The sequence below is a fragment of the Anas platyrhynchos genome, chromosome 13 (genome assembly GCF_047663525.1).
Source record: "Anas platyrhynchos isolate ZD024472 breed Pekin duck chromosome 13, IASCAAS_PekinDuck_T2T, whole genome shotgun sequence".
Classification (NCBI taxonomy): domain Eukaryota; kingdom Metazoa; phylum Chordata; class Aves; order Anseriformes; family Anatidae; genus Anas; species Anas platyrhynchos.
The window spans coordinates 20,168,937-20,284,734 of NC_092599.1; the positions used below are offsets into that span (position 1 = coordinate 20,168,937).

The following is a 115,798-nucleotide window of genomic DNA, read 5'->3' on the forward strand; positions in this document are numbered from 1 at the left end:
TAGAGATTCCAAACAGAATTCCTCCTCTAGCCTAATCTCTTGTGATCATAGATCACACTATATCTGTGAGGACAGCCAGCAACTGCTTTCTGAAAAGCCTTTTTTATCACTATTTCATTTTGCAACAAAATGTAATCACTCAGCTCCGTCAAGCTTCCCTGGGCCTGCAGAGCGCCCAGCCAAGTGAAAACACAAAGTGCAAGCCAAATGAAAAACCTTGCCGTGCTTCGCATGGATTGAAGAACAGAAAAAGAGAAATGGAAGGTGTGTAAAAAGGGAAGGTGCTTGTTTACAGGATATGCAGGCGCTTATATTTAGCGGCTAATGTTCCATGCTACTAGTGAAAGACAATGAGGGAAGTAAAGCGGGTGTCAGATAGGTTAACCACAACCTTTAATCTACAGTTTCGGTATTTCTGGGCAGCTGTTTCTGGGAAAGTATGCTAGGATGCAAAATAGGCAAGAAAACCCCAAATCATTTGTTACCTCATCATAAAGAATAGGAAACAAATATTTTGGCATTTTGCAGGCACAAGGTATACAAAAGGGTAATAATTCACTCTTCATGGCTTGGAGCTCACTTTGTGCACTGCCAGACGCCTGTTAAATTGATGACTTGATTGTCTTTTTTTGTACAAAACAAATAAATGAAGAAAGATACTCTATTCATTTCAGAGCAGCATGGAAAACAAACAATCCTACTTCTCTCAGAATAAAATAATACTTTTAGCTTTATCATTTGACACGTTCTTTTCCACTAACAGTCAAAATCCAGTTTTCTGGATGAAAAGTAACCTCCTTCCCCTTTCTTTAACCACAAATGTTGACAATTATATTGTCCTCCTCCAAGATACTCACTTGCATATGCCTATACCATTCGTGTAATTGAGTTTCTGGAGGGACAACCAGAGCAACAAAGTGTCTTAGATCTACGAAGCATTTCTTCCTATTTCATGTGGTTCTCAGAGACAAATAATGTCACACACAAGGCTGGTCTTCACTGAAGTGTTATTTTCAAAAACGATGTAATTTCAACATTAAAAAAAAAAAGCATGCAATGATCAGAGAAAGTGATGGGAAGTTTTGTACTATATCCATCTGTCCTTTATAGATACATATACCTAAAACAGAAAACTTTCCCTCTTTTGCATATGCAATTAATTCTGGGAGATAGTACATGTTACAGATCCACAACATATTAGTTACAGACAGAAATGATAGTACAAAAATCAAAGGTTAAAACTAAGAAATAAGCTCTTTACAGCTGAATGCCTGTAAAGTTTGTTGGAAGTGTTGCTTATAGTAGTCCCAGTAATACACCAGGTTTTACATGTGCTGTTCCTTGTTCTATAGAAAGCAAATGGAGACTATTTCACTAAGTTAAGCATATGCATCGTTGTTCGCAGGATCTTTTGCCTTCTACCACTAAAGGCTGGTTGCCATCTCCCCATCCCCACTGACCAGCGGTACCATGAGTATTTCTCAGTTGTAACTCTTCATCCAGCAGAACATGTAACAAAAATATTCTGGTCTCATTAAGAGGAAAGAAGAATGACCAAAATGAGTCAGACTACAGATTCATATAACTAACACCGTGAGACTCTGACAGTAGCCAAACCCAAGTACAGAGGAACGAGTATTGGATCAGAGGAAACATTTACTGATGCTTTCCCAGAGCCCCCATCAATTTGGAAGCCAGGGGCCAACAGATTTAGAATTTAAGGGCACAATTATAAAACTAATTAAGGGGAAAAACTGTTTTTGGAAGCTCGGGGACCCCTGGCTTGGTTTATCTGACTGTCATTTTGGCATGCCTGCTTATTTTCACATGAACTAAATTGCCATCTTCCCTTTTTTGTTTGTTTGTATTAATGTGTGTGGGGAAAAAAACCAAGACAGTCCGTTTCCTTGATGTGGCAGGATACATGAACTAACCAGGACTCAAGGAAGTCTGAAGTGATTGCTCCCTCCATTCCTACAACACATGCACTCATGCTTTGAAGGATTCATCTCCCAGTATCATGTTCTCAACCTTCATAACACCGAATTCACTTGTGTAAACGACTCATAATTGTCCCAGGAAAGGAAAGAATAACCCAAAGTCTGAACAATGCCTCAAAACGAATGAGGGTTAGCTCACCCAGATACAATACAACTCCAACTTGGTCAAAGGAGACCATTCCAATGACTTCATTAAGAGCGCTCTGAAAAAAGATAACACTGTCTGTTGGAGAAGTTCCACAGGTTTGGACAAAGGTCACATTCTTTGACCATGACTGAGGGAATGAAATTCTAATCTGTAACACCACTGGCTGATGCATTTTGGTCTCCAGGCTGAGCATTATCATGCTGTATCAAACAGGAGCACAGCTCTGAGATCTTAAATGGACTCATACCACTTTTCCTGACATAGTTGAAGTAGCTGGCCTTATACCATAAAAGCTCTCACTGAGTCTGGGGTTTATTTAAAAAACAGAGATTCCCCAGGCAGGTTCCTTGCCATTTCCCCTGGAAATGGAACAATGTACTGGAAGTGAAGTTATTGCATGAGAACCATGACTCAAGTGCCTACTGGGGTCCTCATGTGGTATCATTCCAGGCAGGCTATAAACATGTAATTTTATTTCTATTTTTTTAAGAAATAATATCTTTGGCAGAAGGTAAACTGAGGAACAGGTAATGATTAGATGTGCATTTTGACATATTTAAAGTTATTTATTAAAAAAAGGACTGATCCGGGGTGGGAGGAAATGTGAGCTAAAGATCTTTTTTCCTTGGATAATAAAACTAGATTATACCATTCTTCCTTCTTACTTCTCTCTTGGTAACAAAGAGAAAGAACAAAGCAAGGGGAAGAATAAAGGAAAAACTGGAAAAAGAACAGTAATATTACAATATCAGTAAATTTTCATGGCAAGCATTTTAGATCATCACATCTTGAAGGAAACTCAGGGGAAGAAATAACAGGCTGGAACAAATTCCTTCTGATAACCTCTATCATAAAAATTATTTTGCAGGAAACTTTTTTCATGCTAACACTGATTGGAGTGGATAGAGGTTGGGAGTACAGGCAAGATGCAAACCATATGATATCTTACCAGTAGCTAGTTAAATACATGGCGTCTGACTTTTTATCATCAAGGACTTCACGTATGTAACTTATTATGTCTATGTCTTAAAATCAAAACAAACAAACAAAAAACCAAACAAATCCTTTTCTGTAGGTAAGAAACATACTCACTGATGCAGATCACTAATTTTCAACAATCCTAACAATTCTGGCTTTATGGAGCAGCTCTTTCTTTCTACCAATACCACAAAATGTAGAAAGCTGAAGAGGAAACAAAAGTTAAACCAAACCATTTAAAAATCATAGCACTGTGACAGATTTTATTTCATTTTTATCAGAACTACATGCTTGCTACCACTAGGAACAGACATTCCTTTTTTTTTTTTTTTTTTTCTTTTTCTATTTTTTTAAACCTGCATTAAATGTTGACCTAGAGCTTGCTGTGCCTTGGAGATCTGGCTCAGGAGTTAACTGCATGATTTTTTATTTAAATAGATAAGCACTTAAGTTTGAAAATTAGACAAATACAGGTGAACAGGAAAATTAAATTACAAATTCAGTTCATACAAATATCTCATTCTATGCACTAAATCCTGTTAATTAGCTCAGATCTTTTAAAAATTCTTAAAATACTTATGAAACATTATTTACAAATTATATAAATAAATCCCAGGTCTCTTTTAAATTAACCAGTACAACAACAAAAAAGTCACCTTTTTGTACTGTGTGTACTAAAAATGTTCTTGTTTATTGATCATTTCCCAGTTGGCAGTATAAAACATTTGTTCACTTACATTAAAATGGGTTCAAATAGAAGTAAGGAAGGTATTGGTTTCAAAAGAAAACAAAACAATATTATAAATGCTTAAAATCAATGAGGCTTCTTAATGTTCTTTCCTGCACAGTTTGCAGTCATTTTTAGAAGTCCCTTCTACAGTATTTGTCTTGTGAACAGGTCATCTCAAAATAGCAGAGACAAAGTTTTAGCCAAAGAAAATATTCAGTACATTGCTCACACTTCACAAAGACCTTTTTACCAGGAGGAAAAGGACAGAACGGAATGTCAGTGGCCAGCACAAGCCTTTACAACATTTAACTTAAAAGGCAGCATTTATAGAACTAATCACAGACTATACACATCCTGCACTGAACAGCAATCAAAAGGACTGGAAAATATACATTTAGGAAAACAAGAGACCAATGGTTTTCCATTGCCTTTGATAAAATTAATGCTTTTCTCCTTGTCTTTTGTTTCAAAACCAGCATCAACACCACCAACAACTACAACTACCTTTTCCTTTAACATAATATATGCCAGATAACTACTGTACGTGAGAAATGTACAATAAAAGGAGAGAAACCACTGAATTTCCTATGCAGACACATGAAAATATAAAGCCATACAGATTCCAAAGTGCCATGAATACCAAATTCAAGTGATGGTTTATAGCATGTATGAAAGAAACTAAATGGAACTTGCTCTATGGGTTGCTGAGCCCTTCAGCTGTATCTTCAGTTTCCCCTTTGGCTGCTTTGGAGAGAATTTCCATCCATTTCAGCTGCAGTTCTTCATCTTCTGCACTGAAATATATAGTTTGCTGGGACTGGCAAAGCTTAAAGACATGCTTCACTTCAAACTTCTCACCAGAACCTGGAAAACTGACTTCGTATCCAGGCAGAGGAATGGGACGTGGACCCCGTCCATCCTAAAAGAAGAAGAAAGAACAAATGTAAACACCCAGCACCAAATCATATTAAAAACGGGAGGAGCAGGGGCACGCTGCCCTACCCCCACGGCGTGGTTACCAGGCACATGCTTGCCACCATCAGCCTCAGGGCAGGCAGCTGCACCACAGCTCCCCGGGAAGCAGTGCCTCCCTGCGTGCCACTCACAGGTACCTACCCTGTGCTACACTCGAAGTCTGACGTCCCTGCTCACGCAGCTACCCCCACCAGGTTTCAGCAGTTGGGGTACACCAATTTACATGTCTCACCATGACTGATAACTGTGTACCTCTACCAATTCTGAGACAAGTGCTGTTACAAACTCCAGCACAGATCAGTCCTCTGGGGCCTTTGGGGCATGTACAAGCGCACACTTGTGCAGACACACTTAAGTGAGCGCATGAACGCATGCACATTCTGCTTCTGGTTCAATTCTGCAGCTTAGAAAACGGATAAGAGGAGGTACTGACTGTTTAACCTAAAGCAATAAAAGGAAATGACTTAGCAGGTTTTTATTCTTATTTAATGGATTCTCTTCTGCAGCAAGAATACAGGTCCAGCAGTGACATGACTGGGGATTTTCACAGAACTTTGTATTTTTTACATTTTTGCTTCTTCTAAAAACCTTTGTATTAGGGTACAGGCAATCAGGTCCAGGTGAGAACAGCTCAATGCAGCCCCTCTGGGCTTTTTGGTTAAATATCTTTTAACTGTCTTTTAACTGATAGGTTTGGTTAAAAGAATACAAATAAGCAGAACTGGACACTGAGAGCCGCAAAGACAACTACCAGGAAAGAGACTTGGAAATAAAAGAGAATTTCAAATCTTAAATCAATCGGTGAGACTTCTCAGAAGGTCTTGGGTTATTTATGATCCCTTTCAGTGCTGTCAAGGGAAGTCAAAGCTCAGATTTTCTGACATCCTTTAAAGGCCAGATTAACTCACAGATGTAGAGAGCAATACAGCTCTCTAACAGTCACATCCTGAGCATAAAAGCACTCCTCTTCTAAGCTCCAAAGAGAGGTGTACTTTGACAGTCTGTGTCATGACCAAGGAGGTGGAGAGCAAGCAACTTGTTTCAAATGATGCCAGCATTTTTAAAGGTGGGTCCCCAAGCTGAAGTCCACACCAGACAGATAGCAAACATCTGTAAGAGAGCCAGAGCCCTGAGAACAATGGCCATTAAAAATCTACTTTTCTAACACTTAGACTAAAGTAATGAAAGCTTCGGAATGGCTCACATCAATGTGAACAGACTGTGCAACTAAAGGGGCAAAAAAGCAGAGTCTAAAACATATATATGTGATCTATTAAATTAATATAGGTTTCCTGATTATTAATTGATTGATTGTTAATGTTGCACAAAAATGCTAGGCCCATCTGCTTGAAGACCAAGTGTTATTAGGGGAGATTTATGGCAGCTTTGCATCAAACACTGAAGAATTCAGTTTGTCTTAAGTGCAGTTTGTTGTGTAAAAACATCATAAAGTTTCTAGATCCTGACAGCACAGCCACATCCATACAAACAGGGAGGTCTTGCACATGCAGCAGTTAAGAGCTGGCACATACAGAATAGCTCCAGGCCTGGATGCACGGCAGCACTAAAGCAAGACAGTATGGGACTGGTGGGCACAAAATGCAAAGAGCACATGCAAGCTCTGTCACGCCTGCTCTGCTGATCCCGTATTTAGGTTGTAGGATATAGACAATAAGACTCGTCGTATGGAAAATTAGAGACTGCCCATGACAGTGAAAAATGGTATCATTTGTAGCCAAGAAGTGCAGCGTAAGAGCAAGCTGCTGTTTGAACGGTACATGTCACACCTACCCAGTAAGTGCAGATGCACAAATTAAACAGACTGCCTTTGGGCTTGCTTCCTCCCTTTCCTTAACACAATGCGTTTGTGACTTTCTATATATCTGTCTGATCCAAAAGGAAGGGACCGAAATAATTTCTGGCGAGGTGCACTGTCAGATAAAGACGCACATAACGATGTGCAAGTTAGGCAGTGCTCTGGAGCCAGCTGGACATTTTACAGGGGCAGAATGAGAAGCTCCAGGAGGATTTGGGGAAAGAGAGTGATTTCCATAAAACCAGCCAGTCCTAAGCTTGAGGTGGTCTTTGCTTATAAGCACACTCATATAATCCTACTCAGATAAACATGACAAACTGCTGCACAAATGAGTTTCAGTCTCATTTTATCTGTCTGAGGATTGGTATGATTTCCATACCTAAATAAGCTGTGAATTTCATCCTCATGCATAAAGCCTTGTACACAACTTAAACTGTGAACACTCAGGAAATGAATTCATTCTCCTGGAACAAGCATCTAAAGCAAAAGAGCAGTTTTCTTGCTCTTGCTATTTTAAAGCCTGAGAGGCATACTGCTATTTGCACTGGAATCCCTTCCCCAGCCTACAGGATGACTGCTGTCAGGGCCATTACTGCATCAGGAGTTCCGGATTTGGCTCAGTTTATTCCTCCTTCCCAAAAGGTTGCTATCCCACAACCTTCAAAGGCAAAACTCCTGGGGTCATCCTTCACTTGATCTGTGTTTCAAGACCTTTAATGCCATTGTTGGCAGCATTACTCCCAAAAGAAAATTTTTTTTTTTTTAAGGCAAGGAAATGCTCCCTCTTCCCCCCCTTTTTTAAAACCTTTCCAAAAGGAAAACTTTTGCAGCAGATATTCTGTTTGTTCAGCAATGACAAGCCCTGTATTTAGATGCTCCATATGCTGGGAACAATTTGCTACCGCCAACTCCTAAGGAGGATAACAGTTTTGCTTTCCCAGGAAATGGCCTGTGCTTCTCTCGGGTGGGCTGTGTATGCTATTCAGCAACTAGAACTAACAAATCTGTGAAAAAATTAGTATTTCACATACCTCAAAAAACCCTTCAGAAGATAAGTTCTGTATCACAGTAATAAATTATCTCATGCTTTTCATTTCTGTTGTGCTCTCAGCCACCATGCCTCTTTGCAGGCTCAAGGTTTGCCAGATGCCACGAGGCTGCTGTATAAAACAGAACCCCTGGGAAAATATGGCTCAAATATGCAGATGGTTCCCAACTGATGGCAGACACTCAGCCATGAGGAGGGAAGCCCTGGGAGAGCTTTTTCTAAGAAATCTAGTGTATTCCATGTAAATTGGAACTAACAGGAACATTAGGTTAATATAAAAGAACTGGGTTTGCTTCATACTTTCTTTCTTTCAGTTGGATGCTAACTGAAGAAAGCATGGGAATGGCAGGCCCCGAAGAAGGGACTCGTTTTTGTTGTTTATGGTCTCAGCCTGCAACTGTTGATTCCTGGTAGTAAATCCAGGCTTGGTTATTGAATGTAAGACAGATTAACCTTGTCCTGTACGCTTTCTTGCTGCTTTATTGGGTGATTTATCTCACATCTGAAATAGCTGAGGACAGTAACCACTAAATTTAACTGTCATAAAATTGACAATTGGTGTCAAAGACACCCCTTCCCCTAAAATATGGCATCTTACTGATAATACCAAAAGAAGCTCAAGATCAAATTTGGCAGGCCATGGAGCAAAGCACAGAGCAGCTGAAGCACACAAGTTCCTCCAGCTTTCAACCCTGGCTTTGCATGACTGGCAGGAGGGGGCCTGGACGATTCAGCATCATTCTGCTTGCACTAAAAATAACTGTTTCATGTCCCATGGGTTATTACTTATGCTGTCTTGAGACAGTCATCTGAGCACTAGGAGAAATTCTCTTTCTAGGTCATACCACCATAAGAGACGTTGCTTTTCTGTGACTTCTAGTTCCAGCCATCTCTGCTCCTGAGGGAGGAAGGCCCAAGAATTCACACCTCTCCCCCTCCGTTCTTGCCCTCCTTCCCCAAGCTTGCCTGTGGATAGGATGACTGAATGTATTCAAGAAACACGTGGGAGGTCTGAGAACAGATTTACCTTAATACCTGCTGCAGTCAGGACCCCGTTCAATTCTGGCCCTGCCATCAGGCCTCACATCAATATATGATACTCTCCAAGATCCCACAAGACATTCTGGCTCGGTTTACATGGGACATGGGGCTTGCACTGGTGCTTTGCTGAGGCATAATTTTCACATCAATTGCAAAGTTCCGTAGTGAAGCCATTCTCTCTGCTTTACTTTTTAAAGCTTTTTTGTTTCCCTAGACTGACTCCACAGAGATCTGAAAATTGGTCTTGTTGCATTAGTTTTAGTGTTTTGTCTGAGGCAGCTTGCCTTTTCAACTTGTAATTTCGGTCATGCATCTCCTGGTGACTAGCAGGGAAGCCAGGCAGCTCACTGCCCATGGGATAAGTTGGAAGCTTACCCAGCGAGGGCTTTGAATACCAGATGAAGCCAAGTGGGCTGTGTCTGGAGCAATAAATTCTAGCTTTCAGCTTCCTGAGTACTATGCTTAAAACATTACACATACTTGTTCAAAACCAGAGGTGTTCTTTCTGACAAGAAGCAAAACACAGTTCTGAGGACAACATGTACTTCTTGCAGAATAATTGCTATAGGGTAAATTTTATTTTGAATAGCTTTATAAAATCATGGGAAGTATTTATTTCCCAGACTGTTCCCAGCTACAGCCATACACAATGATGTTAATAAGAATAAAACCTTTCATATCATTACAGTTACAGCAGGGGAGGCTGAATTTGGCCCTCATTATCTCTTCCACCCCATCCAGGGGATGAAACAAAGCTGCATATAAACATTTCAAAAGTCAAGTATAAAATTGGAGGTGGGGGATCTCATGTAAGTGTTGTCATTCTACATCTTCAGGACTAAGGAAGCACGATTTGAATCTTGGTCTTGGACTTTACTTGACTTTAATCACACGCAAATGCTAGTTAGTTTCAACTGTGCACTTAATTTTTTAACTAAAAAAATAATAAAAAAAACCTTTCTACAGTAATTGTTTCAAGTAAAGATGAAACCACAATGGTATGACAAGAAGCTTTAGCCAAACTCAACCCCCTTTTTTCAGGATGAAAGAACATCTACATTTCCACAAATTCCTCTGCCCTCAACCCAGAACTAGAATAGTCTTAATTAAAAATAAATAAATAAATAAGCTTGAACCAGCGATTGTGACATTTAGGGCTACTTCACAGCTCTGTAGATTTTACAGGTAAGTGCTTTCCCTAAAGAAAAGGTAATAAAACCTTTTTGAACACACTTGTCTGAAACCTCTGGAAAACAAAACATTAACAAAATTAATGATCCTTGCTTTGTTCTTCATTGTTAATAAATAAAAAATAAAATAATTTAAAAAAAGCTGTGAGTTTAAACATTTGCTCAGAACTGTATCAGCAGCAACTATAGGTAAGAAGGAAATCTGAAATCTCTGAGGCTTTGTGCTAAATTCAGAATACCAAGTTGATTTTTGTTGTTGAGACCAAGTGAAATCCTTTGACCTATTTCTCAGCTAAATTTACATGTTTTTTGCTGTCTGATAACCCCCGTGAATGTCACTTTACCTGGGTAATTCCTTGAAGATACAGAACAAGAGGTTCGGTCTTGGGGATGGTCACCCACATTTTGTACCAGGTCTTCCCTTTTTCAAGGAACTGGAGGTAGCTACTGAAGACACTATTTTCAGCTGCTAATAAGCTTTGCTTCTGGATGAAGAAAAAAAAAAGAGAGCTGTTCCCATTCATGTTTACATGGACAGAATACTTAGAATTAAATACAAAACAGAGCTCAGCTAAGCTGTTAAAAGATAGTGAAGGACAAATGCCGGATAGCTTTTGTTCAGTCATAAGTTTAATCATCACTATATACCATCAAGAAACAGCAGAATTCCACGTAACAGAGACAGATGCTGAATGACCGTTCCCAGTGGACAGAAAGTTAAATTCTACCTCCACAAAGTACATTGAGAATGGCAATTAAGATGACACTGCTAGTTTCTTGCTTAGCGAAGTAGGCTGGGAGATGATTTGAAATTAACGAAAAAGGTGCCTCAGCATGAGAGAGCCTCATGTATGTACGGGGATGCTACTGCTGCAAGTCTGGGTGGAATACAGCTCTACCAGCAGTGGGAAAGGAACATGAGCCTGGAAACAGAGAAACAGTTATTGCCCAGAACTCGCCCCGCAGAGTGCCGGTTTTCCACAAGCCCACTTCTGGAACCCACTGCTCAGCCAGCAGCGGTCACTTGGCATGCCTGAAGCAAGAATTTGGGGAAAGGAGAGAGCAAATGGTGCCTCTCTACATTTTAGCCTTACTTTGTTGTCAATGTATTTAATTCATTCTTTCTGAAGCACTGTGCCAAGTGCTCTGTGCCTGCTTTAGTTTATTATTGCAGGATAGACAGAGGAAATATTTGGAATTTGGAATAAAAACTGAGCAGGCAAGACTGAAAAGTGAAGCAGTATGCAAATACTTGTGTTTCTGTCACTCACATCTTTGCAGTACTGGTATTAACAGACACTTGTGCACGGCTGCAGAGACATAAGCCAAATCAGAGAGCTCTATGGCAAAAAAAGATGGAATAAACTGTGTCTTTTGATAGAAAGCAAAGAAGAAGAAAATTCCTGTTCACATTAGACTTTACACAGAGGTCTCCTGGGGATTTCTGCTAATAACTTTTGAAAAGTGGCAGTCTCCTCAGCTGCTATTAAGCTTGTTATGAAAGTTTGATGTAAAGAGGAGGGAAAGAAGAAGACTGCCTCTGATCTTTTCTTTTTTTTTTTTAATATACCTACTTTCTTGCATTTTACCTGATCCTCTGAAGATTTAGCACAAGGCTAGAAGCCTGAGAATACAAGGGAAAAAAATACTCTTTTTCCTTTGGTTTTTACAGCTTTCTGCTGTAATCTGCTTTCTGAAGTAGAGCCATAGGTCACGTTTCACTGGTTTGCTTTTTGGCTTTTCAGATTAACAGAGCTCTCTGCTGGGTAGGTGTAGGTTTTCACTTTACTGGCAAACAGCACCACTGAAACAATGCTAGAAAGTTTATAGTGAGATACCACAGACTATCCTGAGGCATATTAAAGTGCTCTTCACCTACAAGCATAGCTGTATTGTATACACAAAGTTTTTGATGGTACAAAGCTCTGGATCCAGAATCTAATGGACACATTATTTTATGGAAGAGCAATGCACGCTTGTAGCTTTATTCCAGTTTGTGTTTCTGAGATTCTTGATGTTTTGTGGGGTACAAAGCTGACAAAGCACTTGAGCAGCAGAATTCACTTTGGCACAGTGCAGGTGTAGTTTTTACCACTGTGGTAACTTCCAGGACATTTAGTAACCCGGAAATAAATATGACATTCTGGGAAGCCCAAGGAGAAGGGCCAAGAAAGCTTCATTTGGGGAAACATTTATTGCAGGAGTTCTGGACATGCACTGGCAGGTTTGTATTTCTTGCACAGAGTCTCGCTCTTTTCCACGTAGTTTGTTTCTCTTGAGGAAGTCAAACAAGGCTGGAAGGCAGTCTGGAGGCTATGCGGGGTTGCTTCCAGAAAGAAGTTTTTCAGAGTTAGGTGTTTTTCAGTAAAGGTTGCAACAGTTCACTGATTTTCTATGCAGTGTTCAAAGCAGGACAGTACGTGTCAGCATATCAGGGGGAAGGATGGTTCACGATGATGTTAAGTTCTCTTAGCATTTCAGTGGCTCCTTCCAGAATCTGATACGGCCCAAGAAGATAAAACTCTGTGGGTCCACTTTCGACTGAAATCAATGGCCTCTTTTACGCATGCAGTGATTTCTGGCTGTATTTCACAGGTGAAATAAATAAAAGCCTTTTCCTCAAGATGGCCCATGAAAAGCATGTCATGTAATGGTACTCAGAGCTCTGCCTGTAGTCTAAAAAAAGCATTGGTAAGAGAAGGTTCAGTTGTTGTGGGTGAGGATAAAACGAATGAGTTTGCCAATAAGTTCCGTGTTCTTGTAAAAAAGGGTAAGTTATGCTGCTATCATGGTATAAAGCTTGGTGACATCTGCAGCACTTGTGAAGCAGTAGCTTACACAGCATAATTTGTAGAAGTTGCATCTTGGAGAAAACAGTCTGCATTATAGCAGGGTTGAGGGTGTTTTGGTGAATCCTGATAGTCTTTCAGAAGGATCCCATGTTTTTGCACAACCAGGTAAGAAAGACTAGTTCCAATGATATTTTGGCAGGAATGTAAAACTATCTTCTATATGGAGTTAAAACCAAAATCTTATTTTGCCAACAGTTCATGTGAACAATTCAAGGTTGGAAATACACCATAATGAAAAGTATCCAGAAATTTTTCCTATTTTTCGTTACTTTGAAAGCTGAAGCTTAGCTGCAAAGCCCATATGAATCTGTGCATAATAAACATCCTACGATGAACGCTCCCAGTCACGAACAGAATTCAGTTTACACGCACACTCAATACAAGTTACAAGCTAGAGGATCAGATATCATCGTGGGAAAAAAAAAAGATAACCAGACAGTTTATTGTAAAAATAAGAACATTTAAATAATAATAATATTATTAATAGTAGTAATGGTAATAGACTTGCAAGGGCAGCTAGCACACCAAAAGTTTCTAAGTAAATACCATACCTCTGCAGCTTGTCTTTTCTTTTGTTCTCCTACTGTTTCCACTCCAGGGCTGCATGGGCTTGCTGGTAGCTGCAGAAAACACTCTTTACACACTCGATTATGACGGCTATTATCTGCAAGTGGTTTAAACTCTGAGCATTTTGCGCAGATCACCTGCATCAGAAAGATGGCACATTATTAAAACATAGTATTTCTTATTCATACTCCAAATAAAAGTGAGTTGCAGAATGGATGTTATTGAAATAAAATCCTGAAAACTATTGTAAACATAAGATAAAGCGACCAATCTAATATTTACTTTATTTACCTCCATTAAGAATTAACCTTGTAAGTGATCTCGTGCTGTGTACCAATTTCTTAATAAAGACAGCAAATGCCTAATGGGAAGTACTTTATAATTAACTTTATGAGTCATAAAGGGTTTGGTTTACAAAGCAGTGTTTTTCAATGTCAGACTATAAGATGGTCTAGAAGGGACTGTTTTTTGGAGTAAAGGCGGCTGACACTTCTTCATTAGTCAGGTAGTTCAACCTGAAAGAACTGAGGCATCCAAAATCTACTATTTTAAGAACGTAGTCCAATGTACTATCCATTAAAAATTCTTTGTCTGATGCTAAATTAACAGCTTTAGATTCCAACAGCATCCAAGGAAACATCAGTCCCATGACACCAGTGCCTGTGAAGAGTGATGGATCTGCAGCTCTGGAATCTGCCTCCACACTTAAAATCTGACTCAAGCACTTGCTGTTGCACAGCTGCTCCAAGGACAGAAACTGTCCCCTAGGGTGCAATACAGGGGCAGTCGGATGGATTCAGCATCTATTCAGAATTTGCTGTATAATAACACACCACAAATGCCCTCTGGTTACAAGTATATGTTACTATATGCTTCACTGCAAGACATTAATTACTGTATGAAGGTAATTGCCTTAATTCGGCAAGTGTTAAGCAAAGTCCTGCTCTGCCAAGTTATATAAACAAAAGCAAGCTGGCATTTTAGAAACATAAATTGCCTCAAGAAAAGACTATCAACTTCTTTCATTTGTATGCTATTGCCACGTCAGAAAATATTGCATAACCAACAACTGCTTAAAAATAAATTATTAATAATGTAATTATTATCCCCCTGTCCATAGGGGAAAATAGTTATTTCGTTTCTGTAATTACATTCAGCTTTACAGTGGAACATTTTTAAACATTCAGAAACATTGCATGATTTTAGCAATTATTTTTAAGAAAAAATTACTCCAGGGTAATTTTATTTCGATTGCTGAGACTGAATTTTTTGAACATCTTAGCAGCACATTTAGATCTCCTTTCAGTGAGATTGGAAAATTTATCTCCACTTCCCAAATAAATAATGGCATTTAAATAACATTATTCTGTACTAGTTACATGGGAAACACTGAACCATGAAACTCAAGTCACAGAAGGAAGGTTTTAAGTTGTATTACAGAAATCAATCTCATCTTGGCTGTGGCTGCCATTTTCAGACAAATCTGAGAATTAAACTGTCAGTCAATGGCACCGAGAAAAGGTGGCTAAATGCCTTTTGTAAGCTGGCCCTGATTCTCCAGGACTAATTTTTTCAAGCACAAGGATACCTCTTTGGAAGAAACAACGCTTATTAGTTCTGCTTTAGGGAAAGAAGAGACCATCCATCTTTAATATTGTATGTTCAGCTATTCATCCTAGGAAGAACTCATATGAAGCAGGGCCACTGGAAGGTCATTTTGTTTCTGTAAAGAGAATATGGTGGACAACCCCACTCCAAATACACGCACATCCCCAGGGAATGCACCACCTATCCTTTTAACCACTGATGCCGTACATGTCCATAAAACAGCACAGATTAGGCCACTTGAAAACAGCACCAGACATTTGCCCTTTTTTTACTTGGTACCCCAGGGATAAAGTAACTGGCAAGATCTGCTCTGTCAACAATCTGCCACAAACATGTTTTAGGTCCTGCACTGAAAAAATAAAAATTCTCTTCAATGCTCTCTGCAGAAGAAACTAAAATCCTCAATGCATTCTGAAACTTACCGCCCCGCACTGCTTGCAGTGGTGCCGTCGTTTAGTGATGGAGTTGAAGCTTTCACTGCAGCTCTTGCAAGCCTGCTTCTCCTTGTCTCGCTTGGATTTGGAAGATTTCCTACAGGAATCACTCTGAAATGAAAAGTACACATATGTGATTAAAAAGAAAAAATCTCAGAACAATTCCTAGAGCTCTCATTGACAAAGCAAAGACCACCTTTGGGTTTCACACCATTCCAATCATTTTAGAAAAGAATTTGTGTTAACTCTGCTAGTGTCCTAAAGTTAGAATGGAAGTGCAGTTTCAGCCATTGGGTGTTTCTGGTGTGGCATTATGTGGTTTCTGATCATTAGAATTAATTCTCCAGGTCCCTCTCAGCTTGTGTGTGTCCGTATAGCCACTGAGCTACTCCATCTCACACTCCACTGATCAGGAGCAACGGGACACGGCAACATGGGCTTTCCAAAAAGAGCTTTCCTTCTGGAACTCTCTTCCTCCCTGGTGCAATGTGATTTGGTTAAGGTAAATGCTGCTGACCTTGTGCACACACTGAAAACTTCTGCTCCCATGTAGAAAGATTTGGGAAAAGCAGTTTGACTGCGGAAGTGAACAGTGCTGGTAGAAGACTTTCTGCACTGCCCCATTTCAAATGCTTACTTAATTTAGGAGTTTTCCAGCCCGCAAAGAAATAAATCCGTTAAGGAAAAAAGGGACACCTGCACCAGGGGCCTGCTATCAACTGCTCTCTGCAAGGACTCTCAGCTGCCTGGATAGCCAAGCAAGACTCGCTGCTTTAGCTCTGCGCCTAAGCCACTACATAAAGTCACGAGGTATGAGTAAATAAATCCAAATGTATATTTTCTGATAAACTGAAGATTATCCACGTGCCAATGTACAGGTCATAAAAACACAGCTTCCTCTATACCTTCAAGCGAACCCCTGTTTTTTTGTTTAATAGATAAATACCATTTCGCCTTCCTAGCCAGGACAGCTACACGGAAGGGCGCAGCAGTTCCCTGAAGCAAGCCCTTGGAACCCGCAGCCTGACAGCGCCTGCAGGGAGATCCAAGCCCACCAGAGGTGCTGCACCATGCTCTGGTACAGCTCTTGCACGAGAACAAGTCTGAAAACTCCCTCCATTTTCATGTGCTTGACACAAGCTACTGGAATGGAAACATTTCCTCTAATTTGAAAAAAAAATAAATCTGAAAGTCAGGTGAAGATTAAGCCCATTACATACCTCTACGGACTCGCTGACAACCATCCCTTCCCTTCGAGGCACGCACACTAAGTGACAAAGTCCACTTGAGAGAGAAAATTGGTTCAACAAATTTCCCTTCCTCCAAGTCTTTATTTAACACAAGGGTGCAGGCACATGGGGTGGGAGGAAAGGCAGCCGCAATTACAATTAGCAGAGGCTGCCCATGGATCTCCAGGCAAGTGCTACCAGAAATCCTGTCATTTTCCCTAAGATCTCACCTTAGGGGTTACAATTCACCTGCAGAAGTCACTAATACATATTTCAAGGACAATTCAAACGCCAGGTTTTATAAGCTGTACCAGTCACTGCACAGTGCAGCGGTGTAGCCTGACCAAAGCCACCAGCACTGCAAGCCCAGAGAATTCAGTTCCACCAAAGCAGAAAGGTGAGGGCAGGAGCTTCATTTCGTGTCTCAGGGGCACTTCAGCAGGGAGAAAGTAGACTGTGATCTTGAAAATAAGGGGTGGTTGAGAAAGTGCAGCCACATCCCAGAGAAAAGTCTTGCAAGCCAGAAGCGTGATGACAAAACCAAGTTGCAGAGGCCCACGAGCTGACTGCTGCACAGCCTTCCTTCAGTGCCCCATACTCCACCCGCACGCTCTCAGTCACCTTCCCTCCTTTTCCCTGATGACTGCTGGAAAGCTTCCAGCCAGGAGAAAACTGAGTCGTCTTTCGCTTCCTTCAGACCAACCCCTCTCTCTCTTTCTTTCATTCTTCTTCACCTTTGCCTTTCCCTCATCCCCAAGTATCCCCCAAGCATCGCATTCTCCATTCTGCAAATCACCGATTCCCCTTCTCTTGAATTTAAGTTATTATTTCCGAAGGATGGGGAGATGGAGACAGGTCTGGAGGCACCACTCCTACACCTTCCAGCCCCTTGGCCTCTCCGCCCTGACATTCCCCGGGTCCAGAGGACAGCACAGCATCTTTCTGCAGAGCGATTGAAACCACCCTGGCTTGTAGTAGCATTACGCAATGAAACCACAACTAATCACTTCTAATTGCATTGGATGTTTTCATTTTTACTATCTTTTCTACAGCTGCAATAGCAACATCTAGAACTTTTATGCAGCTATGTAGGATGTTTTGCAGTTCGGCTTGGTGAAGCACAGCCACACAGCACTGTTCATTCAGGACAATCACACGGCCCCCAGATTCAGCCATACATATTAATTCATAGCATCCTAGAATCGTTCAGCACAACAAAATGCTTGCAAATCCAAGTCCTCCCCCACACACAAGCAAAGGGAAGTATTTCACTTTTCTTGTAAAAGAACCAGATGCAACCAGTACAACATTGAATTACGACAACTGAACAATGCCTTGGATGAATCACTGGCAAAAACGTTCCCTTCAGACTTTATTCGATGTCTCCAAGTAAGGGAAACAATTAGGGCAACTTCATCTACTTTTACTGATCGACAGCAACCTACAAAGTAACGCTCTCTGCTTGCATCACATCTGTTAGTTACTAATCCACGTCTTATTCTGATTTTGATGATAAAGCTATTAAATTTTTCAACCAAACTTTGTTTCCTCCCACTGACCAGGGGTGGATTCCCCTTCAGTTGTCAGATGAGAGCACTGCATCACTGGCCAACCTTATTTTTCCCTTTTCTTAAAAGAGGAATTTGAATACAGAATAAGAAGTCTTTCAATTCGCATGTTAACAACAATTTCACTCCTGTTACTGGAATTCCAAGAGCATAGATGAAGGCACCATTTGAGCTTGTAAGCTGGTATTAGAAGATAATCGTTAAGAACGATAAACAAAAATCTGTTTTTGGCTTTGGATGGATACCTTCACATGCCTGCAAAGTAAAAATGCTGAAGCTCCTCTAGTATGAACTGAGGGCTGCTTTACATGTAAATCGGTTCATTTTATTCAGCAGGAATACCCATCCGCACACCCACACATGTGTCTCTAACACAGATAAGACTCAAGTTGAATACTTCCTCTCAGGGACCTTGTATTTGACTGCCCCATTACTGTGGAGCAGTCTGGACAGCGTTCACTTGCATGGGTTCATACGTGACCCATGTATCTGAAAAAGGAAAGAAAGCTGAGAAGCTATTATATTAGGCTTGATTTACGTTATGACAGTTACACAATGAGCTTTTCATTTTGGACAGATATATTTTGACTCATGCTATGACACACAGCAATTTTTTAATATTAATTTCACTAATCAAAAAAAAAAAATGCCCCATATGAAGAGCTCTCTAAGTGTTTGATAAATACCACAATGTTTCCTAACATTTCTCAACATTATGACAATGCAGTAAGAATAAAAGAGTTTGAACCACTGCTATTGCAGCTGCGGGAAAGATAATAAAAATGAAAACATATTTTCTTTACAACTTGGCAAATTGTAATAAGCAATTCTAGAAGAAAGAAAGAAGAGTCGAATAACATATTCTGTTATTCATATTATGTTATTCAACTGCTGACACTGGGAAAGAAGAAAGATTCCTGTGAAATGCATGGGCTTTGCTGACCAGGCAGTCCAGCCATCCCATCCAGGGATGGCTCAGGAAGTTTACACTGCCACGTCCTGTCACTATATACCTTCTGAACAGAAAAGTTTTTGTAGAAAAGAAGGAAATGCATTGTAATTCACAAACCCTGTTCAACAATAGACAGTCACTTCGCAACCGTGTCTGTCCTTTATTACTCAAGGCACATTATCTACTGCTGATGTGTGTTGAGAGGGAAGCTCATACAAAGCTGCCCTAGCCTCAAATGGCATATCTTGATATTAATGTACTTGAGTAATTGTCACACTCCTCATCTTTCTTGTGTTACCCAGTCCTGGTTTGAAGTTAAAAAAAAATTAAAAAAAAATACATGTATGAAATCTGTTCGGAGCCAGAATCTAAAACAGCCTCTTTCAGACTGGGCTGTTCTGAGCACTAATTTGCTTTTACTCTACAGCTGCATCAAGCTCTAAATCTTAATAAATGTTTTCCTCAAACTTTAAAATTCTGGTGAGAACACAACATATACTCCAGTGCCATGAACAACTCATGCCTAGGGCTAAACGCTTGCAAGGTCAAAGCCTGTGGCTGGAGTGCTTAGGAAAACAGACAGCACATCATGAGCATGATGTGGGCAAGTAGGGAAGAAACACCAAAGAGCTCATAGGAACAGCAAGAAACACAGCAGGCTCAGCAGACTCTTTTTCTGTTATTTATTACTCGCTATGTATTCAAATCTGTTTAGGCCAACAGCTAGCCTCAAAGCTGTACACACAATATATACACAGGCAGATACACGAACACCACTGCTGTTTCAGACCTTATTATTTTTATATATGCTCATGCAGCTGAGTATTTTCTGGTTAAAAGTTACTTATTTTCAGACACCCACAGTGGGGCAGACCATAAACAGGTTCTTCTGGAAATGCTGAACACATCTATGAGAAATTCAGTTCTATTACATACTGTATTTCAGACTTTGCAATGCAACAGAAGTGTTTAGTGTTTCCCTATATACCAATGTCACTACATGCAAGACCATACATACGCAAGGCCCCCTTCCAATGGGTTGTCCCTTTCTCATTTAGTTCCATAGGAGCCATATGAGCCGTGCTAGCAGTGCACCACAGCAAACGGTTACCACAATATTGTGCAACAAGCAGATTATACTTCCTGCATTGTTTTTATTGTCTTGTTAATGTTAACGGGCCACACTAAGAGAAAATCCCATCAGATTATTCGGCACACTCAGCAGAACCACAGGAAGGAGACAGCAGTTTGCTGACCACCACTACCACCAAGTGGTTTGCAAGTGGAAGCTGTTAAGTACGGAGTGTACTTGCTCGTGCTTTCACCGAGATATTATTAAAAGGACACCATCATTAAAAATTAATATTTTTCTAAAGCTGCAACTAACATCCGAACTCATTGCTCATGCTGATGTTATCCGTTTGCTACAACAAAACAGCAGAATTAGATCCCCAAACCAACACTACTCAATTCAATATATATATATATATTTTTTTTTAACTTTGGAATTTTTGTTTAACTCAATTTTTATCTTTATTTCAGTATTAATTTTTTCTGTAAATGCACAACAAAAAAATACTTAATGATGTGCTATGCAGATCAATGACACAAATACCTATAATTAGCTAGAAGGATCTAAATATATGTTGTCTAGCTACAACTAAAACTTGTTTACTGTAAGAAACTTAAGAGCAACAGAAATTTTTATGTGCTTGTTTTTAAATACTTTTTAAACCATTTTTTCCCATTACGTAGCTACCTCACTATAGCATCTGCAACTCAAGGAACAGGGCCACTAAGCATGAAACTGACTATAAATAAAAATAAATTGCTTAGGGAAAACAGAAGTGTGAACAAACAATAAATAGCAATGAATACACTAATTATAAACACTGATTTTTAATAAACTCTTGTTAGTACAGGTCAGGTTGCTGGCTTGTTTAACAGAGTTTCACTGATACTTTGTAAATTCTGCCAGTAGGTCACAGTCTTGGAGAGAGGTTTGGTAGAGCTCCTAAGTGACTCCAAGCTAATACATAATATCCTGCAGTTCTCATATCTCATCAGTTGTTTTTTTAATTTGTTTGCTTTTTGTAAACTCAGCTGAACCTAAGACATTTCCTGAAAATCTGTTATTCTCAGATGATATATTAAAAAAAAAAAAAAAAAGACCTTATTAAGGATGTAAATCCTTTTTTGAGGCAGTGCTGGTTTGACTCAGCAGCAATCACAGATGTTGTAAGAGCAAAATGAAAATTTTTTTTCACAGTATATTTTGCCTCTGCAGCAGCAAATCATTGGAAGGCCAGAGACATATGAAAGCACTAACTCCTTCTCTCTACTGGCAGAAACACAAAAAAATCACACTACAATTTGGTTCTGGAGTATAAATTCTGAGTTACATAATAGGACAATACTAACCAGTCAGGTATTCTTGTCTCCCTTTGCTCTCCTCCACACAAGCCTTCAGTACAGCTCCTTATCAGAACTGAAAAACACACCAGAACCCTACAAAGGTAGCAATCAGCTTCCCTTGATCTAGGTTCACCATTGGTGCCGCACATCCCTGGAGAAGGAGAATTTACGGACACTGGTGATGCAAACCCTGCAAGCAGCTGGGACTCTAACCCAGACAAGAAGTTCAGGACAGCAGAGCTGCAGCAACAGACAGTGGAACATAAACTGAGGTACTGAAGTACCTCTGATTCTTTCCTGCTACAAAAGGAACATAACCCTGCCTGCTCTACCACAAGTATTAGCTTCGAGTTACTTACCCCTCCAAATGCACCACTGCCATCTGCTCCGGGCATTGATTCCACCGAGCTAGTGCTTGCTATCTGAGGGAAACACAATGACAGAGCAAGTTCAACAGGGACATTCTTCCTAAAATATACAAAATGTCAAAAAAAAAAAAAAAAAAAAGACATCATTTGCTTTTAGCCCCTCAGCTATTCACTCATGAACATCCTTTAATTGCACATACACTCAGCCACTCTCAGATACTCAGCTGACCACGAAGTGGTAACTTCACAGTCAGCACGGAATTACCAAGCCTGCCTCTCCCTGAACTGTGTGCGGGTCCCACAGAAACACCACATAAAGCAAGCTGGCAGGTTTTGAACTTCACCACTTGTCTTCACCACAGCCAAGAGAGCAAGCGCTAAGCGTAGTCAGTGGATTCTATGTAGGAAGAATATTTACTTCATTCAGATAGTACTCACGTAAGTTTTTCTTAATGTCTTACATGAAATATAAATGCTAATTGGCATCTCTGTGTATTCGATACATAAACCCAAGGGCAAATAAACAAGCTTGTGTACACAAAAATGGCTACATCCTCAAACAAAACCCCTTTCATCTGCCATTAATTTACAGGGATCTTGTTAGTTGACAGGAGGTTCTCAAAATTACTCTTTACTCTCTCATTATACCCATAGATCGTTCTTCCTTTGCCAATCAAATATCTCTATTTTGAGCTTATCCAAATCTCCAGTACATTTTTGCACCCTATGGACAACAGCTTCCAGTTCCATGTCAGAGCAAAAAGTTTTCACCTCTGTTGCTAGAAACAACCTGAGCTGTAGCTTTGAGCGAGTAGCCAAGTTGAAGAGCTGTTCATTCTGTTATCTAGCCATATCTGTTTATAAACTAACACAATCAAGCAACTCTAGAGAATAAACAGGGAAAGCAAAAAGGCAGTGAGCAAATGCAGCCTGGTCAAGGCAGGCAGCCCTAGGCAGGGCTGTAGCAGCCCAGGAGCACTCCCGTGGGGAACACAGCACGCCCTCACTCCAGGTAATTGTACCTGCTTTGGTGAGAACCCAGCAACCCAAGGGCCTTGGGCATAATGCATTCACGAGTCCCATGGAAAGTGGTTTCTGTCAACTGGAATCCTGATCACCCCAGGTATTTAGATCACTGCCTAGTAGGAGTATGTGCTAAGACATGGGGTTCAAAAAAGGTACTGAGCAGTGGGGAGAGCAAAGGGGGTCTGAAGGACCTGGAGAAAATCACTAGCAAGTTCAGAGAAAAGGGTGAATTTCTCTAGTTGCCTGTCCAGATCCCCATAGCCTCTTAGCCTTTATTTGAAAAGATATGCTAAAACAAAGATACCCTCTGGTCTTAACCTGTAAAAGATTTCAAAAGAGCTTCTCCAGCAGCACTGTACTAAGCTTCTGCATTCTCTCCCCAGGCACTCATCTGCTTTCAGTCTTACTCAGTTGGAATACTGCTGTTTGCTAACTACTGGGGTTTTCACCTCTATTTAAGTAAGCATTCTACTATATTTAACTAAGTATACTCATACATGAAAACTTATCTGACCGCAGCACACAAACACATTTTCTCAGAGCACTGACTGCTCTGGAAAGAAGCATATTCTCATAGAGGATGTGTTTTTATCTCCCTCCCTAGCAGAAAATGCAGATTTAGTCCTACTGATGAGAAAACCCCTTATATTCAACCCCCCCGACCACTCAACGTATTTAGGATTTGGTATGGAGGAAGATAGCTATTCTCGTGTTTGTCAGAACTACCCCAAGGTGGTCAGAACTAGGGGTTACAGGGAGGAACAGGAAAAGGGCTGTGGACCTAACAGTGATTTAACAGCATTAAAAATCATGATTCAACCATGTTTATATCTCAGGGATGTCACTTCCACAGAACTTGGCTCTCTGTAGAAAAGGTATTTTCCTAAATGCCAGCCTTCCCTATATCACAAGTCTCCACTCTTCTGAGATCAAGCAGTGGTAAAACCAGTCCTGGAATATTTTTATATGGCTTAAAAAAAAAATTAAAAAAAATCTTTCCCATAACCTTGAAATGCTGCAGTTGAAAATGGAGAGCAGAGAAATGAGTGTCCTCTTTCTGAAGGAATTAAGCCACAAAGGAACCCTGAAGCTTTCTGTAAAGGATTCCTTAAAAGATCACTGCTACAGTAACCCTGCAGGGGACTGACTGGCGCTGACGCTGAATTATTCACCTCTTGACAGGTGGGAGTTCATTGCTATTCCTCTGACTTGCATTGTAGCAGCGTCCAAGCTGACTGTCTCACTGAGTTACACTTAGGCAAACCGAGGACAAGATGAACAGTAATTGCGAAATAAATAGAAAATGCACAGGGAAGAGAGAGAGCAAGGGGGTGACAGAGACATATTCCTTTCAGGGGCTTTAGGATTATTATTTTTAAGGGAAGTATTAATGAAAATAATATTAACAGAAACAACAATTGCTGTGTATTATTGTACAGAGATAATCTTAAGAATCGGGTCAAAATGTCAACCTCATTGTCAAATCTCTGCACCTACAAGAAACTGTAACTCTTCTGTTGGTGAATCACAAGTGAAGTATCAACCCTTAATAACTGTATGAGATTATGTAAGTCAGCAGGGAAAACAAGAGCATGCTAAGAATCGCGTGCAAAGGCATGCAGCAAACGTACAACTGAAATTAATCATAAGCACTGAAACATACCAAATGTATGGCCAAGGACGGGAGAAAAGCAATTTGGCTATTTTTCTATAAGCTTATTAGAACCAGAGTCCCATTTCTAGTAGCTGTTACAGATCTAACTTGGAATCCATGAGAATAAATCCATTTCTTGACTCATGAGAGCAAAAAAAAAAAAGGAAGATTGTCATTTTTTCCTCTGAAGCACACTGCCCAAATGATGAGATAAGTACAGTATATGCTGCTCACAGAAGCATATTGCTACTAAGTATGCTTTCAGTACTTGTCCAGTTTTCCTTACAGAATTACATTCATCTCTTTTTAACTGACAGCAATTTCTGGCACATTTAAGCCTTGACATCAGTTTTCAAAGCTGATTATCCAGATTATATTATCTCCTAAAAATACAGGTTAGCATTCTGACATAGAAGAAATTAACATACATACTGCACTCATATCACAGCCAGGAGATAAGCCAGACTTCTGTTCTGCCTCAGTTTTATGAACCAGTAGAGTATAACATGTGGCTATGCCACTGACACACAAGAAAAACAAAATGGAATTTATAAAGCAAGATAATAATCATGAAGTTGAACAGACACCATCTTAATTAGATAGAGAGAAGTACGCTTATTCATTCGCTTATTAGCAAAAGATTTTTTTTTCCTAACAGAGCACCCCAGTTCTGAAGGCAGCCATGAGTCAGCTTAAGAATATAGAAACAAACTGATTGTTTTCCCATTTTTTTCAGAGTATTTTTAGCTGATGAATAGCTCATGATCAGTAAGAGATATAGCATGCTCTGAAAATGGATCATCACTAGCCACTGTAAGTGACAGGATCATGGACTCTGGAGGTTGGTGAAGATCTCTGCTGTCAGTCTGTGATTAATGCTGGGATGAAAGGAATATCTAACAATATCTAACACCTCTCCTGAGCCCCCTGGGAAATCAGACAGATAAAAATCCAGCATTATATCACTGAGGCAGATGTGGGAAAGTAGAGGTTCCTATGATTATTAGGTACAAAATAGAAGTTGGTGGGGAGAGGAGTGGAAAGAACATAAAAAGATCTCCAAGTTTGATCTCTGCAGATAGACCCTCTCTCCCTGTGCCCCAAGATCTACAATGGTTGACCACAGATGACATCAACACAGGCAGCTCTGCAATGAATTCCCAACAATTTCCCTCTCCCAGGCCCTCTTCTGTTTAGCTTTTAAGCAAGTGACTGTGGCTTAGGTTATTATAACTTTCAAGTTGAATGAAGAGATATCGTCGTTATCCTCATGTGACAACTTCCAAAACAAAATTCGTAGCAGATACATGGAGTAATTCACTCCAGTATGACAGAAACAGAATAAACTTTCAAGAGTATTCTGCATATTTAGTTGAAGAGTGGAACCCTTCTGAAACAGGTTTATTATCCATAAGACAGTATTGTTACGATCCCTATAAAATGCATCAATTTCCTTTCAACTCCTTAGAACTTTTTCAATAATAGTAAGAAAAAAAAATCCAAAACCACATCTCTGAGGAGATGGGGAAAGGTAATGAAAAATTCTCCCAGGCACACAAACATCATTCCAGACATCCAACCACTCATAACACTGAAGAACTACACCTGTTATGCTAAACGAGCCACTCGTCTGGAAAACATGACTGATAGGTCTCTTGCACTGAACTACCCTGAGTAATTTATTCCATACCTGCATGGTTGAATAACTATGACTGATATGCATTTGAGAGCCAGAGAAATGGAGCTGACTGTAATGTAAAAAATAAAATAAGGCTACTGTATTTTAAAGTCAGCTGTGTAAGTCTAGTTTAACTGTCGCTAAAACTGTTATAGCACAGAAAGGGAATTAAGCACTCAAACTTACTGATGAATCAGGAACGTGGTCCTCATCTTGAGAAAAAGAGCTATTGAAAGCTCTAAATGTTTCACTGTTCTGTTTGTGCTTTTCAATTGTTGCTTGAATAACCTGAAACAAAAAATTCCAGCGAAGATGAGAAGTTTCACCAAAGTCTTGGAAAAATTCATACTCAAAAACATTCAAAAATTCTCATAGGAAAATCTTTATGGTCATCATTTTAGTGAAAAACTTACATTTGTAGAGAAGAAATCCGAATTTTCAAACTTTAACTAAGAATGGTATTGTTATTTCAATACCAAAAACTTAAAAACTAGGAATATTCTTAGTGTTTCTTACAAGTCAGACTTCAAGAATATACAAGGTAATCTCTGACTTTTCACTCTCTTCTTTCACTGCATTTGAGGACTGCAGGAAATGGGAAGCCATTCAAAGCCTCTTTTTGACCCACTCAAAGCATGGTGGGTCAGTGAGACCCTGGCTGGAGCACTAGATTCTCCACAAACATCTTTTCCACATTGGACTACTCAGCTTCCTCACACAGCATCATCGATACAGAAACCCCTGAAAAATCATTTCAAAAACAGAAGGTGCTGACTGCATGGTGATTTCCACCCCCTATCATAATGTTTTTGTATTAACCTGAATCCATTCCCTCTTCTCCTCTTCTGTCCTGTTAAAACAAAAGAAAAATACAGAAAACATCAACATTACATTCTCAGTATTTTCATTAAATCCAATTGTTGACATCCTCATAGCTTAATATCCGTATAGATTTTAGCTTTGCTATCTATTTTATAATCACCATTAATTATTATTGACCTTAATTATTACCAAGTAACTGCCAAAAAGTTTGAATTATTACTGCAGTGGAATCTGCAAGTACTATTGCAAACATCAACACACTGACTTCGGACCAATGAACTGTCTTGCACATGTAAATGAACCATCTCAGTTTCTCAGCTTCTGTTTTAAAGCTACATCATACTACCATAGCCATATATCCTAGATTTTAAATTTGTACATAATGTTCACCAACCTGAAAAGCACCATACCTGGCTTGCAATTCCAGTGATCTCTTTTTTCCTGTTATTGAAAATGTGTGAGCTACATTTTGCTTGGCAATTTCTTGGACCTGCAAAAAGATGTCAGCTTCTTACTAGTCTCCATCTTCTTTCAACCATTTTAATAACTTACAAATCTAGTCATTCTTTGAAATGCTTAGTTGAAAGGATCACTCAGAATACAATACAAAGGTAGAAAAACCAAAGGCATTGTTTCCACAATTGCTCATCTCACTACAAAAACCCTAAATCTGTATCTTTCCCCCTACAGCAGTATGGGAAAAAGGTGGCTCCTGTATCAGCTAGGTGACAAGGGAAGGTTTTCAATCAAAGAATGTACATCGTCACTAGTTTCTTACTCACCTTTGGATGATTATCTGATAATAATAAATCTAAAAAAAGACATCCAATGCTGTACTTTATAATTTTATTTTATTTCTACGTAAACATACAGTTCTATATTTTGGATTCAGAGGGGGTCTGACACTATCTTCTGTAGAAGCATATGTAAATATTAAGAATGGCAAAAAGAAGAGATACAAACCTGCAATCCTGCAATGTCCATCTTCTCTCGAACACTGAATTTCTGGCCTATCAGCCTCAGTTTTGGCACACAGTAAAGCACCATGCTGTTAAACTGTAACAAGGAAAGAATTTAAGTTTAGGGGTTACATATAGGACACAGCCTGTATTTTGACAGTTTAGGACTCTGGCGTGTCTCACTCTATGATGCAATTCTCAAAGAAATTTAACGAGTAGGTTGGACTTGCACGTCATTACTTGAAAGAAGTGGACAGATAGAAATAAGTCAGCCTGCCACTTCCCCTTTCTCCACATCTCTCCCTTGGTACCAATTAACTGCCTTCAGAGCAAGCGAGAGCTACTCTCTTGGTGTTGAAGAAGCTGGCCATCTCACTCAGCAACATGGGACTGCTGTAAATGCCCCTTTGGGGGCACTTCACAAAAATGCAGCCTCTGAAGAGGGAGATGGAAGGAGACCCCTTTAAGCCTGACAAGCCATTGGCAAAGGCACAAGCATGGAAGGAGGAAGGAAACCCTCAAGGGAAGAGCATCAAATGAAAACTGCTGCTCAGAGGAAGGAGTAGCACAGTTGGTGAAAGCTTTGGAAATGTATCACTTGTATGTATCACAGCACAACTCTGAAAATAAGAGAGCAACAAAAAACTCACCAGGAATAAATATCTATCCTGTGCCGTGCCATTCTTCGCTGACAGTTTCTGAATGTGTCCTTCTTTAATGAGCTCATTAGCTGGGTTAACAATATCCTCTTCACCACCGAGTCGCTCATAGACTTCCAGAAGCTTGTGCATCTTTTCCTGCAAGTACAGAACCCCAGAAATTTAAATAAAAGATATTCCACTCGACCTATCACTCACAGTATCATTTTTTTGATGTGTAAATATCTAAAGAAAAATAAGGAAAGAAGGCAGTCTTTCACTTCTGATACAGTTTTGCACTTTCAAAAAATAATGAGTACCTTTTCCATACTCTTCCCTCTCTTAGTCACTCATGATTCATACTTGGATTGTATCATTTTGATAGTATTTTGATATCAACATATTAGTATCAATCCATTTGATATTTTTAGATGTTCTTGTTCAATAACAACTATGTACCATTGGAAGAAATGTCATCAGGTCCACTACCAGGACTGGAAACCAGTATGTTAACAAACTGTTTCCAAGGTTGCAGTTATTCATTCAGCTTCCAGTTAACACCTCAAACTAAGGTTTGTGCTACAGTAGGAACATTTCTCAGCTTCTGAGAAGTTTCACATTGTGCATTGTTGCTGACACAATGGCAGGTAGGTCTCATTCAGGAAGCACAGTCACATTCTGCATTTATAAGCAGAGTCCAGAACCTCAGCTCTTTGGGGAATGCTGCAGTCCTACCCAGGTGCCTCTGTGGCAAAAAGCAGCTAATGAAATAGGCTTAAATCAACTTAAAAATACAGTTTTAATATCATTCAAGTATCCTTATGTCTTTCTCAAAATTCTTTATAAAATGTTTACTCTTCCCCTTTCAGCAAAACAATGTTTACACTTAATATTAAGTCAACTAAATATTTAAGTCCCCCCTGTCCGTCCTGTGCAGCATTCAGATGGATAAAGGCAACCCACTTGCAGCTGCTATAATAAGTACTGCAGCAGCTTTAACAAGTCAAAGTAAGAAAGGTGCATAAATCTTGCTACTGAGTTAGAGCATTTAGAAAGGTTTGGCTTTTAACCAATATGCTGGACTGATATGCTCCAAACAGCACTGCAAGCAAATAGTCAGAAAGTGAGGACAGAGATCTATGCAATTACATTTGGAAAACATGACCAAACACATCCGTAAATAACACCTCAATTCATCTTCAGATTAGGCTGCAATTTCAGGTTTTCATATACCTTACTTACCTTAAATTGATTTATTTCACCATAAACGTACAGCATGCTAGCTTCTATGGTTGTCAATTAATCTGACCAAAACAAACAAAACCCTTAAAATAAACGCACTGCCAAACAAAATGGAAGTGGGGTGGAGGTAGACACAAAACAAACAAGGAAGTCATCTCAATCCCTAGAGCTAGTACAATTTTTCCAACAAACTGGAAGATGATCCAAAGACTCCACTAATTCAAAGAAAATTTGAACTTATCAAACTACCTACTGGGGGGAGAAACTAGGATACTAGGGGCAGGTCCAAAACCTGAGGGATACCTGCACATCTAGGAAAAGCTATTTTGAAAAGTCACTTTTGGAAACGTGGCTTACTACTCACACTGACACAAAACGAGGAAGCAGCCAACATTAATTCAAACCTCTGCTAGCTTTCCGAGATTTTGCTACAGTGTTTGCTTTTCTTTCAGTTTGGCTCTGACCTCACGCAGCTGTTCCCACTGGCCCATGGGGCTCTGCAGAGGTGCGTGTGCAGGATGCGCTCCGCAGCTGGGGCTGCTCTCACCCTGCATTGCTCCCAGCAGCCCACTGCCCTCCCCAGCCTCCCAGCACACCTGGGCACCTTCTACTGGGGATGGCAAACAAAGTGGGATGTGTGTGCTGGAGCTGGGAAACCATGAGGTCAAACCTGAAATTCTTACTTGGATAATTTTCTTTGTAGCTTCTGCTCAGGCAAAACCTATTAATTACTGGAGAATCGACACAACAAGACTCTAGGTTCTCATTGTCAGTAAGCAGGGCATAGAAAAATTATTACAGCAGCTTTTCCTAATAGTTTTTTTGTTGTTTTTGTTTTGGTTTGTTTTTTTTTTTGCATATTACTAGAAGAGCATCTAACACAAAGCAACTGCCTGGTGACTTCGTCTACCTGCTGCCTGTGAAGCTGCTGCACAAAGGTCCCAGCAAAATAGCTGCTACTTGTGGAGTTGTCGTTCAAGGCCCCAAACCAGAAAAGTTTCCACTGACATTTATCTTCATCAAGAGAACATGCTAGACTCAAATAGAAATAGATGGTTTCGAAACTGGCTTTCACTGAGACGCAGCAAAAACAGTCAGACGTCAGCTGGTTACTTCCCAGCAGCAGCCACAGGAAAGACGGGCTGCTGGTGGCTCAGGGAGCGCCAGCCCCAGACGGGCACCCAGCAACTTCCTCTCGTCTGGGCAGAGCTGTGCCCTGCTGCCTCCACAGCCCTGACATCTAGCATGACTCAAAACACCAGGCTTCTAAAATAAGGCTTAAAGAGAAAAAATCAGCTGAATGGGAAGATGGAGGAAAGAAGCAGCAGTATATGCAAGCAAACTGAGGACAAAAATATAGGAAAGAACCTCTGTAAGAAAGAAAAAAAAATGAAACAGAAGGAGATTCTTGATAAAAAACAATGTTTTCAAAGGACAGAACAAGAAAGGGTCTGATATGGAATGGGATGTAAAGCTTGCAATCCATGCGTGACCAGTGAGCGTTAAGCCTGAGAAGTGGTGTTTTAGAACTATCAGATACACAAGCTCCCGAGCCGTTTGTGTCTACAAAAGGGATAACATCCGTAACTATGGAGTCCTTTTACTTTGATGGTAGTGCACTTCCAGTCCTGTAAGTAAAACATTCCTAACATTCAGCATTAAAGGCCTCAATAAAACAGGGGAAAAAAAGTTCAGACCTTGTGTTTTAAAGTGAAGCGTCAAGATCTCCGCTACCTTAGGCTGCCCAACTTTAGAAGTAAAGCTTACCAAAGCTACTGACACACACTAGTCTCTCTGTGCGTTTAAAACAAGGCAAAATTCAACCAAAATAACCTCCACTCTGGAAAGGACTTGAATTAAAAATAGCATGAAAATCTGCAAGCATGAAAACCTATCCTTATGAATAGATGGAATTGAAACATTTTTTATTGAAAAACAAGTCATGATTTTATGAAGGTCTCCTTTTTTAGTGGAGGATGGATGCTCCCTTATGAAGGAGGAAGGCAAAATTTGGGATGAACAAACCATGGTAGCCACAACAGGATCATTTACGATAAAGAGAACTCAGATATTCAACTATTGTTTAAACCCTGTCACATTGTATTTGAAAATTCTCTCCAGTCGTACTTTACTATGCCTGTGGCAATGCAGAATGATCAGTTCGAGCAAATATTTCCATCAGATTATGCTTCCATTACTCGATTTCTACTCACCATCTTTCTGATTGCTGCATTCGAATGGTTTGCTGCTGTAGATATGAGCTCCAGTGATTCTGTGAGTAAAAAAGAAAAGTAGTAAGTTATACCTTCTCTAGATTGCATCTGTTAGTAGCACTTTTTTTTTTCATCTTCCTGCTTATCATTTTTCCTGCAAAATTGCTGTTGCAAAAGGACTACATTTTGTCCTTCCATAAATTAAAAAGAAGGCTTATAAGTGTATATATACATAATCACTTTGGCATTTTAGCTGGTCCACATGCATCTAATTATTTGAGCTTTCTTTCTGGAAGCACATGTGTAACAAAAGATTTACCTTCTAGGAATCAGTCTAGCTCTTAAAGTTAATGGTAGTCACACTAAAGTCTTCTTAAGCATATTTTAAGAATGTTTTCCTAAAATGGGGCCTGGGTGCTTATGGTAACGTGAACTCTGCTTCAGACATTTCCTGACAGGATCAAGAACTCCTAGATGCCATTTCTCTTATTATTCTGGGTTAACAGAGCCTAACCTGCCTTCCTAGGAAGCACATACATTTAAAGACCATTCATATTTTCCTCCTCCAGCTATTTCATGGACGTCCTCCTGTATTTGTCTTTGGGCATACAATGGATTACATAAAAATTCCAGATGTTCTACCATTAGCAGCTTCAATGCCTTGTCAGTGTTTACTTGCTAAAGCTGTCTTCATTCCCAGAGCTCACCTATCAGCTCTTTTCTTCTCTACTCCACAAGCATCCCGAACCCCTTTGTACTAAGCTGGCCAATCGTTTGATTAATTCAATTCTCCATTGCCACCATAGCCCTAGTTGAAAATATCTGAACATGTTAAAGAAAAAATTCTCCAAGATTTTACTGTGTTCATTAGACAGAGAGGAGTTTACATGTACTTTCAGCATCTTTCCTGTCAGGAGATTCTTCTGGAAGTTTCTTTAAATAGTCCTTCAGGAGAAGTTCATAACGCGGAATCCTTTGCACAGGTTCAAGCATGTGATGCTGCAACGTAAGGTTTCCACACACCTCCTGTTTCTGTAACAGAGAGAAAACAACCATAGAAGGCCTTGGTTTTGGTCCCATCCTTGCTGTTAAACAGCAAGGAAAAATGGCTGTTTGTGTATAGTTAGAGGAACACAAGAAAATTTCCCAAGCTATCAGAGCTGACAAGCGTGAACCTTTGCTCCTCATCTCTGACATTTTCTGCAGATATACAACAGTATCTTGCATTTTGTGTTTCTTCACATGATCAAAAAAGCTCTAGGTAGCACTCCCTCTGCTCCCCCCAGATTAAACAAAATCAGAAACCCCACAGGGATACGCTGCTTGCTAGAACTTACTGTACAAGCAGCAGATATACTGCTCACCTTTGAGGTAACTACCTCAAATTCTCTCATTTTACTTGACCAAGAAAGGGGGTTGGTTTGAGGCTGATTACTTTAAATGTTACCCAATAATTACCCAATATTACTCTGCTTGAAATGGTACTGAGTATTGCGGTGTGCTTATTGTCACAGAAGCCCTAGGAAGTAAAGCAATGTTTCTATTTATAAGGGTGGGGAGGAGAAATGAGAAACACAGCAAAAATAACTAACTTGTTTTAAAGCAGACAGGAAGTTTGTGAGTGATACAATCTCATTCCTGAATCCCTCATCAGCATCTTAACCCCACATACATACACACACAATCATCTCCATTGCATTATTTTAAGTCAGCTCACTGAAGCCACATCTTGGTCTGTTCCAGTGTAAGCAACCCCTCATCTACCACGCTAATCTCAGTATTCTTTCCTTGGAGGAAGGTGCTTGTTTCAGGTCTTTGTAGTCTTCCACATAACTATCACAGCCCAAGACACGCTGCTGACTTGCCTGACTCTTGAAGCAAAGCCTGGAGATAACAAGATGACTGTCTGAGAGAAAAATATTAACCATCCTTCCAGAAAGATGTAAATGGGTTTTAAAAACACATCTTGCCACTGTGTAGCAGAGTGAACAGCATTTCTGTTTAGAGGAGATCAAGTGAATTTATCTCTCAGAGTTTTACAGCACAATGTTTCCCAGAAAATACAACTGGGATGGAAAGAATCAGATATTCCAGGAAGCACTGAGACACGGAACTGCACTACTGCATATTAGCCCTTGGTTTATATTCCTAAATCCAGTTACGATAATAATCTCCTTTGTCTTTTCATTACTCTAATATGATGAACCCTAACACTGAACAATAATAGGGAAGAAAAGGAAGAAGTGCATTCCAGGCTCATGTCAGTTGGACTAATACATCAAGTGGATCCTCTGTAAAAGGTCAACAATCACAAAATAAACCAATCCAAACAGGAGAACTTTCACGTTACATGATTTCCAAAACTTTACAGAGTTCACATTACAATTCGGATGACTTTACTGGAGGAAAGATAAATGTTTTTCTGTGTTTAATTAATTCATTTGAGAATCTGAAACATAAATATATATTAAAAGAGCACTTTGATGGTGTAACTAGAGAACTTACAAAAGAAAACTCATAATAAACTTACCAGCTATCAAGTTTTTGCACTGGTAGGTGGATGAGAAGTAAACAGAAAGTAAGTTTATCTTCAAGGGCAGCTAAAGTAAACTTGACAAGTCACAGTCATTCACTTCCAAGTCCTATGGGATTTCTGGTTTTGTTTTCTCTAAGTTAGCATAATTAATAAGTTTTAATGCCTTGGCCTGTATAACTAGTCCATTAACAGCTTGTGTAGACAGTGTATTCCTGCAGGATCACAACAGGCTGCCACTGGTATTTTGAAAAGTAAAGCTGAAGGTCAGGAGAGGAGCCACATGAATGTAATCCTGGATAACCTGCCAGCAGTCAGGGCTGTATGAACCCTGCAGTAGTGGTCCTGTGCCAGGGACAGACAGAAAAACCTACAGCAGCTCCACTGAAATCTAAATGCAATTGTTCAATTATTTGTGTATAAGAATAATACACGCGGAAAACCAGGCTAAAGTTTAGCCTTCTGATAGACTGCAAATGTCTGCTCTGGTTCTACAAACACAGGCTACAGAAGTTCCCAGAGTAGTGGGGACAAAGGGAAGAAAAAGGACTTTTGCCTGTAAAAGTTCCTGGAGTTTTTGATAGCACAGAGATAGGTTGGATGAGGAGACTGAGTGCTTTGGGTCAAGGCTTTGCTGGATGCAGCGTGGTCATGACAGAAGCAGAAGGTGCTGTGATGCTGCTGCTAGAATAATCTACAGTGAAGTCCTGCCATCAGTAGGCTTCAGAACTGCAGCCCCTACAAGCACTGCCTGTGCTAACACTACCTGCCACAGCTCTGCTCGAGAAATACACATGGGCTTGGCCAGCCGCCGATGCGTTTCACAGCCTGACAGCTAACACGAATCAGTTGTGTTGGCAGTCTGGTGGCGAGCAGTGTAGAGACAGAAGAATTTTGGGGAGGGCAGATCTCTGTGCTGCAGGAAGAATGGTTTCAAACTGAATTACGCTTCAGAAAGGCACGGCAGCAGTTTGATGGGGAACTGTGGACAGCGAAATGCCCATGTGCACAGGAAGCAGGAATTCCTACAGAGCTTGCTCCAAAAGAGGCCCAATTCCCTGCGGAGCCCAGCTGTGCCTGTGCCCCTTCTTGGCGTGGGTCAGGGCACGCTGGGTGTGCTGGGAACCCAGCTGAGTCCTCACAGGCAGGCAACACAGCTGAGCAGGGGCAGCGGGGAGGCGAGCAGGGGCTGGGAGCCCCTTGCAGGAGCCCCCAGGGGCCCAGCGCTGCCGGGTCTCGAATTCCAGCCAGCAGACGCACTTAGCCACGCAGAGCCTCCGCGAGAGCAGGCTGGATTTAGACAGAAAAAGGTTAAGAAAAGGCCACGTACAGTGAGAGTCTGGTAGAAGAAGAACTTTCCCAGTTCCTGCTGCCTTCCCTCTGCTCCTCCAAGACAGAGCTTCTGTCTGAGCCAGCCGGCAGCTCTGACCCTCCGCACAGGGCCTCTCCTCTCCCAGCTTGCCGGGGGGATTACTTGATTCCTGACAGCTGGCCAGCCGACAAGCTCCCATTTAGGGCACAGCTGCGCTCCCGGCTCAGCTTAACCCTCTCCCTGCTGCCTCTGCCTCCCCCAGAGGCCAGTGTGCACTCTCCCAGCACCTGCGGAGGGATGCCTGCAGCCTGCTGCATCCTCCTGCAGCTGGCCCGGAGTCCAAAGGGGACGGAGGTTTTACAGACACACCGGCATAAGCAGAGCTCTTCCCCCTCCCCACAAAGCTTCTATATAATGAGAAAGAACATGTGAAAGTCCATGCTAAGCATCCCCCAGCAGAGCTGTGGTCCTCCAGCGCTGCGAGCCCCTTCACAAGCCTCAGAAACAGCCGAGCAAGAGCTGATGAAAACCCAAACAGCCTCCTGCGCCAGGTGCTGCTGGTGAGGTGCCCAAAGTCAAACAGCAGGCTCAGAGAGGAAATGAACTTGCTAAAAAGCGACACTTCAACTTAGTTAGAAGGAAACAAAATGAAGAGTTTAACAAATGGATACGTTGAGTATCAGAGCAAGAGGGTGCCCTACACAAAGGAGCACACAAGGTAAGGAGGCTCACTGGGGAAAGGCGGCAGTGCCCCAGAAGAACTGTGCCATAAGCATCGATATTTCTTCCTTCTGCTATATAAATATCAACAGAAAATACTACGTACAACAAAGCTATCCACATCTCTCCACCAAGAAGAGAACTCATCCCATTCTCCTAATTCCGAAACATAAAAAGTGAACGCATTAAGGATTTCTAAGTAAGGTGAACGTAGTCAGGATTGCCATGCAAACAGCTCCGTTTCATCCTGTAGCTTCCAATTCTCCTCTTAAATACATGAATGGGAGCAAAGCTACCTATGTGAAAAACCTGTGTTTCACAGCAAAACAGAAAGGACTTCCAATAAAACTGTATTTCTTCCTTAATTCTAGAGCAATATTATCTTGTACCAAAACAAACATGTATGCTGGAAATAAAATACATTTAAATGAGGATCTCAAGGCCATATTAAGCCAATTAACAACATACCTGTATATTTTGAACAACATCTTTGAAAGGAGATGACCTCTGCATACAAGTGTTCACCATGTCCATTGCCCTGTCAAAGTTCTTTACATACTCTCCATACATCTTCAGAAAAGGAGCCAGCTTCTGTAGGATATCTCCTAGCCGTGGGTTCACATTCCTGATGGAAAGAGAAGGGTAAGTACAGAAATCTGTAGAGATCAATACTATTTTAAGAGAGTAAACACAATTATCACACTTTCACAGTTGTCTCCCACAATTACGCACGCATGCAATTGAGATCCTTTAGGTTAAGTTTAAAACAATCTGTTTGGTACCCTAGATGAAAACTTAAAACATTAATCTAGATGTGCTAAGGATGATGTTTCTGTTTCCACTGTCACTTTTATGTGAAGCTCAGATCCAAACTGACTACACATTATTGAAGAAACATCCAACTCTGTCCAGAGAAAAACATTGTGAGATACACTCTACTTCTAGCAGAGGTAGCTGTACATCTTTGTCTCTTCCAAATTCAGAGGCAGGCACAGCCAGCCAGGCTGTGGACAATGCCAGAGTTGCCCCACGGCTCTTCACCCGGCAGGGGCATCTCTCCCATGGCACCGGGCCTGAGAGGCTCTCATGGGAGACCCCAGCTGGGTTTGTTCCCTCTGGGCCACTGAGCAGCAGCACTGCTACAGGAGCTAGATGTGTAAATGACGAGAGCTGCACGTCTAATTTTCTCATGTCTCAGTCCCCTTGACAGTGTCAGTCTAAGATTTCTTTCCATTTTCCCCAGCTTTTCTCTCACACTGAACTCCTGCCTTGCAGTCTGTTTACATGAGATCCCTTCAGCCATGCAAAAAGTTCATGCCCTCGTCTGACTTCCAGTCTCTCCAGTTTTCCTTCCCTTTTATTACAGCTGTTCCTGTAGACATATGTCAGGTGCAAAGGTGCTGGGTCGTTTTTTATTGCTTCTGGACATTGTTGACCTGTGTGAAGAAGGTTGGACCCTCCCAAGGGAAATGTGAGCTCTGATCTTGCCTTCATCACTCAGGGCAGTTGGAAAGGTTAACTCTGTTGACGTTAACATGAAATAAGGTGCAGCATCAGCACCATCAGCACTTTACACTGCAGGACACTCTTTTCAGCCAGTGCATCCTCCCAAGTGGGTTCCTACATCTGCCCTACAATCAACCTTTCTGCCTAGCGCTGCATTTCAGCCTCATTTACAACTTAGCACAGTTTCCAAATTTTAATCGGTATATGACCATTAGGACTCATTGAAATAAAAATACAGTTTTCTTAAAGAACTTCATAAATATTATTGGTTACACTGTACATATATCTTATAGAACAGAAGACCAACAAATGCTTGGGTAAAATCTTGTTCAGTGTTGTGGTGCAAAACAGCAACAGAAACGAGTGCACTACAGACAAAGTGATTTATAGACAGAAAGTCATCTATCTTATCTGTCTAGATTTTCGTTTGATTGGTTGCTATAATGCTAATTTTGTAACATTAAATTTTATAGAACCATAACAAAGTGAATTTAAATATGAAATTGATGTGTCTCATGAAATCTCCAACACTGTAAAGTCTAGACTGTGACACGATGATGCATTTTCCTTCTTTGGAAAGAAAACTTTTTTTTTAAATACTTCATCCACGGGGCCAAAATAAGCAGCTTGTTTCTTTCCTAGTACTACAGTTTCATAGTACTGTGAAACTAGAATAGTGGAAGTGCACTAAGAAAAACAGCTCCAGTTGTACTTCGGACAAAAAAAAAATATCTCACAGAGTACTCTAGAAATGTTGAGTGCTCAGGTCTACTCCTATACTCTGGAAGATTACAGGAGAGAGAGAGGCTTAAGAGACTCCATGACAACGTATTAAATGACATCTGAACTACTGCATTAAACCCTTAAAAACTCTGGAATATGATTAGGCTTTAGGGTCACTATAGTTTCTTGAAAACATACTTTAAAAACAACTGGAATGACAGTTACCCACCATTCTTGTGTAATTCTTGTTTTGAGCTCAGGAAGAAGAAATTGTCCGTGGAAACAATAGATAGAAGAAATATTTGAAAAGATGCCTGTTATCACTTCAGATGAAATACCTGCTTCTGACAACTTAGTGCAAAAAACCTGTGTGAGACAAGAGAGTACCAACATTAGCTAAAAAAATCCTACACACCCCAGCATACAGTCGCAGCATTACAAAGCTGACTGCCTCAGAACAGACCTACAGTTTTTGACTCCTGGTACTCAGTCCTTGGGGATCACAGCACCGAGTATTTTCAGGAGGTTTACAAACATAAACCCATTGTCAAATGGGGTTAGAGCTATGGTTATGGGCTTACTCCTCCATTAGAAAAGTCTGAGGGATTTGTAAATCAAAACAGATTAAAACTACCGAGAAGATGAGAGCTGGTGTACTTGGGAGCTAAGTGGCAAAGAACAACCAGTCCCCAAAGAGCTGTTACTGCTTTTTACATCAAGCAAAATAAAACATGTTTGTTTTGTTTCTCTGCAGGAAAAACGACACTGAACAAGAGTGAAAGACACTCCCTAGTTTTTTTAGGGTCTTGAAACAGCCTTTGCTCATCCGAAGCAAACATCGGAAAGTTTTCAGCAGAGGTCCTAGTGCTGGAGGGCAGAGGGCTCTTCGGACGTTACAACTTCTAACGAGATTTCTACCAAGGTGTCGATTTCCTTTCTTTTTTTCTTAACAATGTTAATCATCCTCATTTTTACTTCTTTCATGAATGTTTTTCTTTATACAATACATAACATTGACATTATAGAGATAAATAGAGAAATGCCTGAACCGCGTAGACTCACCAAAACATTTTACGTGGGAAGAAGTTTGGATTCATCATCCTAGCTTTACTTTATCCTCGTGTGTAAACATGACAGAAAACAATTACAAATCACAATGGGGAAAAACAAAAATCACTCTGAGCATGGGGCTGACCCTTGTTGCCTGATTTTAGTCTAGTCTATTGTCCTCTGCAGAGCAGTCAGAGATTTCATCATTTTTGGTGCCTTGAGTGTCCCTATGATTTCCTCTCCACATATGCTCAGAGAGGAATCAAATGCTTATAATGTCTGTATCATGGGCCGCTGCTTTCCCATTCCTCTTTTCCTAACCCTCGGGCTCCAGCTCAGAGAACCAGTGGCCAAAAGCTCCCCTCTGGGCCCCACAGCATGCACCCTGGCAAGCCAGCTCCATCTCCCACCACCAAGTCATGTTTTCACACTATCCAGCTTTAGGTCAGAGGCTTAACTGAAGACAAGGCACAGTTCATTCAAAATCGAGTTACCTGGTCCAACAGATGGAGTCTTTTCACATATGCTTCTTCTGTATGGAGCAGTTCATTTGCAATGTTGAATAGCTTTTGGGGCTCTGTACACTGGAAAAAAAAAAGTTACAAATAAGACAATCCATCTCCTCCTACAAACCTAACTTTCACCAACTGTTCCCCTTTCCATTTTCTCAGCGGGCTAAATTCCCTGCCAGTACAGAAGCCTGAAGTGAATGGGGTTAATACATTTCAGAATCCGCTCCGCATTTCTCACTGAAGGATCAGTTTGCTCTAGAGACATTTTTAAAACAGTTTTCTGAAAGTGCAATTAGTAATGTATTTAGCAGCTGCTCAGGATATCATTTTAATTCTTTATGGTTTTCTACAAAGAACCAGAAATACCATCCGGATTTGGAGATATAGCTTATCTATTTGGTAACTAAGGCACTATATTGTAAATCAGCAGGTCTCCCTTTTTAATTCGGGTTCTGTGACTAAAAAAACATAGAAATTAGAAGAGACCTGTTTGGCCAGAGATTTCACTCCCCGGTCAGTGCAGCATTACTCTCTGTGGAATATCTCTAACAGCTTTGTGCAGCTTTAAACACCCACCAATTTCCTGGAAAGAATTCCAGCAACATAACCCAAATCACCCAGCGAAGTCTTTCATTATGCCCGTTATAAAAATAAAATAAGAAAGGACTAGTTCAAAAGCTTGGAGTTCTGAACCAGTAACGCAGCATCACCTTTATTCACAGGTTAGCCAAAAGCTACACAGGCTCCACAGATTCTCAGCTTTCTGGGGGCTTAAAAGTACCTGAATTGGTATGGCACAGACTGCAGCTTTCTGACAAACTCTAGATACCTTTAAGGGTCTAGACTTCAAACTCTGTGCTTATATTATAATCAAAGTGAAAGTAGGTTTCAAAACTCAGGGCTGGTTGGTTTGTGTTCAGGAATGCAAACATTGGAAAGTAGCAGCAAGGTCAAGCAAGTGTAGGGGAATTTTAATGGGCTGGAGCTGGAAAAAAAGAGAAAAAAAAGAAAAAAGAAAAAAAAAAAGATGGAGGCTAGAGAGACATATAAACAGTTAATGCAACAGAGAGCATCAGCTTGCTGCCATTATTCACCACTTCTTCCACAGGAAAACTAATGTGCATCAAAGAGAATGGCCGAGGTGTTGCTTCAGACCAAGAGCCGCCTCCCCGAGCAGCGCAGCAGGAGCCCGTCAGCACACGACACGGCAGCCGGTGAAGGTTCACCCAGGCTCGTGCAAGGACGGGAGGACACATCCAGGGAGTAAGAGTCCAGCTGAAGGCAATCAAGAACAAAGCACTGCTTCCGCCTCAGGAAGCACCTGGGCCCCTGGGCAGCAGCAGGGATTTCTATCCCAGACACCTATCTGCGGGTGCGTGCCAGCACGTTGCACACACACCACCGGCCACCACCAAGCTGTTAGAAAATGTCAGTGAAATGCCCTCCTTAAGCTGCTTCGTTGCCAGCTTGTTTTAATTATAAACAAAGTTGAAAAGAAAATAAAAGAAAAAAAGGGAAAAAACCCACACGCATTTAGGCAAGCTGCAGTGCAAGGGGAAGGCCTTAAAGCCTTTTTCAAAGCTCGCCATAAATCCCAGCAAACCAGACCCTACCTAAAACAAGACACCGCTTAGCATTAAGCATCCTCCGTTGGTGCAAGTATTAAGTGAAGGAAAGCAAAGAGCTTCGCTGGATTTGAACCAGTGTCAGGCTCCTGCAAGGCACTGCTCCTCTTCCCACGCACAGACCTGGGGCCCTGCACGTGCCCCACAAAGGAGCCCGGCCGCGTGCTCGGCCTGCCTGGCTGCTCTAATTATTTCAAGCAAACTTGAATGTTCTTCTAAGCTTTTCTAACGTGCTACGCGACATCCTGCTCCACTCGCTCATGTGCTATATATTAATATTTGGGGAGGAAAAAAATCACAGCACAACAATGCTTTGAAGCTGTTATGGGGAAACACGATGTATGACGGTTTATAATGAAATACACTGCTGGCCATTGGGATTCCGCTAACTACAAGGATCTCTCGCTGAGAAGGAATTTATCTGCCAGTTTAGCTGCGAGCAGAACGGGGCGCCTGAATGGAAGGCACTGATGTCAGCAGGCTGGCATGCCAGCCACGAGAACATCCTCTGATCTGTTTGAATACAGAATTTGGAAAATAATTATTTTCAACCAAATACATTTGTTTTCAAAAGTAAATCTTTACATAGCACAGGCACTTTTTAACCTCCTGACCTTCACCATCTGCAACTCGGTTTATACTTCCAAAAAACTTGCTGACATCTGCTGAAATACCAAACAGCGGCTGAACACAACACGAGCTTGAGCTGAGCAGAACGTTTTAAAGAGAGACCATCTTCAGCCGCTGCTTCTGCCAGGCACAGAGACAGGCATGTTTTTCAGACTAATCTGCACCTTATTCACCTTCCAACGAACATAATGCTTTCTGCAAAATAGTTGATGCAGTGAATGATGCCAGACAGCCTGGTCCTCTGACCCTTCTGCATTGTGTGCCATGGAAGAGCAGCTCTAGCACAGCCTGAGCTGTATGGCAGGGTACCACGGACAAGATATTTCACAGTCCATGCTTCTAAATGGAAATTAAAACAAACGTGCAAATTCAAACACAGATTATATTCCTTAGGTAACAGCCTTATTTAAGTCTCCGTTCACAGCCACTCACACAGCTGCACAGTCTGAGGGGAGGCAAAGGAACCCTACTTGGGGGAAGGAAGCAGGCTTCAGCTGGGTGATGTTGGCAACAACGGTACACAGGAGAAGAAAATCATCAGGAAGAAGACAGGTAACCAAAACTGGCAGAGCCACGGCAGAGCCCACCTCAAAGAAGCTTGGGACAGGGGAATTACCTCAGCAGGGAGCCCTACTAATGCTGAAGCAAACTGAGAGCAGTGAGACCTCACCGCATTTTTGATTTTGCATCAGTTCAAAACAGGTGAGTATCTGAGGCCATCACCATCTCTAGCCTGCTCAGAGCAGACCCCAGCAGTGAGACCACTGCCCGGGCCGATTTACATCAAAACTGAACACATTTAGCTTAAAGCACAAACTGCACAGCAACCAAATGGCTGCTGCTGGGGACCAGTGAGGCATACGTAACTTTACTGAGAGAGTCCTGTGGAGGAAAAAAAAAAAAAGTATATATCTGTATATATAGATATATCTATGTATTTGCCATGTGTAAGGCATATCAATGATGCGGAAACAAAATATTCAGTCTCCCAACTTATATGGATTTTAAGCTGTTTTATTCTTTATAAACGTGCCTCGCTCCTGCTTTGTCCACCATGACGGGTGGGCACAGCCACAGCCTGTTACAACTCTCCACACCGCACCCGACAGCCGTGGAGGTACTGCAGAACCTTTTTAAAGCAGTTTAGCCAGCGGGGTGAAAAGCAAGATGAGAAAAGGGAAGCAGTCGGTGTTTATTTTGTGACACAGGAAGCTTACTCCAGTGCTTGAAGCAGCAGCTGCGTGATGCTCTTTCACTTCTGTATGGAGGTCCAGCAGCTCGTTTTCAGCTGTGTCTGTCCATAAAACATTGTAAGGAGAAAGGAAATGCCAGCCTGGGAACAACCGGCACCTCAAAGGGCAGATTCTCACCTGGGTGGGAGTACATTTACACCTACAAATAGGCAAACGCCACAACCTCAGACACAAACGGGGTGACAGCAGACACCGAGCCGACTTGTGCAAGGGAGCGGCCAGGAGCACATCAAGCACAGCGCCACGTCCTGCCCTGCCCTGCCCAGCCCAGCAGGGCACTGCCAGCCCCCACACAGCTCGGCTGCCTGGGGCAGGAGCCCTCGTGCTTCACGCACAGCAGGCAGCGCCTCGCCTGGCTGGGGACTCGGCACCCAGGCATGAAGGCTGACCTGGCTACCGCGAGAAGCAAAGCTGAGGTGAAAATTTAAAGGAAACATAAAACTGAAAAAGAAGCCTCAGAGGCTTAATGAGAGAAAATTTGGGCAGTAGCCTGCAGCAACTGTTTCTCTCACTGTTGTACATAGCTGAACTGTGTTCAGTTCACATCTCTGCTGTAAGAGGCTTTCGGCAAATTGTGCAGGAAAGCTGGGATATGGCTAGGGTAAAATCAGAATATAGCTGCGCTTCAAAAACACCCCCCCCGCCAACAGCCACTGCTGCAAAGAACACAGGAGGTCCCCAAAGGTTACAAACAACTTCTGCTTGAAAGTGCTGAAAACAACCTGGAAAAGTTACCCTACGCTAGGAGATCTTATTTTGCTTAGCGTATTCCAGAAAAAATGGTGACGAGAACAAACCTGATTCTTCTTAACCAGCATTATGACTAAACCACCGCCCCACACAGCTCTGCGTACCGCGTAACTCGTGTGGGTTTATCTACGGGCTTCAGAAGTACCACTGAATTAGCAAACAAATATAAGCCCCCAAATACAAAGCCCCCTTTCACTAACTTGCTCTAAACCCACTGACAGAACAAGTCAGGAGGCAGACGATAATAAAACACCATTATTTTGGCCACGCTCCCCAGCGTCACATCAGGAAGTCGAGATAATAACTTCACATCCTCTTCAAGGCCAAGCAAAAATCTTTTTTTCAGAACGTACATGGAGATAATCTTACCCAAAGGCCTGACTTGCAGGACTGCAAGTCAAATTTTCCAACACAATCTGTACTATGAAATCAGAAGCGAAACTCCAGTGAAACACAGGCAGAAGGAGAACACGTCAGCGGCTGCACAAGGCCACGGGGGAGCTGATGATTACTATTATTCTACACAGCAGGTTCTCAGGAAGCAGGACAGATGGAGCAAGGCATTTGGGAGGGATTATTAATGAGCATTTATTACTCTTACTGAAAAATATCTGAATAAGGAGATATGAAGGAGCATTCGCCATCTCAGAAGCATTGCTCCACTGCTCCCAGGCAGTCGACTGCTCAGCGGAAGCCTCGGGTAGCGGGCTGCAGAGCGTGACAGCCCCTAGGTCCCACTTCTGTCATTTCTTTTTTTGTAACCATCAAGGCTAACATGCCTCAGCTCTCGCAGCTCCTGACATTTTCTGAGATGCTATCAAAATTAATAAGCTCCCCTCGTTCATTTTCATTTTGATAACAGATCCCTAGCAATCCCAGTAAGGCACTCCTGCGACTTTAAACCACCCAATAATTGTGCGCTAATAAGTGAGATCTGTTAGACTCCGCGGCAGACTCCCAAAGGAAGCCACATCACGCTCCAGAGCTAAAGCTAGACTAAATAAAACAGTACAAGTCATGCATCAGGCAGCGTTACTTCACCAGCAATGGGATGTGTGAAAGCCTGGGTGCTGGATGGAGAGAGATCTGAAGCAGAAAATTAGAGAAGAAAAAAGCAAAACATTTCTTTTCTCTACTTATGTTTATTCATGAATTTCACTTAACTTGATATCCCAGGAATTACTGAGCCATCATTAAATCATTCTGCAGCTGTACTTCTTATGCATCCTCCTCCAACTATAACAAAGCTTTCTGGAAAACCTGAATGTTTAATTAGAGTGCTGGGTACCTCCGCGTGCAGCTGCAAAGCCTGCTACTAGAGGCAGAAAGGGGAAAGCAGGAACAAAGCTGCTGGCTCCTGACACACAGCTCTCCCCCAGGACAACCTCCTGGAAGATTAAGGGCTCTCTGCTGCTCTCACACCACAGTTGGTGCTGCCTGAGCTCTCCTCTCTTTCTCTCCCAGGGCCAGGTACATTATTTTGTGGAAGATCACCAGGTTTCTCAAGGGTGAAGCAAACTTCCAGCCTCAGAGTAACCACAGAACACTTCAGCTTCAAATCATCAAGCTGGCTCTCCTCATGGGATGCCACTGCCCTTTACCTGTACTGACTCACCCCACAGTGCCCCCGGGAGGGGAGGACGCTGTGAACACGTAACACACGAGCTGGCTTTGCAGGACCTCAGCTGGTACACGCTGCATCCCCAGAAGAGGGCACAATCCTTACGTACACTACAGCAGAGGCAGCAAATCTAGGCCTTCCCCTTCCCACGTGGCTGCAAAAACAAATTAACTTAGCGAAGCATGGTCATTCTCAAAACTGCCTTCTGAAACTGAAATCATGTCAAAGGGCGAGGAAGAACCTGAAGTGCATCACACTGATGTCACACCTGCCCTCCTGTACTAACTCACCAAGATGAAAACACTTTGATTTGTCAGATTGAAAAGCATTTCCTCCTCTAGAGATCTCTCCCCTTTATAAATTCACCAAGCCCACTACAGAAAAGTATGACTTCCTCAGTGTTTTATCAGCGTTATTTCATTCTCTATGGACATTTAGCCTAAGGAACAAAATTTTAAAACAGCCACCAAAACTCTGCTCCTGCAAAAGTGTTTGTAGTGTTTGTCAGTACAGTACTTCTTAATGATACGGTACAGTCTTCCACTTGGTTTTGCTACAGCTGGTTTGATACTGCGTGCCTAGCCCAAACTTAAACGTAAATTTAATGACTAGATTAAAGATTTTCTAATGTAATGCATTATTTCCTTGCTGGCATGCTGCAACTGATAATTTTAAAAAAATATTTCAGTTGCATGCCCATACATATTGAGAATATGGAATAAGTGAAGTATTTCACAGAATGCTTATTTATGTGTAAGCACGTACAGAAGGGAAAGTGAAGAGCAGCAGACAGAAGCCCTGGCCTGTGGTGGTGATGCCCAGCGGAGAGGTAAACAAGCTTCCAGCCACAGGCTGCTGAAGAGGCACCAAGCGGTGAACAGAACGGACATGAAGCCTTAACAGAAGCAAGTGGGAATCTCTCCCATTAAGCACTTTCTGGAGGACCCCACGGTAACTCCTCACACACAAGGTAAAACACACGTCTTCGGCAGCTTAGACCCTGCAGTCCTGCTGGCTCCTGTCTCACACTGTCACAATTCACTCCTGCACAAGCCCAAGGCCCTGTGCACCGCAGCCTGCCAAGCCCAGCTGACGGCGGTCAGGGCTGAATTAGGGGAGCTCTCGCCTGCTCCTGGGGAGGGGAGATGGCCTGATGGGCTCCTCCTCCGCAGTCTGCCCCAGCTGCCAGGTGAGACTACAGACCCACGGACAGGCGGAGGAGATCACATCCTCTCCATCAACAGAAAGCAGTCAGGTCTGGCCAAGCAGAGCTAGTTCATGCAGCCCTTACTGCCTGCTAGAAGTTTCATCGCCCATTCCAGTCCATGCCCATCACCAAACCACAGCACTGCGGGGTGATGGGCACAGCATTCAGGCTCCCTTCTGGCCAGGATAATGGTGGGAGTCAAGGGATTTTGGAGACTGTGAAACCTGAGTCAAGGCTCTGGTGTGCTTTGGTCCCTCTAGGATAAAAACCACTAGCTACATCAATCTAAGATACTGCAATTATGCAGGAAAATTGCGTTGCCTTGCATGGTGGGGCTGGGTATGGGGTCATTGCAGGGCTTGGGATACAACCAACTTTCACTTTGACGAGCAGTATTTACCAGAACAAACTCCAAAGTGTTGCTTTCAAGTCAGGTATTACTCTGACAGCGATGGTGTCACTGACACCAAAACTGGTGTTTCTGCCTGATGGGTCTGTGGGACTCAGGCAGAGCTTCTGGAGCTTGGATCTGTCAACACACAGCACGTGCTGGGCCCTCTGCAGCGAGGCTCAGGTGGGCAGCAACACCTGCCTCCAGCACACCGAGACAGTACCTAGAGCTCCTGGACAGCAGGGCTCCTCTTACTCAAACGGGTGTAGTGATGGGATTTCCCTTCTTTCAGAAAGTCGATTCTTTAGTTACCCTGAGAATATGAAGTCTTGCATTTTTCAGTTGTGTAATACAGCAACTTTCATGTAAAGGACAGGGTGATAAAAAGTCAGATTAATGAGTTTGACATCACTGAATTTGCAAAAGGAGCGGTACAGCAGTTAAGTATTGGAGGGGCAACAGCAGTCCCAGACAACAATGCTGGCATTTGAATCACATGAAGGGAAAGCAAGTCATATCACACAAGCCTGAGCTTGAAATAAAGAGGAAGAACTGCAGCATAAAGCAGTGCATTCACTAGAAAAAGTATGGGGCTTTTTCATACCTTCCTGTAGGTATGTTTGTCTCATCACACTGTCTTCTATTCTTGGAAAAAGGCAACACCCCAGAGCATTAATTGTACTCTGAAACTATCCACCAAACAAGATGGGGAATATTTTGCAGACGTTTTGCTCTAAGCATCTTGTGTTTTATTTTTCTGAAAAACCTAACCTATCTTATTTCTAAAAAATAACTGTCTTGATAGCAGATAATCGAATGAATCTGTCATTAACATTATACAGCTGCAGCAAATGCACAACAGCACGGACTCCATTATTCTGCATTCAGGGAAAATCTCTTCTAGCTAGGGTTTCCTGAAGAGTAATTTGATAGAGTAACTACCTTGAAAACAACTTTTTGCACTCAAGCAGTAGTAGTCACACCAAAAGAAACACAGGCTTCTTAAGAAATAAAAATAAAAAAACCTGCTAGAAGAGATTTTCAACATGCAAGTCCCTCCAGCACACAAGGCCCTATTCCTGCAATATTTAGTATCCGATTAGCCCCCTGCTTACCATGGAGCCCTACTGAAAGCACCATGATCTAGTGATCTAATAAGGAGGAGCTAAACCTGCATAAATTCAAACAAAAAACACAAGGTGCAAGTCTTTACCTACAAAAGCCCTTCAATTTTAATATCTCATCTCTGTCTGTGATGGTCTCTCTTACATTAAACCTTACATTAAATCAAGACTGGAAACCTTTCTGCAAGTTACACTCTAGATTGGGAGCAAGTTATGACCTGCATCAAACAGGAAATCAGTGACTGTCACGATCCTCTGTCATAAAAACAATCAAACAATGAGACCCAAACAACAGACCAGAGTGATGCAAGGCATCTCTGGCCAGTCAGGAACTGGCTCCAGAGAACACAGAAGTAACGTACTAGCTTACCTTGTTTACATCCAAATACTCTAACTTTGGCACTTCTGCTGTCTCTTGTTCCTCACTACTTCCTTCATCAATGTCACTGTCTTCATCCTGCGTGGAGTCTCTCTTCTGCTCTGCAGAGGAAGATTTGGGGCCCTTTTTGTCTGGTTCCATCTCCCCTGGATTCCCAGCCACGTTGGGCTTCTTTTGTTCCGCACCTTCTTCGTTGGGGAAAGTTTCTCCTGCCACGCTGCAAGAAGGGCTGTCAATGCCACTGTCTCTGTTAGGAATTTTACCATTACTGCTCAGTTCTGCAGTTGAGTCTTTATTGCTAAGCTCTCTAGAGGGTTCTTTGCTCGCATTCACAGCAGTACAGTCTTCATGGCTTTTGTTATCGCCTATGCTTAGCTCTTTAATTTTCATTATGTCTGTGTTAGATAGATCCGCACTGCACGGTACGTCTGGCTCATTTTCATCTGGCTCACTTTTTTCATTTGTCGAACAGCTGCTGGAAGCTACCATGTCACAGTCACACGAGCTCGGTTGTTTGGATGAGTCCAGGCCAGGCTCCATCTTAAGAGCTAAATTTAGCTGGTTCCTTTGAAGAATATGTACAGGTTGCCTGCAGGTGAAGAGAAAGCACCCCAGTCATTCCTAATAACTCTCAGAGACTTCAAAAGTGCCTCAAAAGAGACAGGGCCTGACTGTCATCTGATTCAAGCTGTATTTCTTACAGCCCCCTCATAATCCTCGGAGGCGTGCAAACGCATCACTGTAACAACATTCACCCAACAATTTCAGGTAAAAGCATACCACTCCTAGACATGAGTTTAACTGAAAAAGTACCATTAGAATCCCAGCTCTTTAATACTCCCCACGTGGCCTTGAAGAACAGTTTAGTTTGAAGGTTTGCGGCAAGGAGAACAATCTTTTAAAAGAACCATTTGTTTATGGGCTTGTTTAAACAACAGCTCAGCCTCTTCAACAGAGCAAAGCCTTTCAGGCAAGTTATTTTCTGCCAGAGAGGGGACATTTCTGAAGCACAAGAATGCATTAGTTTCTATCTGAAGAGGCCTTACTAGATTCACCCAGGATATAGTACATTCTAAGACACAGGACAGTGTCTCTGTCCCTATCCCCCTCTTTCTGAAATGAATCACTTAGCTCCATCAGGCAGATTTGGTCTTTGGAGAGGATTTTTATGTGTTTGTAAAAGGGGTTGCATTATATATATATAATATATATATATATACACACACATATACACACAACCCTATTTAACATCTTTTGTATATAAAGTTTCAAGAAACAATTATATATTATGTCATTTCACAATATACTGACACTGAACTATCCCCTGCCTCCAAGAAGCAACATAACAGTAAGTCTGACATTTATTGAATCTTAGACAGAAAACTCAATTATTTTATAGCACAATTTCCTATAATGTGAAATCAATTTGATACCAAGACAACTTACCCAAAGCAGACTCTGGACTACTTACTTGTGGTAGAACACTTAAATTCATTGGACCTTCAGCTCCAAATTACAAACTAATAATCACTGAAATACATGCTTTTATAAAACACTTCTGTAGTCAGTCAAGTTTCGCACTTTCAGAAGAAAACATCCTGAGAGGAGTTTCTAACATGACAATTACAATCAACGTTTTCTCTTGTTATATTTTAAGTTAAAATCGTAAACGAGATTAGAGAAGATCTCAAAGACATATTTACCTAATACTTTCAAATTTCTCAATGAGAGTGTTGACTCCTGCTGATATTGGTATTTCTTCCTCTCCAGGCACTAAGCTCCTTGATGCCTTGGGATCAGCTGGTAAAGGCCGAGAAGGTGCAGGTGGAATTCTTTCCTGCCCAGGTTTGAGATGTATAGGCTTAGGAGGTACTAATAAAACAGAGGGAAAAAGCACAAGATAAATCTCCCATCTTCTTTATCCTGAACCGAGAAAAAAAATCCAAGCACGCAATGCAGAATGAAGAATATCCATTCTTTCAATTGAACGTTCTTTGCAAGTTATGCTGGTGCAGTTCCAAACTATTTCTTACACAAAAGCAGACTGCTGTACACTAAAGAAAAACGACAGTCTTCTATTTTGCATTTCTACAGTTGTATCAAGATGAGCTAACGAACAGAGCGGCTCAGAAATTTACCGCTTCCTTGTTACCAAACAGGATGCACAGCTCACACTTGGTTTTTGCAAATGGGCTCACCATCTCAGTCGCACGAGTTTCCCCTCCCATAACTTTTCAAGACTCTAGCACTCTGCTGAATCTCTTATACTGGGAAAAAAAAAAAAAAAAGCAAAAACAAAACAAACCACCAAAAAACAATCCCACCATGGATTTCAGTGCCTGGTATTTGCTTGGCCAAAAAACCCACAAGCAGAACATAATAGCTTTTCTTCCTCTCATTCTCCCTCCCCCATCTCTTCCGTGGTGTAGTCTTCATAAATTTCCTTCCTCTTTTGGTTCTACATTGAGTTATATACTATATAAATAAAACGCATTGTAAGAGTATATACATTCTGCTTAAGAATTCATTGGGAAGCAAATGTGCAAAGTCTAATACTGTATTAAAAAGGAAAAAAAAAAAGTAATTAAAAAAATGTATTCAGACCTTATATTGTTGCAGGGTAAATGGGCTTGGAAATACGCAAGCAGTAACCCATGGCAACAGGTTCACGTGCTGTTACAGTTTCTTACAGTGAAAGCAGCTTCACATAAGCAGACGAGGAGGTAGGAAAACCACCAGTGCAATCACTCCCAAGGCACATGCTACTTGGAGCAGTTACTTGGAGCAAATAGCCCTTCTGATCTAGACTATCCAAAGAGTTAATAAACAAATGAGGAAACTCTACATATGAATTTTATTAAACAATGCTTTCAAGAACAATTTACTTCAAGCATTTCCAATTTTTAAATGGTCCATATGGCACATCAGCATAATGTGATTAACATTGTAATGGAGCTCTAATTAGCAACTGTTCTGAGTGCAATTTCAGGGTTACTTTCTTTAGGAAGATAACTGAGGCATATGCACCCCAAAAAAGTCAACTCCTGTTGTCCCTACCCTGCAGAAAGCTGAGTGTTTTAAGCTCCAGGTCAGCCTCGGCATCCTCCCTCCTCTAGCTATAGGTGGTCACTGCCTGAGGTCAGTGATGAAGAACTGCTAGAGTTTTCCAGCTCTGAGTATAGGCAGATTTAAAACTATCTACATTACTGAGGTCATGTCAGCACCAAAGAACAAAATCACATTTCCTAAGGATTTGAGCTCTTCCTATAAAATGACTGGCTTGCCCAGTGTCCAAAACCATTTGGAATTCCTGTCTTAAATTAAAGGTGTTATAATTCAATTTTGAAAACACCTCCACAAAACCTGTCTCACACACAACTAACAGTTAAGCAGGAAAATTATTTATGCTCTTTAGAAAACAGTACTGTGCAGCAGACAGAGGCAATAACCTACCCTACATCTCCTATTAGGCTTTTAAGAGCTGGTAATTGGCCTGCAACACTCAAAGGGTGAACTTCATTTTCTCTGCCGAAGTATTTACATTAACAATAATGCACGTCATTTCTTTCCATGTAAACACTTGAAAACATTTTAAACCTTTCCTTTAAATCTTTCCTGTTAGTGGACTCCACCTGAATCACTTGAGAAATTACACTCTACCGTATATGATATGCTGTACTAAGAAGGAAGAAAAAGCATTCCCCTTCTGTTCTGAATTTTGTTATTTGCCAATGTAATTTTGAGAAAGAGACACATCAGCACAGAGTCAAAATCGCTGGCTTTCTTAAATGCTACTTACAAAGCAAAATTTAAACCACAAAAGATATGTGCTGAAGAGCTGACACACAGAACCTACATTCAGAATTTTCAAGGAAACAGCCTTCAGTATCACAACAGCCAGGCAGCTCTGCCTTACCTATAAACACACAGACATCTATTTATAACTCCTGGGAGAAGACAAGATAGGCTTTTCAGAAGCCACATTACATCGCTCTGTGAAAACCATTCAAACAGCATAACCAATTTGCCCATTCCCACTCGTGAGCACATGACAAAATCCATTAAATGACAGGGCACACATTCGTTACCTCTCTGTCAATTTAACAGACTTCTAAACTCAAAATCAATTTAGGCTTCTATAAAAGAAGTGAATGATAGATTTGCATGCTAAAAAGGAACACTAGTAGATGAGCTCAATCTGTACCTGTATCACCACAAGGACTAACTGAACAGTCACTCCTGAAAAAACAATAGATGCTGCTTTCAGCTGTGGACACAGGACCCAACGTGGGAGCTCAGCCACAACCCCCACCCTGCTCTGAAGCCGCCTTCCACGATCCCAGCCCTTGCAGGAAGCAGTGCTGCTCTGTCGTCACTCCACTTTGAACTCCCCTTCTGCCTCTCACCCTCACACCGGGGCCCGAGCACAGCAGCACGACTTGGAGGCAGCTTCCAGGGCCCTCCCTGCGCACAGACAGGTAAACTGGTGGAGAACGGGAAGAGAGGAAGCCGCAAAGAAGAGATTAGTGTCCTGGGACGTGTTCAGGTGGCGCCTGAAAGCTGAAGCCACACACTGGAATGGCACTTCCCCAATCCTCCGCCCCTCTGAGGATTTGACGCAGCAGCCCGGTGCTATTTGGAGCAGGCAGAAACCAAGACACACAGCCCTCGTTGCAGAAGAAACAAGTGAAATAATGAGAAGCAGCGTGACGGAAATAGAAAAGGGGAAGGCAAGGTTAAATATCTGGGAGAAGTTATAGCCCAGGCTTGGCCCTGGCTCTGTAAGGCCAGGTGTCCCGCAGGGGTCCGTCCTGGGACCGGGACTGTTTCATGTCTTTATCAACGACACAATCAGTGGGATTGAGCGTACCCTCAGCAAGTTTGAAGCTGACACCAAGCTGAGTGGTGTGGTTGATACACCAGAAGGAAGGGATGCCATCCAAAGGGACCTGGACAGGCTGCAGAAGCAGGCCCACGCCAACATGATGAGGTTCAACACGGCCATGGCAGGTGGTGCACCTGGGCTGGGCTGCAACACCAGAGGGGTGGGCAGCAGGGGAGGGAGGGGACTGTCCCCCTCTGCTCTGCCCTTGTGAGGCACCACATGGATGCCTGGACCCAGGCCTGAGACCCCAGGTCAGGAGGGATATGAGGCTGTTGGAACAGGTCCACAGGAGGGCCACAAAGATGACCAAGAGGGTGGAGCACCTCTACTATGGAGAAAGGCTGAGAGAGCTGGGGCAGTTCAGCCTACAGAAGGGTCCAGAGAAATCTCATTGCAGCTCTTTTATACTTAAAGGGGACTTATAAAAAAGGTGGAGAGCAACTTTTTGCTCAGGCAGATAACGATAGGACAAGGAGGAATGGTTTTAAACAAAAGACGGGAAATTTAGATTAGAGGTGAGGAGGAAATCACTCAGAGGGTGGTGAGGCACTGGCACAGGCTGCCCAGAGAAGCTGTGGATGCCCCAGTCCCTGGAAGTGCTCAAGGCCAGGTTGGACGAGGCCCTGGGCAACCTGACGTAGTGGGTGACAACTCCCACTTGTCAGGAAAAGAAGCCATTTCTAATTTACAAAGTTAATAATGGCAAAGGAAAAAAAGAAAAGCCATCTCCCAACCTTCTCTACTGTTACATGTATGCTAATTGCAGGTAATTTTAAAAACTATTTTTATTATAAAGAAATGCAGTGAAATAATAAAATCGTTATTTAAATTTTATGTGAAGTGTCTTTAAGGAAGATGACTGGCACATTCACAACCAAGTCTTGTAGTGATGATTTGTAGCTTTGTCTACGTTGGCTCAGTCTGAGGTAACACATCTGATTTCCCAGTACTGGGTAACAGGTGACAGCATCCCATCAGAATTTTGACTGGGACCTGTCAAAAAAGGGTCTGGGGAGACTAGAAAACTTGCTAGATCATGGTTCTTCCTGACTTCTCTTCTACCACAGGTTGGGGTTGTCACCTATTTCACTCTGGGTCTGGCGGGACTGTGGAATTACCACAGCCCATACACTACCCATGAATGTGACTGCCTTAGCTCGTATTTCTCATTTTTAAAATACATTCATTCCATTTCGGCATTTCCTGTTGCTACACATAGTTCTTACTATAAATGGAAAACAGATCCAGGTTTAAACAATAAGCTATTCTAATACTTAAAAAAATGAGAGAGAATGAAAACAATATTTCTAAATTAAGCTTTGATTTCACAGCTGCATGACGTTTAATAGCAGTAAAGGAAATATAAATCAACAAGTTAATCTGTTATTCCTGAACCAATTCTTCTTCAGGGCTTCCCCAAAATGCTATGTAACAAAGGAAAAATTAAAATAATAAAACCCTACTAGTTGTATTTGAACCTCAGAACATAGAATTACTACTTTGCCATGACTTAAAAAAGAAAGAATTAAAATTATTACACATCATGTGTGATAGAAGCTTGCACAGTTGCTAGGAGGTCAAAGCCACTTGCCTTGGGGTTTCTGCAGAGGATGCATTTTGGCCAGCGGAGCTTTGGTCTTGGGCTTCCTTCCAGTTTGATGGATACATTGCGCTGGGCTGATATGCTGCAGCTCCCCACATGCTTCCAATGCCGGATTTGAGTCAATGTGACATTTGATTTGAAAAGGAGAACACGGGCAACCTGAAAGGAAAAATAAAGGCAATGTTTACTTCCTTTTATTAATCCTAGCAAAAAATTTAGCTACTTCTAGAAGCATATCATTCATATTACATCCTGAGGAAAGGAGGGTAGAAAAGGAGCAAGGTACTCACTCAGAAGTTATTACAAGAAATATATCCAGTCTTAATAGTCACGTCATGCTGACTGGTAAGTCAGCATGCGTTTCAGAATGTAATTAATGACTTATTTCTTTACCACTGACACCCAAATAAAGGAATAAATACAAAAGATAAAAGCCATTTCAAAAGGATTCCTCCAAACAGAGATATATATATGCCCCAGCATACAACATCACGTTGTTTGGTAAAACAAACAAAACCAAAACAACCAAAAAACACCACCTAAGTTATGGTAAATATGTCCCGTGGGAGGACAGATCGGTACAAGCTCCATTCCTTCAGAGATTTAATCATTCAAGCTGCATTTTACTGCTATTTATTATTCCTTATTACATAAAATATTAACATTCCCTCTAGAGGCTCCAATCTAAAAGATCCCACTGAGATATGATCCAGTGGGAAAATAGAGAAATGCATAATTAATATGTTTGTTTGTCTTTTAATTTAGCATTCTTGATTCATTCCTGTGTGTACTGTGGAAAACCGATATATTCACTTTCACATAGGTTTTTTTGACTTGGGGTTGTTTGGTTTTATTTTATTTTATTTTTATTTTTTGGACATGTGGCAAGTCTACAGCTACATGAAATCCTCTAACCAGCTTTATTAGTGTGTCATAAGAAGGCATAAAAAGGTTTGAAAAAGAGTGTGATTTAGGACTGCTGCATACAAACACATGAGTATATATGCTTCTGGCTTTCAGGAAGTCCTAAAAATGGAAAACGTATCAAATCTAGAAACATGAATGGTAATCCACAAAATAATGGCAAAAAAAGCTTGACAAACATTCTTTCCACATCCCTGTTTTCAAGTGGACTAGCTGAAATGCCCAGAGCCTTCCTGGAGAGAGGTGAGCTGCACCACGTAGGGAGGATGCCCTCAGTGTAAGAACAAACCGTAGCCTTCCTGTGATGTGCTGAGGAACATGGCATTAGCTTCACAAATGCAACCTACTCGTAGCTAGATTTATATTAGGATCAAAAAAATGAAATGACAAGCACCTCCATCCACAGCAGCTAAATTATCCTGGGTTTACGCTAATGGTATTAAATCAGGACATGACCTTTTGGGTAACAACTTTGAAATCTGAGCCTCACAGACTGCTTGGGAAGATTAGCTGATGCAGAAACTTTCACAGCAGTACACATTAAAAAAAAAAAAGGCATAAAATATTAATTTTGCTGACAAAAATAGATTCAGATGGCACAAAACTATTTCCTGACCTCCGCCACCCAAATATACAACCCTAAATTCCTCAGAATGGCTGCCAGTTGTTGCTGTTGAAGCTTCATTAACATTTCTACCATGAAATCTGCTTTTAAGCAGATCTGAGACCAGCTATTAAAACATACTTCTGTCTGAAACCAGGAATTTATAAGCACCGGGTTTTATTCAAACAGAATTTTGCTTATCAGGAAAGTGCAGTGAAAGTAGAGTAGATTATTAGAGCATATTAATAGATTCTTACAAACAAATCAGCACGGAAGGAGCTTATGCAGATGCCTCTGGTCTGGATGCTGAGAGCCCCGTGACAGTGACGGCAGTGCCACGACGTGGCAGCTTTTAAGAGAAAGGACAGAAACGTCTCCCCTATTAACAGCAGCTCAGCACAGCAAGAAATTAAAAAAATGTGCGCAAGGAAAATGCTGTAATTTAAAAAAATTAAAAGGGCAGCACACAGGAGAGGGAATTGTTTCAGCGTGTATTGACTGGTGGCCATGACTGGATGGCAATCCAGCAATCTTCTGTTTTGCATACGTGCATTTTGCTCCAAGAATTACTTGGAGCAAAACTTGGCGTTGGTAACAACCCAAGTCTTGGGGACAAGCCTTGGCACCCACAGCAGCTTGCCCCAGGGCGCCTCTAACCATGCCTGGCTGTTTGAGCTCGTAAGCACAGCACTGGCCTCATCCCTAGGGAGTGAGGCAGCTCCAGCTCTGGCCTGAAGGACTTTGGGTTCCTGTCCGACCACTGCCACAAAAGGGAACCGTCTTCATTGGTGGCATTTTTTTAAAGTTTCAAAAGAAACTAAAAAAAAACCTTCTTTTCTGGTTCCTACTGAGATTCATCACTGTGGTAGCACAACAACACGACACCTTTCTTTCTTACAGAAATCAGGGCTACTGACTACTTGCTCCCTTTCAAGTGCAGGACTCCAGCAGACCCTATTTCGTGTCTACACTGACAGCTGTTGCAACCTACTTTGGTTACTGAGAAGTGCCTTGACCCTTATTTTATAAATCCAGGTACAAGTTTTTCTCTCCTACCACACAAACCACTCAAGCACTCCTGGCACAAGATCCCCTGCAGTAATAACTCAGCACAGCGGCAGATGCTTTTGTCTTGCCTGAAACGAGCTCTGAACACGGCTCCAACTGCTCCAGGACTTGTGCTCAGAAGCATCCACAGAGCAAGTAATTAGCAAAGCCTGATCCTACTTCCTGTTAAAAAAGACCCATGAAGGAAAAAAAAAAAAAAGAAAATCTACTGTCTTCGAAAAATACAGTATTTTATATCATCTCGTATGTTGTATCTACACATTACTAATGAAAATAACACTGCTGGCCACCTCCTGCCTTAGCCCGTGTGTGCTGACGGTACCTCCGAAGAGCAAGTGGGCACAAAGCAGACAAAAAAACTGATAAGCAGTTGGAAAGCTGAGAAACTTGGAAAGCCGCAAGTGCCCTGAACACCAAACATAGTGCTGAGCCTAAATCAAAAAAAGTATGCCTGGGTGAAACCACAGAAATGGGTTTCATTCTTTTTTCTTTAATTTAAGCCAAGTTGGTTCCCTCTGTTCATCTCTGACGTGGCCCCTAAGGGCTGCTTTTTGCACACCAGACAAAAATCCACTTTCCTTACATATTTTTTCAAATGCTATAAAACGATCTGTGAAAACAAGATTTACTGGGTTGTTTCCCGGGGAGTTCTCCAAAAGCACAGCCCACGGGCTGCTGGGGTGCTCCTGGGGATGAAAGGGACACCAGCCCGACGCAGGAGCAATGCGGGTAGCCCCCGGCTGTGTGGCTGTCTGCCGCCAGACGCTCCAGTGGGGGGAGAGGGCAAAGAGACCCCTTGCTTGTCCTGCTGTCCCCAAAACGCTGCCGACGGCAAACCACCACTCCCCCAGTGCCCAGCTGCCCCCTGCCACGAGATGCCCGGGGACCTGTGACAGCCCCAAGCGCAGGGCACAAAAAACCTGACCGTGCGCTTCCAAATAACCCAAATTTGGCCCCAAAGCCTCAGCCACGCTGTGCCCAGTCCTGGAGTCTCTAACGTGTTTGTGTGCAAGTACTTGGTGGCTTATTTGTAATTTTACTTGCATGAACAACGCTGCTGACAATTTCCCACTTCAAAACCAACCCAAGCAGAAAATGACACAGGCTGTGCTTCCCAGAGATAACGCCTTGATTCTCAAGAAAAAAAATAATAATTCACAGCGTATTTTAATTCTCCTTCTCCAAAAAAAGTTTTGTAGGACGAAAAGATACTCCCGGGTGAAAATGATCGGTTTCCTGGAGTGCTGTGATGCCAGCAGCAAGAGCCAGGAAGGGCAGGACAGCGGGCAGGGGGCTGGCACCAGGCGTCCAGAAAGACAAATGTGACTTGGTTCCAGACTCCAATGTCATTCTGTAAAACGAAGCCTGCTCCAGCCCCTGCCGTGCCCACAGCACCCAAGCACAGTGGCCAGAGCTGCTCCTGGGCACACCCCGAGGCAAACCAAACCCTGCTGCTGCCGCAGCCCGGCGGTGAGCCCAGCTCGGGCAGCAGGCACAGCTCCCTGGGAAGGGCTGGCAGGAAGGCAGAGCTGCTCTGGGGGTCCCAGAGGGGACCCTGCAGTGCCCTGGCTGCCCCACAGCCCCAGCCATTGCTCCTGAAGCACCTCCCTGACAGGTCGAAGGAAGAGAAAATGGTCTTGGCAGCGACTGCAAGGGCTTCCTGGGGCTGCTGTCACTGTGGTCATCCACTGAGATCGCCCACTGAGATCCGACTGAAAACTGACTGCAGGAAAAAACACGAAGACAAAGCAGAACGTATGTGATGGCAACAGGGGGCTCTGCAGCTAACGGGGGTCTGGACAACTGTGTGCCCAGCACTGAGCAGATTTAATAACAGTAATAATAATGATAAATAATAATAATGGTAACGATAACACAACAACTCTCAGTTGTTAACCTCTAGAGTTATTTTGAAAACTGCTCTCCTTATCTAGGCATCTTACTCCTGGCCCTTCCCAAAGCCTGGCTCCAAACCGAGCCCAGGGGACGCACCTCTAACCTCCTCTAGCAGCTTGTCATTGTTCCCAGTTCAAGCATCTCTGTTTTCAACTGAGCCACCCACTCGGGCATTCCCTGGCGCTGTCTCCAACAGTGAACCTGTCTCTCTCTCTCTCTCTCTCTCTTTGTTCCTTCCTCCTTCAGCAAAAGCCTTTCAAGGAGAAGAGGCTGGTGTTGCTCTTAAGGCAGAAACCCACCGCTAGAAAGCAAAGTGCTTCAAGGGCAGAGCTAATGCGTGCCTCTGAATGAGAAAACCCTGCTAAGAGGAACTCTGCCACAAATTAAAAGGTGCTGATTATACCTTCCCTGTGTCAGCAGGAACCTGTCGAGTGGGTAACACTTTGTCCTTTGTGCCCAGGCAGCGTTACAGACGCAGCTGTGTAAGGACTTGCTCAAAGCACTCGCCGCACTGTATGGAAACCCAGCCTTTTGAGCCTTCGGTACAACACACTGTAAAGAAACTGGTCCTGCAAACCAAAAAAAAAAAAAAAAAAAAAAAAAAGACGCCCTCTCTAGCAAGGGCAGAGCACTACCCTGCCTCTTACAGCCAGTTCCAAAATGCCAACACCGTCCCCAAAGTGCTCCCAGCCCCAAAGCCTGCCCCTACAAAGCTTTTCCTCCTCTCTCCAACTTCATGCGGTGCCCTGCCCCAGCCCAGCTCCTGCTGAGCCTTTCCCCACGCTGCCATCCGGCATGCCCTTCCTTTCCCTGGTGCAAAACTCCAGCATCCTCCTCAAACCCACCCGAAGCCCCCTCTCTCTCCCCCTGCCCAGGACCTGTGCGCCAGGCCAGCAGAGCCTCGCGGTGCCACCAGCACGGCTGGCAGCCACGCCACAGGGCCACGTGTGCCCTTCTGGCAAGCTCGGTGACTCCATGTCGGCTATTTCTTTTGCCACCTATTCGTCTGGCATGCCAGAAAGTAAAAAGAGTGACAGCAAAGCTCTCACTGAAAGCTTGCAGAAACAGAAACAAGCAAGACGACACTGTGTTTGAAAGCAGGCAAGAATTTGGCATGGATTGCAGTTTTCTATCAAGATAGAGACAGATCACTTACTTGTATCTGAGCAGAGACACCCACATTTTTCTTACTTGCTCAGCCTATGGGACAACCAAGAAAAGGGAGAAGGGTTGCTTCTGCAGCTCTCATTTCACGGCTTCCCATGCCATGCTCACAGGAACTGGCTTCCCCATCCCACGTCCTCCGACCACTGTGGTGAGGTGACTCAAAGCACACAGACGTGGCAGGCGCGGGCCGAGGAGCTTTACCAGGCACGAGTTAAAGGAGATTGCGGCCAGCCTGCAGGAACGGGCTCCTTGGTTTTAGGTTTCATACGTGTCTGAAACACAATACGCAGGATGCAGATGTCGTGGAATCCTGAATCTGTCTAAGTAGAAAACAAGACAAAGCCACATCTCCTTCAAAGGCTTTCTGTTTAGGTACAGTTCAGTACCAAGGCAAGCGTGGCTGAGCGCAGTGACATGCCACGGAAACCCAGAAATCCCGGTTCTCAGCCCTGAAACTCTGAGGCGGCTTCTCTGCTTGGATGGCACGGCGGCACTGCCCCAGGAGCACCCACACGTAACCTCCCCAGAAGGGTTGAATGAGGTGTCTGAAGAGCTTTCTGACCACAAAGGCATTACATCTGCTGGGAAACTGCCCGCAGAAATGACAGGGAATGTAAGGCAGCAGGGACAGAGCTGGTTCAAAGATTTTCCCAAGTCCTGAAAATTTTCAGCCCTCTCTCTCCCCCTTTCTCTGGTCCCAGCTCCTCCAGCAGAGCCCTATCTTGGGAAATGATACGCTGTGTCCTTAGGAGGGAAGCACGGAGTTTGTAAACCACACCAAATTGTTCAGTGTCTGAGGAGGGCTGTGAGAAATCTGGTAGATTCGGTTCAACTTACAACCACACAGCAATATACCCAGAAGAAAGTTGATCTTCTCCCAGAAGGAAGAAACCAGCTAAAATAAACAAATTTGTGCATATAAAGCACAGGAAGGACCAATAATCCCCAGACCTGTATTGCCACAGCATTTCTGCTCTGGGATTTGGCAGACTTCTCTTGCTCTGACAACTTTTAAATGCCTTAGGTGAGGACAGTTCCTTGAGCAGACATTTCTATAGCATCCCGAGAGTCACAACTGAACATCGCTGTCACACGTCACAAATTTACACGGAGATTTCCCACCTTCAACATAATCAGATTGTTTTAAAGTAAATTACTGCATGCTAACCCAAATAATTCAAGGCTATGCTTCACTGGCACTGGCATGCAGTTTATGCTCCTTGCCTTTCATCATCTGAATCCAAATAGACATTTCCGAGGAATCAGTTTTTAGCTCTGACTTTTTGTTGTTCTCTAAAGCACTTCCAAAGGCCAACTGTTGTAGGAGTATCAGGCCTAAAACTAACTCACCAAGCAGAGCTACAGTACATGCTCATCCTGAAGATCCACAAATGCAGGTAGGTATGCAATTCATTGAAATTAATGGTACTTGTCTGGCCACTGAGTATTTTATTATTCTCTTCAGGAAAGGATAAGATTTCAGTGTTGATTTCTAACCTTTTCCAGCGCTTCTCTGTTTTTACAAGCTCATTTCAGTACCGTCACCCTATCTCTCATTACAGTGCTGTTTTTATTTCCACAGCCAGAACAACAGCGAATCCAGGTGCCCGTGCAATGCCACTTGAGACCTCTTCCTCTGGGACATTTCACACCTGATGACACAGCCAGGGATTCCTCCACAACTGCTTTAAAGAAACCATCAGAATTAGCTTTTCAACAGACTTTATCACTCATCACATCAAAATGCTTCTCATCCCACTCTCCCCTGGCCTGACAGGGCACTACAGCACCGCGCTCATTTTGCTTTCTGTACGTAAGTTAAGAAAACCTCACTGCCCAGACCCAAATTTGACCAGCAAGAATGAGCACTCACGGTGAGCGCAGCACAGCAAGCAGCCGCAGGACGACGTGCTGCACAGCTGGGCACAGCCTCTCCTCCCACACACACCTATCAGGTACTGACTATAGGCGTGATTCTCACAGGTGTTTGCTCTGCTTTTATATTTACATTTCATAAATTATATTTATATATGTCAGGAGAAAATCTTCAAATGACAGAAATAAGGAGCTGCATATATAATTCTTTATTACGGCACTTCTCCAGGTAGGGGCGTACAACAAATCCCTGCTGCTATCTTCACTCTCACTACGTGACAAGGAAAAGAAGAGGCAGAAGCACAAGCACATCTCAGACATACAGCTGCTGGGAAGTCCTTACACACAGCCCCACAGTGGGGAAAGGAAAAGAGGAGACAACAGAACCCACCAGGCACTCATTGATAGTTTGGGGCTTTTTCTGTCGCTCTGAATACAACTGGCCGTCATCCCGTCTGCAGCCAGCTCAACGCCAGGGCTCTTCAAGGACTGTCTGGGTATTTCACATGCACACCACAGCAGAAGGACAATATCTGCCGGGGTGTAACAGAATTGAGTCAACTCACAGCAGACAGAAACTTTGAACTACTTTCCAGGACAAGTAAGCTGAATCTATCATTAACCACGTGGAAGGCCGTTTTTCACTAGCAGAAAAGCAGTAGTTTTATAGCAGCTGCCAAGCCAACCCTCCCCGAAGAGGAGACCAAGGGAGAAAACCAGCGGGGAAAAGGGAGCAGGGCTGGTTCCTGACACTGGCGATTAAAAGAGGCTGCAGGAATGGAAGTAGTGACCAGAGAAACCATGCTGAGAACAGCCATAAACAGAACAAAAATATGCTTGCTTAAAAGGAAAATAAGAAAGAAACCAAAGCAAGGCACCACAGAGCACATTCCCCTGTCAGAACTAACAATAGGCATGATAAAACCCAAACACAAAAATATTTTCTTTTCCTGTATGAAACAGGATGCGGTATCGCAGTTTGCAGTCGCTTACCTTGGTCTTCTGAGGTTACCAGCAACACGAAAACCATGCGGCTGTCCTTTTAATCCCAGCCCCGTCCCGTTGCATAAGTGGGGGCAGCGAGGAAGCTGCAGGACCCTGCCCGGTGCCGACCTCCCCTCCTGCAGGGGCCCAGCCAAACCTCCCCGCAGGACGGCACCGGCCTCAGCCTCCAGCCCCACAGCTCCTAACCACGCACCGGCGTTATCCAAGCACTGCCCATGGGTACGAGTCCCCAGAGCAGCAAACTCCAAATGCAATCAGATCTCGGCTAGCAAACTGCTGGGTGAATTGAACTTGGATGCTGCTGGAGTTCAGGTGGGGGCTGGGGGAGGCTGGTGGGTTCTTTGGTTTGTGTGGGGGGCTTTTCTAGGCAGTCGTGTTCTCTGGTGTGGCTTATTTCAAGTACCTTAGCTTCTAGCTCTGATTTCTGTTCCTGCATCTGTAACCCTGTCACCTGGGCTATTACAACCATGGCACACTGAATGGGTGCTTCTCAGCCTTAGCTAAGCAGTGACCATTAAGCTCTTTGCCACTCTTTTGGGACAAATGTGTCCTCAGATAATTCTTTACAATTTTACTTACATTGTATGCCTCCAGGGAGTATCACTCACCCTTGCTTTTGTCTCCATAGCTGGTGACAAAGGAGGCTGCCCGTAACTTCTGCAGTGTGACAGCATTTCCACCGCATTTCAGAATCTGTACGCATCTTACCAGGTCTGATTTCCAACTTTTGGCCATGCAATGTTAAAGTTAAATTCCTGTAAGGAATACAGGAAACAGCTTTTCCATTTTAAAAATGTTTAATTTCTAGCACAAGTGTTGGAGAATACTCGGTCAATTCTCAAGCCTGGCCACAGTTTTGCAAAATCTACACTCAGGCATATAGAAAGTAACATGGCAGGATAAATCTCCACGGCTGGAAGGCAGTATTATGAACTTCTTGTGATTTATCAAAGCAAAAAGGAAAGGCCAATACAAACTCTCTCTTCTCAAGGAAGTATTTGCCTGACTTTTCCCTCTGAATGGCTTAATTGAATTACTCTAGGCCAAAAGGATAGGCACAGTAACTTTCTGTGACACCAACATCAAAGGAAAAAGAAGAAAAAACCTGACTCTTCCATCTAGTGAAGAAAGCAGGTTAACTGATGTAAAGTTTGCAGCATAAAGAGTGACAAAGGCAAGGAGAGGCAACCCGGGGCAGATGTCAGCTAGAGTGACACCGCATGGGACAAAAGCCCTACCAGGGACAGCACACACCAGGGACTTCAGGCAGGCAGCAGCGATGGCAAGCAACATCCCTCCACAACACAGAAGGAGGCAAGAAGTGAAGAGCAGCCAGGCTCATCTCTTCAGTGCGCACAAGTCTTGTTTTTCTCTCCTGAAGCATGACACAAGGTGTGTAAATTCAGTACTAGATTTCAGACTTAATTCCTGTAGCAGGCGAGGCCCAGATGGCCCAGTTCAGCTCAAGGCATTGCAGGGGCCCACTTCAGACAGGGAAGGGACAACTGGATTTTTGTTCATGTATTTCATCGCAAGTATAATGAAACACATAAGTCATTAATTCATAACGCCTCATTCCACTTCTTCTCTTCTGCAAGAAGATGGAAGATAATGCTCTCCTCTCCCCAGTTTATTCCCAATCCCATACTACAATAATACTCCCTCACACCACCACTGCGATCTCCAGCAGCATTTCAACTTACCTTTCCCTACCCCTTCCTCTTTCACAGTCCCAAACACACTTCTCATCCCACCTTTTTCTGGCTATAAACTCAATCTAGCTCCAGTCTCCAGCGTTAGCCTGGCTGTTTTTTATACAGCCCTGGGATGGGTGCCCTGGGACCCCCAGTCCCTCAGAGGTACCGCCCCACACACCACTGCCTTTGGCTCCCGTCTGCAGCGCCAGGTGTTGGCTGGAAGGTCACCAAGGGTGAAGCACAGGACGTAGCTGCAATTCCAAGTTCATTTTCACCATGGATTTCCTAAGCTAAAGCTACCGTTTCATCATTCTGCCCACCTCCGAGCCCGCACTGACCCCAGGTGCCTAGAGCACGGCCCCTCTCCTGGCAGGAGGTGCTGACCCCTGACAGAGGAAGGCGGGCAGAGCAACCCAGCGCTCCCGACACCTTATCAGATGAACACAGAGCATGCTTCTCCTTGACAGGTAACAGGTTTTTCGTTATGATGAAAGAGTCCTGATTTACAATTACACTGATCATGCAAATCAAAGAGCATTTTTCAAGTTACCAACACTCCCAGGACTTCACACCTGTCCTGCCTGAACACAGGAGCCGCAATGCCAGAGCAATCCATCACTGTACAAATCTGAAGAGATTTTACACAGGTTAGACACAAACAAATTATCCCAGCCAAAGCATTTCGGTTTGTTCCTCTCAGATTACCTGCATCTGTGTGATTTACTGTCTCGGGGATTCTCTTCCTAGAACAAAGAGAAAGATGGCAGATCTGCAGCTCCCAGCACTATTTATACAGTGGGAAGGAAAATCAGAGGGAGAAGTGTTACACTGCCCACTCTCCAGTGATTTACAAGACTAATACAGAAGCTCGAGAACAGCCAGACACTACTCACTACCATCAAGACTCCAGCCTTCTTTTAACACTGTGCCACCGAAAAGGGCTTCATGTATTTCTTCAGAGACTATAATCTTATTACATTTTTTTACTAATGACAAAAGCACTATGCAGGACTCTTTCACACTGCTCTGCTGATGTGCTTGTGAATCTTTTTAATGGCACACACTACAATGAGCAAACTCTCATTTAGCCAATAAGGAGAGTAAAAATTATCCTTTGCTTAAGATTTAATGACAGCGTAATGCATCTCCAACAGTGTCCCAATTAACTGGCTTTTTTTTTTTTTTAATCCTGAAATGTTTTATTGGTTTTAGTAAACCAATAATTATCTTCTGCTCATTCAGAAGCCTATTTAGGTACTAAATAAAAGTTGGTAAAACAGAGCTCAGGTTTTTGCCAGAGAACTATGCTTTACCAGGCAGGGCTAGCTCTTCTCCATTAGCATAAGGTGTGGCCACTTTGTGCTAAAGAATTTAAGAAATGTCAGCCTCATTACTGAAAAGCGTAAAGAGCATTCTTAAACTGATATGCTATTTTGGTAGCAGATCTGCTCACTGCAAAATACAGAACAATTTCACAGTAATGTATGTCCAGTAGTTCACGAAAGTCATTAAAGGAGAACATTTTTCAGCTCTTACTGCTGCTTGGTAACTCTACTTGAAATATACTACCTTTACAGAAAACGACAGGGTCATGGAGTCTTTGAGGTACCTCAAACAAAGTCATCATACTTGGCTGCTACACATTTGAAAGCTAAAACACTTAGGTAGCCTTCCTCCCTTTGAGATTGAGTACTAAGTAAGGGCCTTGCCCTCACAGGTACTACTGGAGCAAATGTATCTGAGCCAGACTTTACCTAACCCTTAAGAAGCAGTGCAGCCACCACTGTGGAAGCCTCAGAGAGGTCCAGCCACCTGGGTCCTGGATGTCACCTTTTGGAGACTGGGCAGCCCTCAATGGTGACCAAAGGTCCAGGCTCCACTGCCTCGATTTCTCAGCCAATGGGATCAGCAAACCTCTAGTCATGTCTGCAAATGCTGCAGCTCCCTCCCCTGTTTGCTGGAAGACAATTCTTGCATAGAAGACCTGTTGGTTGTGTGAACATTTTGTTCATTAGTATCTCATAAGAAATGTTTCATTGTGACTGCTTTAGGCCTCCATGGGGACTTTAACCAGAATAAACATACTGATATACAGATCCATCAGCTGGCAAGCCCCCAGGAGCAGAGGTGTCTTTTCTTCTGGGCTCGCCACAGGCTGGCCTGCCCCCCCTGCTGAACTGCTTGCTCATTTTGTACAGCAGAGCCTGATTTTTCTCAGTTCCTACCCAACGACACATGACTTAAGATAAACAACGTTAGGTGCGCCTATCTCACCTCAGGTACACTGAGAAACCCTCAACGTACACATGGAAGCAAAGTGGTTGATAAGGCACCGCTTCCCGCAACAAGGCTCATCCCAAACCTCCACTGAACTGACGCCGCGGCACTCCTGGAACAAATACAAGAGATTAGAGAAAGCAGCCCTTACCACCACCACGCAGCCTCAGGCTCTGCACTCTGCTTCCACCAGAGGCCAGCCCCGCAGATACAGATCCAACAGACTACTCCGAAGGCATGTTGCACCAGGCACTCCTGATGTCAAGCTCAACACTGCTCCCCTTTCCAAGGAGGTACGCAAGTGGATCCTGCACTTTCCAAATGGAGCAACTGAGCATAAAGTGTTACTTTGCTTGCACTTGCATCTTCTTGGCCTAAATTAGTGCTTTTTTACACCATGACCTACTGTCTCTAAGGATTCCAGCACAAGCAGGATTAAGAACCCAGAGAGGTTAAAGGTGTTCCACCAAAACAAGGCAGGGATAAATAAATTGGAAGAGAGTGAAAGCCACTGAACTGGCTCCAGTATTTTGGATCCCAGAGCAGACAGGATAGTATAAAGCACCCTTTATATTTATCTCACCCTGGCAAGCACCAAAGAAAGTTAACACCAACTCAAAGGCCTGTAACATGGACTACAGAAAAAAGCTACAGTAAAAAGATCTATTGTTGGTTTTCCCAACAAAACTCCAGTTAATTTACTGTATCTGTAGCAACCATTTCATTTCTCCTGTTATTTATAACCACATTTTCATCAAATCCATAGCTACAAGCCATAAGGACATGCTGTAAATCACAAACGCTAAAATCGTTGTGACTTACTGCTAAATCTTTGTTCTAAAGAAAAAGCACATCATAAATGATCTCAAGTTGGATTACAGCTGTGCTAGTAATGATTTTAAAGAAATATACATGTATATACATGTTGCAATTTCAGAATCAGAGCATTATCACGAATGTGTATTCAAATTAATACCACAGAAACAATTTACATTTTCTGTTACTGCTAGTCTTCAATACTGAAGTAAACTAAGAAAGAGTCTGGTCTATCATTACAAGAAATGTAACTGGCAACTAGCATTTTCATATATAAGTGTATAGATGATAAGGATAATTATAAACTATGTTAGTTGCTCAGGATATGTCTAAACAGTTGTGTTTAAAATTATATTGCATAAAGTAGCATTTATTGTATGGCAGTCATTGTCTCAATAATTAGTGGTTTTCATGAAATTTCTGCCTCATTATTCCATATTGTCCTTTTATTGATGGAGAACACTCAATGTGTACAATGTATGCTTGCTGGCAAAGCTGCATTATTAAGGAGAGAGGATGCCTGGAAACAATGGACTGACTTGAGAATAAGATTGATTACAGAAACTCAGAAGCTGTTAAGAAAAATACAGAGTTGTTTTTTTGTTTGTTTGTTTTTTTCAAATTTTCTTCTACTATGAAAAAAGATTATTGCAAGTTTAGTTCAGGTAATGAACGACTTGCAATGAGTTTATAATTCTGATCTCTTATATTCCTCAACAGTCAAAGTATGATTTATTTATATCATCACAGTTGTATCAATTCCTTAGGAGGGGTTATGGGTAAACTTTTGTTTAAAAATTGTTAATTAAAATTTTGTTTAAAAATTTGTTGCTGTTGTGTTGTTTCTTAATCAGCTGTATTATCTTCTATAGGCTCCGGTTAGCCTAAACTGCTGCAAACATCACACCACAAGGAAAAACACCTTTGAATGAGCCACCTTTTAGAACCATAATTTCACACCTAAGGTGAACAAACGAGCCAGCATCAAGCAATAGACAGTAACATACACTGTACCCCTCCAAACGCCATACCTCTCCAATTTCCACACCTTCTGCTTCCTTAGAGGCACACTGCTCAGCATCAGTGAGGCCTCAAAATCCCTTCACAGAACAGCAGTAATAATAAAAAAGAGGAAACAGCCCACAGGGAACTGCAATGACGCCCGATGATGGCCTGGCGTTTGCTCCAGCGCAGCCTGCTCCCCCAGCCCCAGAAGCAGAGGAGGCCGGCCTGCGGCACGGCTGCTCACCCAGCACTGCCCAGTGCCACCAGAGGTCTGTGTGGAAAAAAAACATGAAAAACACGTTTCTTGTCACCAAAGTTAGTGCTCAGAAAACACTTTAAGCAACATGACTGTGCTTGTAAATAAACTGGGGCCAACTAGAGAAGCCCAGAGCTCAGGCTTCACCCCCCATCTCCAAATCCAGCCTCCATAAACTCACGCCCACTGCACTGCCAACGTCCTTCCACCTCCTGTGCTAGGCAGGGACAGTTCTCTCTGCAGAAAGCCAAGGAGGAAGGGGACAGCCACCAAGAAGAGTCCCACAGGTTAAATGGACATGGTTGGCTCTCCTGTCAGAGCTCCCTTGCCCGAGCTGCCAGCAGTCCTGCAGCCACGACAGACCTCACGGTGGCGAACCACCAGTTCCACACTCGTTCAGCTGAAGCCATGCTCCAGGATGGAAAAGCTCTGGGAAGGTACTGCTATGGGCTGGGACAGAGGAAAAGCCATCACCACCAAGCAAAATAATTGGTTTGAGGTGGTTTTTGATTTAAGAGCTCATTTGCACTAATGATAATGAAGAGCTTGAACCACCTATCCTGCATTTTGTTCATTGAAGGATGCATGGTCACTGACAAAGCAACTGGAAAAAAATAGAGACAAATGGAAAAAATCCCAGTTAATGTCTCTGATTTTCCAGTCACAGATGAGAGGAGATTTATACCCATCCTCTAAACCACAGTGCTTCAGAAAGACAAAGAGGACATCCAGGGCTCTGCCATATTCTTCAGGTCAGTATGACCTGCGGAAGGCTCCTTACCAAGGGTCACTGAGGGCGATTTCCCAACTGACTGTTCAGAAATGCTGTAGCCATACTTTCTCCTCACCACAAACAGCCACCTATGGCTCTCCCGATGCACAAAAGGGCACGGTGACTTTGCTTTTCTCCTAACTTACAGGCTCTTCTTCCCTACAGCGCAGGTCTGACAAACACAAAGGGCTTTCCTTCCTCCCCTCTCCTCTAACACCAGAGTTTTGCTTCTTTTCCAGGACAGAGCCTGAAGGCCCACCCTGACCCCACGGCATCAGCCTACACCACGAGCCAGCCCTGAGCCAGCTGCAGCCCCGCACTGCTCCTCACCCAGACAGCTGCTTCTGGGATCATCTCCTGATGTGGGCCTCAACCATCACAGCCTGCAGCTTCGGGACAGAGCTCTCCGTGGCAGTGCACATAAAACGGGAAAAGTAATACGGCTTCACCAAAGGTAAGCATTATGAAAATAAACACAACAGGCTTATCTTAAGAGAATGGCACGGAGCACAAGATCTACAATAGAGAAAAACTAAATTCATCTACCGTCTCCCGGAACAAGGATACGGATTCGAAAAGGAAAAGAGAAGTGTGACTGACTTAGGTGTGACACACACACTGTTAGCGAACAGTTATTCTCTACCCTAACAAGTGGTAATTAGTAGATTTCAATACATGCTTTGGTAAACTTAGAATTCTTTAAATATCTAAAACCACTAAATAATATCAGAATTTTAGCATGCGTAGTATACACATGTACTTCTCAAAGTAAGTGACCCGGCCCCAGAGGTTCCCCAGATACTTCAGTTCAGTGCTTTCATTTGGTGACAGAACTGCAGCGGCCAGAATCACAGAATCATTAAGGTTGGAAAGACCTCCAAGATCGTCTCGTTAGGTTACAGTTAAAACAAGAAATTCATTCTAACTGTGAAAACTACATAAAGGTGTGTTGTTTTGTGTTTTTTTTTTTTTAATATCAACTTTTTAATTCCATTTATCACATATTCTAAAGTGTATTATAAGCTTGGGCTTCTCCTTCTTTAAGGATTACATACTTTTTATTTCATAACATTTCAGAATTACAAATATAAAAGCTACAGGTATAACACTAAGTTAGCTTCTGTGAACACAGAACTTAAATTGGAATTATATTTAAGGGTATAAAATCCCAATTAATTCTGTGATATGTTGGAGACAAATTATAACATTGAATTAAAATTACTGGGTTTTGGCTTTTGGAAAAAAATATAATTTTTAAACATTTAAAAAAAATCACCTGAAAGGCCAATTGCAGGACTCATAAACATCTGCATATGAAGTAACAAGGCTGCCAAATCAAGTAGCTTTGGTGTTCAAAGAGGATGCAAAGGAGTCGATTAAGTCCCCACCATCTGGCCTTCAAGCACAGGGAACAGTGGGGGCAGGAGCTCTGCTCTCCCCAGGGAGGCATCCTGCCTCGCGAGACCATTACCATTATCAGTTACACCACACCACAGGCGTTCCAGGACATTTCACAGATGGATAAAAGGCTAGAAGCCCTGCCCTTGGGAATGAAAACCTACTAGGACAGGGAAAAGCCATACAAGAAGGACTGTCATAAGCCTTTTTCAGCATGCCCCAACACACTGCACACACATTGCAACCCAACCCCGTGGCACATTTGCAGCAGTGAGCGCAGAGGCATGGTGAGGACACTTGTTCCTACCTTGGCTGACTCATTGTGCAATACTTAAAGAGCTTGTGCTGTGCTGGGAAGCGAGAAATGGATCCACACACAAGGACTTGACCCCGCAGTCCTCCCTGTGATCAGCAGTCAGCAGTGACAACAGGGAGAATGTGGAGCAAAGGGGTTGAGAAATTTATTCTAGCTTGGACTGAAGCTCCATTTCTGTCCCCACTGTGACTAATTTTTCTCCCCTTTTTTGAGGGAGGAAGGAGACCACAGGGTTGGGAGCTCTGGAATAAGCAGACAATGCTTTGGAAACACTCAGTCCCGGTGTTAAGCAGTAATGGCTACAAGCTTTAACAGGGTATCAGACTCAGAGGACTGTGAAGGAAGGTCAGCCTGTGACTAGCAGAATGGCAAAGTAGGTAAGAACCTATCTAATCTTAACTGATGACCTTTATTTTCCTTTGCAAGATGGCTGAAAAAATTGAGTACTTAAATTTGCACTTCACACCATTTTACAGAGATGCAGGCAGTCACCCCAATGTGGTACCACCTACTGAGCAGTAAATGGTTTTTTTTTCCATTCCATTTTCGTTAGGTCCAAACCCATATCCTATCTAAATTTGCATCATACGATGGGTATTACCAATAAGAGCTCCAGAAGTCAGCAAGTGACAGGAAGAAACACAGGCAAAGATTTCCCACCAAGAAAAACAACCAGCTTCCTCCCCCCTCGGATTCTGACTCCAAGCAGGACAGAGCACCAGCAAAACTTGGATTCATTCGAAAATTCACTCAGAGTATGGGTGCCCTCGTCACTGCAGCTTAACATATTACTGCCTCCTCGGAAAGCTTGCCATCGCTGCCTGGGTGATCACAGAGAACAGGCAACCTCAAACTGACACGTTTTATCTCAAAATTGGGGCAGGCTAGCAGCTCACCCGTTAACCACTGTGAAACTACACAGAGAGGTGGTAACATACAGAGGCAGCATTAATCTATTTTCTCACTTGACTCCAAGGTTAAAATTGGAAAGAAAATTCATTCCTAGAGATTTCTGAAATGTTCTGTTTTCTAATAAAGATTAAACGTTTCTTGTATGAACTGAGCGGAGGCAAGTCTCACTAAGCAGAAGTAAAACTCTCTTATAAACAGCACTCATCCACAACCAAAAGACCTTGCGTATATCACATAACCATTTGCATCAATTTCTTAGATTAACAAACTTTCAAGGTTATTCTTATGTTAGGAAATATGCCTCAAACAAGAATGAGTTCATTATCTACACATGAGCATAACATACCATTCATAAGGTCACAAATCTATTTTATATGGGCATTCACCTCCTTTCTCACAAGCTTTCTACAGCAGAATAAATTTGTGAGCTGGATCACTCCTGTCATTACTGTAGCTTAAATGTACATACATCCATACATATATGCACACATCCTCATTCCCCTCAGTCTGACTCCCAAACTTCTTCCAACATGCAGTTCACTTCAACACAGCTCTCAGGACTGGATCCCCACCTTGCAAACATTTATTGTATAGCATAAAACCACAAACCTGGAAATCTATGAAACTTTGGAGAAGGACTGCCAAAGTTTGAATTAGCTTGCCTTTGTTTGTTTATTTTTACAGAGCACATAATGATTTTTTCTTTTGTCTTTTAACACAGAGATAGAAATAGGTTAGTATTCACTATTGATAATTATCTCAAAAAGCTAAGCTTATGTTTCTGCACAAGGCTTTCAGAGCCACACAGACAAATCACAGCAGCTAGCATCAGTGCCATTTCACAATGCCATATTTTGCAGAAGCTATTTATTCTTTGCTTTGTCCTTAACAATGCTTTAAACCAATTGCTGATTTGTCTGGATAATTAACATCCCAAATCCAATTCTTCACAGATGAATTGGAGCGAGTTTGAGTACCAGAGAATGCAGCTATTCATCAGCAGACAGTCCTCACTGGATGGACAATGGCTTAAATTTTACTGCACATTGAAGATGATGCAATTACCAAGCTTGAAAGCAATGTAATCTATACCACCAAAGAAAGTATTCATAGTGGAATGATCAGAGGAGGATAAACAAGAAAGCAATATTTTATCATTGCAAGAAACAAATACTGACTTGCAAAACCCAATTGCCTACATTGTGCATCACTGTGTTGAGGAACAGTAAGTAGTGAGGTAGAAAACTCAATATGAATGAAGCTCAATTGTCCAGGGATCAATGAAAACATGAAATCTGCTACCCTTAGGTTGCTATTGTTAGCCCATTCATTCATTCAATCTAATTTTTACTATTATTACAACTAAACCTGTGGCAAAGTTATGTTTAATTCAACTCTGCAAAAGATGCATCTGAACTTTTCCTCCATGATGACTTCCCTAGTCAAAATTTGGCCCAGAAGCTCCGCAGATTTGGCAGGGTGGAACTCATTTGGGGCTAACATTCTGCAATTTGCAGACAGCTGCCCTGTAATAACTTCTGGCTGCAATAGCAGCTATTGCCCGCTGAGCACCCTGCGCCCTGACACACAGCCAAAGACCACACTTACCTTTCAGATCCCGAACATCATCCCAACCACAGCGTGCATTCCTGCCATTCCCTTTAAGTACTCCCAAATGGTGAGCAAGTCCAGAGTTTAACTGGTTTAACTGATAAGAGTCCAGCAAGCATGGACTGGAAAGTTAATCTCTAGCCAATCACACCCAGAGCACAATGCACAAACACCTTTCCAAGAAAATAATCTTCTGTGTCCATGGAACTTTTTTTGTCCATGGAACTGTGAATTTTGATGCATAAACACTGCACAAATTACACAAGGATGAAAACATTACCTGCTTTAAATGTAGGTTTTCACCATGAACCATACCATGGAGACAACAGGATGTAGAAAAAAAAAAAAAAAAGTTGCAGTGAATGAAATTAAGGTCAATGATAAAAGCACATTATACAATTTCCCTCTATTTATTTCATTATTTCATTTGACAACTCAGCCAACAGATAAAAAAAAATGCCAGCCACCACTGTTTTCAGCAGAAAAAATCATCTGCAAAAAGCTCCCAACACACAGAGCTTCATTTTTTTTTTTTTAATGCTTTTCCTCTGACTTTTTTTTTCCTTTAAAGTCAATAGACATCTTTCTCCCCACCTGACCGCATTTTTACCCAAACCACACAGTGTATGACATTGCCTTCTGACACCACAGACTTCACCCCTTCTCTCTGGGCATGGTTCAAACTGTCAGCAGACACACACAGTCTGAGACTTGCATGTCCCTCTAGATCTAAATAAGTGGCTTAGAGATAAGCCCATTTCACATTAATTTAATAAACACATTCCCATACTATTTGAGAGAACTCTTTAGTTCATTCCTAACTGTAGAGGGATAAAGGATGAGGATTTACCCTACTTTGAAATATTCTCTTACTCTTCCCTCCCCCTACCTCAAACATAAAAATGCACATTCATCCCAGCTGCTGGGCTTCGGGTACACAATACACACATGAGTGCAAGAATACCTTAGGAAGTATTGGTTAGGTAATCTCACTGTCAGCTGACTACTTCAGGACTCCAGACTGCCAGACTGCATTTCTACATTTTAAAAACAATAACAAAAGAAAGGTAATGAAACATTTCCATCAGAAAACTCTGCTAAGAACAGGTACAAGAGACTGCTGCTCAGAAAATGCACGGGGCAGAAATTACTTATTCTCCCATAAAAGAGCAATCTTTCAAATCAAGGTTATAGATATGCTCTTAAAATTCTTTATTTCAAGAATACTCTAGATACGGCTACACTTGAATTTTGTGAACGTTTTGTCTTTCTCAGTTGCAAAGGTGACAGCATTTAATCTAACCAGTGATGCCCCTGCCTTAATCTATCCATTCTGGAAATGATTGCCAATGAGATTATTGTAAAAGCAGGAAGACGGGAAAGTTACAGTTTATACAGTAATGTACCTGGCATTAATTTTTACTTTAAAGTTAAAAAACACATATAACTCCACTTTCCTGGTTATATGAGAAACTGGGAGAAAACATTCCCACATTAATGGGAATATCTGCCTGTCTTCTCTTGACATTTTAAAGTTACCTTGCTAAGCATGAGTGCAGAGGGACTTGGGGACCACTCAGGGCTTACACCTATACGCTGTTTTTAATTTCCCATGAACACTGGTGATAATAGCATAGTTTGAGCAATTTTAAACAAAGTGAAAAAAAAATACACATTCCAAATATAGATAATCATCTCCTGAAGCAGAGAAGAAACTAATTAGAAACATGAAGTCCAGTGATGAGAAAAGAATTAATTACTGAGGATTACTTTCACCAAATGACAATCTATAAAATCCTAGCAGAATAACCAAAGGCATGAAATAAAGCTGCTTCCAAAACGAATCTCACCCTCCCAGAAACATGGGCACTTGTGGTGGCACTGCTAGAGGGGGAAGTGTTTGTGTCCCTTCCCCATTTGTGCCCTGCTTTTCCCAAGTGTGTAGAGACACCAACCATAAAGGCAGCCCTAATAACACCGCCCTGCCGCTAAGCATCACCCACGGAGATGTCCCTGAGCACCAAACCCTGCCTCCCTCAGGCTGGCTCAGCGGCCAAGCAGCTTAAAGGAGAGCGGTGCCCATCCAGGCGGTGCCCTGCGGCCTCGCGCCTCTCCCGCCATGGCGCACCGCCGCGGCCCAGCCCCTCTCTCACCTTGCTACTGAGACCTCTGCGTCCTGCTCCGTGGTTTTACAGCCGTCCTGCACGTCCATGCTCAGGTGGAAGCCTTCCCTGAGAACTGTTAACACAGCCGCAGTCACCCTGAGCTTCTGTGGTGGATCTGCCAGGGCAGAGGGCGGACGCGGCAGGCCGCACCTGAGTCCTGCAGACCTCGCCCTGGGTCCAAGTGAAAGCTTTCAAGGCTGAGCATGGAAATGGCAAGACACAGAGCCATCCCTGGGACTGCTCACAGGATGACAATTACAGCATGGGCCATGCTAACATCCCACCCGCAGTTTTCAAAGCGGTGACTACAAATATGGTTGAGAAATGGTTTAGGGGCCAGAGCCCCACAGAAAGTAAGCTGTGAACTTTTGCAAGCATTGCCCCAAAAAGACAACAAAATACTCATACTTAATCTTCAAAACTTCCACTATTCTTAGGAACCCAGCTCCGAGGAGGGCTGCAGGCTGTGACGAAAGACACAAATACTGATTCCTGAAAGTCCACTCGGAGCCCTTCCACACCTCACCTGCTGCAAAGCACAGCTAACGCAAACGCAGCAGCAAGCATAGTTAGAAACTCAAGCTGCAGTGTTAACACCAGGCAGAAAATACTCTCCAGTACTCTCTTACCCAACTAAAACCCACCAGCTGTCAGAAATGTTCAGTCTTTCTCTAGTCGCAGTCCTCCATGACCTAAATATTCACTGATTAGTACTTCTGTGCGTTTAACTCTTTAAGGGCCCAATCCTACCAAGAACTGAACCTCCTGCTCGGCATCTCTCAGTCCAGACTGCTTAAAATAACCAGAAGACCACTATGTTACTCCTTTTTTTAGGGAAACAACACCTTGCGGGATCAGGCTGTGAACTCCCTTAAGTCTTCTGTGTCTTGCATCTCTTTCCATGTTAGTGGCAATTGCCGTTCGCCCTGCTTCTCTGACATTTCCAAAAACGTACATTTTCACAAACAACACCCAACATGCAACAGCAGAAAGAAATAGAAAGTCCCGTGTTAGAGGGCAGAATTTAACACAGGTGCAAGATGCTGACAGTGGCTCTAAAGATGCAATTTTATACTACACGTAACCTCATCTCGCTGTCCTGCCAAAACGAGGAGTTCTCCTGTCCTGCCCCCTCCACCACAAGCACTGCATTATTCTCAGGTATAAAGTTATTTCAGGTCAATAAAATGACCCAGCTGCGGATTAATTCAGCTCAAGTGGAACTGGGCCCTGAGCCTTTTCCTACCTCGCCACAGCACAGCGCGGCTGCTCGGGCAGTGCCCCAGCTCGCAGCACCACCACCGGCCAGCATGCAGAAACCCTGCATGTCAATCACTGTTGTCTAATGGCATGGAAAAATATTGAGAATTTTTTTCTTGTTGTTCAATGAAATACTTTCAGTGAGAACCAGAAGTATTGAAAAACATTTTAAAATTAGTTTCGTTCCTTGTATTTGCTTTTTAAGTTACATCTACAAACAAAATAACCGGTTTCATCTTTCTGCCTTTTCAGACCATGGCATTTTGGCCATTTGTTTGTAGAATTTAACCCATGTTAAAACCGACTAGTTGTTGCTAAACCAAAGAGGTTGAGACATACAGTTCCTTCAGTGGACCATTTATTCCAAACTTATCACTTTGTGGGTGGCTTTTATTTGTCTTAATGCCACATCTGTATTTTTAGTAGGAATAAAACAAACCAATTCCATGTTTAAGTGAAGATGCTCCATCTGGGTTTCCCATTGGAACATACAGATGTAGAAACTTTTTTTTTTTTTTTTTTTTTAAACAAAAGATCAATATTTCTGTAAAAACAGGATTGAATTTTAACAATGAATTCACCCACTATGTTGGGTTTGCTGATTTTGGTGTAGGGTGTGAGGTACATCCTATAACTTGGAAAGAATTTTTGGACCTTGGACAAGTTTCTTTGTGGCAGTCCATGCACCAGCACTGCCCATGTGTTAGGGAAAGACCAAGGAGAAGGATTACATTGCAAGCTAGCACACAGGGCAAACATAGGTTGTTCCTAGAAAGATACCAAAAAACACATGATCCTATTCTGTACCTGAGAAGCCCGAAAGCAAGCCTTTGCTTACTCCACTTAAAATGGGAAAAAAATAATAGAAAACAATCATACAAATATGTTGGTTTGAGGTGAGTGTTAGTGGGCTCTTAAAACAATACTGGAAACTTGACATGGAGTAAAAAGCATCATTTCAATCTCCAGGAGCCTGAAATACCAGGAATGCTGCAATGACACATAGGCCGTCAATCTGCCCTACCCCACTGGACCTTCAGATATCCACAGGGATTTCTTTTGGTTTGGATTTCCTTACAGAACCACGCTTGGCTCAAACCCTGGGCATACAAGAGAGTAACTTACTCCTAAAACCCAGACAATGATCCTCCTGGTTCACTCAGAAAATAATTCAATTGACACAATTGCCGGGTTTAACTCCAGTATTTCTAGGTACACAAAGCAGAGAAGATGCAAAGGGAGTGATGGGAGCAGCTGAGATCTGTTAGATGTTTCTGGTCTTTTTTTTTTTTTTTTTTTTTTTTTTTTTTTTTAATGCTATTCCCAAATTCATGACTTTCAAGTTTTTGCCTCTAGCACTTACGGTATGTTTCCTAACTTTAAGGCTCTTGAAAGCAAGTTATGTAACCACAAAAGTCTGTATAACCCAACTCCATGAGACTCTTGCTCTTACTTGTTCTCCTCACTGATTTATCTCATTGTTTTGAGCCTCTGGCTCAAATGAAATCTTTTCTCAGATACTCAAGATGAATTTCCAAAGGACTGGATTTGCTGCACGGTTGCTATATGCAAAGTGATACCATCAGGTAATATGAACAAGAAGGGGAAATAGGCAGCATCACGTAGACATGCGGCTCTTCAAAGGGCACCATTCTCCCTCCCCAGCTCCAGATAATTCCTGTTAAACTTTACTTGAAACTTCAGCCCCAGCGTTAGACAGGACTCAACACTCTTTCAAATAATAATAATAATAATAAGTCATTATATCATTCACCTGGCAGCAAATAAAACTTCAGATTGATGGGAGTGGAGGGGAAAACCTGCAGAACTTCATTTTCTCGTGTCAGGAAGGTACAGTAATATGACAAGGACAAAAGTCTCTGTCATGTTGCATTTGCTTTTTGTTGATGTAATACTGAAACACACTCACAACTCTGCCACAAGAGCAACTAAACCCATATGTTCGAGGAAGATGTCAAAGGCAGTATGCTTCTTGAGATTTACATATGATAAGGCACAAGAGACCATTACAATGATTTTTACATTACGGCGTGTTTTATTTTTTTCCCTCAAGAAGTATGAAGGTATCTTAAAAGTGTTTAATTACCCTTCTCTGCTGACAAGGAAACATCACCTTCATCATCTCCACAGAACATCTACTACTACATGTTATTTCACCAAACTCCCTACAAATTACACAGGTTTCCGTTACAAATATGAAGCAAACACCACCACTTCCATCCTACAAACCTTGCTGAGAGGAGGCAGATGGCACCACTAGGGAAAGACCTCCTGATAAGGTGTCTGATCCCTGAGGTATGGGAGCTGGGTCACCCCAAACACTAACTACAGCGTACGCAGCTGTCTCGGTCCATGCACGTGCCAACGGGGGACTGTGGGACTGGAGACAGCAATCCAGAGGCTCTCCCACCACCACTCCCAAAAGAGCCTCTGAACCCCTATGCCACAGTCGCTGCCTTTCCTGTGCACCCTCTAAGCTGGTCTTTCATTCCTTTCTGCAGGGTGCTGGCACTTCAGAAGAGCTTGAAGCCTCCTGTACAGTCCAGCCCTTGCACAAGGTGAGGACAGAGAGAGGAACTGCACGCAGATTTCACTTTACCCTGGAGAAAATATCTTTACTAAGTCCCAGCAAGTGGGAAGAACAGCCCGCACCATGTCTCGCAAAAAGCTCCTCTCATCTGGGAGGTGCATTCAGCACCCTCAGCAAAGGGTGAAAGAGCCGTTCGTCTCTTCAGTATGACCTGGCTTTTTCTTCCCATCCCGTAGCTCAAGTCAGACTCCATCCTTGTCTGAACGGAGATGCCCTTACACATATGCGCACACACAGCTTTCAGAAGTCCCCAGGCACGTGGTGATGCTGCTACAACACAGGGAGCCCCAGGACCATCAGTCTGTTCTCAGGGCTGCAACACTGGCACCACGGGAGATGCAGACACCTAGCTCCTGCTGCAGGTGCTCCTGTCCTTTTTTAGCTCCCACCTTAGCTGCACAGCGAATTACAGCTATTGGATAGCGCTTAACCAGAAAGCCCTACAAACATAGGATACCCTAAAAGCTGGATAACACCAAAAGTACTGAACCTGCAGGAGCTGTGAGATCCTGTTCCCTCAAAGATCTCAGGAAATGCATTAATACTTAGAAAGCAACCAAATGGAGAAGGGGTGGAGGGAGAATCTGATCCTGGTCCCCATGTTGTCATGGTGACTTCACAGCCATTATGTACTTCAGACATATTTAGAAGAAAGCTACATTTTCACCCTTCCCCAACCAAATAATGCAGGGAAAAACAAAAATCCTGCCAGCTTGCCACAAGCCAATGAAATGACAACACAATTCTTTGATCAGACAGTATCCCTCAAATATTTTAATAAACACTATTACTGCATTATGATTCATGCACTCAGATAACATGAAAACAGATATAAGCAGAAAATTAAGAATAATAATCTGCCAAATTGATTTCATCAAACAAGATCAGGATATGTTTGAAATGTTTCTGGCAATGCTTACATCAGACAAGTTTCTGCTTTCAGAGTATTTAAAAAATCATTACTTACAACATCATTTCTTTCTTCTCGATTTGCAGAGACTGTTTGCAAGCAATTGGTTTTCTTTTACAAACTACTACCAGTTCCACATGCCACTCTTATCACACACAGCAATCAAATAGCCTTAGCCTGCTCAAATATAATCAAATCCTCTCAACATCCCCACGCAAATGCTGCATAAATACGGATTTTAGGAAGCACGCAAAGAGATCATAAAATCAATCCAGCTCATTACAGCAGGGAACACAGCAAACGCTTTACTACCAGCTTCTACATTGCTCACACCGACCACGCATTGCTAAATGCCGCTAAATATGCCCACTTCTACACCAATAAAAGGCAAATGCATTATACAGTCAAAGAGCAGGCATTTGTAAAGACACCATTTTCTAAACGGTACCTGAAAAGACATTAAAGAACCCACGAGAAAGCACAGTTTGCAACAGATCACAGCATGCAAGCTTACCAGCAGCTCACCAGCAAAGCCTGGCCAGCCATCTGCCCGTTTTCCCCCCTACCTTGAAGCTGTTTCAGGAAATTGCCACATTCACTTCACAGAATGATAATTCTGATAACCACCACCCTCCAAGTTAATCAATTAATGAAGCAAGACTGTTTTTCCTTACTAAGCCACGTACAGACACTAGGTCACTTGAAGGTTGCCTGTTCTTTCCTGCCGTAGGGCCTCCCAAATAACAACTGCCCATCCAAATTCAGCCTTTTTTTTTTTTTTTTTTATATTCATTCAGAGCTGTAGGAATACACTCAGCCCTTGACAATGCCAGCTTGCATGATGAAAGAGCAAAAGTAGTTTTGAGGCTGCAGAATGCCTTCCACGGGTTACCATGGAAATAAATGTGGGAAGGGGAGGGGGCTTCTCTGCTGACAAACGCTGCTGCTAAACGCGAGCTAAAGCAAGGCTGAGCGGGTGCTCTGCAACAGGAGGAGGAAATTTTACTACTGCCACGATAACCATAGCCGTGCTTACTTTCAGTGTTACAAAATTTCATATAAACTAACGTGAGACTCATTAAAAAAACACAAAGCTTGCAAGAGGCAGCGGGGCATGGTGGATGAAGCATGTACTGTGTCCGAGCCCTCCAAAGAGGAGCTGAAGAATTGGGAAAGAACTTTGTTTACATACTGGCATTTGCACTGATGGCAATTAATGTTCAATTGCAATCAAAATTTCATTGACAAGGACGAACCTGTTGCAGAGCAGACTGTAGCAAGGCTGACTAATTTCAGGACGACTTGATAAGGAGCATCAGCTTATTGTTAAAACGTGGGGTAGCGGTTGTGTTGCTGACACCAGGAATATTTTGAAGCACACCACCCCGATGACGTTTGCAGAACCCAGAAGCAGCCCCAAGTCAATGCAGAGCAGGCAGGGGCAGCGCTGAGGCACACCACAACCCCGGCTGCTCCTCCAGCGAGCCCCCGACTGCCCTGCTTGGCCCCGGGGGTCTTGTGAGAGCACCCACCCACGGGCGGCCCCAACAGGCCACAGCAGGCTGAAGCCTGGCACTAGAATCCCAGCAAGGATGGCTAATATAATTCAATTAATACGGTTTTATGGCATTGTTTAATGTCCTAAAAAGAAGTCAGAGACAGCATTTTGGGTTGATTATACTGGCGTGTATACAGGGCCAAAGTTGGGCCCATCTTCACTACACAGAACTTACAAGGGCCCACGTACATATCACCTGCACTACACACAACTGGTAACACTGTTGTTATCGTGAGGACGAGGTCAGGAAAGGTCCAGAAGGCAAAAAGACAAAGACCTGCCAGCCACCCGCAGCACAGCCACGCACAGCGACAGCAGTGCGATGCCTGGGGCTGCCCACGGCTGCAACCAGCCAACAACTTCCACAGCCATCAGCTCCCCATTCAGCACTGCTAAAGTAACGTCCTCAAACCTCGCATGCTAAGGAGTTCCCAGGCACTGTCTCTGAACACACAGGAATTACTGCAGGTCCATTAATACTAGTTACTGCCTCGAGAGCCCCACCTCAGCCCCCCACCAGCCCTTCCCTCGCCCCAGCCTCTGCCGAGGCCCCCACGAACCCTGTGCTAGCCCTGACCGTGTGGGATTGCAGGCACAGTAACAGCAGCAGCTATGGGAACCACTCGACATGCCAGGATGTGTTTACTTATCATTTCCAGGAGGCTAATTTAACGAGGGGGAAGTTAAGCAAGGAGACAAGGGAACAGAGGCCAGCTGTAGAGTCGCGCTGAGGTGAAGACACCGTGAGAAAAACGAGCAGCCAGCTGGGCACGAGGATGGAAAGCCCAGTCTGGCTGCAGAGGCTTTCTGTAAGGAAAACCCAGGCTGGGGCTGCTCCCGCAGCTGCTCCAGCCAGCCCAGCAGCAGCTGCCTTCCCTCTGGAGCTCACTCCTCCTCCCCTCGGTCCTATGTGGAGGAAAAGGTGATGCCATAGCGGGCTCAGTGCCCCTGGGACTGGTGCCTCCCACCCCTGTGGGGCCACAGGAGAGGTGCTGGGAGAAATACCCTAACCTGGTCCCCTTCCAACCGCCCTCACTGCACCGACCTCTGCCGTAGGTTGAGGTGACAACAAACTACAGCTATGCAGCGTGTACAAAACCATCGTTTCTTCAAGGAAAAAATGAAGTATTAAAATGTGAAGCTTTCACATTTCAGTGTGAAAGGATTTCACAGCAGGAAGATGAAGTAGCCTTGTATTTATACACACACCATTCCTGAAAAACAGACTGCTGGACCAGGAATGGGGAAAGCCCAGAGGAAAGGCCAAGCAAGCCGCCTAATCCCTGTACTTGTACGTATGTTCCTCCCCAGCCAAATATGATTTTAGCATTTCTGTACTATGCCACAAATCAAAACACCTAATACAAATAAAATGCAAGTCATACTTATTCTGTGACATCACCATAGGAATGGTTGCTGATTACATGGTGCCCAGATGGCACAGAGCTGCTCTGAGCTCTGCTGTGCTCCCACCGCTGCCCTGCCGCTGTCTCTGTAACTGTTAACAGCAAAGTTTTACTCACAGCTCAGTCCCAATCTCTGAGCAAACCTGAGGAAGAGCAGAACTAAGTCTGCCAACAAAAACACAGCAAAACATCATAAAGTAACAACTGTTACAAGAAATGACAGGGAAGAGCTAAAAAGGCTTCAACGCCCAGTGAGACAGAAGCCCACAAAGCACCAGAGCAGCTCGTGGGCCGATGCCTTGCAGAACAACTTGGTGACACAGCAAGCCAGGCGGCTCACATGGCCTGGGCTGGCACGTTTCTGCCTTCATCCTGTAATGCTGAAGCCAGGTTTCCACTGTGCCCCTCTCCTGCCACCGGCAAGCAGGGGCCACCACAGGATGGGGCCAGGCTGGAGCTGCTCGTGCACCCGCTGCCCAGCTGGCTGCTGCCAACCCAATGGCTTCGCCCGCCTTTCTCCTCCTCCTGAGGGAGCTGGCTGCTTGGCTAGCAGATTTATGAAAGGCTGAAAGGGAAGAAAAAAAAATGTATTCTGGAACACTTCACTCCTACATCAACCTGGTTTGAGATGAGCTTGCAGTCTGAGAGCGGTGAGGGACTGACGGCACGGCTGCACAAACCTCACTTCCTCAGGAAACCAGATTAAAAGGCTGCGCTGTCGGCTACCAAGGAAGCTCAGTTGGCCCAGGGGAATTCAGATGGGAGTAGCTCAGATGTGTTTTATTCTTTTTGGTAAAAGGTAGGCTGGCATGGGGTGACAAAGGGAACAACTGAGGCACGGCTGGAGTAGCATGTGTTCTGATTATCAGAAGTCAATGAATATATATTTTTATATACGTACATAAAAATCACATATTTCCAGGTATGTCTGGAAACGGTAGCTGGGAGGTTTCTTCAAAGACTCCCTGAGCAAATAAAAAAGCATTCCTGCTCCAGCCCCTGTAACAGCCAAAGAGCGACGGACTCCCCCCAGCCCACATTCCTGCGATGAAGTGGCTCACACCTCCCTGCTTCGGGAAGGAAAACCCGCATCACACCGCGTCTCCTAGTAACAGGGCACGGTATCAGATGTGCAAAGCTGAGGGGAAAAAAAACAACAGACTTCAGTCTTTTATTGAGAAGGAATAAATGGAACAAAAATGACAAGTGAATGGCTATTTATTAGTCTGTAATCTGCTTGAAGCTTTTTATTAGAATTGCTCACTCTCAAATGAAGAATTAATCTCTCGTCTGTTAGCTTGTAGATTATTGATAACCTCTTGCTGGCAGAAGAAAATAGAGACATAATTAAAAAAAAAAAAAGAGGCCATCATTAAGGATAAACTAATGCCTCATATCATGTACGCAGCAAAAGAGAACAAGGAGATCCCTGATATTTGTGTGCCACTTACTTAACACTCTGATAACTGCATTCACCTGTGAATGAAACAAAGGCGAGCACGGCTGGTTTGCCCAGCCCCAAGCCTATCAGACACAGACACACGAGTTGCTATGCATTCACACCATCAGCAGCTGTGTGCAGAAAAATCACTAAAAAAAACCCAAAAAAAACAACAAACCAGACTCACTCAAGCCACACAGTAACGCTGCTAAAGGATATTAATAACTTTTAAATAACCACAAAAAATTACCATCTTGTCTGAGAGCTACACAAGCGCACTGTGTGAACGCATCGCGGCTTCCCGAGAAAGGTACCTAAAGGCCAAGCGGTACGCCAGCACCTGGAGATGGAGGCTCACAGAGGTGTCCCTTACATTCAGGGAGAGCTGGCAGTTTGCAATGTGTGTTATAATTTTACACTGTCAGCTTTGATCAGGACGAGCAGACGGAAGATTCAGCGTGCTTTCCATGAGCCACACAGTTTTTCCACATAGAACACGTAGAACCCCATTCGAGGCACTAGAAAGGACAGTAAAGTGATTTATTTTTTTTAAAGGTGACTTTTCAAAATCCTCCTTCAGTTTTCAGCATTTAGAAGCCTGTCCCTGCTAATGGCCAGCACTTCCTTTTTGTACACTAGCAGAAAAAAATCCTCATACGAACTAGTAAGGCTTCTAGATGCTACACTAGAAACTATGGCTGGATTAAAACGTTAACCAAAATAATCTTTATGAAACAATGTTTTGCCTTTTTTTTCTTGAATCTACAATTACTAGAGGAGCATTTGCAACTCTAAAGCATGAGTATTCCAACCTGAAGTTTCTTTGGTGGCATTAAGCCATTGCTCTGTTGCAAGATAAATTTTTAAGAAAAAAAAAAATAAAAAATAAAAAATCGAGAAAATGTAACTAGTGTTGCTGTCAGTCATCTCTGCTGCCAAAACAGGTTCCTGGGAGAACTCGGCAGGTTACGTTTCTGCATACAATACGCATTTCTCACTTTAAACCTCTTGGAACCAGAGGGGGGTGACTGTTCGGGGAGCGCTGCACACCGCAGGGCGCAGGCCCAGGACAGCGGGGCTCCCTGCGTGGAGCCGCCGTGCTGCCTCCTGCCCCCTGCACGCCGAGCACAGCCAGCTGGGGAGTTCAGGTGGCAGCAGCTAAGCCTTAACAGCAGCCAGGAAGCTTCTTCCTCAGGATCTGCTTTCCCTTTCTGAAGGACACATCACGGGCTCGAAGGTTGAAACCAAGTGTACCGCACTTGCCACGTTTCATTTTTTATAGAGGGAAATTAAACTATTGATTGCTGACCATAAAGAGGCTCAGGTAATCGCTAGTAAATGCACATACAGCTCAATTGCCCAAGTGACCTCCCTGAGCCAAATCTGTGCTTTCCTAGGCAATAACAAACTAAACTGAAAAGTATGGCCCCGGTCATATGGATCTCTGCAGCTTATTTTAGTCACTTCCCCTTCAGATCCTGCAGGAAAAAAATATAAATAAATAAAAAGAAGAAAAAGAGAAGTTAAAACACTTGTAGGGTGTAACTGGTGTCAAGAGGAGGTTAAATACCCAAGTAACTTCAGACACTGAAGTTTGCTATTTTGTCTTCTAAAACTATATGTATTTATATTCTGCTATTCAGCTTGATGATGGGTCTGTATAAAGATCTTTGACGCATCCATTTTATAACACGTATCTGGTAACTCAGATTTCATTGCACAAACAGCTAGCCCCAGGCTATACTTCAAGGCAGCGCTGATGACTACCTGAAGCAGGACACCCTTACAGAGCTCACACCTAGGGCTGCACGTCCTCTGAAGGCTCTGCTCTACAAACACCACCTCGGTGTGTCAGCAGAGCCAACAGCAGACCCGCGAGAAGTGGGGAAAGGGTAGAAGCATGGTGGGGTCCCTGCAAGTTCAATTAAATGAAACGTATCAGAAAAATAGGAAAGGTGTGAAGCGCCTTGTCCTGTGCGAAAGCTCCTTTCATTCACTTGACCAGCACGTACTTTAAAAGTCAGTAGCACTTTCATGAACTCCCAAACTTGTATGAAGTCACTAACGTGAACTTCATAGCTACTTCTAAAGCATTTTAAAAAATGCTTCTAAAGCATTTAAAAAAGAAATACAAAGCATTTAAAAAAGAAAAGAGGAACAAAACTGGAAAGAAGAAACAATCAAGCATGACACACATATTTATCCACTGTTGACTTTGCAATTTCCAATTTGGGTTTATCAGGACAAAAACCCATGGACTCATTTCCTCCAGTTTCCAGTGAAACTCGTTATTAAAACACAGAGTTTTAAATAGACCGTGACTTCATACAAAAAACAAAGATAGCCTTTGTACAAAGGGAAATGCAGTTGTGTACTTTGAATGGTGCCTAATGCTGAATGGCTTTAGCAAGAGCATGAGCCAGGCCATGTCTTTGTTAATTTTAATTATATATATATATATATATATATATTAATTTATAGGGACACACACCCATGTGAGAGAATTGTCTAGGTACCTTGACAATTATTCCCTTTAATAACTAGGAACCTACAAAGAGGTGTTTTGCTGCTGTTACAGTAATTTTTTGCAATTAATTTTGTGCATCATCTTTTTAAGACCAACAGGAATGAACAGCTATTCACAAACAAGTCAGCAAACAATTTTCTTCCAAAACCACACACTGCTTCCATAGCAGGCAGTGCAGGAGAGCAGCATGCTGTCATTGCTCAGGTGTGGAGCTCCGACATCCTTCTGAAATTACAAAGAAAGTCGAGCAGTGAAGGCTCAACACTTCCACTTGTTTTGCCAAGTAAGCAGTGGGGCACTTAGTCCACGGATTATTCCCAAAACAGCTCACGGAGCAAACTGCAAGGGAACACCTCCATGAGAGGCCGCATGCTCTAAAGCTCCTTTGCTCCTGCCAAGGAGCGCTGCAGGATCTCACTTCATCCTCCCTGCACAAAAATAAAAGCAAAAGCCCAACGACAACAAGCAGGGAGAAGGTGTCCCCGACCTCCCTCTGAGCTGGATGCAGCTGGGACTCACCTCTGAGAGGTGACACATAGGGGAAGGGTGCCTTAGCTCTGGGGAGGGCATGGAAGGGAAGGGGAGCAGAGAGAAATATCTCTGCCTCTAGGTGCAGATGCACACATGCATGGTGTAGGTAAGCCATCTCCAGTGCTAATGCAGAGCCCCCAGGTTCTTCGGAAGCCAGGACTACCTCCAGCTTTGTACGGACCCGGGATGTGGAGCACCAGCCCTTGCTCTCGGCGTGAGCACTTTGATAGCAGCTTGTTTGACCAGCGTCCAGTTTTAATTTTATTATTCCTACAAAAGCACCTAACAATCCCGAAGGAAAGCAGAGCCCAGCGAGCTAGGCGCTGTACAAATACTTACTAAAAACAGCCTTTGTTCACAGTCCAAACAGAGAATGCTTGAAAATGAAAGGGAAAAAAAAAAAAGAGAGAGACCGACCAGCGTTGCCAAGGTTTCACAGCAGGCGCAGTGCTTGAGCAGGGGCTCCTGGCCAGCCACAGGCCACCCGGCCCCGCGGCAGGGCTGCTTCCCCTCCGGCAGCGGCTATGGGCTGGCGGCGGCGTCCGGAGGCATCGGGAGCGGGGGCTGCCATCCGCCCACCCCTGGAGAAAATGAATGAAGCGCACGTATCTCCAAGGCTCCTCGCTGGCACACGGGAGGCAGGGAAATTCTTGTGGGAATCCCCTGCTAAAGCACTGGCAGAACATCACTAGCGCTGCGGAAATCAACCCCGTGCATTAGGCACGCTCCAATGGAAACAGAATATGCAGTCCTGCAGGAAAAAACGCCAAGGAGCGCAGGGAGAGCAGACACCATGCAACGCACTTAGTGCCAGAATGGCATGACATGCAAGAAGTAAGGAGACCACAGTATTCTGCCGCACAGATCCATTTGTACTGAAGAATAAGTGTATTTGCAAAGAAATCGCTCCTTAAAAGACCTAAATGACAGCTTCCAAGCAAAACTCGATGTCTTTCAAAGCACTTGCTTCCCCTTCGTGCTACACCGCAGCAGTGAGTCCCAGCTGCCCCTGCAAGTTGTGATGTTTCAAGGGTCTTGTCCTTCACAAGCAGGAGTGTTGGCTTTACCATCACAACTCTATTTCAAATTGATTTTAAAGGTACCCACAGACACCTGGAAAGAGGCAGCCAGGCTCAGACAAACACTTCTATCAAAGTAACATTAGGCAGAACAGAAACGTTTATGTACTTTTATAAGAACGCCTCCGTAAACGTGATGCTCCGAAGAGAGACCAATGCTCCTGCTCGAGCAGCAGCCAAGAACCCCACAGCCCTGGCCAAAGCAGTGGGAGTGCCGGGCAGCCCTGTGGAGCGGCCGCAGGGCCGGGTAACCCTGCGCTGGCAAAGCGGAGGCGAGCGAGCCCCACAGCAGCAGTGTCCCCCTGGGTGTCAGACGCTTTTCACACCTCCTGCTGGGGCAGCCCAAAGGTGACGCTGCTTCCTTCTGCGAAACACCCAGCTGGAGCCGCACGCCTCCCACCTTCACTTACTCGGCTTCCTGATCGATTGTGGGACTGCAGAGCTGGTGCTAGGCAAATTGCACTGCGGAAAGGTGCACAGCAACAAAGGGACTGATTATATTAACAATTTTAGCCTGGACTACTGGTCCTGATTCATGCCAGAAGCTCCCACATTCAGAGCTTTTAGCAAGTATCTGTACGTGTGTACGCTTCCACAGAAAACAAAGCAGAAGTCTTTTTTTGTTTTCCTCCTCACTTTTTCCTTCACTGTACAGAGAAAGGCTACAATTCACTCAATTGCTCATTTCTCTACCAGGCTTAAGAGGTACAAATGACCCAGTTTCCCTGCCAGGAACAGGCAGTAGCACACTTGCCTGGCATGGCAAACCAGCACATCGTGCTAAACCAAGGCAGAAGTTAAAGCTGTATTGATCCAAAGGAAGAAACAAAACCAAAGAACCTGGGCATTCCCATTGGTTTCTGTGCTATATCAGCCAAAAATCACTGCTCACACAAAGATCTCTAAAATTGTGATCAGCACAAGTCTGCAGTTTCTAGAGCCTTCATCCTGGATTCTGGAATGTGTTCAATCATAATTAATCAGGCTTAATGACAAGCTTTATACAAAGGACTTTTCCCCAAAAAATCCCAGAGCACTTTATGAAGCAACACTCCTATTGACATGGAATAATGTATCAATTACAGAAATTCAATCACCTCCCAGCTGAGATTTAGCAGGTTTTTGCTTAGGAGAACCAGACAAAGGAAACACAAACCAACAGACTGAGTTGGCTGATTTTTGCCAGCTGCTGCTTTGCAGCCGCCTCACAGGAGGCCGAGCTGTTCGGAGGGGCACTGCTGCACCACCAGAGACCAGCCTGAGACACCTTGGACTCAGAACAGCCCGGTACTTGCAGGAGGATTTGCTTTTGTTCTCGTACTTTTTTCAAATAGCCATGAAACTACATCCTGGCTCGAGGAATAAAGTTACCAGGCCCTCTTGTCTTGCAGCAACTTGCCTATTTTATGGCACCCAGGGCTTCTATTTTCAATGTTGTTCTTCTAAGCACGGGCTCTTGCCTGGGTTTAAATGTCTGGCACAAGAGAGTCAAAAGAGTTCTTTGTTCCAGCTTGCTGCCAAGAGGTTTGGATTTGGGCTGGTTATCATTTGTTTCGTCCATACTAATGACATGCTTTAGACAAACATTTGGCAATGCATTCTTGGCTGGAAAAAACTATTTTCTCGAGGAAATATCTTTCCATACTGCTAAGTGGATGTGAAAAAGAGGATCCCTCTGTGGAAAAGGTGGAAAACTACTGTACCAGCTGCAAAACAAAACACAAAGCAACTTGGACCTATTGGACTGAAAAAAAGTAGGGCACAAGTGAAGCAGAGAGAGGCAGAACACCTATTCAAGAAATAACCCAGGTTTCCCACAGTGAGAAAACGTGTACGCCGTGGAGTCTAACAAATTACCCATGCCCAGGGGTTATTTGCAACAGTTACAATGCGGAGTTTCACTGAACCACTGTGTGACTGCTGTCCTGCTGCACTCTCCTCCAACCTGTAAAACACGATTTTCTGCACAAGCTCGCTCAAGTTCATCAAAGCTAACTATTTTGTTGCCCCAGGAAATTTACAGCCTTCTGGCTACCTTCAGGATCGGTTGAGATTCTCTTTAATCAAAAAGAAAAAGAAGTTTTATGCCTTCGGTAGTACACCTTGAAAAGATTCTGGATCACTTTAAAGTAAAAATCTGGCTTGATTTTTAAAAGGGACAAAGGACTTTCTTTGCTCTTGCAGTTGGCCTTGTGCAGAGGACTGCTGTTGCTGCTCCCACAAAGGCAGGACGATGCCACCCCTCCAGAGCTCCAGAAGCCCCTAGTATCTGCATCTCAGGCAGCAATAATCTGCTGTAATTTACTAAGTTGAGCTTCAACAGATGTTTAATCAGGGCTGAGGTTTATCATCAATGTATTTGTTATGCTCACTTAGCTTTGCTTCTAATTAGGGATGCATAAACTCCCACCACCTAATTTCAAACCTTATTTGAGCACAGTTTAAAAGTTAGGTTTAAGTCTTAGAATTAGTGCTTTATGTTTTCTGTACAATTGTTTTATGTTCTTTTGAGACAAAACTGACGAAAAGCGTAACAAAGGGTTGACCATAAGCAGTACAAGAGAATAAAAAAGAGCAAAAGTGAAAAACAAAGGATTGGCTAACAGATGGAGAGGGAAGGGGGAGGGCAGCAGGGAATACTGCAAATGTCCTGTAAACTATTTCATGCCAGTTGGGCTTTGTATAGTTTAGACACAGAATTCCTCTATTTTAATATACAGCCCAGGTATCAGGGTGAAGGAAGTGAAAGGGGCAGAGATGCGAGATGTATTTTTAATCTGTGCATAGGATAAAAGACAAAGGGAAACTGAAATTTAAATTACAAAGGGTAACAATTATTAAATTCAGCTTTGCCAGTGTTCCAAACACAAGCCTTAAAGTTCATCCTTCCTGGCATTTAGGAGCTTTCCAAGCTGTGTTTAGGCCTGCCTGCCCCTCATCTGAACAGGGGGACCCTTGCAGTCCGGCTGACTACCCCTTGGACCAAACAAGGCAACATAGGAACTTCTGCTGGGGCTAAAGCCAACCTGTATCACCTGGAAAAAGGAGAATTGTAGCCTTGGTTACAATTGTTACCTTGAATCCTGCAGCCATAAACAAACCATTGCTCATTTTCTCCATGGTGGAAGGAGCCTCCAGCTCCATGTGTAACTGCACTGCTTCACATCCTACCTGCAGGATTTTAGCATGAGCATTTAGCCAGATTGTTTGGCTAGCATTCACTACAACCTTCTATTTTTATCTAGTCTTCTCTCCCTCTTTTTTTTTTTCTTCTTTACTTTTCCTACAATAGATGAAGAAGAAACCTATCACAGTGCTAGGTCAATATCCAAGGGCATTTTACCAAATTTTTTCTGCATTCTCTACTACTTAGGAAAAAAAAAAAAAAAAAAAAAAGCAGTGGAAACCTACAGGGTGGGCCACGTAGCATCAATCTGCAGCTCCTTAAAATTAGCAGTAGTGAACAGACAAGCAACACGATCTTTCCAGCTGTGCAGATTGAACTGAATTCCTGAGCAAGAGTCTCCCTAATGAAAACGACCCATCGATTTTCCCAAGATTAATGCTGAGACAGATTTCAAACACAGGTGGACTTGCCAACATATATACTGCTATGCCACTAACTGGTCGTGGCTTTTTTCAGAGGAACTCAATCATTACATCAAGAATGTTCATAAATCCATGAGCTACGCTCACACACATTTATAAGCAGAATTTATGCAAGGTTTACTTTAAACATCTGCTAAGCAGATGATTCCCAGATCTTCAGCAAAAAAGTATCATTCCCCTTTGCTTCTCGTGTACTGCAGCTTTTTTGCCCTCTGCTAGTTGTCCAGAGTAATAAGTTACATGAAATTAAAATTGACGAGGTAGGCAAGCTTTATCACATACTTTTTTAATAAAAACTAAGAAAACAAAACAAAACAACCACTGAATGTTAGGCTTCAACATTTCCCCAGGAAACCCTGTGTTCTTCAGACTTTACAACCATGTGTTGGAAATGGCAGTTTCAAGGAGCAGAACAAAGTGCTGGTTGCTGAGGACAAGCACTCCCTGCTGCCTGCAGTCTCGCTGTCCCTGCAGGGACACCCCACACCAGGTGCTGCCCTGGTGCCCACTCTGCTGGGCGCCTCTGTGCAGGGGCTGCCAGCACAGTCCTGCTCAGCTGCACCTTGGATTCCCAGTGTTTATCTCCTAAGGGTTTCAAAGGAATTGCATCAGCTATCATCAATTGGTATTTTCTAACTAAAAAAAAAAAAAAAAAAGCATCAGGAAATGGCTAATTTCTCGCAATGATCCAGTACAATTACCGAATACTGGCATCAGCACAAGTAGTGTACTTAAACACACCCCCATGTGTCAAAGAAAATGTCCCTGTTACATGTTTATGCACACAAGGGGCCACTGGGGCTCCTTCAATCAGCACAAATGGCAGTAAAAGAAGAGGAACAAGAATGTCAAGTGTCTTGGAGAAAAAAGTCCCTTGAACCACCGCACCAGGTCACGGTGATGTGAAGCCAATTGCTTCCCGAGACAGAGGGCCTCAGAGCAGACACCTTGCTGAGAAATCACAAACAGGTGGTTAGCAAATAAAAAAGGAAACACAAATAAGTTACCTTGGAAAACAGGTAAGGCACAACCATAGATTAATGTTTTCCATTAGGAAAAGAAACACAGTTCATGTGCTAAATGTTATTATTTGAAAGATAGTATCAACAAAACATTGAAACATTGATTGTCAACACTTGGATTTAAAACACCAGTGAGAATTTCAAAACCATGGTGTAATTGATCCTATTGATTAGGCACAACATTTGAGTAGTGTTCACCAGAGGGTAAACAAAAATACATGAAGAGAGCAAAAATCTACAACAAAACAAGTTCTTTGGCAGAAGGGGGATTGCTTCTTATAAAATCATGCATTTACAAAAACCATCACCAAAAACTCTTTACACCACATTTTTTTATTTACTTAGAAACCAAATATTGCTACAGCCAAGTTTTCTGGCTCATTAGCCTACTGTCTTCTATACACACAAAAAGAGCATGCAGGAGATGTATGTGGACTTTGGCCCTCAGGTTTATCACGCGACTGCTGAGCAATGAGCTCACCTCCACACAGGCATAAAACAGAACAACCCGTCCTTGGTTTCCCATCACAGCACGGACTTGTATGCTTTCAGAAAGGTGTTGCACTGACAGTGCTGTGCTGCACCTTTTATATACTTGTAATTACCGTGCTAAAACCTACACACAGACCAAGACCACAAGAGCATCCCTCTTCTGATGAGCTGAACAGTATAAGATCGCAACCTACAGTGTCTGTCTTTGCTCCGATCAACTGCACATTCAACAAGTACTGTTCATATCAGTTCATCAGAAGGTGATCATGATTTTTTAATCTTCTGCACTTAATTTTATTCAAAGCCTTCATTAAAAAAAATCTCCCCTCAATCTCCTTTTCTTACAGCCACCAGGAAAAGCACAACTATATCATATAAGCTTTTTTGATACTCACACTGAAGATTTTACAAGTTCCAAGAAAATATTCTGGAAATAAAATGCCCGGATTCTTTTTCTTAAATCAATTAAGGACTAGAGCACTCTTAATACAAGACCGTCCATCTTCTTCTCATCTTTAAGCACCAAGTGTCATCTGGTGGATTGACACAGAACTGCACTAAAAGTAACCTTAATTTAAAGCATATTTTAGAGGGATTAAATATAAACTAATGAAGAGGAGATAACACTTACCTACAGCCTCAGGGATGCAAATAATAGAAGTACAAACCTCTACCATGTGCAGGTGTTTACAACCAGAACAATCCCAAGACTCTCACAACGTGTCTAGGTGCTTCACTGACTTACCCAGATGAAATTCAGAAAACACCAGTTACCTACAACTTAGAAACCTACCTACAACCTAGTTACCTACAACTTAGAAACTTAGAAAAGCATTCATCCATCAGGAATAAGGTTAAAGTAACCTCACACACTATTTAAAACAAAAACATCAGATGTATAAATAAATGGGGAAGTGTTCTTTTTCCTGAGCCTGTGAGGTGCTGGCTGTCTCTAGCAAAAAGAGAAAAAAAATAGTCAAATTCCTTTTCTTTTTTTCTTTTTTTTTTTTTTAATGTAATCTGAGATGTGTAAGTAAGTAGGTGAGGCTGGAGCTTTAAAGGTGAAGCAGCCATCAGTGATACCCCAAAACTGTTTCCCCTCATGGGGGAGGGGGTAAAGAATTCAGATGCTGTAATCAAGACCAACAAGCGGGTTGCAATGCTCTAATAAAGGAGCAAATACTTAACTCGAAGCAAAACTTCCTATTTCTTTTTGTGGCTTTTCAACACATTTTGGTATCTTCTCTCTAAATCAGCGTTAACTCCCTTTGACATCAGGATTAAAATACACACATACACATCTCCTTTCTTAGCGGCAAAGGGAAGTATGGGTAAGAGAGTGAAAAAGAGAAGAGAGACTACAACAAACTGCTAATGAAGCTAAAGGGAAAACAAACAAACAAAACACAATAGCCTTTGCCAGGATCACCACCAAAAGATTAACTTCGGTCACACAGTTCACACTTCAGCTCTAACAGCTACTTCCCCTCTCCTGCCCCAGTACGAATGCAATAAGGACATGGATTTTGAAACATTGTCGCTGTATAAGCCGCAAACTTGATAAGCAAACCCTGGGCAGACACCTTTACAAAACATTCCAGTTTTTAGGAAAAGGAAAAGTGTTAATCAAGTCACAAAGTAAAAAAATCAGCAGCATTTCCACGGGGCCTTTCAAACAACATCATTCTCTGTGGGAGCTCCTGGGGCTACTGACAGCACTAGAGCTGCCGTGAGAGACCACTGTGGTATCAGGGCCGGCCAAACAGCCTCCTCAACAGGGGCTCGCTTGGCAAGGGCTGCCGGAGCTTGACTCAGTCAAGTTCACATATCAACAAGAGATCAATGTGGTGAGCACTGACAAGAGCATCTTGCATGAGAGACTAAAGCCAGCCCACCCCACTCTGCCGATGGCAGTCCGCCTCACACCCCTATGCCTAACAGTGCAGAAGGCGCACTACTTCATTTTGTCCCCACAGGTACATACACTTTGAATACCGAATCTACCCACCCTCTGCCACTCTTTTCACAGAGCTGGGCAGAGAGCCCCAGCTAAGGCTCCGTTTGAGCCTCGCCACTTGGCCCAACCCTCGCCCTGCCACACGGGGCTGACAGGGAGGCGCCGCCATCTGCCCCGCACCCCTGGCCCAGAGCTCCTGCGAGGCGTGCCTCCCAGACGGGCTCACCCTATGCACCTTGGCTTGTGGCTCTGTCAGGCTCAGGGCACGCAAGCTGAGCTCCTCCTGAGCAGATGAAACCTGAAGAGGTGTCTGAGGAGAGATCCGAGCATACAACAGCAGCTGACAGGCACCGGGTCCGCCAGGCCCACCTGACGCTGACCGAACGTGAAAGCCCTTCAGGCACTCACAGTGCAGGTGCAGCGTCCTCCGCACCTGTGTAGTTCCACAGACCCACCTCTGTCAGGCTGCATTACATTAAGAACATTCAAAACTAAGAATGCATATAGTGACACTGATGACAAGGACATGACCAGCTGGAACTGCTCCCTGCTCCTAACACCTGGAACAAAAATACCCCACAGACTCTGTGGGATTTATACTCAGTGCCTCCCCAGTCTTCCCCCAGCGCTGCCCCACAGGGAACCCAAGCACAACAACACTGAACATGACCCAGGCTATGGGGAGGAAAGCAAACTTCTACACCAAGTTAAAACCTTAAAGGTTATCCAGAACATTAACAGACCCTGTTCTTCATGCAAAGAGCTGTCTTACCTGTAACAAGCTGACCTAGATCCAACCTCAGCTGCTGGGCAGCCTTAAAACAGAGCCCCCGAAGTCCAGCAGTGTTTTCCAGTCGGTTCAAATCTTCCACACTGACTCCAAATAAAGTCCTCAACTGCCCCAGATGAGGTAAGAGACAAAAAGCTCCAACAGATCAGAAGAAACGAAGCCAACCCTCTTCTCCAGCTTTCTCAATAGCTGTCAGAAGTCCAACTGAGCTGACAAAGACCAAAAAGCATTACCTCAAGGCTCAATTCAAAGGTGGCTGATCCACAGTCAGATTAAAGTGCAAGTCCTGTATACTAACATCTAAAGCTTCACTTGTTTAAATTATACAGTGTAAGTCAGTACTTAAGACAAGGCAAGCTTCTAGCTCTCCTGATTAAAAACTGTAAAGTGATTAAATGCAAAATGTAGGCTGCCTAATGGCAGAAAAAGCTGAAACAATAGTCACACGAGCAGCATCTTACCCCTCAGTAACCTCATCAACCCAAACCCAACTGTTTTGGGTGGAACCCATAAATATTTAGGTAACTACAAAGGATTAAATGCTTCTTTTCAAAAAAAAAGAAAAAAGGGCAGGTAATACTTTGTGTGCTTCCCCATGCATATGTGCCATTGCTGCTCTGAGGTGAAGATATGGTGTTGCTATTAGTCCTAGCAGGATAAAAAGCTCCTAACTCCACTTATATGATAAGAGGAGCCCTCTGCCAAGAACTGCAGCGCAGTGACGGTGCCAGAACCAAGTTGTGTTACGGCTCAAGGCCCCAGAATGTCTTAATCCACTGCCAAGTAAAGCCACTTCAATGCGGTGTCTTCATACCCCATTAGGGATTGCAAACCCTATGTTTAGGGGCATGGAAAGAAGCTGAGAGATTTACGAGAATTAGCATGGCTATATCTAGAGTTTCCTACAACACCCACTTTTTCCAGCAGAAGAGATCTGTGGTCTTCTGAGGACTCAAACACCAGTTTATTCTGTACAAACAGACAGAACTCCACCAAGCACCAGCTCCCAGCTAAAGAAACCTTCTTCTGACATACATCTTACAGATTCCTTGAATACAAATCTTTCTGGTGTTGCCTTTATTGTCAGTGCCAAGTATGCTATCTGCCAGCACAGTAGTAACTCAGGCTCGCAATGTAAGAGGGAGGGGAGGGAAGAAGAAGAAAAGCATTCCTAACAACATTAACAATTAGGAGCTTCCTGCAACACCAGCGAAGCACTAGTGATCTGCAGCAGAAATGCAGCAGAAAACGCTTTTCTTCTGCTAGCACTAATTAGCAGTCACACGATGCCAAGACACCCTCTGCTACCACTTGGACTCCCAGTGAGACCCCAAGAACTGGAGCAAGGAGTCAGCACTTGGGAGCATTTCCCATTTAATAGTCATTGTAAAGCTCCTTTCCTTTACAGAACCCAAATCTTCCTATTCTTCAGGATCCAGCAAGTTACTTTTCCCACTACCCTTAAAGCATATACGTATCCCCCTAAGCCACTGATTATATACCATTGTACATTCACCAGAATGACAGATAACTTTGACTGCTGCAGTTTTCCCCATCTTCTACAGTTTCGTATAAAACAAGATCTCCCAAGTTCAAAGAAATCTAGTTTTCCTAGATCTATTAATGTCCTTCACAGGGAGAACCCTAAGCGGAGCCTCTTGAACTGATTTCCATTGCAATGAACTCTCACCCATCTCACCAAGAGGGAGAGGGGGAAAAAAAAGTGAAAGAGAAAAGGGTTTGTTCCTACATTTATTTTCACAGTGGAACAGAGGGTGTAACACAGAGTGAGAGCTTGTCCCTGTCATTTCCTGCTGTTATTGACCAAAGTCCATCATGCCACCTAGATGATAAAATCCATATCAAACCTTAGTTAGAGAGTGGAAAAGATAGCAGAAAAACAGCTTAGAATAGCACAGCTTTCATCTAATAATATTGGTGTGTTAAAGAAAGTGATTAACTGTTGGGCACCCTAGATGTTAAATAATGACATTAGTTTACTAGCTATATCCTCAAACAATTTTAAAATGATTTAAGGATTAAGCAACATTTGGACACAGAGAGAAAACTTGCAACATGACTTGCAAGGATCTCTGAGCTTGGTTCTTCATGCAGCTGTTACAGATCTCTGTGCACACTTACGACTCAGACTTCAGCAACATAAATACCAATATCCTTGCAAAACTGGACATAATCACAAGGGAATATACTGAATCCCCATGAACTCCAAAGAATCTTTTTTTCCTGACAAGACACTGATAAACAACCCTTCAAACCCAGTACTCATAACAAAGACACTGCTTCACAGGCAGCAGACCCTCATGCAGCCCTGAGCAGCCAGCTCCTGACCATCTAACAAGCTCACTTTGCAGAAGAGAGCTTTAGGAGCTCCTAAATTTGGAGACAAGCAAAATGAAACAGTTGTTCAAATTTAAACACAAATAGTTATTTTTACATCAGCAGTGTGACAGAAGTTGAAGGAAGGAAGAAACTAAAAGTGTTTGCATTAACATTCTGGACAAGTTACCGTGCCTCGAATGGATTTGGAAACAGGTTTGCCTGATGGAGCATGAATCTGCTGGGTTGCACCAAATATTTAGAGCACAGTTGTCAGTACTGAAAGAAACATCCTCAGTGGAAGGAAATCACACTCATGACAGTTCTAAAGAAGGGATCGTGCTGCAAGTAAGTACATTCATAGAAATACACGAGATTTACATGTATTTCAGTAGTCAACAAAACCTGGAGCAGTATTTACCTTGATTTTAGCCCTTACACTTGGGCTACATGGGGAACAGATTTAACGGGTGCACCTGAAAGGCGAGCAGCACTGCTGTCCCGTTTAGTCCAGCCCCAAGTAGGAGAGCAGCTATCTCAGCATCTTTACTTCATGCGCTGCATATTTCAGCCAGGGCACAGCACCAAATACCACCATTATCTAACTCCTACAAACACTTCTAAGCCCTCTAAAATTCTGCTTGTAGAAATCCACAGCAAAGTCTATGCTACAAACCCTACATAAATCATACTTTATCATGACTGCCATTAAATAAACGTAAAAACAACAACACAGAAAAATTGCAGACTTCCAGTTTTTGTTGTTTTTTTGTTTAAACAATCTAACTCAAATCCTGCAATTGTGAGATCCAGCATGGAGCTCTTAAAACTACATTTACCAGGTTTTAAAAGGAGAAAAAAAAAAAATCAGACACTGCAGTTTAATCCCAGCATCAACACCAGCAAGTTCAAATGAAGAATCAAGTCCTATGTACCATTTTGAAGAGCCCAGCTGGGTGCAGGGGATGAGGACGAATTCAGAGTCAATTTAAGTGTTGGCTAAAGACATGGCAAGCACTTTTTCATCACTGAAAACTCAAACAAAACAAAACAAAAAAAAAAAAAAAAGAGCCAAAACAAGAAAACATAATCTAACATTACAATCTACACCCAGTTTCTGCACATTCTTAACACAGAAAACCAAACCTACTTGCTACATACAATCTTAACAAAGAAAAATCTTATTACATTTTTTATTCCAGACATAATAAGCAGCAGAAATTACTTCCACTTGCTACGCACATTTCTGTGAGTCTATCACCCAACCGTAGCACCAGCCAAACACATATAAAGCAGCAGCATTTTAAGCACAACTCCACATATAAACCTAACAGTATATTGAGCAGCACCACCAATATTTCCAGTGAAGGTTCCCTTTTCTGTAAGTGTCTGTCAGACAGTCTCTTTTTTTAAAGGCATGCAATATGTCTGATCAGCCCTAGACCTGTGCTACTTATCCACTGCCATTAAAAGACATCCCAGAAGAATCAATACCCATGAAAAGTACCACCTGCTCAGACAAGGCTTTATCTTGCTCTGTCCTCTGTTAATCCCTTCACATGTGACCTCCTCTCAATATCTGGCAGCAAAGCATCAAGGGCAAAAATGTAAAATTCCTTCAGGCACAGTCTTTTAACACCAAAGTTGCTGAAAAACAGAGAAATAGAGCACTCGGCACACCGCACTTCCAAGTGAAGTAAATGACAATCTTCTCTTTCATATTATTATGCCAGACTGAAAAATGATTTTGATTTTAAGGCCTGCCCTATGCCTTTTCAGAAAGGGGACACCACTGCAGTCACGATCATCAGCTTTAAAATAAAAAATAAAATTAAAAAAAAAACCTTTTCCCACCATTAGATTTTCAAGTCTTAAACCAAAATAGAGGTTACAGAATCAAGTTATACATGAACTGCTACCCTTGTATAATTGTGCTGTTTTTGAAAATCCTAATCATCATTTAAAAAAAAAAAAATTATATTCCACTAAAAGTATAAAGCATTTTAAGGCTTTCAGTACAAATGATGACTTTGCAGTAGTTTTACAAGTAAGACACATGATGGTTAGAAATCTTTAATGCATTTCAAAAGTCAGATCAATATGAAACATCTGTTTACTAATTACATGTGTATTAGATGAGGCTTCATCATTTTTCCCCCACTACTTGGTGAAGTCAAAATCCGTTTCCAGTATGAGCGCCTCCTCAGCAAGGCCCCAAGGGCCCCCACATATGATGTGCAGTTCTATGGAATGGCAAGGATGATCAGCTTCGCTGCTTATCGTGTCACCACACCCAGAACTCTGCATGCTACACCCAGAGCCTACACGCTCACAAGTCTGATTTAATACATAAGGTTGTTTTTTCCATTGCAAGACAGAGGAACTTAAATTCTGGGAAGAAAAAAGAAAAAAAAAATGGAAACAGCAGCACGATTAGGCAGCTAACAAGACTGCGCGCACATGATCCACCTTAGCTGGACCCAAGCCCAAAATCTCCGAAGGCTGCAGGCACAGATGTGCACGTGTGCTGTCTGGCTGCCGGAAGGCTCCGAAGCTCAATGCTAGGTTAGCCCATAGCCGGAACAGCTCGGTTTTGATTCATTTTTAACATACATTGTTAGCCAAGAAGATGGTGTGACATAAACACATCTTGGAAACAGATTTTAGGAGGAATATCCTGAAGACTTAAGGCATCACAGAAGCATGAGATGACAGGAAAGGTGCGAGAGCAACAACAGTGGGAAATGGAAAAAGCAAGTGGGAGGCTGACACTTCTCCGCATCAGTGGTGTACTGGGCTTCCTCGGTCATCCTGGAGTGGGACAAAGAGGCGACTGGGAAAGCTCAGAGAAAAACTGTGAGGTTTGAGTTTCATCCAGGGAAGGAGGTGATTTACCTACACATTTCTTACTGGGAGAGTCAGTTTGGATTCAAAAGGCAGGACTTTGCCTGGACACACACCAGCACGGCTGTGCACTCCCCACCTCCCTGTATCCTGACAGTAAATGCAATGCCTGCACCACTCTGTCTATGCTTGCTTTACAAGTAGAATCAGAATACCTACCAAATCAGAGCTAAACCAGAAATCGAAGCAGCAAGTTGTTTTTTTGTTTCTATGTCCTGAAAAGACCAGCAGTGGAACCCATTCCCAAAGGGTGAAGGTGTCAGCCTGCAGTACTCACCAGCTAGAAATGCATTTCCATGGGTATTACCGGAGATACCTTTTTTCCTCTTTTTGTTATTGTTTATTTGTTTATTAAATACATATTAGCAATCCTAAATCTATTAACAACTATAAAAGGTTTCCTATTTCAGTGGAGGCCAATAGTTTGGGGAGTTGATGAACCCTCCTGCTTTAAGACACAGTCCAATCTTTAAATAATTAGGAGTGCAGACTAGACAGGAGAAGAAAAAAGCAAAACCATCTCTTGGTGCCTGCTATAGCTCCAGCTGTTAGCTGCAGGTTTTCTTGTGTCCAATACGGTGGCTGTGGCCACTGGCAGAGCTCACACCCCGGACTAAACCAACAACCAGCAACACATCAGTTCCTTTATCTTCAATATCCACTTGCATGGTTTCTTTGTCCTAACAAGAAGATTGGATTTGCATGACACTTGCAGCTTCATTAATACACTAGGAAAGGCAAAGCAAGACACATATTTGGCCAAGCTGAAAATACATTTAAGAAATTAATTTCTGCCCTGCCTAATAATGGGGAGCTGTTGTTCCCCCCAACCTTCCGTATTTGGCTCTGTATTTTTACAAGTCAGAAGCTGGCTGTAAGAATTTCAATAGCGATTAGTAAAACAGATACAGAAGGGCTCAGCAGGCAGCACTGTTTGTTTCTCCATGGGAAACCTCAGCCCAAGCGAACAACTCCCGCAGCCGGTGCGAGCAGCGCACGGAGGTGGCACACCTGGCTCCAACAGGAAATTGGAAAGCTGAGATTTTCCTCTGGGCAAATTCATCCACCCCCAACCCAGGGCTTTGCAGATATTCAACAAACAGGAAAAAGGGGGAAAAATTTAAATAGCAAAACCATACATGCTACTTCAATGCAAAGAGTAACCGTTCCAACATGTAGCTATGTGCTGCTGCAGCCCAGGGGCTAGACCTTTAATCACTGCGAGTTACTGTGCATTCAGCCACGGCTCCGGGAGATCTGGGCAGAGCCGGGTCAACCACCAGCACAAACCTGACTGCAGGGGCACAATCCCACTTCTGTCAAATTCAGCAGGGAACACAATGCGTGGTTTGTGCTGCCTTCATGCTTTCACGCCCGGTGGAGGACGACAGGTAAGAGCTGGCCAGCACCAAGCGAGGTTGAAGAGTTTTGAATGAATTTATACTCTGAGTAAGTCTGTAGCAAATCAGCACTCAGCACCCCGTGCCTAAAACCTGAAAGAGCTGGACATGGTGTGCTGGCTGCACAGGTCCTGCCCAGCCGCCACCTCACTGTCCAAGAAGCATCATCCCCATGCTCCTCAGCACAGGGCGCACTGAGGGGCACCAACAGCAGCCAGAAAACAAACACAAGGGAGGCAGACATCTGGCGGCACTTCCATCATCGTTTTAGGAGGATGTAACAACGGACAAAATCCGTAAATAATTCCTCATTTGGCCTATTCATCCAGTTCTTATTGTTCTGTACCCTGGACCATCTTTCTTTTACCTCTGAAACATCCATAGGTTAATTTCAAAGACACTTCCCTCAAACTTTCTGTGTCTGCCCAGGTTTTTTGCATTTTACTTACCACCTTTTCCTTCCTTTCCACTTCAGTCTTCCCTTCCCCTCCGTTCACTTCAGTGTAACTCAATCTTTTTTCTTTGTCCTTGTGAAGATGGGGGTGAAATTCACATCATGAGCACCCTTCAGATACGCACAGGGACAGTGGCAGGTAACATCATATCTCTGCAGAACTTACCTGGGAGCACAGCAGTGTTTGTGGAGCGACAACTGAGGCACATCGAACAGGTGATTCTTCCCACACACAGTAAATCCACATCTGGCAGCCCCTCCAGACCTCCCTTCCCCTCGCCCTTCCCAGCCCCGGTGTTTGGTACAGTAACTTTCACCCTGTTCCAACCTCAAGGTCCAAAACGATTGCTGAAGTAGCAAGAATCTCATGAATGTAAATATTTGCTCAGGGTTACGTTACCAAGAGAGAATTTCTGCTCAGAGCCTGCAAGCTCAAAAAGAAAGAATAAGGAGGGGCCAAGAGTTTAGAAAAACTAGGGCCCAGTGTTAAATTCCTTCATTATAGTTAGACACCTGCCTGCTTTTCAGAAGTCTAAAATAAACAGGAGAAACCTCTGACATCCAAGGGATATTTAGATGTCTCCCTGCCTTCCAAAAAAATACTGGGACTACCAGGCTCTTTGGACTTTTGGAAATCAGATTTTTTTTATATGAATGCTGGTAGCCTCCAAAACTCCCTGTACAGATTGGCAGTGCAATGTGTAAAGATGTGCACGCTACACGTACGAACTGAACCCAAACGCTCCGTCCGAAGGATGTAGGTTGGGTTTCCAGTAATAGGCTGACGTCTCACCAGAGTCCAAAGTCTCTGGGTTTTAGCCTTACACATTAATTAACCAGATCAATAAGTACCATAAAGCAGCAGCAAAGGCAGCTACGCTGAAAGCTGTGTCTCTGTGTACTTCAGCCACAGAATACTCAAAGTGCTTCAAGAGAGAAAACCAGCAAATGTAATGCAAGATTCATTCAGTCAGTCTAGCATAAAAATATTCTCTACCTGAATCTTCATTAAGCCAAAGACTTTCTAAAATGGATTAAATCAATCTCCAAAGAAATTCAAGGACTGGAAGAATTACATTTCAAAAAGCAAAGCTGCAGCACTTTAACACATCATTTCAATCATATAACTATTTTTGTCCGCACTGAAATCCACGAAGGCCTGAAATGTTTAACAGTTCCCTGCCTCTCGCAGCCGTTTCCTGTGGTCTGCTCCATCCCTCTCTGTTAACGCCTTCAGGATTCTGTCATCCAAGGAAATGCCTTTTCCTACTACTAATAACAGATTTGAAGACCATGAATCGTACATTATTCCATTCACTGCCTGATGACAGCTTCTTACTCAACGTCAAGAGCTCGCTTCAGAGCAGCAATCAATACTTCTAGCATTGAAGGGCGCTGTGCGAGCCTGTGCAATTTGAAAACTTAGAAATGGCTGTTCTTGCTTTTAACAACTCTGAGCACTCAAGAAAGTCACCAGCGTCTTTAAAAGACACAAAAGCTGTCTCAGTGCTCAACAGATTTCTTCAAGGCACAAAAAGCTCCTTCCCTAGGCTATTACTGCCCAGCAAAACTGCGGAGTGGGAGCCAGGAAGGGCTGACCAGCTGCCCGGGGATGCCATGTGACGACAAACCGCGACTTCCCAGCGTGTGTCATGGCAAGCAAAACACGAGGGAAAAGCAATCTGCTCTGAACATACAGAGAGATACTCATGAAAGAGACCCTGAAGGGGTACGTGGGCAGTCTGGCCCCAAGGCAGGTACCTGGGCTCCGTTAACGGAGCTTCTGGGGGTGCCGAGTTCACGAAACCACCTCTTGGAGCACCCTAAAGGCCACAAAGGGAATCCTGGACAAGACGACTGAGGTTATCCTTTGTAAATTCCCCCTCTCCCAGCCTTCCTGCCCAGTTGCCCAGCCCACTCGCTCCATCACCAGCTTGCTGTCCCATACCAGGGTCTGCAGCCTGGCAAAATAACCAAGTGCAGCCCCGAGAACAAGGAAGTGGGTAACACCAATAAACTCCTGCGTTTTGCACAAAGACCAAAATAGCAGCACAAGTCAGTGACACGAGAAGAAAAAGCAGGAAGAAAAGTGCTTGGAGAGGTAGTGGTCAGGGACCACAGAGGCAACGTGCTGTAAATAATGCCATTACTGAGAAGCCAGGTCCCAGCAGCACTCCCTGGGTATTTCTCATAGAAGCGCACAGTCACTGCTGCCAGGAAAAGCAACGTCCGTGCCAGTGCAGGAACGGAGATGAGCATCAGGCTGAACCTCCATCTAGTGCTGCAGGAGAGGACATTCATTACCACTTCTCCTCTGTGCTGCTGGTACAGCATCCCCGGCACCGCGATACAGCAAACACGCAGAACCTCAGCACCAGAAACTCGTAGTGATACTGAGTACAGATAAAGTGCAGAGCCGCTTACTGAGAAAGAAAACACAAAGCCTCGTAAAGTTTTAAGACACTGCAAGGAGCAAAACATAGATATGGTGATACTAAACCTCGCTTTTAGGCGATGGCTACGGAACAGGACGGGGAACAGGAGGGAGGGGGAAAAAGTTCCCCTGCAAGCACTTCCCCGTGTACCTCCACAATTGTTACACCAACAAAGGCCTTCTCAAATTTCACTACTCATAACCTCCAAACCAGCCGGAGTCTCTTGCCAGGACTGCCTCCCCATTACTGTACGCTCCAGAGAACGCAACGCCGATCTGCAGACATCCACCCCCAATTTCATGGTGGATTTTCACGGTGGGGGTCGGGGGTGCCGTGCCTGGAGGCCGGGGGCAGCCAGGCGCAGTGCCTACTGCCGGGACGGGCAGGGGGCACGAAAATCTGAGTTTTCTTCTGAGAGCTAGTGGCGAGCAGGCAGCGTGGCTCGACAGCTGCCCCCACAGAAGGAACCAGCTGAGGAGCTCAAACACCCCCCTCGCAGCCTCCCTCCTCCCTCACTTTTTCCTTAGCCTGAGATGAAGTGAACTATCTCAAGTTCTCTGTCTTTGTTCCCACATCTGAAAAATACACAACGCTGATTTTTTACTTCAGGGGAGCTTTCAGCTAGTTCAGAGGGTTTGGAAGAGGAGAGATATTTGCAAATGGTATCAATATTCATCATGATGCGATGATTGTAAACCAGGGTCTCTCAAGTGAAACGTTCATTTTCACATTAAAATTTGATAACGCCAACAAAAACAAATACCACAGTAGTTATTACTGCTTTTAATCTGCAACACTATTTATTCCACTCCGACAAGTTAACATGCAGGTAGCCAACAGCTCAAAGCACCAGTACAGTTTCTGTATTCAGCCCCAGGAACTGGAAGTATTTGTTACTTTTTACCTGCCACCCCTTTTAAATAGTTTTAAATTGAGTTTTGAGTATTTAATGAAAGAAAAATATTGAAATTGTTTACCAAGCAGCTTGAAGAAGCAAATGAATCTTATTCAAATGCATTTTAAAAGTTTGCAGCTGCTTTAGTAGGAGCCAGCATACAGAGAGGAAACAAAGCATTAATCACATCATGGTTACATCAACACTCGCTGTCCTCTCAGGTCTCACACAGGCTACTCGGGCACACTAACCAAAGGAGGAACACTTGCATCAATGTGACTGGAGTCTGATAAACTTAACAAGACACCTAAAACAAAAGTAGGTACAGACACTTTTAAAGCAATATATCAATTATCATTGAGTAAGGGCTGTAGAAGCAGATCAGCCTCAGTCAGGAACAAGAGCGTTCATCCAGTGCCCATCAAACCCGCTCAATGGTTCATGCAGGACAAAGCTGCTCCTAAAGACTGCCTTAAGGATGTTAGGCACTGAAAACGAGTGGAAAACGCACAAATTTTAGATAGGCTTTCAGAGGGCAGCAGTCCCCAAACCACACCATCCCATGCAGGTTGCTTGAGAGCAAGGCTTCCTTCAAAACAAACACCTAACAACTTAATCACTGAGCTTGCAGCATAAAAATCTCGCGTTGCTTAGGGGGGGGGAAAAGGTCACAGAGCCCATCTTGAAAATATCACAATGCAAAGAATGCACAAGGGAAAAATCATCACCTTGGACTCTGACTTCCCATGCCTTTCCTCCCGGAGCCCCAGTGCCTCAGCAACCTGCTCCCACTGCTACTGGCCTCGGACACTCTTCCTCCTTTTTGAGCATGCTACAGAAGCTCATCCCACACAAGAAGCCACAAGGATTTTCAGTGCTCTCTGTTGATTTCATCATTTTCAGTGGTATGAACATCCTTTCCTCCATCTCTGAGTCACTTCAAGACCAAATAAGCTTTCAAGTCCCAAACTCTTTGCACATTACTGCCTCAAGTGATGTGGTACAGGGGGCATCCACAAGAGTTTTCCAGGTCAGTAGTTCCTGTGGCACTGCTAGACCACGCTAGATTTCCTTAAGGAAAGGGTAGCCTACTACCATCCCCTATCTTTCTTTATCATCTCTGTGGAAGATGCCTTAAGGATCTCCTACCTTATGTATCTATAAAGAGACAGAGTTCCTCTGGGAAGACAGGGTCCTAGATTCGTCTTCAGCAAGTGTTCTAGACGTACATTTAAATGCCAGGAGCCGCACTGAAGGGTACTCCACCTCCAGCCTCCTTCAGGAATGATGTGAGCAGGACACATTTGATCAAAGTCCCAGGAGCAAGGTTAGCATCTACATATGTGAGTTAGATCACCACACTGTAGGTGCTGTAACTTGGCAAACAGAAATAACTCTCTCTTAGTCCCTGAAGACAACCACAGCCAACAAAGCTACACATTCGTGCATACGGTGGGGTAGTTAGAGCACCTACCTACCAGTGGCTAACCTGGGAGCCTTCTGTAACTCACGGAGAGGCTGCTAACACAGGTATCCCTGGTCACCTCCTGCAGGCTCAAATCCACACAGGAGGACCGTCTCCAAGCTTAACATACTGAAGTACCCGAGTAGCCCAGGAGATGCCAGGAGTCAGATTGTCTGAATAGCCCTGAAGCCAGGGCAGACGGTAAATCTCAGCAGGTCTGCAACTCACTGTGATCTTTCTTGGGTTGATCCAGCCTTTACCTGCCCAAGAAGTAGGGCAGAAGAGAAACTGCATTTGTACAACACAAGGATTTATTTCTTCAAAAGAAGGAACTCATTTAAATTCAATTTTATTTTTATCATTTTCCTCCAGCTTTATTAAGCTAAGGAGATATACGAACAAACCCAGTTTGCTTAGTATGACTTTATAAATACGGTTCTGCTAGCTCGAATATCATCTGTATAAGTAAAGCATTCTAATTTCTAATGGTGTGAAAGCTGGCTTACTAGTACAAATGTACATCTTAAAGAATGTAAAAAAATATTTTTATCAGTGTGTTCGTCACCAGATGTATTCCGTTTACATTCTGTACGCCTCTCCGCGTGGACAACAAACCCAATTCTGGCCATTAACAATTGCCAATAGTCCCTTTCAGTCCTTGGTGCTGCTGTGTTTCAGGCACTGCAAGAAGCGCTAGCCCCCAGTTCTGTTACATTGTAGAGCCATTTTCCTTTGTGCTAAAATTCCCCAAAGCTCGCACAGGAACCAAGGTAGAGCTATCCCTTTAACACAGTTTAACCACTCTCAATGCTTGGAATGGAAAATGTGACTTAGGTACTGAGGTTTAAAAAACAGCTACGATGTATGTATGCAGCCAATTTTTAAAACATGAATCTCGTAAGTTTTTTAGGCTTTTTTTTTTTTTTTTTTTTTTGCATGAGAATGTAGAGCTTACAAGAGCCAGCCAGCTAAATGCAACAGACCATTATGGCTCAGAGGTTTCCAATTTGCAACTAGAAATGGTTTACATTATAACTACTAACAGCTCCAAAAGGTATTTAAAAAGGAGAGAGCGGAGAAAAAACTTGGCATTTCACGAGTGCCTAAATATGGATTGGCAGGAAACAAATTTGATCTGTGCCGTTAATAATAGCCTTACCAAAATAAGTGTTTAACAGGACGGGTTTTATGTGGTTTTAGGAGACCTAAAAATACATTTGCGCAGCTCAGGACCGCGTTCCCGCAGAGCCGCGGTCCCCGGGCATTGTCAGCCCGGGACGGGGCTCGGGGCCCTGCCGCCAGCCCCCGGGGCGCCCCAAAACGCGGCCGGAGCCCGGGCTGGAGCCGGGGGCCTCCCGCCAGGGTCTCGCCCCGCGGAGAAGGGCTGCGAGCCGGGCACAGGAGGAGGAGGAGGGAGAAACGGAGAGGCAGAAGGGGAGAGAAAGAAGTTCCCCGCCGGCCCGGGCAGCCCGAGCCCCGCCGAGGACTCAGCAGGCGCGGCGCGGAGCCCGCACGGAGCAGCCCCGCGGGGGCCCGGCCCGGCCCGGCCCGGGGTCGCAGCCTTACCCTCCGGCTCCATCTGCTCCCGCCGCCGCGCTCCGGCGCTCGCCGAGCCGCTGCGAGTCGGGCCGGGCTGCGCGGTTACAAAGGCGGCCGCCGGGCGAGGGGGGTGGGTTTCCTCTCCCTCCCACTGCAGCTGCATCGCGCCGTGAGGCGCCGCCAGCGGGACGAGGCGCCCCTGAAGGCGGCGGAGGCGGGAGGGGCTCCCGCCGCCCGCCTCGGCACGGCGCGGCCCGGGCGGGGCGGGGAGCGGAGGGGAGCGGAGGGGATGGGATCGCCCCGCCGGCCTGGCGCTTCGTGCCCGCAGGCCGCGGCGGGGCGGTGAAGCCCCCTCACGCCTCCCCGCCCCGTCCCGTCCCTCGCGGCCCGGCCGGCGGCGGCGGAGGGGAAGGGAGCGCCCCGGGGCCGGGGGACGGCGCTGCCGGGCTCCGGGCTCCTCAGCAGCGCCGTGGCCGCCTCCCGGAGGCGCGGCTGCCGCCCGGGACCGCGGGCTGCCCCGCTTGATGGGTCTGATCCATCTTGAGGCGGCCCAGGGCGAAGCCCTGCCGCCCTGTTGTTTGGATGACGGAACCATTGAGTTGGAAAAGCCCTCCAAGATCATCTGTTCCAACCACCCCCTACCACCAGTGTCACCCACTGAACCATGTCCCCAAGCGCCACGTCCAACCTTTCCTTGAACACCCCCAGGGACCGGGACGCCACCACCTCCCTGGGCAACCCGTCCCAATGCCTGACTGCTCTTTCTGAGCAGAAATGTCTCCTCATTTCCAACCTCAACCTCCCCTGGCGCAACTTGAGGCCGTTCCCCCTTGTTCTATCACTAGTTATCTGTGAGAAGAGGCCGACCCCCAGCTCCCCACACCTTCCTTTCAGGCAGGTGTAGAGAGCAATAAGGTCTCCCTGAGCCTCCTCCAGACTAAACAACGCCAATTCCCTCAGCTGCTCCTCAGCTTCACAAGGCTCCCAGCTCCCACACCAGCTGTTGCCATCAGTGCCAAAAGCTCTTTGTGCAGCTGCTGAGGGTGGCTATTGGGCATGTAGCAGGGCCAAGCTGAAAGCATCTGTCCCAGGGCCGTGGATGGCTCTCCAAACTGCTGCCCTTTCCCTTACATCTTGAGTGGAAAGCAAAGAGAATATGAGCCCTGTTGTGCAGTCCCCTCAGACAACCAAATGCTGCTCACCTCCCAGAAAGCCACACCAAACCATATGTCGTTTCAGAGCTTCTTGAAAAGGCAGACCAGGACTGACTCATTGCTCTGTGTCTTTGTCAGGGAGAAGAATGTGCCAGGAACTGAAGGGTGATGCTGTCCTTCACAGGCAATGGGGCATTAATGCTGTGCTGATGAAGCATTGCTCTTGTGGTCAGAGTGGCCCTTCTGCAGAGGGTGTGCTACAGCCATGCTAAAACACTGTCTTCAGATGAAGTACATGTTTAAAGGACAGCTTTCTGAGAGGTAAGATCATCAACCACTCATTGCAAGGACTGAATAATACCAAGTAAAACAACCAAATTAAGCTTAAAAACACATATCAAACAATTTATCTCCAAAGAACAAAAATGAGAAAACTGTCTTCCGAAAGGCATTTCCCCTTAGGAAAAAATGCAAAACAGTAAATTCAGAAATTAACTATATTAGGCTTTAGTCTATTTTTCATTACCCAATAATCAATCTTTGCTCCTTATCTTTTCCCTGAGACAACTAACTAGCCATGATGTAGGTCCCATCATGGAAATACGGTTTTGAGTAACTTTAATATTGTGGTGGAGCAGAAGAACGTTATTGTAATGAAATTCATAAAATGGATTTCTTTGGACTAATTATTCCCAAACAAAAAGACTAGCTGTTCTGGAGTAAAGCCATGAATAAGGTCCAGTTAAACCAGACTATGGAGGCCTGAAGGAAATTTATCAGTAAGGAGCCAGCCTGGATTTCTTGATGTTTCTTTTGAAATCACATCTGTAAGATGTATTTCAAGACCAGCCTCAAAGCATTAATATAGGAATTTAACATACAACCAACCCTTCCAGAGATTAAACTCCTTCCTGTATATGAAATTAGTCCTGTCCTTTAGAATAATGAGACAGCTTCTCTCTGAAGTACTTTCATCAGAGCAGATCACAGCTTACCAGTTATTGTTACATGCTTATCATATAGGACTGATGCTCAGCAACAAAAACAGGCTTAAAAATTATTGGAAATTATCCAGGTTCTTTGCTCTAAACAAAATGAAGTCCTTACCATAATGCATAAAGCTAAGACAAATAAGTGTTTATTTTAGGCATATATTTATGTATAGCACCATTACAAATAACCATTGTTCTTTAATAAAATGATTGATTTATTTCCATCCGCTTCTTGCGCCATCCTATCCAACATTTTGGTTTCATTGTTTCTTTCAATTAGAGCATTTTTTATTGTAGGTACTCTCAACTTTTATGGTCTGGGCATGGGCAGTATTTAATTTGCATCTCTGACCAGAACCTGTTGAATTCAATGAGTAATTCTGGAGGGAGTTTACAATTTAAGTAAACATTAATTTGTGGCCATTACTTTTGGCCAACCAGGATTGTAACAAAGGGCCAGTGTAAGTTTCTTTAAATCTACGAATAAGCTATGTCTTCAACCAAGGTAAGTAATTTGGAGTCAGAGAGCAATATCAGTGGATAAGCAACAAATAAAAGAAGTACTCTTTTTTGCAACTCTGCTAAGGAGTTGAAGGAATAAAAGCTACTGGGAAGATAGGCTGAAAAAGCAAAACTGCTACAGAATTGGTTTTGTAACAGGAAGGGACACTTCCTCTGAATATTGTGTAGTTGCTTTATTTTTCCCCCTGAATTGAGAGGAATTCAGTCATTTAAAAGTGTGGGGAACAAAACCTGGGATTGTGCTTTGGGGCACAGTTTGAGTAAAAGCACAGCACTCAACCTATTGCTGAGTTGCAAGCTGTAGATCCATATCCAGCTATGCTAAGCCCTTTCCTCCTAGCATGACTATCAGAGGCACCCTAGCTATTTCCCTTCAGTCTCTCATGAACGAAGTCATAATGGGAACAAGTCCCTCTTGTCAACATTTCTGCCATTTCTGCTGTTCTCAGGCTTAATCTCAAAGAAGTCAAAGCCTCTATTAAATAGAACAGAAACTGGTTAGCAATCTTCTGTATTGAACTGGATCTTGCTGAGCACCATAAGGTCTTAGTTTTATTAAATCTTATTTGCAAATGCAAATTGCACTTTGTACCCAGTACAATATACTTCTTCCTCTTAGCTTTGAAGCACTGGGCAATAACTCTTGAATATTGCCTTTATCATGGGATACTTTCTATTGTTTTCAAACCCTTAATGTCTAGTGCAAAAGGGTCAATAAATGCAACACAAGCAGTTAGTAAAGTTCATGCAAATACTCATTTTTTCCTCC

At 43.3% G+C, this 115,798-nt stretch overlaps 1 protein-coding gene across 6 annotated transcripts; it reads right to left on the reverse strand.

Moving 5' to 3' along the window:
- Positions 1-3,361: 3,361 nt before the first annotated feature.
- Positions 3,362-112,772, reverse strand: FGD3 (FYVE, RhoGEF and PH domain containing 3). 6 transcript variants are annotated; one of them, XM_027467624.3, is made up of 19 exons: positions 112,389-112,772; positions 55,964-56,134; positions 51,191-51,359; positions 49,479-50,076; positions 40,490-40,579; positions 39,175-39,311; positions 37,185-37,341; positions 33,045-33,183; positions 32,152-32,210; positions 28,709-28,855; positions 28,063-28,155; positions 27,510-27,589; positions 27,097-27,127; positions 26,464-26,565; positions 21,911-21,973; positions 15,376-15,498; positions 13,330-13,482; positions 10,271-10,411; positions 3,362-4,775 (listed from the first exon to the last, which is right to left on the reverse strand). In XM_027467624.3, exons 1-19 carry the CDS (start codon positions 112,522-112,524, stop codon positions 4,551-4,553), a joined length of 2,814 nt encoding a protein of 937 aa, XP_027323425.1. In that variant the 5' UTR covers positions 112,525-112,772; the 3' UTR covers positions 3,362-4,550. The 6 variants fall into 6 exon arrangements, with proteins under 6 accessions (XP_027323425.1, XP_005019132.2, XP_038042034.1 ...); XM_005019075.6 differs by lacking the exon at positions 112,389-112,772 and adding an exon at positions 106,194-106,251; XM_038186106.2 differs by lacking the exon at positions 112,389-112,772 and adding an exon at positions 83,207-83,353.
- Positions 112,773-115,798: the final 3,026 nt, after the last annotated feature.

Coding starts and splice junctions, on each gene's coding strand:
- FGD3 (XM_027467624.3), bottom strand. CDS start 112,524: ATGCAGCTGCAGTGGGAGGGAGAGGAAACCCACCCCCCTCGCCCGGCG. Junction 27,590..28,062: donor TGGACATTGCAGGATTGCAG/GTTTGTATCTCT, acceptor ATCTTTTTGCAG/GTCCAAGAAATTGCCAAGCA. Junction 26,566..27,096: donor AGAAGAGGGAATGGATTCAG/GTTAATACAAAA, acceptor TTTTTGTTTCAG/GTTATTCAAGCAACAATTGA.